Source organism: Ciconia boyciana, chromosome 9 (genome assembly GCF_034638445.1).
Source record: "Ciconia boyciana chromosome 9, ASM3463844v1, whole genome shotgun sequence".
Taxonomy (NCBI): domain Eukaryota; kingdom Metazoa; phylum Chordata; class Aves; order Ciconiiformes; family Ciconiidae; genus Ciconia; species Ciconia boyciana.
Genome location: NC_132942.1, coordinates 3414647 through 3552683, shown reverse-complemented (window position 1 = coordinate 3552683; position 138037 = coordinate 3414647). Strand labels below are relative to the sequence as shown.

The 138037-nt window shown below is 46.3% G+C and overlaps 2 protein-coding genes and 1 long non-coding RNA gene across 12 annotated transcripts; 1 reads left to right on the top strand and 2 right to left on the bottom strand.

Moving 5' to 3' along the window:
* Window positions 1-8364: 8364 nt before the first annotated feature.
* LOC140656459 (uncharacterized) lies at window positions 8365-11345 on the bottom strand. The gene is made up of 3 exons (XR_012044087.1): window positions 10149-11345; window positions 9966-10047; window positions 8365-8866 (listed from the first exon to the last, which is right to left on the bottom strand). It is a non-coding gene; the product is annotated as an uncharacterized lncRNA (long non-coding RNA).
* Window positions 11346-11471: 126 nt separating this feature from the next.
* Window positions 11472-21360, top strand: SKP1 (S-phase kinase associated protein 1). Of its 3 annotated transcripts, XM_072872185.1 has the most exons (7): window positions 11546-11618; window positions 12411-12540; window positions 14423-14519; window positions 17028-17101; window positions 18305-18448; window positions 19146-19286; window positions 20104-21360. In XM_072872185.1, exons 3-7 carry the CDS (start codon window positions 14423-14425, stop codon window positions 20137-20139), a joined length of 492 nt encoding a protein of 163 aa, XP_072728286.1. In that variant the 5' UTR covers window positions 11546-11618; window positions 12411-12540; the 3' UTR covers window positions 20140-21360. The 3 variants fall into 3 exon arrangements, with proteins under 3 accessions (XP_072728283.1, XP_072728286.1, XP_072728285.1); XM_072872182.1 differs by lacking the exon at window positions 12411-12540 and having other exon boundaries at window positions 11472-11618; XM_072872184.1 differs by lacking the exons at window positions 11546-11618; window positions 12411-12540 and adding an exon at window positions 13913-14026.
* Window positions 21361-22883: 1523 nt separating this feature from the next.
* Window positions 22884-98760, bottom strand: TCF7 (transcription factor 7). 8 transcript variants are annotated; one of them, XM_072872670.1, is made up of 12 exons: window positions 98240-98760; window positions 98076-98142; window positions 97544-97653; window positions 46833-46965; window positions 43587-43677; window positions 39851-39937; window positions 37728-37838; window positions 37323-37485; window positions 36999-37106; window positions 32947-32995; window positions 26698-26718; window positions 22884-26581 (listed from the first exon to the last, which is right to left on the bottom strand). In XM_072872670.1, exons 1-12 carry the CDS (start codon window positions 98435-98437, stop codon window positions 26418-26420), a joined length of 1302 nt encoding a protein of 433 aa, XP_072728771.1. In that variant the 5' UTR covers window positions 98438-98760; the 3' UTR covers window positions 22884-26417. The 8 variants fall into 8 exon arrangements, with proteins under 8 accessions (XP_072728771.1, XP_072728773.1, XP_072728774.1 ...); XM_072872672.1 differs by having other exon boundaries at window positions 97544-97650; XM_072872673.1 differs by lacking the exon at window positions 26698-26718.
* Window positions 98761-138037: the final 39277 nt, after the last annotated feature.

The following is a 138037-nucleotide window of genomic DNA, read 5'->3' as shown; positions in this document are numbered from 1 at the left end:
TCTCGGTGCTCTACTGAAATATTAAAAAATGGAAGAATATAGGATAATTTAATTGATTGAGCATGGCTTTTTTCTAAGTGTAAATCTAAGTTTGAGTAACTTACAATGTAGGTGCTAATACTTAAAATAATTTTCTGAAAAACTAAGAATAAAACCAGTTTTCTAAATATTAAAGGAAATAACTTGAAATTTAGTACTACGTGTATTGCCCAAGCTTCCCTTCTGAAAAAGTGGTGTGTGTTTTATGTTAACTTCTGTTAAAATACTTCCTTTCTATTACTTTGTTTCAGCATTTGAATCCTGAATATTTTGTTCCAAACCGAAATTCAAATTTTATGCCTTCTTAAGGCTTGTGCTTGAAACTTAATGGGCATACCTAAAAAAGACGTACCTGGCTGCTGTTTTAAGAGAGGACTCTTAATACTCATAGTGTTTAAGAGACTTTAAATTCCTTGGGCACAATGTAGAGACTGCAACAACGTGGAGGAGTTTTTATTTTTACGCTGCTTGCTTCTAAGGGAGACTACAGAAATTTTGCAAATGTCCAATCTGGAAGCCTAGTCCTAGACACACTTTTTGGGGCTTCCTTGCTTTTTTGGTGGAAGACCGCTGAATTCTCTAACTTGCAAAGAAGGTGCTGCATTTCACCAAGCATTACTTCATCCCTTTTCTGAAAGGCTTGAGTGGTTGCTTTTATTCTTCAGCAAAAATTCAGACTTCTCCTGTAGGTTGGGTTCCAAATGGTTTCTGGAGAGCGCTCAGTCTTCTGCAGTTTGATCTCTTACAGGAAGAAGTGCATACTAAAAATAAGTGCATCTGAAGTGTCTTTTTTTAGTATATCAGGAACTTTTGCTTTGATCAGTAGTAGAAAAAAAATCCTTTGCTGTAAATAGTAGTTCACTTTAAATTCCTTTTGCTTGCCATTCTTGGTAAATGTTTTTGTAGATAGACCTTTGTGCCTTAATTGACACCATTCCTTCAAGAGTAATGACTTTGCCCTATTTTCTGTTTTCCCTGTTACTTTAATTGGTGTGACTCATCTCCTGCTCTGGCGGGGAGCAGTCACTTAATTTGTTCAGTCTCTGTACACAAACGCAAGCAGTTGTTGGTAGAGTCGATGGAAAATGTTGAAAGCCACTCCACTTTTTTGCACTTTCCTCCATAATTGTGCTGTGACTGGCCATCTGACGATTTCATTGAGAATATCACACGAACAATAAAAAAGTCACTCTGATGGAGATCAGCTGCCAGCGGTACTAACCAGCTAAAAGCATGTTTGGAAGACTCAAAAGAAGAAAGAAAACTTCAAGTAGAAATAATTACTGTGTGACTTATTGGCAGCTGATTGACTAAAGTTCACCTGAGCAAAACTTCCTTCACTTCAAACTGTGATGACGCTGGCTCCAGAGAAATGAGTGTAATTAGGATTTGTACTTGTTTTGGAGATCAGTGGTGACGTTTCCTTCTTCACTACAAAGACTGGTCAATTCCATGAAATGTGAAATAGGAGTAGCTGGAAATCCCATCTGGTGGTAGTTCAATAATATTTTCTTAAGCAGGATAATTAAACCCAGGGGTTAGTGAGGAGGGCTAACACTGGGTTGGACTTGTCAGGAGGCAGTCATGAATGAAACTTGACACTTTCCTACCAACCACTCTAAGAACTTCCCCTTTTTTCTTCTGTTTCTCAGAATTTAGGTAGAGTCAGTAGAATCCTGTTATTGTTGGACAGATGGGGGGGTTGAGCTTTCCATATTGCATTTTACTTAAGTTACACTTACTGATGTCCTGTCACGTGGCCATTTACCTGAATTTGTGTATCAGACTGAAGTAAACTCCCTTCATTTGTGGAGGCCTGCCCTTCCAAACTAAGGGGTCATGAAATTACACTCTTATGTAGGAAAACATTCAGTAACTCTGTTTTTGAAAGGAAAAATGGGATGGATTTGAAGTGTATAGATTTGCTAGGGTCTTTCCCCTTCACATTCTTTTTACACGTTTCCTCTTCCTGTTCCAATCCTGTGCTCTATTCCCTCCTCCCATCGCCTCCTGGCCAGCAATCCCAGATCTTCCGCAGAGCCCCTGAGCATGGGGCTGGCTGCTGCAGCAGCCCCTGCTCCGTTGGTGACTGACGGGGAGTGCTGTGGGTGTAGATGGACATTTTCTCCAAGGTAAATCACTGCATATGTTTGTCGGCTCATGCTCGTGTCAGATTGTTTCCAGCTGCTGACATTTGCATACAGGTTCTGTCGCCCTGCCTCGAATGCTTGGGCAGCGCTGCCTGCTTTAGATCTGACAATACCCAGGAAGGATACTGGATGCAGGGGCCAGCAAAGACACGCAGAGCCAGTTACCCTCCTCTTCCCTGAGCGTCTGGATGATAACAGACTAAATTGTGCCTTGGGAGAAAGGCAGTGAGTGTACGTATTGCTGATGAAAGCTTTCACATTTCATCTGCCTGCGTTTCAGTCTGGTTAGTATCAAAAGTCCATCTGGAAATGTTAGTAGAGAAAAGATTTCTGAGAGTTGCTGATGCCTGCTATAATCCATGCTTCCACGTTCCACATGAGGTTGTTTTGGTTTTTTTTATAGTAGTAAACACTGAAAGTCATTTTCATAAAGTAACTGTGCATTAAGAACCTTTGCAAAAAGTCTTTGCTCTTGCAGTTTAGAAATTCAGCCTGAATGTTAAAGGATTTCCTCGTGTACAACACAAAACCAAAACTGTTAACGCATGTGCTGGGCTTATTTTGGGCCTTTTTTCATAGTTCAATGAACACATCCCTCTATTTTTCCCCTCTCACCCCTTCATTTCCTTAGTAATACTGGAGTGCAGTTCCTGCTACTGGAGGAGCTGTGAGCTAAGGAGCAGGACGGGGCTGAAGGATAAACGCACTTGTTCATTCTGGAAAAATGGTGTGTAAGAAGAGGCAAGTGTGATCAAATCACAACTTTGAATTTCAAATTAAATGCTGCTCCAAATTAAATTAATTGAAGGCGTGGCTCTGCTCTCACCACTCTCTTATGCCCCTGTCACGCACTCACTTATCACTTACTCTTTAATTGCTGCCTTTTTTTTTTATCTGTACGCTGAGCGCTCATGGAAACTCGAGATGTTTTAGGGGTTTTTGCATAGGTTAAAGGAATGTGTTTGGAAGTCTTGCAGAATGTGTAGGGTGCCTTCTGCATGCTACAGCCATCCTACACGGAGTATTCGTTCTCTGCAAGTTCCAGGAGAAGTTTGGAAACAGGTAAAGCGTTAATAGAAATCTTTTAGTATCCGTGAATATGCTAAAAAAGCCCTGCAGAGTAAGAATTCCTGAGTCAGCCTACTGTGGTTTTTTAAAAAGTTATTTTGGTGCCCTAATTCATTTGGCTGTGCTCCTTTTGGAGGAGAATAAAGGCAAGCTGCTCTCTTGAGCAAGGGACCTGAGTTCTTTGGCATATATATGGGGAAAAAAAAGGCTGAAACAACACTTCTGGCTTTAAATGAAGCAGTGCTGCATGTTTTAGCCTTTTAAAACTGTGCCGTGGCTTTAAAGCTTTATTCTTTAAGAAGGGTTGAACTACAGCTCCTGGTCTCTTAATTACTCTATGGTGAAGAGAACTGCTTTTGGATGGAGATTAAACTGACTGCTGCTGGTGTATAAAACACTAATCACCAATAGTACCTAAATATTATATATACATAATTAGCCAGCATGTAAAACCAGGTTGGACGTAACAGCTTTTAGAATAGGAGGGCACTGTAGCACTGGACCAGGTTAACTGGCAAGGCTGCCGAATATCTAGGCTTGGAAGTTTTCAGGACTGGGCTAGGAAAAGCCACAGCTGAGCTGGCACTGGTGCTAGTGCTGCTTCTGGGGGGAGAGCGCGGTCCCTTCCAGCCGATGTGTCTGTGTTTGAAGCAGCATCTTACCGGGTTACGGTACGTGAGGCTCGGGATCGGTGCTTATCCTGTTGGCCCGTTCCTCAAACTGCTGTGCAGCTGTCAAAACTTCGGTTGTGGTTTGCAAAACATCAACTACAAAAAATAGGGGGGGATGGTCCAATAGCTTCAAAGCTGTTATCGGTTGGTTTTTGCTGACCTTGCCAATGGCTGCATCGTGCCACCTTACGCTGCCCTGGGACTGGTGTTGGAAGAGGAGCAGCACAATTAGGGGTGAGTATCCTGCAAGAAAACTTGTGGGCGGGTGCTTCTGATGAGAAGACCGTCCATTTTGCATCGTTGTATAGGGTTGCATAAATCAAACTAAACCTTTGCTATTTGGTCCTCTTGTTGACTTCTGTATACATCTTCCTCATCAAATTTCCCCCAACCACAACTGTTTTTTTTGGAGTTGTTTGGGTTTTTAAAAATTTTCATTAAATATATAAACTGTTTTCTGGATTATGCATTTAAAAACAAAAGTGTTGAACTGTCAGAGAGGAGTGTACTGTTTAAACTGATAATTGCATGATCGATTGGGCTGAAAGGCTTTAGCCTGGCTCCCAACTGCCTTTATTTTTCAGGAGTTTGAAAAAACACCCACCACCACCCTGCCTAATTACAAAGCTTGCTGTGCAGACCCCTTCTTTATCTTGGCAGTCAGTGCAAGACTGGTCAGTGACCACTGCTCTCTTCTGCCTCCTGATTTTATAAAGAAAAAGGGGGGGGACCTGGAGGAGCCTTGTCTGAGAGAATCCTACAGTGTTCATTCCACGCTTGACCCGCTTTGCAGGCAGCTTCGCTCCTTTTCCACCGCCGCGTTTCTCCTGGGGGAAGAGGAACACAATGCGCTGCTGAAGCAGGGACCCCTGCCCAGGAGAAGGGGTGCTGCAGCTCCCTGGGAGCCTGTTCTCCTTTCTTCTCCCTCTTAAAGAAAGGCTGGTGATGGGTTCTGTGTTGTGTCTGGTCGTGAGTTTATCTAGCTTTAGCTCAGCCATCTCAAAAAGGCACTGGACCGTCCCTTTTTCCCTGCAATCTCTTTTAAAATGCTTTGAATTAGCCTGACTTCCAAAATACACTATATTTATTCCCATGGACTTTGAAACCTCAAAGCAACTGCTCTTTATCATCTGTGGCGTCAGAACCAGCCCCCAATCTGCTTTTTGGACTTTGAACAGCTCCAATGTTGAAGACTGGTGCCATGCAACCCTTGAAAGCCAACCTCGTTCGCTTACTCTCACGCTGGGTTATCAAGGATATTCACCATTTTATACGTTGCCACTTACAGTAGTTCTTCAGCCCGTTTAAAGCAAGTCCACTCTTTTCGTTGAGTTCACGGCACCGGGATGAGCCCATCTCTTCGGGGACGAGCCCTACGGACCGCTCGAAGCGAGCCCCGGCGCCACCGCGTGGCTGCGTCCCGCGTGTCCCCCGCCGTGGCCGGGCTGCCGTGACCCGGCGGGGCCGGGGAGCTGCCCTCCTGCCGGCAAGGCTCCCATACAGTGAGTAATTTGTCTGTAATTTGGCAGCCTGGACAGGCTGGAGGTGGGCGACCCTCGCCCGGTGGCATCTTCCTCAGTACGAACGCAGCCACAGCGACTGTGGGGTCCGAGCTGGGCTCCTTCTGAGCAGCCCAAACGCTTCCAAGGGTGCCAGGGCACAAACGGTACAAAAATCGGGCTGCTCAAGTGTGTGGAGGTGGACTCAGGATGAGGTTAGGAAGTAGATGCTGCAAATACGCTTGAGGTAGGCGTGTTTCTATTTTTAATCTTTTCTTTCCCCCCCTATCTTTAGTCTTCTAAACTATCTTGAATCCCTGGAGTTATGTAAGGGGAATATGGGTGTTATTAGAGGGAGAAACAGAAGCTGATAAAGAAAAAAGTTGGTGTCTGCTGGACAGGACTTGGTTATTGAGTTTTGTCAGTCCATTCGTGCGTGCTGGTTTTAGCTGGGGCAGAGTTAATTTTCTCCACAGTAGCTAGTATAGGGCTGTGCTTTGGGTTTGCGCTGGAAACAGAGTTGATAACGCAGGGGTGTTTTCGCTCCTGCTGAGCAGTGCTGACACAGAGTCAAGGCCTTTTCTGCCTCTCACCCCACCCCACCAGCGAGTGGGCTGGGGGGGGCACAAGAAGCTGGGAGGGGACGCAGCTGGGACAGCTGACCCTAAGTGACCAAAGGGCTATTCCATACCATATGGCGTCATGCTCAGCATGTAAAGCTGGGGGAGAAGGAAGGGGGGGATGTTCGGAGTGATGGCGTTTGTCTTCCCAAGTCATCATACGCGTGATGGAGCCCTGCTTTCCTGGAGATGGCTGAACATCTGCCTGCCCATGGGGAGGAGTGAATAAATTCTCGTTTTGCTTTGCTTGCGTGCGCAGCTTTTGCTTGACTTATTAAACTGTCTTTATCGCAACCCATGAGTTTTCTCACTTTTATTCTTTGATTCTCTCCCCCATCCCACTGAGGGGGAGCGAGTGAGCGGCTGGTGGGGCTGAGCTGCCGGCTGGGGTTAAACCATGACACAGCGTTAATCAGATTCTCATCCAACCGGTGGGCTCTGCCACCCACCGTCTTGCATTGCTGGGGTATAACCTGGATGAAAAGCGACACCCTCTCAAGGATGCTCCTGTAATACAAGTTTCAATGAAGTGGAAACGCAGTAATTAGTGTTTTCCAGAGTTCTACTGAGAAGAATAATTTTCCTCTTCTGCTGCATTGTCGCAAGATTGCTTTAAACAACAGTGGCGCAGGCCTTTGAGCTCAGCGATGTCTTTCTACCATCTGACTCACATGAATAATCCTGGTGTTTTCTGGTTTTACGCTGATCCAGCCAGTTCTAATTTTTTCCCCTTGTTGATGTGGCTGTTTGTTTTAAAAAATGTTCCCCATCTTTTGTATTCCTGGAAAAAAAAAGAGGATTTTTGCTGCAAGTCTCATCCTCCCCTACATGTAGATTAGTTCTTGTTCAGATTTGACGGTCACACCTCGCTTTCCAGCAAATCATACCTGGCTCTCTGCTAGAGCAGCTGTGCTTGAGAACCCGGAGTCCAGCCCTTGCTAGCTCCCATCCCTGTGGTTCAGGGAATCCAGGCCGAGTTCTGTGAAGTTTCCCAATTTGTCGAAGGAGCAAAGTGGAGATCTCTTCAAGCCTGGTTCTCACTAGGCTTTGACAATCCCACGTTACGCTTGTGGTATTGAAAAATACTCAATCGGTGTGTTATCTTGTAGTCTCTAAATCACTACCAGCAGCAAAAAAACCCAGTTTCTCTGTAAAAGTGGAGAATGTGAGGTGTTTTGAGGGGCAGGGGGCACAGTAATTTTTGCCTGAGAGAAATAGCCAGGAGGAGAATCCAAGGTTGTGGAGCAGATGCAGTGCTGCGTCCGGGAGGCTGCTCTCTAATGTTCGGCGCGTTAAAATCCCCTTCCCCCTGCGGCTGCGTCGCTGCTCAGCTGGCTTCGTCCACAGCCCAGTGATGCTGCAAGTATGTAGGTCAGAGCTCTTCTGGATCTGGTAAGCATTAAATCAAGCTTGCACTGATCTTGGTTGCTCCAATCTTTTCAGGTATTTGCTTTAGAGTTCAGCTTCCCCTTTCCCCCTCTGGTTCTCAGTGGTAAGAGGCCCTTAACTGCGATTTCTCTGCAGCTGATACGTGGTGCAATTATCTTTACGGCTCAGGGTGGCAATGCTTAGGTTTAGGATTATTTGCATTGCAATGATTACCTACGTGTGTAACAATTGAAATTGGGACACCCATTTTTTTTGAAAACTTCTTTGCCTTGCAGCTTTAGTGAAGGATGAGTCTTTTGCGTTATTAATACTGACTTACTCACAGGACTTTGGCTATCAATGCTGCAGCAGCTGCTTTTTCACGACAGATAACAGAAAGCATCTGGACTAGCTGGGGAGGTTCATTGTACGATATGTAGGGCACAGTGGGAGGTGGCCGTCATGTGATTATAGAATATCTATGACAGCCATCTGCCACTTTTTTTGGGTGTGGGGTGTTTTTGTTGTTTTAACTTTCCCAGACTTCTAATTCGACAGCTAAATTCAAAGTCCACCGTCGACTGAATTTTCTCCTTTAGAAAGCTGTAGAGAGCTGTATCAATTATAAAGCTCATCAATAGTATCACTTTGAATAAAAATTCATACACAGATCATAATTAACCATGAAACTTAGCTTTCTGCCTGTTCCTCAATATTATTAGATTTGTCTTGTGTAGAGAGCAAACCCCGTCCCCCCTCTGCTGAGCCTGATTTGCAGCCTCAGAGCTTGTGCTCGCTGGTCATGAGCCAAATTGGAAACCTGGGTCTTTGGCAACATCAGGAAAGGGAATTTAAGATTTGCAGATATGTTTTCCACAGACCACCTTCTATCATTGTCTGATTCTCTAAACCAAGGATTTTTAATATAAATAAAAAAAAGAACATTTAAGGAAAGTAAAGGCAGTGTTGTTTCTTTTTTTTTTAGTGCAGTGAATGTGGTTCTCAGCATTGGAGTACAAGATGGAGTGATTGAGGAGGAAAGAGGTAAATGTGATGATGGTACAATCGAAAGGTCACATTAGGCATAGTTTGGAGGCTTCACACATCTATATATGCAAGAGATACATACACCTGTATTAAAAATATGATAACTAGGTCCTAATGAATGGTGAGCAAACAGCTTATCTGGTTACTAATACCAGGATCTTTGAGGAACCTCTGTCAGCGTCAGTCTGCTATATGAACATCACCCAACATCTTCGGATGCTCACTCAGCTGATATGAAGAGCTCCACTGAAGCGCATGTTACAGAAGCGTACAGTAATTCAGGCTGGAAGGGACCATGGAGGGTCCCCTGGACCACACTCTGAATTTAGCTCCATCTTCAAAGTCAGAGCAGGTTGCTCAGAGTCATCTTCAAGTGTGCTGTAACTAACGAGCTGCTCGGCATCCTAAAGCCCATGAAACAAGATTTCCAAGTCAGGCAGTCGTCTCCAACAGTTCTTTGGAATTTATGTAGAAACCTATTCAAGGGATATGACCTGATGTAGAATACTCTCATTGTCACCTGAGCTCTAAGAGGTTCTTCCTGGCTGAGAATCTGTATTTGACTCTTCCATCTCTCTGGAGAGTCAGCCCTAACCAACAGACTACTTAATATTAAATACTTCTAATATTTGCAGTCTCACTGGTTATATCATAGAATCATTTAGGTTGGTTGGAAAAGACCCTTAAGATCATCGAGTCCAACCATTAACCTAACACTGCCAAGTCCACCACTAAACCATGTCCCCAAGCATCACAACAGTCTCTTCCTACCATATTCCCTTTTTCTTCACTTGACACCAACTGCTCCCCAGTTCCCATGTGAGATGTGGGACAGGTGTCTCATATTTATCATTCCAAACTTTTAAACTAACCTGAGGTGATTAAGGCAATCAAGGAAAATTAGCCACCACATGAGCTTCCACCTTCTATGAACCACTCACTTCATTATCAAACCTGCACTCTTCAATACCTCTGACTACAGCTCTAGAGGGCTGTCTCTCTATTTGACCCAGGGTTCACATTTTGTTTTCTGTGGATTTTCCTCCTAAGCCTTTCCAAAACACAGCTCTATAAACTAGACTGTCCTACATAATGATTTAAAGCAATACCTCTCAACCATTAAGAAACAGAGCATGATCTTTATATTACTAGATTTCTCATTAATATTCCTCAAACCAGCCCTCATACCAGTGCAGAGGTGTACTGCAGTCTGAATCGCAGTAATAACAGCAAAGCGTTTACTAATTTTGAGTGAAAACACTCAGGTAGAGAACTAAGGAAGGAAAGAAGAGTTGGTACTTCTGTGGCTAGGCTACTGTCCTGGGCTGTGGACTCTGAAATGAGGAAAGCAAGCTTCTGAATTTAGAATTTCTGAATCTCAGGAAAATTCGTTATGTCAGAAGATATTTTCTAGCGGCTATGACTGTCATTTGTTCAATAAGGTGTGTGGTGCCCAGCCTGGGACCCTCTGGGACCCTAAGGAAAGGGAAAGCTGTGACTCACGCTGTACTTGTGCTCTGCAGGACAACGCTGTTGCGGGTACCAGTCTGCTCACAGGTAGCCTGGCTCTGTCTGCATTGAAGTGCTGTGAAAACATACTCCAGTTCTAAAAATGTTTTTTTAAATTAAGATCTGAAGTAAAGCAAATTGTCATAATCATGGTTTGTCACTGTGTAAATATCTTACCTATTTGAAAGCCGCTTTGCCATGGACAGCTGATGCAAAACCAGGCTTAACAGCGTAGTGTGGAACGAGTGCTGTGTGTGACACCACAATGCAGCACCCCAGACACCTCACGGTTACTTTGGTCGACTCCTACCTCAGTCTGCCTTCCTCACTGAGCAAAAACCTTCAGATCTCTCCTTTCCTGAAAACCTAATGCCTGTCGCTATCTAGCACACACTCTTGACCTTTCAGGAAATGTTACCTGCGCTGGGGTACACCGCTCAGGTGGGGTGTTGTGCTAACGCAGCACTGCTTTGGCTGCATTTCGGTGATCCCTAGCTCCTAGTCCGCTCCTCCTGGCTGGCGGCTCCTTCTGCAGCTGGCGCCTGGAGATGCTTTAATGGGCTCCAGCCACGGGCAGAGCTGTAGTTGCCTGAAATTCCTAGTGGGATTCAGGGTCGGTGTTCAGCGATTGCTAGTTAGACCTAAATCCATTTCTAGCACCGGGAACTGTCGCTCATGTACTTCCATTTGAGGAGAGCAATCTGTTGTTGCAACAATTTGAAATTAGCCAGTTTTTCAGTGTAGTTTTTTAGTTAAAATGTTTTCTGCTGCCTGAGTAGCCACTGAAGATCGCATTTCGCTGTATGTGAGACGCTACCACAAACAGAAGCAGCCTCACCCACCTCCCCGCTTTAAGTTATCCTCACGGGGGTTCCGCACGCCCCGGGCCTCGGGCCTTCTCTCCGTGAATCCCCGCTAGAAGGAAAACACCCAACGTGGGCTTTTTGTGACCAGTCTGGGTTACTCTCAATTACCGTTTTTAAGTACGCACGGTGACAGCCGTGCCCGCTGGCCCGGTTGTTTCCCGAGGAGGGCACCGGGCCGGCCTCCAGATACCACAGGCCGCCTGCCGCACCGGCACCCTTCGCCGTCACGGGTGGTTTCCATAGGGACGCCCCGCTCCCCCTCACGGGCAGCGGCACCGGGCCGCACCCAGCGCCCTCTCCCGGCCCGGTCTCCCCAGCCGCCGCTCCCTCCCGGCGGCACCGGGCCGGGGCCAGGCCGAGGCCGTGGCGGCCCCTCAGGGCCGCGGGGGAGGGGCGCCGCAGCCGTTGGCCCGCGCGAGGCGCCCCCGCCCATTCTGCGGCTCCTGGCGCGGCCGCGCCGCTGCCTGAAGACACGACGGCCGCCGGTTCGCCCCCCCGCCTCGCTTCGGCTCCGCTTCCCCCCTCCTCACCCTGCCGAGGGCGGCGCGGGTCCCTTTTTTTTACCGTCAGCCGCGCTCCGCGCCGTTTGGGAGTCGGAGCGGGGTGTTTTGCTCAGGCGGTCGCGGCGGGCAGCCCGGCGGTTGCGAGGCAGCGAGAGGCGGGTCCTTCCCCCCTCCCCCCGCACCCCTCCCCCGCCATATAAAGCCGCCGCCGCAGTTGGGCCCCGAGCGCCGCCGCCGCCAGGTCCAGTCAGCGCGGAGCCGGATACCGCCGCCTCACGGTGAGGCCTGCGAGCTCGGGGGCCCGCCCGGTGCCGGCGGGGTGGGGATAGACGCTCGGGGCGGCGGCAGGGGCTCTGCGTTGGGCCGGGCCGCGGGGCCCGCTCGGCGGGGGAAATGGGCCCGGCCTGGCCCCGCTTGGCGCGGGCGGCCGTGGCGGCGGCGGGGCTCCCAGGTGGTGGACTGGGAGGGTCGTGGAGGGGGCGGGCCGAGGTCTGAGCCCTTCCTGGGCAATGCGGGGCTGAAACGCCCGTGGGCCCCTTCCCGGGAGGTGGGGCTGCGTGGGGAGGCGTCGTCTGCGGGGTCTGGTAAATAAAGCAGGGGCACCCCCCGCCCTGGGCCGCGCAGCACCTGCGGAACCGGCCCTTCCCCGGGCGGCTGTCAGGCTGCTCGGGGCACCCCGAGTGTCTCTTGGTAGCGGGGGGAGCTCTGGGGCGGCAGCGCAAGCACAGCGTCTCAGGCGTGAGTTTATTAAATAAATGCAGCGTTATCCCCCGCGACACGGAGAGGTGGAGGGGGAAGGAGCGGGCATCCACCCGGAATAGCTCTGGGAGGCGTGGAGTTGCCTAGTAGCGCTGTCTGAGATGGCTGAGCTCTGTGTTTCAGGCTTATACATGTAAATTACCGTTGTAATTCAGGTTTGTCTTTCGACTAGCTCCCAACCTGTTTTGCTGTTGTTGAATAGAGCTTTTGGGACTAGTCTGCTTAGTCACCCGCTTGTGTTGTTATCCATGGCCTGTCTGTTTCCAGAGCTGTATTGCAGTTTGCTAAAAATGACTTTTTTTGTCTTGCAGGTGACTGTGCTCTGTGGTATAAAAATGAAATTTGGATGAAATCCTAGTCTGTTATCAGTGATAAGGCAGTAGATTAACTTCATTCTACCTGATTCAGGCTCTTAACAATACCCTGAAAGCCTCGATAAAAGTGGGTTTGGGTGATCTAAGGGTCTCAGTGCAAACGTTCTTGCAGGGGCTGGACTCGTTAAGGCAGCATCCCTGTCTTGCTGGCTCTGTTGTGCAGCATTATGTAATCCTAGCCAAGCACAGGAAGGCTGGCATCTGAAGCTGGGTTTGTTCTTGAGTGCTCTCAGACAATCACTGCAAGAACAGATGCATTAAATCTGAAATGTATGCCTAGATCCCCCCCCCCCCCCCCCCCCCCCCCCCAGAGCATTGTTCAAACTGCCAACTCGGAACTATGTTTTTGTCAGAATTTTACTTTGGTGTATATGTATATATATGTGTATCTTTGGAACAGTTGTGACTGTGTCCCTCCAGAACACCCATCTTAATTAGAAGTAGCGTTGTCATATAGGGTTACATGACTCTGTAAACATTAACTAGCTACTGGCTCTGCCAAATGGAAATTAAAGCAATGAGGACTTCAAGCTGGTGTGAGCTGCTTAATAACATGCTTTGGCTGGCCTCCATTGGACTGGGTTTGTTGCAGTACTGTCAGGCTCAGCCATACTGATGAGATACAGGAGGCATTCAAAAAGTGATAGTGTAAGTTTGCTGAAAGTCGTCCAGCTAATTTGATTTTGGTAGTTCAAGTACTACTGTAAGGAACTAGCATGTGTAGCTGTTAGGTTTGGTGGGGGAGAACATTTGAAAATTAATTGAAATGAATTTGCAGTTTGTTTCTAGAGCTTCTCTCTACAGTGCCTTGCAGGCGGTATTTACAAATACATGCTTTAGAGATCCTTAAGCAGGTAACTTGAGGAAAAAAATAAACTGTTGCAATGGTCCGCTGCTAACAAATATTTTGAGTGGTAAAGGAACTTACTGTAGCACATCCTGCTAGTTTGTTGAGAACTGATGTATAAAATTTATGTGGCCAGGCAGTTACGTTTATCATGCCCTTCAAGTTAGTTGGTTCAAGTGCAGTGAGACCCAAACAGGCTTGATGTGTCATTTCGGGCAGAAGCTGTGACCTACTAGCTGCTGCATCAAGTGCATTACTTCTGGGTTTGAGTTGTTAAATATCTGGAAAGATGCATTCTTGTAAAGTTTGATTATTTTCCTGCTAGTGACATCTTTGAAGTCTGCTGCTTCTATTGTAGGTCTTATCACAGTTTGTTTGAAAAACTTTTTTAAAATGCATAGTCATCTTAGTCTTTCCTAATGCTAACAAAGTGCTGATCTAACTTCCTACTTTGTAAGAGTAGTATTGAGTGCTGAAAGCTTTCCTTGTAGTGGTGTATTGCTTTTTAATCTCTTCAGAAAACCAAACACGCTTCTGAAGGAAAGCCTTTGATCCTGAGTAACCTGGTCTGTTTGACTCTGGGGCAAGGGAGGCTGGAGTAGACTCTGCTTAGAGGGATTTCTTCCAGCCTCAGTTTTGTGATTCTGTTCCAGAGGCTATCATTTGAAAACTGCTTTTGAGATCTGACTTCACTTGAGTAGTCAAAGTGAGTAGCAATTGTCTGGATTTGAAGACAAGTAGTGTTTTGGAAGTGTTGTTGAAGGTTAATTAAAGAGAAAGATAGCTCTAGTGTTGCACTGTAAAAAATGTAAGCGCTATTGAGTAATAAATTTTGAGTATTTTATGCTTTTAAATTAGGAAAATTCTCTTAAATTGGTGTTAGGCTTCTTTCTATCAATCCTTGTTTCTTACGCATGAGGATTAATGAATTTAGGGATGTTGATTCAACAGTGAATAATCTGAGCATGCTTTAAGCAGCACGGGGGCTGTCTGCTGTTGGTAAGAACCAATGTAAATAATAAAGGTAATGTACATCTTCAAGTCAGCTAAACTTGTAACACTTGCTGAATATCGTGTGGAAATAACTGTCCTTCTCTTGTAGATGCCTTCAATTAAACTGCAGAGTTCAGATGGAGAAATCTTTGAAGTTGATGTTGAAATTGCAAAACAGTCTGTAACTATAAAGACTATGCTGGAAGGTAAGAGTATGAAGCCTGAGGATTGCTAGCTTGTGCAGAGATAGCAGTGTGTTCAACTTGAACAGGAATTGCGACCAAAGGGGACAACCCAGTACTGTGCTGAAAGAGGATTGCCAGGCCTGTGAAGCAGCTTGCTGTCTTATGTCAGAACAGCTGGAACAATTGCTGTGGTAGCTTAAACTATGTTTTGGGTGGATGTGCTCTTGCAAAAAGCTTGAAGCTCAATCCTCTTGTTAAGAGGACTTACAGGGAGGCTAGTAAAATATAAGCACCCTGCTGCCTTGCCTACGGCCTACTTCAGTTTTGTGAAAGTTAAGCAAACAGAACATCTAATAATATTAAAAACTAAGTTTATTTAATCATACAAACCAGTCTTACGATGTAAATATCTTTTAAATGGGGTAGGAGACCATAAACCAATGCAATGAAGAAAGAGCTAAAGTGAAACCTATATTGTGAGCTTATGGATGCAGTTAAATTATTTGGGATAAATACTTAGTTCTGATCTCCTGCTGACACAAATTTGAAACAAAAGAACTCATGGTGGGGGAGGGGGAATCTGCCAGATGGCTAGGATACAGAGCAAACTGTGTCTAATCCCTCTAGTGCAAATCCTCATTGTTTACTGGTGGTTTTTTCCAGTTTTTGGGTGTATTCATGAATTAACTTAGAAAAAAATCTTTCTCTAGATGTGGTTAAAATGATGTTCTTGGGTAGAAATCTTTGTCTGGTTGTGATACCTTGTACATAAGAACAATAAAATAAGGTTGAAGTGTTTCAACCATTGAACACTTTCATTCTGTTAATAAGATGCTGTTGAACATGACTAGCAACATGAGCAGGAAACATAGCAATCGGTTGGAACACATTAGGGAGTACAATTCTTCGCAGTTTTCTCATGTAGAAGCTGTGTCACTGCCGGTGTTTAGTGATACTCGGGTGTTGATGAAAGGGAAGTTACACATGGTAACTGTTGTAAGCTGGGCACCATAAATGAGCCTCTTGCTAATCTGGGGGAGAAGTGGTCTCCTAGTACAGATGAAATGCATTTGCAGTACAGCTAGTTAAGCATCAGTTAATAAACAATGTTTGTGTGTTGGGTGCTGCAGCTGAAAGCAGAAGAGCTGAAAGGTGAGGTTGTGTCAAGCATGGTGACAGCACCAATGAACTACCAATTTTCTGATAACAGATGAAATTGCTGTTTTGGTGGCAGTGGGGACAAGCTGAGCAGAGTTGACTAAACTTGAGATATTGCGTGAATTATTTCCCCATACCAACAGTTTTGGACTGGTCACTTCTTACACTAGTTTCTGCCACCGTGTTCAAAGTATGCATTTGAAGTTTCCATTAATTGGTGACACATGCAGTACCCTGTAATGTCAGTATTTTAGTTTCTGAATCTATGAAGTTAGTTATTCCAAACAAAAAGTAGTACTCATTAATATCCCACTGATAACAGTAGTTGACTTGCCTAAATACAGAAGTACATGCTATTTTAATTGTGCACAAATTTGATCAGTGGTGATGGTGTGACACTCATCTGTTCTTAAAAATAAAGTTCCTTGGTGATATAGAATTGGCTCATCTGTGTATATAATGAGTGAAGGCCTGTGTAGTTACTCAATTACATAACTAATTACAAGATGTTAATCTTTAACAGCTAGGGTGTCATCCAACTGTTAGCATTTGTGTAATAAAAAAAAGCATATTCTAATCAAAGGTGGCTAACATGGTATTTGTTCTGTGTATCAAGTTGAAATTTTAATCATGATTTTATCTCAATTTTTACTTTGATTCCTTAATCGTATCAAGGGGACAAAGTGACAAACTTTATACAAATCTGCCTTGAGCATGCTGACAAGCTTTTAAAACAGGGAGTATCAGAAGCATCCTTTAAATGCTTTTTTGATTGAAGGATTTGTGCTGCTGACTTACTATGTGAGCTTCTTCAGCTGGTAAGAATCGGTATGAGTGCTTCAGAGGCCAGATAACTGGCAGCTCTCTGGCTACAGTATTCACTGCTCCTATAGAGGACAAAACATTGTCTCTACCTACCACAGTAGATCCTAATTCTTCTTTAATAATAAATTGAATGGGAGATCTCAGTTGGAACACTTTGATTTAACTTGTGGATTGAACTGTTGAAAGTGGTAAAAATACATCAATATTAGTCTGATTCTTCAACGTATCCTATTCCCAGAACACTGAACTAGCAAGTTCTGCTCTACCAAGGACTGCTTAACCAATGGTTTGTTATGGTCTCGTTTGAGGTAGCCTTATTAGGGTACTTAGCCTAAACTTGGTACAACCTAGTATGTATAATGCAGCCATGGCTCCACAAAGCCTCGTGAAGCTTTCTAAAACCTTCTGACTTCACCAGTTAGAGATCCTTTGCTACCAATCCATTCAGCCTCAGTGTTGTTAAAATAGTGGAGAATTGGTTAAGCGGCCCAGTTCAGAGAAGAGTAAATGTTTTTGCCGATTGCTTAGTCATCTTTCCATTTTTAGATTTGGGAATGGATGATGAAGGTGACGATGACCCAGTGCCTCTTCCAAATGTTAATGCAGCTATCTTAAAAAAGGTAAGATGCTGAAAGTTGTAGTGTTATATGGCAGTAACAAAATGTGAAATCCATGTTGGAGTTGGATATTATGAACTATTATATTAAAGATACTTTTCATGTGCTAGCTACAAGCTTAACCAGTTTGAGGTGCGTGAACACAGGCATCTAGGGTATCTAAGAACTGGGGTGAGGCTGGCAGACAGGTAGTGGCAGAAGACCTACAGGGGTGACCTTCTGGAACAGCAGCTGGAGGCCAGACAGGCTTCCTAAGGTGTTGAAGTGGTGGACATCTGTGCACACTAGTATTTCATGGTATTAAAGCACTGATTTTAATTGGATTCTGTGAACTGAGGTGGCTGTTCATGAGATCCAAATGTTAGGAGAAAGGATTAAGGGACAAGCAGTGGTGAGAGTGACTGGCAGCAGCCATGCCTGTGTTGCAGTTACAGTGCTTAAGAGACACTGCGCACCCGGTGGTATTAAATTCAGTAATAGACCATGATTATTGTTGGGTCAAGTGAGAAAAGCAAAAAAGTGTGTTGCTGTCTCTAAGATGCTTTTTGCTCTGAAGTAGAAAGTGTTTTGCCTAAATAAGCACTGGACTGTTTGGGGGTAAATACAGGGTTAGGAGTTATTTCCTAGTGAACATACACATAAATAACTTCAAACTTGTGAAGTCTTTTGGGTTAGCAAAATGGAACAGGATTCTGCTTGCAGTAAACTCCTACTCCTTTAATTGTCTGGGTGATGAGATGGTGGTGTTTTAAAAATAAAAAAGCAAGCTTGGGAACATGCAAACTTTTGCCAGGTGAACTTTGTACTGTGGTGAACGTGTCCTGCTGGTAGCTATTACCACTCTACGCTCTTCCCTTATGTAGTATTCTGCTTAAGAATTATGTTTCTGCAAACAGATTAAACACTGCAAAATGAGGTTTAGGTTTCCTTTGCACGGTCTTATGTGTGGTAGCACAGGGTTGAATAACTTTATAACACCAGCAGCTGGCTTTTAAGATTGTAAGTAATTAACTAGCTACTGTCTCAGATGGGTTTCTTGAAGGCTGATGTACTTCAGGATTGGGGATCAGTGGGTAAGGGAGCATGTTCATACAGGATTCTAATATTAATCTAGAGAAAAAGCTGCAGTTCTTCTGAAACAAAGTTATAGTGGGGCCTAATGGGAGAATCACTTGGATAAAACCTTAATATCGAAACCATAATTAGGTGATTCAGTGGTGCACCCATCACAAGGATGATCCACCACCTCCTGAGGATGATGAGAACAAAGAAAAAAGAACAGATGACATCCCTGTGTGGGATCAAGAGTTTCTGAAAGTAGACCAAGGAACGCTTTTTGAACTTATCCTGGTAAGTATGTTCAAGAAGGGTTAAAGGCTGTGCCTGTGAAGTGTGCTCTATTTGTGCACTTGGCAAATAAAGTCTTTATGCTTCTTGAGTAACTTCTTCATGGGGGGGATGTGGGGAGGGCGAGTAGTTCTGGCAAAGTACTGGCTAAAATTGTTGAGGATGTTAGAATGCTTGTTAACCTATTGCTAGGCATTAACCTATACTTGCTCATTTATCAGTTAATACACTTTTCTGAATATGGGGCCCTATAGCTGTCTTTATTCTTGTGGCTCTTGAGTCTTAGTTGAGGGCTTATTAGTAGAAATGGAGTTCCAGAGATCTGTGTCCAAATTAAAGTCTAGCTTTGACTTTTAAAATTTATACCTTCTGTGGTACTGTGAGACAATGTTACTTGTCTTAGCTAGTTAACAGCATTTCAGCACTGAAGATCTGGAGTGTTTGCAGGCTTCTGAAAGCCCTTTGTAAAAGGAGGAGTAGGGGGGTGTGTCTTTCATGGTACAAAGGACTTTCCCTTCTGTTTGGCAAGCAAGTTTTGGGTACTGTTACTTCAAGGTTCTAGCTAGAAGCTTCTCAAAGTGGAGCTGATCTGTTTGCAGTTACAGTATTCTACAATTTCAGTGTAAGCATAACTTTGGTAGTACATCTACAGAGGCAGAGTATTGATATGGAGGCTTTACATTTGGAAACTCTTCTACAGGCTGCAAATTACTTGGACATCAAAGGTTTGCTTGATGTCACATGCAAGACAGTTGCAAACATGATCAAGGGGAAAACTCCAGAAGAAATTCGCAAGACATTCAATATTAAGAATGACTTCACTGAGGAGGAAGAAGCACAGGTACTTGACCTGGATTTAATTATAATTTAGCTGGGTTTGTGCTGAATTATTGGGTGGTACTTTATAATTTAATGTGTGATGCAACTGATTTGTTCACAATAAATGTAAACTCATGCATCAGCTCCTCATAATTGGGTTGCTCTTTGTGGAAGACCTTTCAGTGCCTACAGTGCTTGCAGCCCATTACCTGAAAAGGTCAAAACAAAGCATATTGACTTCTTAGCTTGAATGCGTGCCTGGTAAGAAAACATGTAGGATGGTTTGTGGCAGCCTTAGTTTGCTGTTTTGGAGCTGTAGTAAGCATGCTGAAGATGCATTGTTGCATGTGGCTAGATCTTTGGTAGATGGAAACATCAATCCAAAGGTAAGATGTTTGGATTCTCGTCTTTAAGTAATGAACTCATCGATCTTAGAACTTGAACAACAAACCAACTGCAAAGTGGCAGAGTTGGGAAAGATCAGAACAAGATGCCTTGTTTAAATACAAAGGCAGTGAATTGCACGCTTAGGTTTGTCTTCAGTGCGTTGTCACGAAACAAGCAATTTAGTCTTAAGCTAGTCCATTTGCTTTACTTGATGGGGGGAAAAAAGATCAGTTCTGATCAAATCTAGGGATGAGAAATACATTTCTTGGTTTATATTGATAAACAGGTCAGTTTGGAAGACTGACTTTCTAATTAGAAACCCTGCATGAAAAACTAAAGTTGCTTCCAAGTTTATGCCTTCTTGCAGAAAGTAATCCTGAATGCTTATGGGGATTTACAGCTAACTTCTAGAAGTTCACTGCAACATATTAATAGTTAAAATGTTCTTTTAGGTACGTAAAGAGAACCAGTGGTGTGAAGAGAAGTGAAGTATTGTGCCTGACACTCGAACACTGTAAGGATTGTTCCAAATACTAGTTGCACTGCTCTGTTCATAATTGTTAATATTAGACAAATGCAGCAGCAAATGAAGTTGTGTTAGCAGGATATCGTTCCCTTTGCATGTGTAGTGGTTTTTTTGAGTACAAATCTTCTGAGTTTTTACTAGTGTAATTGGATGTCTTTTTACTTTACTCTGCAATGAATAAAACTGAACTAAGTGTGGATTCTGTATGGAAAGTAGCACTTAAGGCTGTCATTTTCATTATACCTTTAAACTGTTGAAGTCCAGTTACAATGCTAAAGATTGACTCCATTGTAAATAAAACCACCTATGACTTCTTCCTCAAGAAGAACAAAACACTTCTATTCACAGGGTATTGATAGCTTCAGAAAGAAAAACAAACTAGAATGTGTCTTGGGGAACTAGGTAAAGTAAAAAAAGTTACTAGATTTCTTCCAAAAACATTGCAGGGAAAATTAGTGTTACTTAAAGCTATATAACTTTCAAGATGGTTCTTGTCCTGGATATAAAAAAAAAATTTGACAGCTTGTCCTGTTAGTCTTGCCCTATAGACTAGTGAAAGATGTGATCTAGAACTAAGCAAGCTCCTGACAGTTAAATTTGAATACTTCAACCATGTCTTGAAGACCTGCCTCTAGCTGGTAGCAAATGAAAAGTGTGTTGCTTTATGCACAGGATGGGTGTGTTTTTATACATGTTACTGTTAAAAGTGGAATTCAGGTTTGACCAAAAATGACTGACATTACCAAAGTTAATATTATTGACCTGTGCATGCCATTAGTGGCTCATTTTTAGGCAATTTTAAACAACCCTTGTGATGTAGCTCTTTAAAACATGGTTTCATGTGTCCACAGGAAATCTTACACCTTTGTATGTGATACTTCAGCTTGTAGAGACTTAATTATTGCATACAAAGCTAATGCAATATCAAGCTTAACTTCTTTGGACAAAGCCACTTGCAACTAGTTAAACAGTAACTGGTTTTCTGATTTTTATTTTTTTTTTACAGTTCCCTTATAGGGAGTAGGGGATGGTTGTGTGGTAGATCTTTGAGGTGTGCTCTTAGCTTGTATTGCATTCCATTCTCTGTATAAACCTTAGAGTAGAATGAACCTTAATAAACATACTTATCTCACTTTAAATATCAGTGTTTCACTTCTGAATTAATAAAGGGCTTTTAAACTTTTGTTTGCAAATGGTTCTAGTTATTTGAAACTAGACAATCTTACTGTCACTTATTAGAGTGTACAAATAATAGCACTGAAGCAGTGGTTAATTGAAATAAAACAGATGTAAAGATTTTGTTGGATGACTCATGCAAGCTGCTAGTCAGACACAGTGGGCAACTTCTCAAATTAAGTTGTAAGTTAAATAGCAAGCGATCCAAATGGATATATTTTTTTGATGCCTTCCCAGCTTTTAGGTAATCTCTGATGTAACCATTAATGAAAGCATTAATAACTTGCTCTAAGGCAGCTTTCAAACCCATGCTTTGGATGCAGCTGCTGCTCACATCTGCTTATTCCTGAGGTTGCTGAGCCTGCCTTTGTGCTGGTGTGCATATTGTATGGGCATATTATAGATATTACATTGTCAGTGGGCATAAAACACTCCAGTGCTAGACTTGGACGATGAAGCCTTTCCAGGGTCCTGTATTGCAAACAATACACCTCAGTTTAGAAGTGCAGAGGAAAAGCTTCTGATGACAATTATTTCTGTGGCTATATTTGTAGTTTAATATTCAGCTTATCCTGGATTCTTATAAGAAATAAATCCACCGGTGTGGGAAGCTAGTGTTCTGGAATACACTAGTTCATCCTTGGAGTGCTGTGTTGCTAATACAGAAGCCTGTACTGAAACTGCATTCAATGGCAGAAGCCCATATAAATTCCTTTAGGTGCTTGTCATCAGACTGGGAGCTGTATTAGCAGCCAGTGCCTCACACGATGCCTCACTGTGCTGTGGGATGAGGAAGAGACAAAGGCACATAGTTTATCTTCCTCATTACCTTGCTTCTACTTTGTTTGCCATACCTGCATAAAACACACCTGTGATCCTGTGGTAAGACTTGCTCATTATTAGAGCAGCTTGCCTAAAACATAACCCTTGGTGGTGAAATGCTGTAATGGTGGAGCTTCTGCCGAAGCTCCGGGGTTGCGCCAGTACTGATGCGAGTGTGGGGGTACAGCATAGCAGCATGCAGGAGGGCGGGCTAGGCTGGGTGCTCAAAGCATTATATAGCTTTGACAGATTTCCATATTCTTAGTAGTCCTGGTAGTTAGGATTCCATACAACTTATTTTCTCTAATTCAAATTCCCCTGTAGTACTGTCTCAGCTGTGTACTTTGAAATTCTTGAAGGGGGAGAGACTGTCCCATTTCCCACTGTTAAAGTTTTGTTGCTGTTTAACTTGTATGGTGCTGCCTTAACTTTTTTTTTAAAGTCCTGGCCTGATGAGGGATAGCTGCTCTTGGCTAAAGTGATAAAGCGTGGGGGTAGGGAGGGGGAAGGCGAAGTGTGAGTAGTGATTGTAGAAAAGGGTATTTTTTTTTTTCTTACTCCTGGTTTACTGTTTCAATCTTACCTATTGAAGACTATTGGAAATTATTCTAAAAACTATTCATACATATGAATGCCGAAGAGGATGGGGGGGGGAAGCAGGAATCCTTTTGAATTCTAAGAAATAGTTATTTGACAGTTTGATAGGATTATAACTTCCAGTGGCCTATTTTGAATAGCCAGTCTGGCAATTACTTTATTTATAAAGCTATAAACATATTTTTGAACATAAAAGCCAAAAAATACAAACTCAAGTAAAAAAATTACAACAAATGATGGATAGTCATTGGACAAATGAAAGTACAGCTGCAAAACATTTATCCCTGCTACATACATACAGTGGTTTTACTTGGTTTAATGAAGTGGTACTTCCATGACTTCTACATTCAAATTGATTTCAGGAATTCAAATATGTATTTCAAGAAGAGTTGAAATTGCTGTAAAAGAACTAAAAAAAAATTCTTGTTGCGATAAAAACTTAAGGGCAAACTTTTCCTTCTATTAAAAAAAGAGTATGAACACAGAATAGTAACACTTCATATAGCATTTCTAAAGACACTTTTTTGGTATTAATAAAAGTAACTTTTTTTGGCATTGGTTATCAGCCATGGGGTGTGTAAGAAAAGTTGGTCATGCTCACTGTTTTGTCTTGGAAATGGGCAGCTTGAAGTTCTCTTATCTTGTGTGTTTTGGGAAGGAAAAAAAGATTAAATTTTTTCAGTTACACCAGTATAAACTGACCATGTTACAGTATACCAGGCGGATATTCTGAGTTTGTACTGCGGTAGCTGAAAGCACAGGGTGAGTTCTGGCTGTAAACCTGTACGTATAGAGCAGAGCACAGGGTCAGAACAAGGCCGTGTCAGAAAATGGGTGTAACTGCTCCAGCTCTGGGGCTGTGGCAATGCGTCCGGGCTGTGAATGCGTGAGGAAAGGCTCCCGGAGAGGGGGGCAGTAGGTTTCACTAAGGGGATTTTGCAGGAATCGGATGGAATAATGATGAGAGGAAGCTGTGACACAGATGGGCCTTTTGCCGGTCAGCGTGCCCTGAACCGAGGCAGGCATCCACAACACCGTGGAGGGGCCGAAGTGGCCTTGAAATAAATGGGTGAAAGTCCCGGTGAATTCTGAAATGAGTGACGGCTGCTCTGTGTACACTAGCACTATTTGGTCCTCGGTCAGGATGCGCAGTTTAATACTGTTCAGGACTTTCCCCTGAATTTCCTCTGGTGTTATTTAGACACATCTGCTTTTTCTTTTGTACCTGCCTTTGCTTTGCTGCTAAGTTACATGTTTCATCCAACCACAAAATACCAGTCGGGTGTTAAGTTATGCCAGCTTTACACCCAGCGTTGAGTTACGCTAGGCCACTGCTGCTGATTTGTCATCGGTGGCGTTTACAGCAGCTGACACTTCTACAGCACCTTACATCAGAGGGTCTCAGATGGTGAGCTGAGACATAGCTGTCTTTTTAAGCATTTTTTTTTTTTTTTTAAATCAAGTGATAAAAACAGACTATGTCAGATCTGGGAAGAGTCTGCTGAGTTCCTCTGTTCGGCACTGGAGCATGCTGTTGTCTAAGCTTGCTAAAACAATTCAAAAAGGAGCACGTTGCGTATTGATCTAGTGCTATATAATTAACCCTCTGAGTGCAGGAAGTACATGACTAAGTGTACAGTTGGCCGTCGGTTCAGGTAATGCTACTTCTCTAAGGGTTAAAATGATTCTTTCAAACTTTAAAATGACTCTTTTTCAAACTTTTCAGGTTTGTGCACGTAGCTTTCATTCAGTGCTTCTGAAGTTACATTTACACAGGAGAGGAATGAAGCAATGGGTTTAGGTCTTCTAAACTAAAACTGGAATTAAAAAAATCTACACTACTATAAGCAAAAGTACCTAAATAAAGGGAATAAACTCAAAGCTGCTCTACAGACTAATCAGGTTTGGGTTTTTTTTTTTTAAATTTTCAGTCTTTCAGGCATAAACTTGTTCAAAAAGTTATGTTTAGTCCAATGTAAAAAATTAGGGTTTGTGTTTTTGCATTAAGAAAAAAAAATATAAAAATATTTTGTACATTATAAAGGTCATCTTAAATTTCTTGCAGTTCTACAATAATATTACTACATAATTTGTATTCAGTACTCTAAAACCTATTCTGTAAAGTAGAAAAGAATAGACCCCCCTCTCCCTCTGTGTGGTGTTATTTTTCTCTTCAGCGGTCTAGAATATGTTTCTTTCAAGCAGGAAAAAATCTGCACTGGACTAGATTGTGGTCTCTGTCAGAAGTCTGTAAACCTGAAGTAAATCAAAAACTTGGATTAATTTGGGATTTATGTCAGTTCAGGGAGATCACAATCTGTCCTCAGTGTTTTTGTTTATCAAGCTCAAAATATAAATAAAATACCAGAAACTGGTAAATGTGTTCAAGCTGGAGAGAATACATTAACATTTGGCATCATCAGGGGGGTGGAGGGAGGATCTTTTAGAAAAAGCTAGAATAAGGGTTTTTTTAAAAAGTTACACACCAAATCATGAAAACAAGGGTTCTGATCTCGCTGAGGGTACGTACAGACGGATGCCCGAAGCGAGGAGCAGGGTAGCGTGCTGCTCTGCTGCCAGACTGCCCTAGGGCAGGGGAGCACCGAGCGTGGTGGCAGAGCTCGCACCTCTCCTCCACCCGGTGCTGGGACAGCGCGGTCCTCTGCCTTGGGTCTGCCTGCCAGGGCTGCGGGCTCCCTGCGCGCCCGCCGCTGCCTAGGTGCCCAGTTAGGTCAAGGCTGCAGCAGCAAACTGATTTTTAAGGCTTTGCCCAGCCTAGCTGGTGAGATTTCTGGCCGACCACGTCCGCAGTGGACAATTCCTAACAGCGAGGGAGACCCTGCACCGAGCAATCAGACCTTCCAGCGGCTGGTCCAAGCTCCTTTTGCTGTCCGGTTAGTGCTCCCTTTTCCTCTGCCGTGCTGTACGCTCGCAGAATGGGACACGTCTGCACAGAGACCTGTTACCTGTAAACAATATCTTCCTGTTCTCAGACAAGAAGTTTAAAAAATTCACCTCCTTGGTTTAAATATTTCATTTCTCTAGTACCCATTCAGATCAGAAAGCTAGCATCGCTACATTTCATTTTCAGACATAAGGGCTTTTAAAAAATGCTCCTATTCCAGCTTTTCCAGCTCCGTGGTATAACGGCTACGAGAGATCTGTGAGTGAGTGACTATACTTCAAAGCAGCTCGGAAGGCAGGGAGTGGAAGCCAGTGTGAGATTGATAGCACCTACCATCTACTGCAGCAAGCTGGGGAGTTTGTCTCTGCTTTCTGCCATACTTGAAGATAATGCAGTAAAAAAAAAACAAACAAAACCCAAACAAACAAAAAAAAGCAGCACAGGGCAGGGACAAAAGGCTTGTTTACTCATCAGCACTTTAAATTTTGGCAAGTACTTATTTTTTATCTTTTTTTTGAAATAACTTTTCTATCTTTAAACACCCCCCCCCCAAAAAAACAAAACCAAAAACCCAAGTGAGTTTTCCAGCATCCTTAAGTCATCCTGTTGCCTAACTTTGCACGTTTTACAGTGAGATGGGGAATTTGGATGGGCCTCTGGTCCTTTTCAATGGGCAGCGAAACCAGGTGGGAGAAAGCGAAGTGCCCAGTGTCCCGGCCGACGTGGCTGGGTGCGTGGGACTATGTCCCCGTGGAGGCCACGCTGTACGCCGGGGACTCTGCGGGCGCAGAAGAGCACCTGGTGGTCAGTCTGGAGGAGCAGGTGGCGGTTTGGAGGTGAGCGGAGACGGGGAAGGGGTCGGGCTGTTCTCTGTGTGCGGAGTCAGCGGGGGCTGCAAGCTTGTCTGAAGGAAAAGCAGAGGAGATGCATTGGAGTGCGTCCAGAGGAGAGGGAGGGGAGTCTATAGCACTTCCATCGGAAGAAACTGGGCTGGCACAGCGTCCTTCTCCTTGTAAGTACCGAATGCACTTCTTTTTCCTCCTAAGAACAGTGAAGAGAGTTATCTGTGAATAAAGCGTGAGTTCACGGTCACACACGAGACGTGAACCGGTGCTCGGCGCAAGCCGGGGCCGCGCCGCCAGCCGGGGATTCGCGGCCCCCGCCCCGTCCACCGCGGCCCCGGCCGGGCCCTGCCTTCTCCCCGGCCGGGCCCTGCCTTCTCCCCGGCCGGGGCTCGCCCTCCACCGCGGGGCGGCTCCGCCGGGGCCGGTGGCTGCGGCCCCGCTGCGCTGCGCGGCTCCGCGGCGGCCGCCAGGCGGCGCCGTAACGGCGGCCCCGCGGCGCCGGCCGGGGGGGGCTGCGCGGCCGCGCAAAACCGGCGCTGGCGGGGCCCGGGCCGCGCCCCGCAGCCGGGCGCTGCCGCTGCTGCTGCCGCGGAAAGAGCGCGCTGCTCCGCCAGCGGAACTGGGAGGGAAAGGCTGCACCCACGGAATGCAGAGAGGAGGTCACAGAAAGAGTGACAAAAATAAAAAAACAGTAATAAAAATCAAAACGGTCATAAAAATCAAAACAATAAATAACAATCAAAACAATAATAAAAATAAAAGATAATAACAATCAAAACAGTAATAACCATCAAACAGTAATAAAATAAAGACTAATACAATAAAAACAATAAGAAAAATCAAAACATTAAGAAAAATCAAAACAAGAATAACAAAACTAATAAAAATCGAAACAATAACAAAACAGTAATAAAAATCAAAACTAATAAAAATCAAAACAATAATAAAACTCAAAACAATAATAAAAATCCAAACATTAATAAAAGTCAGAACCCGGAGGTAATTTCTCACCAGCCCAGCACTAATGCCCCCATCCAGGCTTCTCTGCTTCTGGGGGGGTTGAGTGGGGCGAACGCACCCTCGCTGAGTTCAAGACTAAAATGTTCCCCTCCCCCCCCCGAGATGCGTAAGCCCACACCTGCCTGCCGCAGCGCACACGGGACACGCGTGTGCGCGTGGTGTTACGGGGCAGGTCGGCTGACGCGGCACGGGGCCCCCGTGCAGGCAGGCGCCCGGCAGACGGCCGGCCCTGGGCTGTGCCCGCTCGGGCAGGGTGCAGGGCACGAGGCATCGCTGTGGTCAGCAGTGCCGGGTCAGGCGCTGCCGGGACGCTGCCCCCCGCACCAGTTTTGGCTTTTCTCCAAGGCAATGCAAGCCAACCCAAACTCTTAAGGTCTTAAGGGTGTCTTTGCCTCTGGCCCATTTCCTAGCACTCTCCTCGACTTGTGCACCGTGTATCACCTACTTAGCTCTTCTTTCTGCAGCAGAAGCCTCTGATCTCAGCCAGCTCTGCATCTCAAAATACTTTACGTTCATTCCTGACTCAGCGACACAGCCGAGTTGAAAGTGCTCAACAGAGGTTCAGGCAGAGGGAAGAAAAAGCCCGCTGGGACCAGGAAGATCCTGAAGACAGCAGCGCCTGGGGAGTAGGACCAAGCTCCCTTCATCCCCCCTGGAGAAGATATTCAGGTTCCCCACTTGCTCGTATGTTATGATTTGGGGGGTCTCAAAAATACAAGTCATACGTCACCCTTGCTGTAACTGGATTTGGCCATGATTTCTCCACATCCCTTGACTATTCTGCTGTTTAGTATCGAAAACAGGAATATTTAGCCTGAGTTCCAGTTGTCATCTCACATGCCCAGATGACTTTAACCGCTCCCGGCTATCCAGAGTCAGTCCCTCGCACTGTCTCATATTGTCTTTACCTACGGAGCCGGTTTTCCTTCTCTTTGTGTGACAGATATTGTCTTTACATACTCTGCGTTGAGCCGGTTTTCCTTCTCTTTGTGTGACAGATCCCTCAATGTCGCCTGCTATGGGTCCTCGAGCATCTTGGTATAGGTTTAAACACAAGAGCTCTCAAGATGTCACCTTAAGAGTAGTGAAGGAACAATTCCTCTGCTGGAGCTGGTATTAATGACTTTACAGCTAAAAGAGCTAAAAAGAACATCTTCCTCCTGCCTGGCTCCCCGCCTCGGCTGTCTCATTTGAGGAAAACAGATCAAATGGAGAACTTGCTAATGTGGGCATACACCTTTCTTTGATCTTACTAATGAAAAACTAGACAGTGTTAGAATATGTATTAACTAGTCCAGTATTAAACATGACTGCGCTGGATGTGAACAACAGAGGTGCTATTACTGCTGTCAGTGTCATCGTTAGCCGTGGTGACCCAATTAACGCGATATGAAACACGACAGCCCTGCTGAACTGAATATTTAACTTGGAGGTTAATTTCCACGGGCTGTAATTTCCCAGAGCAGACAAGCCCGAGGAGAAGCTTTATGTCCCATGGACATCTCAGGAGTAGCTGCAGGATGGGGAGTTGCAATGACCTGTTTAAGATGATACAAATCTATCCATCGATTCACTGATTCGATTTAAAATAACGGGGGAAAAAAAGCAGACCTGATACTACAGATTGCGAACCAGTTAGTGGGCTACGGCTGACGTGGCTATTACACAGCTAAAGGGATTCATCCCTCTCCCTTAGGAACTACAGCACCCTGGAGTGGTTTGCCCGGGGTGAGGGGGAGCAGGGTGAAAGCTCTAGAGCAGGAACACCCCATTTTAACCAGTTAACCTCTCCTGTGGAGTGGAAATCCTCCAGTGGAAGTTGCTCTCCGCAGGTGACCAGAGCACATACGACAGGAGCCCTTGAGCTGGCAGCAGCACGTTAGTACAGGGAATTGCAGAACAGCTGTGACTAACCAGGGTCTCAGAGGCAAAGGTTAAAAAATAAAAGCATGCTAAGGTCTCCGAGCACTTCAGCAGCCTGTGTTAATCGGGAAGCAGTGCAGAGGAGAAGCTGAATTAAGAGAGCTCAAACGAAGGCAGAGTGAAGTTGGAGGAACTGCCCGCAGAGCTGCAGCCGTGCCCTGCGCTGCGGTACGGGGCTCTCAGCTCGGTGGCGTTGCTGTGTGAGTGATGGGGGTCACAAAAATCCCTCTCTGGACGTTCACGGTAAAGTATTAATGAGACATTAAGGGAGCTCTGTCCAGATTCTCAATCAGTTAAAAAATGGTGCTTGATGACATCACCCAGCGTACCACAGGCGAGGGGGGGTTGCTGTTGCACAGCCCCCGAGGTGCAGGCGCAGCTGCGGGGAGGGGAGCTCGCCTCGGGCTCCGCCACAGCCACCTGAGATCCCACCGCTGCCGCTCGGGCTGCCAGCAAGGTCAGTGGCCAAGCACCGTCGGGACACTGCAGGGCTGCGCTCTGGGGTTCAGATTTGGGTAGACTAAGTGATTTTAGTCACTTTAAGCTGCAGTAAGCACATTAAGCAATACTTCCTGCTTTTGCTAGAGTCCTCAATGCATCGGTATAAAAATGTGCTGCAGATCGTAGACCTCTGTCCCGGCTGGAAGCCTCTCCATGCCTCCGTGCCCAGGTCCACAAGCCCCGCAGGAGCTTTTTCTGCCTGGCTGCATTTGCAGACCCCCTGAGCCAGGTAGCACTTGGTTCATGCACTAAGCTTTACTATCGCCTGGCCATGTCCATTCCCTAGAAGCCCAAGGCACAGGGTGCTTGCAAACTGTCTCACTGCTTGAGGTTCTCCCACCCCATGGTGGGTACTGCAAAACTTCAGGGCCAAGAAGAGGTGGATCAAAAGACATGGTTAGCCCCAGTATAAATAGGAAAACCAAGCACATTAACTACTCACTGCTGGCCCTAGGGTGCTATATATGCAACAGGAAACCTCTAACGGGGGAAAAAAAGCCCCATATCAGCGTCACAGAGGTCTCCACCCTGGAAATAAGCTTTTAACACCAGGGAAGTCCATCAGCCAAGGAACACGTACAGCATCACACCAACATTGCCCGGGCGGGGGTAAGAAACCCAGGGTTCAGCGTGACCCTTGCAGCTCGGACAACAACTCCTGATGATGCCCAGAGAAAACCCATCCCCGCCTGGCCGGAGCAGCCCTTGCCGGCGCTGGGACGGCTGCAGGAGCATGCACGGAGCCGAACCCGCTCGCCCAGGAGCACCCCAGCAGCGAGGAGATGCTGATACACACCTGCACGGGCCGCACCAGTCCGTTTGTTGGTTGAGGCCAAAGCGAGCTCTGCATTTCTTAGGAGAGGCAGGATCTGAACACAGAAGCATGCGTGGCGGAGAATGGGCAAGGCAGAGGCACAAAGAGGAGGAGGAGCAGGAGGAAGAAAAGAGGCAACATCATTTTAGCCACTTTAACACATGACTAACAGACTACAATCCAATTTTTTTTCTGCCACAGACCAGTGCTGGCACCACCTCTCCTGGAAAAAAGTGATCGTTAGGCAAGTATCAGTGATCACCGCTGGCAGCTGGAGAAGAAGGAGGTTTGGGAAACGGCCTCAGCTCCGGGAAATATAGGCAATTACGGGAAAATTCACAGCTCTTTGAATTTCTTAAGTTTGGAAAAGCTGCCAAATCCCAGAGGCGCTGCCTGCCTCCTGTGTCTGCATCCTTACCTGCTCCCTGCCTTTCCAGCAGCGACTAAACAGGGCTGCCAGCGAGCTCGGACTGCGCACGGAAAAGAAGAGGAAGAAACATTGCAGAAGCAGGCTGAAAGCAGAGTTAGCACCAAGGAGACCCAGGCCCAGGTTATTCTACTCTGCCCCCCATCATTCCCCTTCCAGTTTTAATGGAACAGCTATTCTCCGTGGCCTTTCCTAAAATGTTGCAGTTTTACTGTATAATTATGGGACTCATTAGGGTGAAGCCCTATTTGCTTTCAGGCACATGATGTTTTTTCTCTAGTGCTGTAAATGGGATTTGAACAGCACATTTCTGTGCTGGATTCACGCTCCCTCTTTCAGCCACCACCAGTGTCTCCTGTTGTGTACGACCAGCAGTTGGTTTTCAATCCATAAAAGGTGAAATTATAATTTTTGTATCACACAGACAAGACATATATATGGATATATAAATATATATATACACACACACTACATATAAGCCTAAAAGCTCGTATTCCCCTTATCAGTCTAGACACTGAATGAGATCAACAGTGTTAACTCAACTGAAGGTATTACTGGGACACAGTCATGGAATTGCTTTTTATGGACAATTCAAAAAGGTAATCCAATGGCACTTCATTAAATTAATGAGATAATCTGAACTTTATGAATTAATGCAGGCTGCGGGATTCTGGTCGCACAGACGTGTAATCCACAGCAGTAACACCAGAGCTGGATTCCCATGTCCTCACCAATAACTGAACCGCCCAGATGCAGCCAGCTGTGCACCTCGGGGTCCCCAGCTCAGGTGTGACAGGTCTTTGCGTGGGTGTGCAAGGCCCGGAGAGCAACAGGCTGACCTGGCACCCTCCCCAGGGAGCATTTCTGGAGGGAGAGAGAACTAATGTTTTGCTTAGAAAGCCAACAGCTTATCATCTGGCTGACTTAATTTCATCCAAAAGTAACTAGGAGCAATGAGCAGTAATGAACTGCTAGGCTGGAGAGTGGGAAAAGCTCTTTGTAAGTCGGTAAGCAATCACAGATTGGACATACTGGAAAAAGGAGGCTGTCTAACTTCATGAATACGTGATGCCATAGTGGGCAAGGACAGTCTCTCAATGTTTTATAATGAACATTTAGTGGTACAGATATTATTTATTCCTGATATGGCACCAATGCTTCAGAAACCAGCACAGGAATAGCCTTGGATGATGGGAATGTGTGTGTCACCAGCTGAAATCTGACAAAAGAGCCTTTTCTAATAAACAGTGTGGTGCAGGGAGGCAACTGGTACTGGTTTTTAGTATGACTTTGCTTGAACTCTAGATTACTTTGAAATGAAAACCAAATTTGGGGTAGTCCCATGGGTGATCGGCAATCCTGGCACTGCGTTCAGTGCCACATGCAATATCGATGGATTTGAGAGTTTTCTTTAATTAATGGTATCTGTAGGGCTGATGGGGACATTCACCCTGGATGTTTTGAATAGATTATGTTTAGTGATAATTTGTACAAAGTTACACACTTGCCAAAATCTAGTATTTTCAGTTTTCACGAACTACTCATGTTATAATTCAAACATGTCTATGAAAACAGTCACAGAAACGTTAATTTACCGTATCTTAAAAAAAAAAAAAAAAGCATATTTCTTTCGTTAAGCTCAGGAGAATAAAAGAAAACACTGTAAAACACAACAACAGCTTTGCCTTCGCTTTATCCCCTCTGAGCAGAAACGAAGCCACCGAGCCGCACGCATTTACCTGAGTTGGAATCTTGCTGCTTTTCCCGTGTTCGTCTCTTCTTTTTCCCCTAGGAAATCAAAGGAAAGGCCGTTAGTCTGTGCTCCCAGGAGACCGAGTGTGCTGAGCAGGGTTTTCGGGGCTGGATCGGGCCGCCGGAGAAGGCTGCTGCTGCCCAGGCGAGCGGCCAGGTCCTCGGCTGTAACAGCCGTGGCACCGCCGGCTCGGCCCATTCCAGGGAGAGAGGAACTGGGAATCACTGCAAGGGCCCCTGCTCAGGTTTATCTACGTGGGCATCCCTTTCCTTTCCCAACTGCCCAGTCCAACGCTCCTGAGAAGAAACCCAGGAGAAACTCAAAGCAACCACCCAAATTTGTGTTTGCACACATGCCGATGGCTGCCTTTTACACAGCACAAGTTTGTTCTGGGCATGTACCTTTTCTCTTGAATAACCCCTCATTTCCAGTACCCCTGGATCCAGCACCACTGGCATTCTGACTCACCCAAAACCACTCTGCACGAGATCTGCGTGTATCACAAACAGCAACAGAAACTCAAGAGGAAATGGCAGCCGCGTCCCTGCTACCACCCCTCACATCTGCTGCATCTTCTTCCCAACACGCTGCTCCCCTGCTCTGTTTTATGAGTCCACGACCACGCTACAAACGCAGCTGAGACCCTGATTTACACTGCAGGCTGCATACGAAGTCACATCAGAAGATGTTAGTGGCTGCAAAACAACTATAATAAAACCAGTGCCTGTGCCTGCTCAGCACCTCTGCCTACTCCTGCCAGTCCTCCTCGGCCCAGCCTGATGTGTCTCGCCTGGGAATGCCACCTATTATTGCTTTAATTAATTAATTAATAGATAAAGTAATTAATAGATTTAACTATATTAATAGAATTAAACAAGATTTACTACATGCAACCGAGGCAGTCTGATCAACAGCTGATCCTCCTGGTGTATTCTTATTCCTCCTCCCTCTTTATATTTCTAAAAAGCACTTGGCCCATTTTAGCACCTTCCCTATTTCCAATACATGCTTTAATGTGGTGCCTTATACCTGAACAGAAATTGCTCCATGATGTGTCACCAGGAAGAGCATCCCTGATTTCAAACGGGAAAGAAAGTTTTAGGAAATCCCCAGAAATGTATTTTTAAATAATACTTATCTATTTCAGTGCTTTTGCGGCTCTGGACCCATCTCTTATTCTTCTGTTTTCTTCCCTCACTAACAAGAAAACCCAATTTTACCCCAAACTGCCTCTCTGACTCACAATACACAACTCCTCTCATCTCCTAATGAGCTTATTAACAAGGGCACAGAGGCGGAGGAGCAAATCTGGCCCGCGTGGAGCAGGCAGCTCACAGGGCTGCCTTTGACCCGTGACTTTTTATATGACTTCTTGTGGTTTGAGTGAAGGTGGAAAGCTCTGAGCTGCGGTAAGCTTTTTCTTCAGTGTGGGAGCAACTGTATTTCCTGCCCGATATCTGCATCACGTGCTGCAGAAGTGACCTACATTCCTCCTCCTACCTCCCTGCTCAAGCTCCAGAGAGAAAAGCATCTCTTGCAACGACCACAAGACCCGACGTGGCTGCTTGCCGGTGCTGGGAGAGCCAACGTGCGCCTTCAGAGCCCTCTAGCCATGGGGGGAAAACTCTTCTGGAGCAAGGAACCAGCCCTTGCCAACATGAAGGATGCTACAGGATTGAGATTTCCATGGAGGATGTGCTTGGTCTTAAGAGGAAGATGGTGCCTTGCTCGCAGCGATTCTGCTGCCCTCCAGATGCTGCTGCCCTCCAGATGTTGATGCTCTCCAGATGCTGGTGCCCTCCGGAGCCGCCCTCAGAGAAACCGGGGCAGCACCATTGCTGCCCCGGTTTCTCTGAGGGCGGCTCCGGAGGGCACCAGCATCCAGCGCTGATCCTGCAAAGCTGCATATGGATGCTGAGCTCCTGGTCCGTGCTTGCAAGGAGGCAGGGATATCTGTACCGCTGCAGGGAAATGCGGACTGGGGGCTTCCCGTAACTTCTTCTGCGTCATCTCTGCCCTCTGATTTTTTGGTTTTTGGGGGTGTTTTTGGTCTGTTTAAGGGTGTTTTCTTGCCCTCGGTGAAGTTTGGGCTTTCTGGAAGGAGGGCTTGGGTCAGGGTGGGATGGATGGGTGCTCGCTGTGTGGCTCCCAGGGAAAAGAAAGCGGCTGCAAGGGAAATGATGGAGCCTTAGATCAAAGGGCAGAGCCCTAGAGTGGATGGGTGGACATCTGAAGACTTACGTGTGCTTTGCTTCAGGTCTCTAATGAGCTCGTTAGGCATGTAAGATCAAAACAGTTGAGAAAGCCACTAGAAAAGACCTGGAGTGCATCCTGTGCTTCTGGGGTACCGCTACACCTATGCAACCTCGTTTAACATGGTGCTGCTGAAATGATTAATATAGCTAAGAGGAAATTAATTTTTTTTTTAAGAGTAACCTTTAAATATTCCATGGAGTCGCCTGAAGGCTTCCCAAGTGCTGGCCCTACCACCATGAGCCGCAAAGCAGCTTTGTCCCTCCGGCCAGCCCAGGAGCTGCTGCTGCTTCTCCCTAGAGAGTGGGAGACCCCGGGCACCGTGGCTGTGCCAGCGTGGCCAGTCCACCACAGCCCCCTCCAAAAAGAGCCACTATTTTAGCTGTACACTCAAGTCAGCTCTCTATAAAAACCAAAGTGCAGGTTTTTCTCTGCTCACGCCTTGGGGATCGGTTTGGCATCGACTGCTGTGGCCGTGTACCTCGCTACAGCCAAAACCAGGGAAGATCAAGGCTGGAGCTTTACTTTTTTCCCTTGTATGCAGGGAAAGCTCTTCTGGCTACAGGAACCCATGATCCCAAAACTCAGCATGTTTCAGGGCCCTCTGCACTAGTTAATTTTTATTGCTGAGAACCACCGCTATTTGCTGCGTGGCTCAACTGTTCCGCTCAGCAGCCACCGCCTGGTTTGGGTTTTTTTTTAAATTTTTTTCAATCTGCAAAGTTTTTTTTCCCTAACAGCAACCTAGCTTGGGAAACAGGCTCACCAAAGAGCTGGGCTGAGCTTGCGAGCTCGCAGAGCGAGCAGCGCTGTTGTCTGCGTTTGCTCAAATTGCACTTGAATACTTTCAAAATGGTGCACTTGATTCGGTCAGGGTCTTCTAATAATGATAGGTCAGGGTGGGATCAAAGCCCCTGAGGGACAGCCAGAAACGCCGTGACTGTCATCCTGCGAGCGGCACTTACGTGCCCTGCAATACACAGGGCTGCTGCTTGGGATGCAACCGCACGGAGAGTCCAAAATCGGACCTGAACAGCCTGCGAGACCGAGGTCTGCACTACAACTCATACAAAGCAGCTTACACTTTCCTATTTTACCTTTTAAAAACGTATTGCCCATTATTATTCCAACTCTGTGAGCGCAGCTAGGGCAGACGCCCTGCACTAGTTTTAAACCCAGAGAACACAGGGGGTGGCCCGCAATTCAGCAAATCCCCCCAAACCTGCAGCATATGCCCGGGCTCAGCATCACTTGCCCGGGGCTATGGAGCCTGCGGTACCCAGCCCCATGATTTAAAGCTGATAAATGAGGTGCTACCGCAAAGCGAACGGAGCTGAGCAGGCTGCGGGTGCCCGTTCAGCCCCTCAGCCATCCGACCCCGAGTTTCTCCTCCCTCATCTCTGCCCCATGCTCTGCTCCCACTGGGCTGATGTCTCAGCTGCTGCCTGATATGCACAAAGCAGTGGGTTTCCATAAAATTATATTTCCAAAGATCATCCCCATCATTCAAAAGTTCCTCTTCCTTTCTACTTGTATTTATTTGGACAATAAGCAAACCAACGGTTGTGGTAGCTGGGGACTTACAACATTCGTGCTATAGATAGGCAATGAGCCCAGAGGATGTTCAAAAAACTCCTGAAATGTGAATTTCTATAGCTATCGTGCTGTCAGGAATGGCATTAGCAGGGACAGGCAGATTGTTTGGCAAACACCACTTATCAGCCCCCCCCGGGTCATTTCTGGCCATGCCATGGGGAGGGGGTCCGAGCCGCTGCAGCCACTCACGTAGTTGTCTCTGGCAGACCAGCCGGGGTAGAGCTGCATGTGGAGCTGCCGTTCCTTGCGAGCCAGTTCGTAGTACTTGGCCTGCTCCTCCCGGGACAGCGCGTGCCACTGCAAGGACAAGCGCGGTGGTGAGACATGGCCCTGCTGTCCCCTCCCAGCCCATCCCACCACGGCCGCCCCGCTCCGGGGCACATCCGATGCCACGTGTTTAAGGGATAAGAGCACCCGGTTTTGAAAGCAGATGCTTGTTACGTGCTTAAGAGCAGCTGCAAGGGATGGGGATGCTGCACTGGGACGATGGCGCTGAGCCCCACATGCTCTTACCCTCCTTCCCAGGATCTGGTTGATAGCGGCGCTCTCCTTCAGGGTGCATTCAGCAATGACTTTCGCCCGCATTTCTTTCATATACAACATGAAAGCGTTTAGGGGCTTCTTGATAGTGGGCTTCTTGGCTTCCTTCTCTCTCTTTGGTTCTGGTTGAGGTTTCCTTGGTGGGACCGAAGGAGGAGCTGTCAGCATCAGAGCCTGGTGGCACCAAGCTCAGCAGAAGACCCGACACCAAACCAACCCGACGGCATGAGCAGGGAGGGGCTGAGAGCTGCACCCCTGATGCAGACAATGCTCGGTGTTCATCCATCCTCCCCCCCGTGCAAGCATTAATAGGGATAAATGAAATGGACATTAAGGCGCTAACGCTGTCGAGGAGCCCTGCCGGCATTCCCAACTTACATGTTTCGGTCATAGTGCTCCATCTCTTGCTTGCCGGAGTGGGGCACGATGGCGGGGTGCGGGATGCCGGTGGTGTGCATGCCGGAGCCCAGCATCAGCGGGTGAGTGAACCTGCAACAGAGAGCGGATGAGCCATGCCGGGAGGGCTGTGCCGGGGATGCTCGGGACGCTCGGGCAGCCGGAGCGGTGTGTCTCACGAGATGGCACTCTGACGTGGCAGAAGCAGACGGTAAGCGGAGGACATGGAAAGCAAACCCGCGGGGGCTGCCGGGCTGGCGTGGGGCAGGCAGTGCCCACCACCCCTGGGTTGCCCCCGCCACGTTGGCAGCGGGCACAGCCGGCCGAGTCACGGGCACGTGGGTGGAAAGGGTCCGGGTGCCGCAGAGCGGCGAGGAAACCAGCCTGCAGCGGGAGCCAGCCTGACCGAGCTCAAGGGCGCTTCCAGCCAGCGGCTTCAGCTACTCAGATCTCTGTTGCTGAAGTATCTTAGTAGCACTGCAGAAAGGAACCACAAACTCAACCCAGGGTTTGGATGGGAGAGATTAGGACCACCCCGCACCTTTCTTTTAACAGAAATAGCATAAGTCTGAACATGAACCAAACTGCAACTCTAGGAGGTGCACCTTGCCTAAGCAATGTTCTCCACCAACACGGGACTGAGATCACGAGAGGTCTCGCTAGCTTTCAAGCTTCATTAGCTCTCTCAAGAGTTTTAGAGGGTAAAGCCAGCGCAGTCAGCTTTGCCAAGCTTGCCACTTTATGACTGCAGCTTGAGATGGCAGAATTGCCCATGGGAGATGAACTGTTCATTAGATATGCTGGCACGAAAAGAAAAGCTGTTTAATTTAATCCACCAGCACAGTCTGATCCTTATCTGACCAGGTGTACTTTCTCGGCTGCAGCAGCGCTGCAAAATCCGCCCCAAAATCCTGTGAGCGGGAGCTCCTGCTCCAGGCTCGGGGAGGCTGCCGGGCCTCCGCAGGGAACCGTTAGCTCCTCTCTGGCCTTCGCCTTTGAGGCTGGGCAAAGCGATGCCGCAGAGAGCAAGGAGGGCTGGCAGCGCTCCCCCGCCTCTGCTGCAGGGTAAGGGTTTGCATGGATCAAGGGTTGCATGGATCGAGGTTTTTGCATGGGTAAGGGTTTGCATGGGTAAGGATTTGCACAGGTAAGGGTTTGCATGGTTTTCCTGCGGGAATCCTCCACTAACGGCTCCTCAGGACAACACGAAGCAGAAGCAAAAGCTGGTGCGTGAGCACACACAGCGTGCACAGGCATCCCCGCGGCACTGCCGTCCTCGCTGGGGCCACGGGGGCTTTGTCCACCAGCATGCCCAGAGGGTTGGGCTCTGTGATTTCCATCCACAGGAGATGTATTTTGCTCACCGGGACATCGCTGGGGACTGGGTATATTTACAGAGGGCAAAATTTGGTCCCGGGTGACCATAAACTCGCAGTACGAATGGTCCGGGGCTGTGCTATATGGCTCAACTCACTCAATATTTAAGGCGGGTCGTGCCGCAGGGCCAGGTCCTCGTGGGGGGAAGCAGGGCAGCGACGTGGCCGGCTCCTGCCGACCCCTTCCCGTGCGCAGGGTCCGGCCCATGGCCGTGCCAGTCCCGTGCTGCCTGGTGATGGGACGGGGGAGGCAGGAGCTGCGCTTACATCTCAGAGGGCCGAGTTGTACTGGTGGGAGGAAGGCAAATCGCTACCCGCTGCCTGTCCTGCTTTTAAGGCTGAGACCAAATAAAACGGATCACTCTCTGCAGAGCAAAACTCAGCGGTGGTGGTGGCAGGGATATTCAGGATTAGGGTTAGTGACAAGGAGCAAAATCCTGAGCAATGGATTTCACCCCCTTTTCCCAATGCTGAGCTGAGTTTCTGGCTTTGTTTTGACTTCTGCCGATTAAAACCCAGTGGCTGTGCATCCTCCCGGGATGCTCGATATTCCCCTGACCACCCTTTGGACCAGGCACTGCCTAAAAGCTCCTTCCCTTCCCACGGCTGCCCGGGGAAGGTGCGTGGCTGTCCCTGGGTGGCCGCGGTCTGCTGCAAGCTCCTACCGCACAAACTGCAAGCTGCGAGACCAGCCGAGCTGCTGCCCTGTCTCACACAGCTCATACTCACCTGGAGAAAGAAGCCCCAGCAGAAAGCGCTGACGAATACGGCTGTCTAAATCCACATGACGGGAGCGGATAGACAGACTGGCTCTGCCTGGGATCGGGAAGAAAGAGTCTATAAAGTATCCACAGCTACGTGGTGTTTCCTAAAGATACCCTTTGCTAAGGGGACTCGGAGCACCGATGCCCCAGGAGCTCTGCCTGGTGGGATGCTCGAGGTGTCCCTTGGGCTCAAGGGGCAATGCGGGACTTGGACTTTATTTTGGGGGAAGCTGGGCCTCCCTGCAAAGGTTGGATCCGACTCTGACCCCCCCTCCGTCCCCCGTGTTGAGTAACACTGCAGCTTTGAGTTTATCCTGTTAAAACGCAAAATGCGTTTTAATTTTTGCGTTTAAATGCGTTTAAATGCTGAAAAATTAGGAGATGGTGCTATTGCACAGAAGAAGTTGCTTAAAAGAGCACAGTTTGATCAAAAAACTAAAGCCTGGCCAGTCTCTTTCGGTGCGGTGCACATGAGGCTGCACGGCTGCAGGCTGCACCGAGAGGATGCCCAAGCATGGGAACCTCCCAGCGATCAGAGAGAAAGCACCTACTCTGCCCTCGTACATGCTTCAGAAATGCTCTAATTTCCCCAGCGCATCCTTTTAAGAATGCCCATCATTTTTAAACAAGCCAAAAGCTGGGTCCTACATTTCTTTTGAAAGTTGTTTCATACTGGGGACTGGGCATGTACCAGACCTGGAGCTGGAAATTATTTTTGAGAGAGTAAAATAACTATGCAGGAAGTTCCTTGTTGTTCCCACCAAGGGAAACCCCCCACGTTTTCAAATGGAGAGAGCTCAAAAATACCTTGGCTTGTTCTGCAAACCTGCCAAAAGATGCTCCCAGCCTAAAACTGCGCGTGGAAACCAAGATGCCCGAGGAGGACGCGATGGGGTTCTTAAACCCATGCAGATGTTCGTGCTCCTCCGGCCAGCCTGCACAGAGCTGTGCCTAAGACCAGCACCAGCTATTTTCAGCTCTAATAAGCAAAAAAGCCCGTTATCATCAAGTGCGGTGCCACCCTTCCGCCCCGTGAAGGACCGAGCTCCTGGATGCCAGGGATTTTTCAGGGCTAAAGACCGTTTCTGCCCTGAAGAGGAATAACGACAGCGCCGCGGCAGTCAGGCCCTCGAGCCATGCTGGGGAGGAAGGAGGTTTCTGTTTCTGCCGCTTCAGGAGCTGCTGTGTCTCAGCTTGACTGAAATCTGCAGCATCTGTCTGTAGGAAAGGCAGCCGAGGCGGTGGGGCTCTGTTTACACCCTGCCAGGCAGAAGCCCTCTCCCACCCCTTAGATGTCGGCGGGTATAAACACACCAACAAACAGCCAAGTGCTACCGCGCATCGGGAAACCGAAACAACCTTTGAAGTTGAACGCGGCTGCCCCAGGGCCGAGAAAACACTTGGAGCTAATCCAGAAGCGACATGCGTTACTGCAGAGGCTGAGACATTGGGATAGAAAAGGAGCCGGGCACTCGCGACTTCATTCAAAGTGATTCTGACGTGCAAATTAATGCAATTGCAAAATCAATCCCTGATGCTCAGGAATGCACAATTACAGCCCGTGTCACCTGGTGATGGGAGGGCGGCTTGGAAAAAAGATGTGGGACAGCCGTGGAGGGGCTGCCGTGGCACCGCCGCCGCTCGGCCCGGGGAGCGGGTGCGCGACATGGTTCGCAGGCTCCCACCTGATGTTTGCTGCCAGGCTCCTGTGAGCAAAACTCACTCGACTGGACTCTCAGAGGCTTTTATCCAACTGTCATCCCAGCTAATTACAGAGAGAGTGATTGCAGCTCCTCCTCCCGAAGCACTCGGTGAGAACAAAGCCGGTTTCTGCCCAGCTCCTGCCTGTCGGCTCACGGAGGAAAAGCTGCTTCCCGCATGCGGCCACCCTGGCTCGGCAGCACTGGCGCGAGCATCCCCGGCACGAGCATCCCCGGCACCCAGCCCCTGCTGCCTCCTGCACGGGGTCAGTGCTGCCACTTCTGCACCCACCCGCACCGACGTGCTGAGCCTCGGCTGAGGACTGGGCACTTCAGAAGAGGTTTTGGGGCTCTTTCTGTAAATTCTGGGCAGGCAAATGGATGAGCAAAGGCTCTATTAGACACATGCACTTCGTGGTGCTGCTCTCTGCTCCGGCGGGCCGTTTGTTGCTTTACCGTATCTGCTCTATTAGTCACTAATGAACGTGTCTGACGAGGTTGCTTGAGGATGCCAAACCCCGCAGATGCTGGAGCACCTCTCAGCAATGCAAACCCCCTCTGCCACCAACCGAACGGCAAAACCTCGTGCAAACCAGACTCTTCCCCTCCCCGCACGCCCAGAGCTGCCCTTAACAGCATCCCACCCAAAGAGTGGACCTTGCATTTGGCAAACAGGCTCCTTTCTCACCCCCAACTATTTCTTTCATGTTATAGTACAGTCACTTCAGTACTTGTTTTTCCTGAGGATGAATCACATCATATGAGGAGTTAAATCATTGCCCAAGAGCAGCAGATTTAGCACAGAAGGCAAAATGTAATCTCTTTGAAGCCGAACTCTGTATCAAAAGCCTCAGCCTCTGTTTCCTTCTGGTTAAATATCTGGAACATGAAATTCATAAACAAAACAAAAAGCTAACATTTTGTGTTTTAATATGCTTTGCCTCTCCTGTTTTGCTATATGTTCTTGTACCTGGAGGTCTCCACCGGGCTTTGCTGGGGTTTTATCAGCCGGCACCAGGAGGGATCTGGCTGCCTGCCCCTGCAATTGCCCTCCCTGCACTCTCCCCCTGTCCTGGCCACCCCGACTCGCCACCTGCAGCCACCAGCCTCCCCACGAGCCTCTGCAAGGTCCCCGCGCCATCGGCTGGGACTAAAAATTAATCTGAAGAGTGACGAAGCCCACACGGCACCGCCCACCAGACCTGCTCCCTCAGTGTGCAGGTGACACGATCATGGTGACAAAAGCCAGTGGCAACGACCACAGAGCACGTAACCGGTGTGTTTTTAACTCATGTCCCTGGGGCAGGTTTCCCCAGGGGCTCCACTTTGCGGGATGCTCCTTGGGGCTGGCTCATGCAGGGGGGACTTTTTGGGAGTGTTCCAGCTCACGGTCCCTCCTTCCCCGTCCCCCCTGGGCAGCGGGTGCTGCCGAGCCAGCTGTGCCGCAGCCAGGCTGTGAGTACCGGGGTTGTTCACCGGGGCAGGTCTCTGCCACGATGTACTTCTTCCCTGAGTGTCAGACCCTGAGAAGCACCATGGCCCGGGGGAGCATCCCATTAGATTACACCACGCCAGAGGCACGCTCAGGAAAAGCTCTGTGCCGAAAACGCCAGTGAGGGAGAAAATTACCTCTTACTCAAAAAGAGAGGCTTCTCTTGTGATTAGGAGAGGTGGGTAGGAAGCTCTCCCTGGGCTTCCTAATCTGCACAGGCAGCTGGATGTAAGGCAGGAGATGGTTTTGAATCAGGCAGGTTGTAACCCCGCTCCAGGGATGCCCCAGCCAGGACAAAGCCTTCAGCCTCTCTGCGGATCTGCTCCCCATCTCTAAAACGGGGCTAAATCCTCCTCCCCATCACACAGCACGCAGAAGGGATGAAGCCGGAGGGAAAGCACCGTGGAGGTTATGGAGAACGGCTGCATGCGGTTTGTTCAATGAACTGTTCCCCGTACGGAGCGGCCGGTGGGCTGGGGGCTGCACGGGGCCGAGCTCTCCACACTCACCATCCCATCGACGGCGTGATCTGTCCGACTCCACCGGGAGGGAGAGGGTAGAAACCGGGGATGTCTGAGGTCTGGGAAGGACGGTGCACTCCTGGGAGAAGGGAGAAGGAGATGAGTTGGACCCAGCACCACGCTCCCCGCCTGACCCGGATTGCTCCCGACCCCCTGGCTGCTCCATCTACGGGCACTTGTGCCCAGCAGGGAATATATGTGAAATATCCTGCAAGTGGCAGGATATTATAATTGCGCTTTTTATTGCTGTGGTTCTCTTTGTGGGGATGTGATGGGTCGTCCACGTTGCTGCAGAATCACAAACACTGGTGTAATGGGGCGGGGAAGGCAGCTTGCTCCTGCACAAGCATCGTCCCTGCTCCGTGCCACCCTGAGGCCAAGCAGCAACTTGCTTTGGTAAGGATTTGATGGGACTCCGGACATCCCTCTGCCCTTCCCGGAGAGTCTGTTCAGGTGCACAACCCATGGACAAAGCTGTTCCTACAGCCCCTTCCCATGTCATCCCTGGGATCCTCCATGAGCAGCCAGCGGGGATGCTCCAGCAGGCATCACTTCCATCTCCATTTTAAACAATTTGAGTGCCCGTTCAAAGCAATCATTTCGCGGGCCCTGTGGGTGCCAAGGAACGGCGGAGGTGGGTATGGTGCCAAGTGGGAATTCACCCTTTGCACGGGGAATCCCTGCGTGATCTTCAAAGCTGCTGGCACGGGCAGCGTGGCCAGAAGAGACAGCCGTAGCATCTATCCATTTCTATCTGGACTTGAAAACAGCCTGCGGAGCCCAGGGATGCGGGTGGGACTCAGACGACCACGGTGCTGCTGGCAAAAGCAGCCTCCAGCTGACCCCTGGACTGGAAAACTGGAGGGGAGCTGGGGCTGAGCTCTGCCGCAGCATCGTGTAATGCTGACTGCTAATGAGCCTCAGACAAAAAATCGTGTACAGAGATTGTCTAGCAGCTGTCCTGGGCCATAAATACATTGAATAAATTGGTGATGAGTTGCAAGCAGTCTGCAAACTCAGAAGTCTGCATTATTCTCCTAGGTGTATTAATGATAAATTACTAGGAATGACACCAACAGATTCCAAGCATCTTATTAGGAGCTAGCTAAAATAAATATATAACTGAACTGAAAGGAATATATAACTTAGTATGAGATTTACCTACAGCTGTGCTCAAGTGGGACGCAGCAGTCCCTGAAGGTCAAACAAAACCAGCATCTGCGTTAGGCAGCTGCCAGGATTTCCTGAGATTTGGACCTCCAACAACACAAGTTGCATAAGCCAGAGCACAAGTTATTCTCGCTGGCCCAGTGGTTGGGGCACCAGCCACTGTCTCAGAAGATCCTGCTTGTATTTCCTTGTCTGCGTGTCCTTGGGCTACTGTGAAATACTTTAAAGGGATGCTGTGAGAATGAGTATGACGGTGACTCTCAAGCGCTTACACTAGGTGATAATGGGAGATATTTCAGTGGTGAGAATAGAGATGGGACACATCCAGAATGAACGGGGAAGGAAACCCTTGCCCCAGCAGTGTAGGGATGGGGGATGCAAGGCTGATTACAGCTGCACCACAGAGGCAGGTCCTAGCTGAGGATGATGGTCTGAACCTCTCCATAAATAGGACCTGGGGGGTCTCCGGGATGGACAGACTCCCCCTGCCTCCGACATAAATCTACAGGCTAAATGGGAAAGGCGAGACTGGAAAGTGCCTGCACTGAGGGTGCAGGTGGGTGTGCAGCCAGAGGACAGCTTCCCAAAATTACTGACCCACCACAGAGATGAACGCTTAGGGACTACTCCACTGCTGATCATAGCCTCCATGGAGGGATACAACCAGCCCATCCCTCGGGTGAGCTGCTCCCGTATCGCTTAAGGCTTTCCAGGCTAACAGTGAGTCCCTGGAGGCAGCTCACAGCGAGGGGCTCTCGGAGCGGGCAGTGCTCTGCAAGGCATCTGCAAAGGCAGCGTGAAGGAAGGGGCGTTGGGTCGCCTTCCCGGGAGACTTAGAAATCTGCACGCTTCCTCTTGAGATTCAGAAATTTGCCATTAGCTGAGCTTTTAATAGGTTTATTTCGTTAACTCTTCATATTTTTCTGCTGAGTGTATTATGCTCTGGTGGCTGACAAGCAATGTGCTGGCTGAAAGAAAACCAGGATGTGCCTGGGTATCTCTTACACCGGACCTAAATCCTCCTCATCAGCATCCCTGATGAGTCCCGAACGTGGCCTCCAGGTTCAGACCAGGGATAATTCAGAATGTCCTCCAGCCAAGAGCATCCTCAATACCCCATCATTTTAGCAGTGATGTTAACTTGGCGAAGCCGATGTCTCTGCGACAGTTTGGATCACTCTTGAGTGGAGGCCTTTGCCCAAATCACAACAGTTGGTTTTGTCCCTCCATTTTCACACTGATTTCTGGGCTCTGATGGACGCTGAATCCCTTCCTGAATGTAGTTTGACACAAAACCACGAATTTGCTTGCTTTCACATGAAATCAAGACCAGGTTTGTGCAAAAGCCTGGGTAATCTGAACAGATGCTGGAAGATTCTGTTGCACTAACGTAAGGTTGAGAAAAGTTTGATTTTACATTCAGCTTGCCAGTAACCCACAAAGAATGATAGGCTGGTGTGAAGTCCTCTGCACATACCTATATTTTACAGTTCAGGGTTTAACCTCTACCTACTGTACTTTCCTCCACAGCCTCACGAGCTAATTGACGTGTCCTGGACTCACACAGGAACCCAAAGAGCCAAACCGTGTGACAACCACATAACGTGTGGCTACGGACACACACATATAACAATCCAGTTAGCTATCAGACACCGATCCTATTTAGTCAAAATATTTCCTGTTTCAAGCATTTATTTTCTCAAAATGACAACCTGACAACGGTTTGGGTATGAGTCAAAGGAAAGATAACTTTCCATTTTCTGGTTGACTCTTATGCATCATCTCGCAGGCTTTGGTCAGGTCTCAAGCTACAGGACAGCTTGTACAGAGAATTGAGCACACTTCATCAGTGGGGTTGGCACTTTCAATATCGAACTCCTCTTGACCAGGATTACAAAGCATTGCCGATAAGCTAAATAAACTCCTACTGCTAAGCAATGCCCCAGTTGACTCAAACTCTTGACTTTTCCCATTGATTTGGGACCAGGAAAGCGACAGCCTTGATGTCAGTGGTCTCCAGCACTGTCCCCCTCCCACCACGCAGATCCCCACTGGTGCCATTACCTTGTTTCTGGTTGATGTCGGCGGGCAAGTGCGGTGAGTGGGAGCCGTGGCTGAAATGGTCATTGCTGTAAGGGATGAGCGGGGTGAGCGGGTGGACTCCGTGGGATGGCTGCACGACGGGAACTTTGTTGGACTGCAAGACACAAGGAGGGATAAGGCTCAGAAGTTGTCGAGCTCCGTGAGCAAGGAGGGCTGGTGCCCTTTCCAGTCCTGTCGTTGCAAGTGAGGCTGGGAATTCCTAAAAGTCCCCAGTGTCTCTCAAGGGCGAGGCAGAAAAAGCCCTTGCCTACTTAAATGAACACTACAGCATCCTGCAAGAAAAATCCAAAAACCAAGCAGTGACAACAGCTACAGATGATTGCACGGGTAGCTGGAAAACAGCGCAAATCAACATGAAGTTTTCAAAATTCAGAATAACTTTTTTTCATTCATTTCCAGTATCTTTTATTCCAGGATGAATGCTACAAGCATGTTACCCAATATATTGCTTTTATTTTCTGCATTGTGCTACCACAGGGTCTAAATCTGGACTTTCACATCCTGCACATTCACTTTGAAAGCCACGCTTGGGCTTTCCTAACTGGGGCTCTCAAGCAGGGAGAGCCACGCTGAGGGCAATGCCTTTCAAACTGTGACATGGTCATCAGCGAGCCCTCGGGCTGAAATTCCCCTGGGCCCGAGCTCCAGCGCTGGGAGAAGGATCAGAGGGAGCTGAGGCAGCGCTGGGGGTGCAACAAACACAGGAAAATTTAAAAAAGAAAAATCCAATCTCCTCTTGTAGCTACTCCCGGTTACACACAGCGAGGCCGTTGGAGCCCAACATCTTTGTAAAAGGCACTTTTCTGTGAACGCAACGGGGAGTACTTCTGCATGTTGGAGCAGAGAGAGGGGAACCTGTTCAAAAGAGCTGTAAGGAAAACACACACACACACACACACACACACACACACACACACTGCCGTCTACCACCAGCCTCCTCGCCTCGAGCGTCTCAAGCTGCTCCCTACATGCCTGGTTTCGCCCATGGTTGCCTTTAAACCCAAACTGACTTCACCTTGGTGGTGGAATGTTAGGATTTGTCCCAGATAAATCCAGAAAGAGAAACAGGACTGACAGCACCCCAAAAGAGGGAGAAAATGAGAACAGGCCAAGTAAGACAGATCTCCAGGGGCTAGGAGCCGGGTATTGCTCGCCAGACCTCTTGTGTCCCACCAGGACATCTACAGAGGATTTGCTGCGTGACTTTTGACAAGTCATTTACGATCTCTGGACTTGATTCACTGGTGCCTTTCACTTTGGTAATGATTTTGCTCAGGCAGAGTGAGCAAGAAACGCCAGTTGGCTTTGGTGGAGGTGGTGCAGCCAGAGCCGATGGCTTTGGAGGACCTGTCCTGGACCTCTCCCTGCCGCTCCGAGCTGCTTGCACAGCAGCCTGAGAGCCCTGGGCAAGTCCTGTGTTTTGCATCGCGGCTCCATGGAGGAAACCCATGGAGTGGAAAGGAAAACAGACTGATGGAGACACCACTTTACATCTGTCTTTCCCACAAAGGTTTGTTCATGCAAATAAAACCCAAGAGGCATGCAGGTTTGCATTTAAGAATGAATGAAAACCCTAATTCCTGATGCTTACCAGGTGTAGATTTACTGTGTACAGTGGGATACTGGGAATGTAACCCCTCTCCCCAGCGCAAACTGGTGTGGCACGGACATTCCTGTCCTACAGCAGGGCCATGGGCTATGTGGTTTTCCCATCGAGAGCGGTGCTGGGCTGGCTCCTGCTTAGTTAAACACATGTTTGGAGCTCTGAGCTTTCACTATTCTTGCCCATGAAATGAGATGAAGAATAGCTTTTCAGTGATATTTCTAAAATTAGCTATGGTTCAGCTTATTTTAAGAGCCAGAAAACCTAAATTAGGGATATGCAGTTCTACGTGTACATTTTAACATGACACTGGAGCAGAACAAGCTCTATGCTGAGCTGTTTTGAAAACCTCAACTTAAGCACTTCTGCCATTCAAAGTGGGGCAGATCTTTCCTTCCCATTCGCACTGTGCCTCATCCAAAGCACAGCACCATCCACCAGCCAGTCTCGCTGCCTGACGACTGTTAACAGCTTTTGAAGCAATGACAGAAGACACAGACCACTACAAAGGCAGTTAAACAGTCCTGATGCTGATCCACAGGATACCTCAACAGTGAAAAGCACAGAGCATGTGCGGTTACAGCAAAGGCACAGGCTGTCCTTCTTCCCCATCAAAGCAGAACATGGTAGCTGGGTGGTACAATAGGTTGCAGCGCAGTTACTCAGATTTTCCATCCATTCAGATGGGAAACAAGATGGTGCACCAGTAAGAAGAGCTGGCCTTCCCCTTCCCCATGTCCCTTCTACATTTGCACTTGCCTCGCTCAAAAACTTTTCTCCTACTCTTCAAAGTCATAAAAAACTGGTGGGGAAGGATGCTCAGGAGGGAGGCAAGACAAAAGTTTCTGCAAGAGGCTATTCACCCCCCCCGGTATTCATTCAGGAGTTCGTTACAGGAACCTGTCTCCTAAATTGGGAAGACAAGGAAACGTTGCACAAAGATCTGGAGAAACAGGAAGACTCCTTCAGTGTTGATCCCCAGTTTAAACACCGCAGCTGCTAGTGGTCGCGGTCTACGGCCATGTCCGCAGCTCCTGGTCTTCACCAGATGCGCTGTGGCTGCCGCGCGGGTCTTCGCTGTGAAATCATACCTCGTTTATAGAAATCTATATGCCAGAGAAATGGTATCAGATCCTCTTTTTTACAAGGTCTAGACTTAGTTCCTGCAAATCAGCTGCAGCACATGAACCTTGAAGAGGCTTTTCAAAGCCAGAACTTATCAGCTGACAATGTCTTACGCCATAAAATTAACCTGATGTTAATGTTTTCTGCCAAGCAGATTGATTCAACGTGAGGGCAGTTGGTTTGGTGTCCTCTCAGCAGGTCCCCTGGGAGGATGCGGGGTGGTGCTGGTCGGGGCATCGGGGAGATGTGCTGCGGTTTGGTGAAGCATCTTATTGCGTCTCCTCCCCAAAGCCGTGTTTCAATACAGCTCAGAGCGGCGGTGACGGAGCTGATGGCTCCCCACCCACCTAAAATAATGCAGCTGGTGGCCAGCGTCATGGCCCCAACCCCAAGTCACCTCCCGTCCTTTGGCAACCATGGTGGGACATGAAAGGGCTCTGAGGACAGTTTTGTCTCACCTCTCCCAGCACAGCCCTTTGAGAGCAGGTCGGGGAATGAGCTGTGCAGGCATGACCTCACTACAGAAATGAAGAGCTGCATTTACAGCAACAACAGAACGGTATTTCCAGAGGGGACGGAGCAGCAGAATGGGTTTTGCAAACCTAGAGGGCCTTCTTCCCTCTCAAATTTGCTAAACTGCAACTCTCCCTGGAGAGCGATGCCCGCTCGGGTCCCCGTGCGCTGGCAGCTGGTGCCGCTCGGCGCTGGGGCAGGCACCGACCCTGCAGTGCATCACCCTACTGGCATTAATCAGCCCCCATCAACCCGGCTGAAAATAAGTAAAAAAGACTGTGGGGGAAGAATCTCCCACTTACAAGCCAAGAAGCGACTTTAATAACTAGAGGTAATTGGATGAGCAAAATGAAAACGCAGTCACATTAATTATTAGGAAAGACTAATTGTTGGCAAGGCAAAATTAGGAGACCTCACCGCTCACGCATGGGTGTCTGATTGCGACAGAAGCTCGAGGCTAGTTAGAAAACTCTCCTTTCGCTGAGCACACACAAACGCAGCAGGTCTTTCGCATGAGGATCACCCTCACAATCAGCGCCGCAATGTTATTTGGCTCCGAGGTGCCCGATCAGGCACGGCATCCTTCGCCTTTGCTCCCATCCCACATTGCACGCACCCAGCACGGGCTGCGGCTGGGCTGCAGCGTGCTCCGGCCGCGGGCAGCTGGGTGGTTATCCGAGCCTGCCAGCACGGTGCTGGTTGATCAGAACTATAAATGAGTTTTTTTAAGCAAAATGTGGGCTTTTCATTAGAAAATGGTGAGAGATTGTAATCAAACATTTTCTGGAAAGCACGTCATGTTAGCAAGTATTTTGACTCATTTTTTAAAGACTGATCTATTTAGTCGTGACATGCTAAAAATGAGTAGTTTTACTTTGCTGGCTTGACAGGCTTTTTTTCTTTTAAACTTTAAAGCTAATCTTAGCAAAATGTAGCACAGACGGTCAAAAGCCAAAATCTGCGTGAAATGATCAAACCAAAAAATTTCCATGAACTGCAATACTCTTTGGGTTTTTAGCTCTGTGAAAATACTAGAAAAAAAACTGTAAAGCATTTTTTCTGCTTGGATCAGTTTAGGAAAAGAAACAAATAAAAAGAAGTGACTGTTTTGTAACCTGTGAAAACTATTCCTTGCTACAATTGAGAGCAGCTATTAAAAGCAGCAGTGGCAACACCAAGCTGCCTGGGTGGCTGCTGGGGACCCCAGCATCCCGCCGGTGCTGGGCTGCACCGCTGCTCCCACGGCTGGGAATTTTTTAAATTAATTTTCTGGTAGAAGACAATTCATAAGTAAAAGAAAGCAGCTTAATTCTACTGCCCCTTCCAACACTTGGTGCTCAATTTAGTGAAAAAAGTTTTGTTAAATTTCACGATGGCTGAACCAAGCATCCAGGATCGGTCCTCGCACGGGGTGGTCGGGGCTGCGTACCCGACCTGCACCATGGCGAATTGTTTAATACATTAAAGGAGAAGAGTAAACCCGTCTGCCACAATTCAGATTACACCAACCAAATACAGGAGCTCATCTTACAAGGCTGATCTTGATCTACCCTGTTGCACACAGGCACAAAGCATCCTTCCTAGGAATAACCCCTTTTGGTTTTGATGACTATATTTCAAGAGTTCTTATGTTTTCCCCAGATTTTGAACAACCTAAGTGAAAAGCTGGCTTTTTTATAGTTTGTTTTTAAGGCAAAGTCACATAAATGATGCTATTTTGTAGGAAAGAAACTTATATTTTACAGATTTCCCATATGTTTGAAATAATAGAACGAATATAAGACTTGGCTCTCACTTTATAAAAGCCAGCCCTAAGCCCCCAGGAGATGTACCGTGCCATCAGCCAAATTCTGAATGTGCCGTATCACCTTCCTGCAAAAACAGGGTATCATTCACAGCATCACCCGGCTCCCCACTCTGAGTGGGGAAAACTCCACTCAAGTTTCTTCCACAGGATTTCTGGACATCTTAATCCTGCTATGCCACTTCTGTAGAGTTTTTTACAAGATGTTTTAACAGCTACTCTGAAATGAGAGACTGTGCGTTTGCAGATGAGCCAGCTGGGGCTTCATCGCGGGAAAACAGCTCCGGCACTTGGGCTCCAGCTGAGAGCAACTTCTGCAGAGTCAGCATCAGAGAGGCGGGGGGTTCCCAGCTGATGGGGAACCCGAAAGCATAGGGGATCTCATAGGCACAGGGGACCCCACAGGCATAGGGGACTTTACACACATAAGGGACCTGAAACACATGGGAGGCTGCAGGCATCGTGGGTCCCATAAACACAGGGGATCCCATGCACGCAAGGGACTCCTCGCACATAAAGGATCCCATGCACTTGGGGGTTCCCATGCACACAGGGAATCCCATGCACATAGGGGACCCCATGCACGTGGGAACTCCTCGCACATAAAGGATCCCATGCACTTGGGGGTTCCCATGCACACAGGGAATCCCATGCACATAGGGGACCCCATGCACGTGGGGACTCCTCGCACATAAAGGATCCCATGCACTTGGGGGTTCCCATGCATACAGGGAATCCCATGCACATAGGGGACCCCATGCACGTGGGAACTCCTCGCACATAAAGGATCCCATGCACATGGGGGACCCCATGCATACAGGGAATCCCATGCACATAGGGGACCCCATGCACGTGGGGACTCTGCGGGTCAGGGAACAGGGACAGACTGTCAGGACTGTGCACAGCACCAGCGTGCCTGGGGGCCAGCACCTCTGGGAACATGACTCCAAGGGGTGCTGAGCTCCCCATGAAGAATAATGGGGTGCTGCCTGCCCCTTGCACGAACCTCAGCTGCCAGACACTGATCACACCCCGCTGGTGCAAAGGCACCGGCCAACACCCCAGACAGCCGAAATCCCTGTGGTCAGCCCAAAAGGAAGCAAAACAGGGACCAGCCTGTCAGAAAGCCCTGCACCGCAGGAGCCACCGGCCTTCCTGGCAGCCCCTCCACAGATGCAGAGGAGTTGCAGGGAGAGGAAAGCCCCATAACCCTTCTGTGATGCCCGGATCCGGGTGCCCCCATCACCCCGGGCCATGCTGGCTCTGGTGGCTGCCTCCTGGGCGAGGGGATGCTGGAAGCACCCCGGGGGGTGCAGGATCCGTCCCCCGCGGCACGGCGGCACGAAGCACCTGGGCGCACGAGCCGGCAGCTGGGGAGAGTGCTGTGGTTTCCAGCCTCGCCGGGGAGCTGAGCCGCGGTGAGGCGAGATTAGTCACGTCACTTTCAAATTTTCCCACATTGCCGGCCCCAAAAATAGTGAAACGAAAAAGCCGTGGGCCAGCGCGGTGGCGACCGGCGTGGGGCAAGAGGCCTGGTCGAGGGACAGCAGCTCGGGCTGGCGGTTGTGCCATGCCGGTGGCTGTCACTGCCAAGGCACAGGGGGGGTTTCGGCAGCCAGAGAGCCCCATGCCGCTGGCTGTGCTGTGCGTCCAGCTGCTGGGAGCAGCCCCCGGGGCCGGTCCTGGCTCAGAGCCCGCAGACGGATGGGGTGAGTGCTGAGCACGTCTCCGCTCCTCTGCCCCGCTCCGGTGGCTCCGGAGTGAAAGCCCTGGGCGCAGCACCCGTGCTGCAAACTGCAGTCTGGCCCCAAGTCGCCCCCAAATGTGTTTGCTTCGACGTCACTTCTCAGAGAGGGCGAGATGAGTCGATGCACTGGCTATGAAAAACAAAACCTACGAAGTTTTGCTGTTGCTGATTCAATGAGGAATTAATTCCTTTTCACTGCAAAATTAGTCATCGTGCCACAGAAAAAAAGGTATATGGTCAAGCTGCACCGAGCATGCACTGCTGCTGTGGAGGGTACCCGTTACCAGGGGGGACTGTGCCTTTTGCTTTTTATCCAACAATCAATCCAAATTAGCAAATTATTAGGGACTTATTATTAGAGACATTATTGGGTACATGCCGCAGCATCGGAGCTGCTCCTGGGAGGGCTCACAGGGCAGCATTGTCATTCGGGGTGCTCGGGGCCACGGAGCCTATGACTCAAACCCAGCCCTGCACAGTTTCAGGGCACCTCCAAGTTCTGATAAAATCTCCCAGCTCAGGGCTCCAGACTGTGTCAGCAGACACCTTCACCCCTCATTCCCCCGTGGTTTTGCACCAGGAGATGCTGCGATAAAAGATCACCCCAAATACCCACTGCAGACTGTTTTCGGCACTGACTGCAAGCGTCAGGGCCGGAGCCCTCGGCAGCCCGCGGGTGAAGGCAGCGTCAACTCATTTCTCATCTCAGCACGCTTTTTCTCTTTTCTCACTTTTGCTGCAGTCACATCGCCCCAGCCCGCTGCCACAGCAGAAAGGAAACAGGGAAAGTTAAAGCCACCCACACTCAGGCGCTGCCCTCGCCCAGCCATGCACCCCTCCAGCAAAGCCGAATTTTAGCAGCAGCAGCATCTCCCTGGCCCCTGCCCAGGCCTGGGTCACCCAGCGTGGCTGCAGCACGTGGGGCTGGATCTGGCCCTTACCCTCAGCACCACCAAGGGTTCCTCCAGGCACCAGAAGACCACGTCTCCCATGACCAGAAGAGCACCGCTGCCCTGCGCACCCCACCTCTGGCTGGCCCAGAAGTGCTTAGGAGCAGCAGTCAGACAAAGGGGAAAGTAATAATATGCAGCTATTAATTCTTGCCTCAATTCTGCATAAGAATTGCAGCAAGGAGCCGATGGGTTTAAGATACACATCGCACATACAGGCAAATATTGTCCTTGCTCAGGATTTTCTCCCTGCACTCTACATTTTGTGGCTGATGGAGTGTTATTCCCTCAACTCTTCCCCTTCCCTCTGATTTCTTTCAGCTTCTTTAAAATCCAGCTCTGTTTTGAAAATGCTTATAAGGTACTTGAGCAGCCCTGCTCTTTTTTGCACATGGAAGGGGATGCGCTCGCCTTCGTGGCAAAACTCGGCTCCCGTGATGCTGACTCTCCCCTGCGACTTGGATGTGCATCACAGCGGCGTTAGGGGACTCAGCTTGGGTATCAGGGGGCAAGTTCCCTGGCATTTAACACCTTCCATGCCCCAGCACTCAGAGAGATGGCCAAGCTCCAGACACGATGGGGAAAAATATAGGGAAAGAACTTCAAAACTTTTAAAAAGTTCTCAGTGACCTTCTCTGCTGCTGCTGGTTTCTGTTTTTAAGCAATGATGGTTATTATTTTTAAGTTAAACTCTGAAGGGGAAATAGCTGAGCTTTTCACCGTTTACGGGCACAGGAAGAGCCGTTTCACTTCGCAAGTATTTATCTTCTAAGAGAAAGATGTAGGTGGTTCTTTGTGAAGAAAAAAAAAAAAAAAAAAAAAAAAAAGGCATGGAAAAATAAAGATCAAAAGTCCCTCCCAGAGGCTGCTCTCTTACGGTGACAGGGGGCAAGCGCAGAGGCAAGTACACCTCACACTAGAGAAGAGAAACCCCCTGAAAAATGAACTTTTGGCATCACTGCCCAATGTTTACAGTCCCATTCAGCAGAAGAGCCACCTCGCTCCAGAAGCCTCCTCAACCGTGCAGAAAATCCCCTTGCTCAGCGCTCACCTTGCTTGGGAAACGCTGCTGCTGTGATGCTAAAAGCAGCTTCACAGTGGTGCATCTGCTCAGGAGGGGACAGAAACACCCCCCGGTCCTGCAAAGGGTGACGGTGACATTTGGCTTCATGGAAACAAATGCTGGGGCAATATAACCCAGGGGCTGCACTGCAACACCAAACCCCAGCTATTTTCTCCCAAATGCCGGGGCAATATAACGGTGGGGCTGCATCACTCCCCCCCTCCCCAGCTGCAACATCCATCCCTGGTTATTGCCTCTCTCGTGTTCTGGGCTACAGAGAAAAAAAAAAAATCTCCATCCTCTTCATGCTACATGGTTCTGCGAATTTGAATCAAAAGCTGCAAACCCTGGAGTTACCGGTAACACTTGAGGCTTCAAATGAGAAGGCACTTACTTGACCCGCGGAGGCTGATAATATCTGACCTCCTTTATTTTGCTCTGCTTCTCAAAGACGAGCGGTCGGTCTGATACCCAGAATTAATGAGGAAAATGTCCAAGAGGGCAAGGGAGGAAAGCAAAATAAAAGTATGACACAGAGCCAAGGCTTGCCCTTTGGTAAGGCTCGAGACACCGTCTCCAAAAGCAGCAGAGACATTACCCTCTGTGTGCCCGGCTTGCGGGCAGCACTGGGACCGGCCGAGCCTCAGGGTGCAAATGCTGGGTGAAACGCAGAAGGTTTGCACTGCACGAGCCATGTCCCGGTCTCAGACACCGGCGGCTTGGGGGATTTTCACCGGTTTTGAGAAACCATTTGCAGACCCCAGCCCTAGTTGGGTCTGGGTTCTGAGCCGAGGCGGCTTTGACACTGGGTTGTCACATCCCTCCCCGCTGAGGACGTGCTGCAGCAGCGGATGGAAAATCCTGTGAGATTTCTGGGTGCATCTGCTGGCGAATTAGCCCAACAGGAACCCTCCAGGTGTCAGTGCCGCACAGTTTTCTGGAGGCAAATGTTTGCTTACACATCCCCTGGGCGTCAGGCGAGGGCTCCCGGCTGCTTGGCTGGGCTTTTTCTTTCCATTTAAAACAAAAACAAAACCAGCCCATGTACTTGAAAGAGTGCAGGGGAGTTAACAAAACAAAAAACCCAAAAAAACTCTGATGCGATTTAAGGTGTTTCGATTCTCCGAACATCAGAGGGGGTGAAACCTGCCCCTCCGTGCCGCAGCAGTCCTGCCGGTGTCCCCATTGTCACCGTGGGACCTGGACAGGAAACGTGTCACAGGACTTTTGTCCCTGTCTCTAGGCTTGGGATGGGACGGCTGCCACCCCCTCCTGGCAGGCACTACACTTTCTGTTCTGTTCTATTCTATTCTATTCTATTCTATTCTATTCTATTCTATTCTATTCTATTCTATTCTATTCTATTCTATTCTATTCCTTTTCAATCTGCTAGTCTCAAAGCTCAGCTTCAGGGGGAAGCTCACCATGCGAGAATGTCACTGGTTGAAAAAAAAGACAACAAATCAGAAGTGTCTCACCCCATCTGAAAGTAAATCCCCAACTCGGTGCCTGCGCTGTGAAAAAGTAATAGTAAGAATAGTAATAATAATAACAATAATAATGATACCGTAATGCTGCTGACTTGTTCAGAGAGAGCTTTCTCCCATGGCATACGACCGCCAAGGCCACGCACTTGCACAGCATCAGACGACACCAAGAGAAGATCTTTTAACATGTCAGAAGCAGCCGTGCCCAAGCACATGCCACCGGCTAACAGATAAGACAAAACAACCGGGGATGATAATTGGTAATAGTTATCGTCGTTCTTTGGTACACATTTCCCTGCTACGGTGAAATCCTTTGATATTTATACGGATGTCAAGCGCATTTCCAACACAGATGGCCACAAATGAATGAACTGCGGCTGCTCCGACTCTTCTCCGGGGTCTCTCCCAGACCTTTCCGCAGCATTGCTGCCGGGCAGGAGCGCTGCCGGGATGGCACAGGGATGGCCGGCTGCGGCTTGGGATGTCACTCCCGCTGTAGCATTAATTTATCCAACCAGCTGTGAAGCCCAAGGGGCGAGGGCTGGAGCGAGGGGCATCCCTCCCCACCGGGCTCCCCAAAACCCATCGGGGACCCCCGGGTAGGAGAGGGGAGAGCTGCCCGCTGCCGAGCCCGGAGCAGCCCCTGCATTATCCTAATCTGCGCTAACACTTATTTCCCAGTTTCCACGATAAACGTCTCTCTGGAGGACGTGGAGGGAAGATAATCCTCTCCGGAGCCGAAGGGATGCTTTATTGACACCCTGCAGCTGTAAGGCGATAGCAGCTTTCCTTGTTGCTCACTTTCAAGGGTGACATGTTTACAAAGAATGCTACAGCCGCTAATCCTGGATGATACTCTGTGTCTGCCTGGGAGAAATCCTAATTTTCTTGATAGGAGGAATTAGTTCCTTTAATGCTTAATACCCTTTTTTTCCTCTGAAAGCAAGTAAGCGTTATTGTGCAGAGTGGAATAAACATTTTAATTAAAATGTGGAATTTATCTTCCAGTCGAATTCGTACGAGCCCCCAACGATATGTCAAACTCCGCTTTCCCATTTTGAATCTTTCTCTGATCTCTTAATGCGAATGGCTGAATTAAAACCTGGGCTCGGTGGATTTACATATAATTAGAGAGCAAGGGAAATTAATAGGGAATTGAATGGTTTTCTCCTCTGCCCATCTGATGTTTTTACCAGATTAAAAAGAGTTGATTTTTTTTTAATGACTGTAAAAATGTATTAAATATTATTTAACCTTTTTTTGTCGGGGGGAGGGAAGCAGACAGACTAAAGAAACAAACTTACACATATGATAATGAACGCCTCCTATCGTGGGAAGCAAATATCATTGTAATTAGGATTAGAAAGGAATCCTAATTAATCTTGTCCTGCCACTTGACTTCTAGAAGTTCCCTAAATGTTACCTCCAATGAGATGTAAACCAAGGAGCAGTTTAAAGGCTTGCCAGCTAATCTCTGCATGCAGCGGCGAGGAGCTGCCATGGCCGTGGCCATCAGCGGCACGGGGCAAAGGCTCCCCGAGCCTCCCGGCCGAGAGCTGCCAGATTTAGGACTGAGTGGTCTGATCCCGGCACGTGAGCTGGATTCAGACTGAAGGGGAACACGCAGCTCTGCTGCCTAAATTTCCTAATTCCCCACGACGAACTAGGTAACGAGACAGCAAGCCAAGAGAGATGGGATGCACCAAGTACCACAGCAATGCCTGACTCCGTACAGGGATCTTTTCATACCCTTTACCGTGGTTTTGTTCAGTATTGTCAAAATAGTCTAGTTAGCAATACTTATTGGGCTCGTTTTCAGGATGGGACTCAAGGTAAGGGATGGGAATAAAGGAGGAAACTCCAGCGCTGTGCCATCCCCACCCCATGCCTCGATTTCATCTTCTCTACACTCGTGATGATAAAGATTACCTACCGTGCTGCTATTAAGTCATACATATTTTAACTCGGCTCTTGTCATGTGTCATCTAATCCTGTTTTTCAGGTATTGAGATTCATAGATTTAATTGCATAAGATTTTACTACAGGAGTGGATGGTCATGAGATTATTTTCATCTCTGGGTCTCTGTATGGAAAACAGCTTTCAGAGAGCTGGTTTCCAAACTTCAGACCCTGGCTGAAGGTCTCATTTCCTAAATACAGCTAAATACAGTGCAAGGAGGTGCCATAAAGGGGGATTATAACTTGGACTAGTAATGAAACGGAGCAAACTTTATGCTTTATGCTCAGTAATAAATAATGAATGAATTCTGCTATGGCTAGGTTGGCTTCTCAGCGCACTTCTTCCAAGAGCTCCAGTAAGTTTTTGGTTACGGCTTTATGAGAGCGACTGTGAATAACAGCCCGGGAATACGGGAATAACATGGTTAGTACAGACATGAAAAATTTTCACTTCGAAACCAGAGACCACACAAAATGTGCCCAGTCTTGGATTTCATTTTAACCCAGGCTGATCAAAAGTTCACAAGGCAGGACTGATCAAAGGCTTCACGTTGAAAAAATGAGAAAGTCATAATTTCATATGGTTTTGATGAGAAAAATAATTGATGAAACTTTGCTCTTTCAACTTGGTTTTGCTTTGAGTTTGGGGTTCATCTGAATACAAGAAGCAACGGGTGCAAAGCCACAAGGCTGAAATATTAGTACAGTTTTAATGATCTAGTTCTTACTACGGGAGTTTGCCACCTGTTCAGGACCGCATGGGGTCAGGAATTTTAAGCAACATTATTGACTTTTGTCAGAAAAACCAAGTCATGGAAACCACAACTCTTCATAGGGTGCATCTTCACCAAAGTTTTGTTGGGAGAAGAGGTCCAAGACAGTGTTTTGAGCCGCCTCCTGGTTGATGCACTCGCCTTCCTGGGAGGCAGGAGACCCAGATACAAGCCATGCTCATCCTGAATCATTCTGTTTATTTTTATGCTCTGATGAGATTGCAATAGCAATCTTCTGCTGGACTGTGCCGCTTTACGTGAACCATGCTGGCCAACTGCAAGAGGGTCCTGGTGGCCCAACCCCGACTGGGGAGCATGTGTCCACTGCCATCACCACAAATTTGAGATATGACTTCATGCAGGTGGTGAAGGGAAAAAATGTTAAAATACCAACTTTTCTGGCTGAGGTCAGACTTGTTTTCCAAAGCAGTTCGCCCTGGGAGCTCGCCCTGCCCTGCAGTCAGCTGCGACACAGGACTCCATGAAAAGGGTTTTCCAGAAATGTTAAACAAAGCAGAACTGAGCAAACAGAAGGGTGTGTATACAGCCGGTCCCACGCTAGGCAGGGATCAGGGCTGCTGAAGTGCAAGCAGGCAGCTGCGTCCCAGCGCATCCCCGTACATTGCTGGTGCACAGCTCTGCAAGGTCTCCCTCTGCCCGCGCTGGACCTGCCCGCACCCTGAGACCCCAGCGATGCCACCGCGCAGGACGCTGGTGCCACCGGCAGTGTCCCCAAGGCAGGTGACTGTTTTCCTGTAGGCAGCTCGTTTTGGGGGATTTGCTGGGAAGTGGAGGGTGGTTTCTTAGGGCCTCCTGGGGGTCACCTCGGGAGAGCGTGGGGGCTTCAGCTCTCTTTGACATGAGAAAAACCTCGAGGTTTCCATGCAGGCGTTTGCTGAACTCGCTGATTTGGGTCCTATTCTGTGCCTGCTGTCGCCATGAAATACAAGCTGATTCACTACAACTGCCGCAGCATGTACACCCATTTAGATGAAAAGAAGAAGAAAAAGAATTCAAGAAGGAAGAACAGATGATAATCCAGGGTACCATCGGTATATCAAGCTTCTGGCATAGATTTTCTCCTAACCAGATAATTAACTAATTTAACCCACTACCAGGGATCAGCTATTTAACTGTAGGTCATTTTGTAACACAGACTTTTTTTTTTTAACTTAACTTTGTAATGTCCTCTGTTCTATTACAATAATTGACGGCAGTAGTTGCTGAATGATGAAACTGAGGTTACACAGAACATCAATTATACTAAAAAAATATATCTACCACACCTACATGCACACAACCTCCACATGCCTACAGTGCAATTTTTTACTTAGGTATTATTTAGGGCCTGAGCTGGAAGTCTGTGTGTCCCAAATCTGCTTTCTGAAAGTCTGGGAATGAAAAACTTCTCTTGCTATCAGGACAATGATCCACAGGCAAAAAAATCCTTGCTTCAGGACATTACTGCACAATCAAATCCTATACCAGTATTTCATTTTTTAAAGTAAAAGCGCTCTTCATAACCAGTGGATTGTACATTTCCTGAAAAATCCAATTAAAACACTATTTCCATTGGGTTAGGATTTACATTTTTCCCTGCAAAGTTTGCAATTAAAAAAATAAACCCATCTATCTTATGGCCATAATCTAAGCTCCTTAGAATGCAAAAGGTAAAAACCATATAGATTATAAAGGATTATGCTTTTTTACACCTCTCTTGGTTTTAACTGAGGTGCCACACAGAGAAACCAATTTCTTCTTAAAACACATGCTTCATATAAAATCTTCCCTTTAATTTTTTGGCTGGCTCTCTCCACTATTTCAGGACACAAAGCAGCCTGGGACTTTCTGAAGAAATAAATTCCCAAATGCAGCCAAGACCCAGTCGGTGGGATTTAGAAGGAAACTCCATCTCAGAACAGGGGAGTCCGTAAGTCCCCAGTTGAAGTGTTTGGGGGTGACCCTCCCAAGGGCAGAATAACGTGCCCGTATGCTCAGGTCGCTGCTCCCCAGCCTGCACCAGCATCTCCCGCACCGGCCCCTGCAGGGACACGCCACGCTGCACCTCCGAACGGCTTTTAGCAGAAGTCTCACAACGGAGATATTAGATTTATTACACACAGGATAAGATTTTTAAGTGTACAGGATGCTTCCCTAATTCAATCCATGCTAAAGTCAATGGAAGTTTTTCCACTGATTTATCTCACCTAAGGCCAAAGACATGCCATTATCTCCAGTGCCGACAGGCATTCATTCAGATTTTGAGAGACTGTAGAAGTGGGAAACGCTATACCTCACTGGCCTGGGAGATTTCAGGTGTTTTATCCGCTGCATTTTCTTTTTGCAAATGTACATAAACAACGCAAGGTGCTTTCAGCTTGTCAGGCACGCCGATTCTGCAACACCGTGCACGGTAAAAGCACGGTATACAGAGAAGAAAATCACTCTTCAACTGCGAGTTTAACAACAGCAGGAAATTTTAGTCTGTTGAGCTCTGCAATGTTTTAGCACCTCTGTTTCGACTCAAATTTACTCATTTCAGAAACCCGCTTCACTTCCCGGCCGCGCTCCTCGCTACGAGGAGGCACCTGCCTGCGCCGGCTCTGCAGCTGCAGGTGCTCCGTGCAACGTTCCCGGCGCCGGCTCCGCAGCAGAACCGCCCCGATCCTGGTTCCCAGCCCCACCACATGAAAGGCGCCGGGTTTCGGAGGGGCTGGGTGCTGAGCAAAGGCCACAGTGCTACATCACCGGTTATCTCCGGTGCTCGGGGTTCCTGCGAGAGCCCCACCAGTCACCCGAAGCTTCCCACAAGATAAATACTTGTTTGTTGTGTTACGAGGAGACTGGTGACTCGGCCCGTAAAACGTTGCCTTTAGTCAATCTCTCTTATCTTCACATCTATCTGCCTCGGCGCGACTGTTTCATATTCGTACGGGGCTATATTCAGACCAAGAGTTTAACAGCAATTGCATTTCTCAACTGTAAAGTGTTTTTTTAGGGCGGAGACCTGTTATCTCCTGCATCTGAACACAGCAGACTTGTTTCTGGTTGTGATCTTCACCAAGCAAACAGTAAATATTGCTTGTAACAGGAGATTTTATAGAAAATATTTCTATACATTTTATACAATAGTGTAATAATAACTACCATTTACCAACCAAGCTCTTACATTCAGCTCGGTGGCATTTCTCTATCTGTCTGTCTGCCGACCCCAGAGAGAGAAGAGGAGTGGGGAAGTTACCGAGGAACAGAGCCTAATGAGCATTTTTCCTTATTTTCTCTTTGTGGCAGCGAATTTTGCCACCGATTTCAACAGGAGTATTGTCTGGCACTCTATAGCCATTAGCATAAAAATTTATGAGGATTAGAAATTGGTGAGAAAGAGCATAAACACATGCACATACACACACGTCGAGGTAAACACGTGTACATACACACACGTCAAGGCAAACACGTGCACAAACACACACGTCAAGGCTCTCCTGCGCACTCCCCGCACGCCGTCCCTCCGTCCCAGCAGGAGCTGCAGCACATTTCCAGGTTGCAGGCAGCGGTTTTGTGCAGAAAGGTCTTACACCCTGCAATCTGTGTGCTGCAGAAGATGCGATGCTGGCACGGAGATGCTCAGCCGAACTGTTTGGTGGGCTCATTTCCACACGTCTGCAGCATCGCAGTCCGACCACCTGCCAGGGACCACGCTTTCCGTGCTAGCAGAAAACGCGCAGCCGGTGCAACTGCAATCTGCCCCCCCTTAGCCATCCCAGAGCTGCTGCACACAGTGTATCTGTAGGGTGCCTGCACTGAGGAAGCATGAAATTATTTTGAACAGGTGAGAAAATGGCAATAAATCACCTGGTGCTTACGGACAAGGCATGGTGACCCCCCAGCAGCACAACTCCAGTACAACATTAAACTCAACCCCGTACCAGGAGGTGACACAAAGACAAGACCTCGATGGCCGGCATCAGGCAGCACTGCCGCCCGGCAGCGCCGCATGGGAAAGGACAGCACATCACTGCCTGGGCAGTTTTTGGATGACGGCGCTGGGCACAGCCCACAGATTTGGCCAGGCTCTGGGGATGGTGCAGCTAGAGGGTGATCTGGCCACGGGACCAAATTACTGCTGAGGCTTCACCGACATCGACACAACTGTAACATGGGGATGTGCACAAACTACCGGGTCCTGGAGACCTGGCAGAGAAAACAAAGGAGGGAAGCCAAGATAACATGTACCGGTTCTGCGTCACTCCTCTAATCAACACCCCGGCTCCTGGCGCAGCCCACGGCCCCGCTTGCCGCTGGCCCTGAGCCCCCCACTCGCTTGGGAGGGAGGGAGTACCGGAGCATCGGGCACACGGTGTGATCCGGGAACATCCCATGAGCTCCCGGCGAGGAGGGAGGAAAAGGTGCCCTGCCTCCCCAAACAGGCTGCTGGCACCAGCACGCTCACCCCGTCGCTCCCCGAGCACTATGCCCAATGTCACTGCGAAGTGGAGGGGGAGCACCCCGCCAGCCCTCCTCATCAATCCTCGGGCTCTTTAGGTTATCAGGACCCAACTATCCCCATTAAACACAATCTACTTGCGTGCTCCTTTTTAAAAAAAGTATTAATATTTTAAATTACTATAATTTGTGCTTGGGACTAATAAATCATAATTATTCAGCAGAAAACAAATTGTAGTGTGGAATTTAATCCCTCATATCTACTCTATCTACTATAAACTAGCTACCAGTGATCTAAGAATGAGCTACCTGGCAATCAGAGATTACATGATTTAGTTTTTTATTTTCATTTTCCATCCGGTATTATCTGAATACCTGCCGTGCCTCTGTTCTCACCCAACGTGTCCTGAGCTGCGCTGGCTGCAATGACATCTGCTGGTGGCTACAAACTTTCTCAGCTGGCCCAGGTACTGTTATTCACTGTAGTTAAGAGAAGCAGCTATGTGCTCCTGCAGTTTTGGTTTTGTTGGTTGTTTTTTTTTTTTCCCCCCAGCTCAGTGCAGAGCTATGGATGGAATGGTGTTTATGTGAAAAAGAAGAATTTTGCTATATATGAACAAGCTCAAGAGGTAAAAGTCACCGACCCACCCCAGCAGTCCACGGAGCACAGCGCTGCTCTGAAACTTCTCAGTGGTTTCTTTAAAAAGCCCATGTGCCACGGTTAAAAAAGGCAGCGACGGGTTTCATCGTAATGGAAGAGTCAGTGTAATTATAAGTTATGGGATCATGGCAAAATCCAGAGCAAAGAAAGGCATCTCCAGTGGCAGATCTCCAGCAGTTTCAAGGGAAGATAACCTCAGTTCTGTCTTTGGGTGGCAAAGACACGTGTTGGGAACAGAGCAACGGCAAAAGACCACACGGACTTGAGTTCTGTAGGGCTCCTGAGCCCACAGACTAGAAAACATTTTCCTTTTTCTTGCTCTGGGGGTCTGCTAAGAAGTGTCCTCTATCTCCCAGTGAAGCTGCAGCAACCCCGCTGCCGCTGCGCTGGGTATCGCTTCCCAACGCGCCGGAGCCCCTTAGGAGCCCGTGAGCTGCTCCCAACGCGGCAGGGCTGTGCCGTGCCGGGGGGACCTGGACGGTACGTGTGCTGCCGCAGCCGCGGGGCAGCGGGACAGTCACAGCTTCCCTGCAGTGCCACGCTGCGCATCGGGCACCCAAGCATCTTTAAAAAAATTTCCTCATAAGGTTTGAGAGCTAATTACCTTTATGCTAATGGCCGAGTCTGAATCCTGGTTCCCTTTGCAGCAGGATTCCTGCTACCAAACCCGAGGTGTGCAGGGAACGCAGAGAGGAGGAGATACACCACCAAAGCCAATGCATTTCAAAATCTTGAGGCACGCTGCAGATGCCAATACATAAAGGAATTTGTCATAAACAATCCTCCAAATAGGCCAGCAGTCACAGAGGGTGGTGTTTGATGGCGTCTTTTTGCTGAGACTGAATTCCTCATGCTTCTGCACCACAGACTTGAATGCTGATTGCAACACCCCTGCCCCAATCAGGGTAAGGCAGCTGGCACCCAGGCAGGACACGTAAGGAAGTATTTACAGTCATCCCTGTTGCTTGGGATTTTTTGCTAGAAGGTACATTACTAGAAGAAAAACACTGTAATATAATTTTAAAATTTTCTACAAAAAGTTAGTCCCCAGAGTAGAAAGAAGGGAACATAGCCTGATACTACAACTACTCTACATAAGGGAAATACTTCTCATCACCACTCGTGACGGGACCTCTCTCTTCCGTGACATTGCAATAAGTTAAGAGTAATTTAAATTCTGGAGATAGTCACTTAATGATTTTAATGGGAGGGGGCTGCAGGCAGATTTCTTGCAGGAGAAACTTTTAAGCCCAGCAGCCACCCCACACCACAACATGACCCAGCCACGATCTGTGGACTTTCAGGCCATACTGAGAAGTGAGATGACGGGTGAGATAAGGGTACGATGGGAGACTGAGGGACATGAAAGGGTGGTTAAATTTTGCGTGGCACTGAAGACTACCAGTCTACCAGCTTGGGAGCTTTGAAGAGCCCGATTTGTAAAATCGAAAGAAATGAAAATAAAATAATTAAATAAATCAGATGGCAGCCAACAGACTGCTCACCTAGCATTTTCCCACCTCGGGCAGGAGCTCTGATTAATGCTAATTAGCTTATCTTCACATTAGATCCTGATGATTCATCACTTACTACCCCAGGAATTATGACGCACTGGGGAGAGATATATTTGTAGATTCCATGGGTGTATGCCATGTCTGGAACACTTAAATGATTTTGGCATGAAAAGGGACCAACCACAAGCCCAGCTAATCAAATCAGCGTTTCTCAACCTACACCTTCCAGTAGTTATAAAAAAGATTCAGAGCAAAGACAAGACTATGGCACTGAAGACAAATTTATCTGCCTCATCAGTGGTGTACAATCTTTGCAGAACAAAGGGCTTTATAGGCAACCTGCCAGGAGCCTGTGGCTGCTCCTCGTTTGCATATAAATTTAAAAAGAATTTTAATAAGTGTTAAATGCACATGATTATTTTTTATTTATAGCTGAAAGTAGGTGTATGCAGCACTTTATAAAACACAGAGAAAAGAAGAAGTACCTTTGGAAGTCTGAATGGAAATCAATGGAAAAACCTGCGACTGCTTCTCTGAACTAACTTCTGGGTATGAGGCTTTATTCTCCCGTGGCCACGGGCACAGTGGGGATGGGTTTGAATACGAGCCTCCTCCTTTCCTATGCGATGCATCAAATCAGAGATGTGCTCACAGATGTGTGCACCTCCCGGAAGAGGTGCGCAGATGGCCGACCTCCCCCGTACCGCCGGGTGACTGTCACTCCACACAGGTTTGGAAATGGAGTAGCGTATCCTTACGCAGCTTTGATGGGGGTGGTCTGCAACAGGGGGGCATGCAGTCTGGGGTGGACTTTGGCCTCAAGTTTCTTTGCATTCAGTTGCTAGCGAGCATGCAAACAGCCTGGAGCTTGTCTTCTTCTGATAGGTTTTGAACTGTTCATCACATAAATCCCAAACCCTCTTTTTATATGTAAAACAGGAGTAGCTGTCTTCAGTTGTCCTTCCAACTGAAATATTCTATTCTATTCTATTCTATTCTATTCTATTCTTATTCTATTCTATTCTATTCTATTCTATTCTATTCTATTCTATTCTATTCTATTCTATTCTATTCTATTCTATTCCATTCCATTCCATTCCATTCCATTCCATTCCATTCCTGTTTCTTGAGCATTTGTCACTGAGCTGCAAGGAAGGGAAGGTCATTCCCTCGCACTCACCGCACCACCAGGACATGCCACCTGCCTGCATTTGTGGTAAGCAGGATTTAGAAAAAAAAAAAAAAAGCTGAATTTTTCAGGGGGGGGGTGGTTTGAAGATTCAGCTATCTTTCAAAAGCGATGTGGAGTCATGAAAAAGAAGAGATCAAAGACTTATCTGCGAACTTTAGAACTATTATTGGATGCAGTACTTTCGCAGTCAAAGCATCTTTACCTCTTCTGGAATTCAGAAGAATTTCCTCAGAAATAGATCTCTGCGTCACTGCTGAGCTGCAGTCCATCAAAGCATCTTATTTACAGGAGGTTAATTAAGGAAACTGTTCTAGCCCCGCCATGTCACAGTGACGACATCAGATACTCTTCCTTGAAGCCTTTTTTTTCCAAGGGAGACTTTTGTCAGACCATGCACCTACGGTACTAGTTTTTATTTTATCCACGTGACAGCAGGCAGGGAAATCTGGGACAGGACGCTCCCCGACCCACACGCTCGGGAAAGCAGCACCCGCGACTGGAGGCATGCCACATCATCAGCACTCTCCCATTTTTCCCTGGCTCATGGCTCCTGTGAAACATGAGCCTCAACTAAACCCTAAACTTAATTTAGAGAATGATATTAACCCCAGACCAAACCCCAGTCCCAACTCATGGGACCCTAGATCTTAGTGTGGTTTCTACCAAAAAAAGTATTCTAGCAGCTCCATCTAGATCCCATTTTAAGGCAGGTTGAATATAGCTGGCATCTTTATGGCTCAGGTGAGAGTTTTGGTTAGGGTTATATTTGACAAGGGGAAAGCGATGGTGTTGAGGTTGGAGTAGACATTAGGATTATAATCCAGGATGAACAGATGAAGTCGGGTCATGAGAAGGTTCAGGGGAGGCTGATGAGCAAAGTAAGGGGAGAGGATATGGAGCTCTTTGAGACCATTTTCTTCTGGGACTGGTGATGCCTACATGAGTTTGGGAAGGACCAGAATTACAGTTTTATCAGAAGAAACTGATGGCCTAGGAAAATAAAGGGATTTGGGGGAGACAGCACCAAAATTGAAAGCTCATGTTGAGTGAATGTGTGACTCCTTTGAAATCTGGGGTCACCAGGAGTCATTGGAGCAGTGAAAGGGCTGAGGTTGAGGTCAGGGTTAGAGTTTGAGTCCAGCAGATTATATGGTGGACTCTGAATGCGCCACCACATCTGTAGCCATTACTAATCTCAGAACATATTTAGTTTGGGAAGAGGGAGACATTCCTAGGGCTGGGCTGACACTGAGTGTAGGATTAGGGCTTGTACCCAGGAGAAATCCCCGAGATTGCACTACAGAGGAGGGCACCGAAGTGATCTGAGAACTGCTGAGTGCCCCTGGGCCACAATGCCAACAACGGCCAGCAAGTGGTCACTTGCTGACCAGTGCCACTTGGCTGACCAGTGCCACTGGTCACTTGGTGACCACCACCATGACCAGCAAGGCACTGGTCACCAAGGCTCAAGGTAGTAGATAAAACTCAGAGGGAAAACGCCAACTAAATAGTGTGTCATGGGAATTCAGAAGCAGCTACACTGTCTCTTTTCTCAGCCAAATCTTAATCCTAAAATCTTCCCCTCCTACCCAGTGTCTCCTAGCAGCCCTAACACCCGTGCAGGTCCGTGCTCTGTCCTGGTCCCCAGGCTCACTTCCAGCTGTAGCTTGTGCTCATTTAGTTCATAGGTCTCTACCAGCCCAAACCTTAACCCTAACACGTCTTATCCTAAATCAAAACCACATTTTATTTTTTTGCTAAATTGTACATTCAAGCAAAATCCTCACATGTGAAAAATGATCATATCTTGGTTCTCCCAGTTGCGGCTGATGATCTGTATTCAGCTCATTGTGGGTCTCTGCATCAATGAAGAATACAAGGAATAAATGAGAATGAGAAACTACACATTAAATCTGTTTCCTCCAGGGCAGGCTGACTGAAGATGTTACGTTACAGATTGTAAACCTTCAACACCAGAGGAGGAATCAAAAGTAAAAGCAATTCTGAATGTGGAAGGCAATTCTCTCACCCACCTCATTAATGCATAATGATAAATACATCCAAGCGTCCTTTGCATAGAGTCTATACTGGGAGATATCTTTTTTTCCCAGTCCCAAAGCGGAAACTTTCCATTTCAGATGAGGCATTGTAGATCTGCTCAATCATACTTTTCCTCCTTACTTTTTGAGTAACAAACAAGTAATACCACCACTGAGACTCTCATCCTGCCCTTCCTTTCACGGACACAAGTCACTGGAAAACAGGCAGGAGCTGTAACTGTGCTTCTAAGGGACAAGACACGAAAGGACTCCAGACCCTCCTTGTATTTTCGGACTTTACTCGCTGGATTCTCAGCGTGTTTGGCAGCAGAGCAGAGGCAGCACAGATGAGTCCTGGGCACAGGTAACTCTTCCCGGCTCTCTTAGCTCCTGCAGAAGGGCCATACCCTGCCTTTTCCCTGCCATATCCAAGCTGGGAAGATACTGTCATCTACGTGGGATGCTGAAGTGTATGCATTTTGTATGAGCAAAAGCAAGGAAGATTTTTATGCGTTATTTCTGGGAAAGCACTTATAAATTAAAGACTTACAAAGACTTGAACTTGCCTACAAAGATTCATAGAGGCTAAATGTCTGTTCAGGTTTGTACAGAACATGGCTAAGGTAACCTCCATGAGTGTTGACTCCCTCCCACCGCTGCAGTGAGCTCCTGCCATGCAAAACCCTCACTCCACGGCTGTGGGAGTCGGAGCTCCACGCACCCACTGCTCCGAGGTGGCCACAGGCTGTTGCTCACTACCAACCTAACCGCTCTGCAAACAAAAATGGTACGAGGAAATCACCCTACAGCAGCGTGTGTGTGTGTTTATCTGTATTTGTCTGCGCGCACACCGAGGAAGTTAATTTTAGTTTCACATCTGAAATTCTTCACTGCTCGAGCTACACGGTCTCCTCTGCCTTCAGTCTGTGTGTAGCGAAGTTCAGGTGAAAAACACCATGTCTGTATTTTCCATGGTAAACCACAAGGGGTTTAAATTCACATCACTGTATTTGCAAACAAGCAATTTCTGCATGCACAGAATCCTGTTTCATTTGAAACCCTCACCCCCAAAGTGTCTTACGTTAGAGCACATTCAGAAAAAAGAAAGTTAAATTCTCAACCACAAGCAAAAAACCTCACACTGGCCCCACTGTATCCTGTGCACCATTAGCGAAATAGGAGCCTGTGTTTTGATTTCCATGCCATGTTGTCTTTCTGGTCTGGCTAGGGTTGGTCTAGACTGTATTCTGAACAGAAGGAGAAGCCAATCCTTCACCTCCCTCCCCTGTGCATCGCTGTGATATGGGATGAGCCCAGGCATTCTCAGGCACAGGAGCAGGAATAATCACCCTCCAGGACCACACATTAATTTGTTCTGCTCTGTTCCTAAATTCAGTCTCTCTGCTTCAATTATTGCTCTTGTTTTCCACGCAACCCACAGCATGAGATTTTGCAGGCTGGGTATTTCAGGCTCCAGGGCCCAGACCCTAATTCCCCATCTCTGCTCCTGGCTTCCCATGCTGTGGGAGCCTTTTCTTTGCTCTATACATTGGCTAAAGAATGGGAAGCAAACCCAGGGCTCTAAAAATACTTTTTACCACCCAGACACTTCATTATATTGCTCTCTTTTTAGCAGGTGCTTTAAACAGGAACATTCAACTGAGGGAAAAGAAGATTAATCCGTTTGTGAATGACCAGATACCCTCATTAGCACTGGCTGCTAGTCTTTTCTTCAGAAAGTTGCACCACTGAATCTGGCTTGCCTACATTCTTTGTAGGTAATGTAATCCTCATTTAAAAGAGAGTTTGTGGCTATCCAACGTCACTTGTTACCTCCCTTCCACAAACAGCAGTGGAAGGCAGAAGATGCAGAAATTAGACTTTATCGTTGGCTTGTACTCTACGACATGGTAGAGGCTTAGTTTACCATGACAGAAGTGAACTAAAAAATGGGGACAAATGAGCTGAATTCCTCGTCCCAGCTCCTGCAGCATCAGCACTGTGGCAGCTCCAGGCAGCGATGCCCAGCATTCGGGGACAGGATGAATTTGGGATACACCCGGCCCTCGCCATGGCTCCAAGTACCTCCCTGCGTGCTCCCTGTGAGTAATGAGCATTATACCCTGCCGACTCATCCATTACTCACGAGTAAATCCATGCGTGGTGGCTTGGAAATGAAACATAAAAAGAGATTTTTATATAAATATCTATCTAAACGTGTCGCTGAGGCTATTAGCTAGACTGAAAAGGAAAGTACTGCGCAAGGCCATGTTAGCACACATTTGCTAGCAGGGCACAGGAGTTATTCCCAGTGTTTCCAAGGAGTGGCCTACCACTTGCTGATGGATCATTTCCAGGCATTTCCACTCCTACCTGTGATTACAGCAGCTCAAGCTTCTTCCCTCCCTCTCTCCGGGCATATTTTTGGGCAACCCAGCAGCAGATTGGATCTCCACAGCTGGTGGTGGCCCCAGCGCTTGAAAACACTTCACCCGTGCTCTCTCCATCAGACAGCAGAGCTGAGTCCCCCTCCTTTCCAATGATTTTACCCATTCTCTTTGAAAGGAAAAATCCAAATCCCTGTGAACCTGTTGTTTAAGGGAGCAGGAGAGCAGCGACCAATACCCAGCACCTCTCAGCATGCTCTGCTCATCATTTAAGAAGCAGAGCTCTAAAAAAATACATCAGAGTAGCAACATTTTGCTCCTTTTCTGCTCTCTCCTGATCCGATGCTCACACAACGTGTTATGTCTTAACCAAATGCACCAATGGGCAGAGCGATGCTGCCCGGTGAATCACCCTAAATAGCACCCTATGTCCTACAACCGAAGTGATGAACCCAGCAGCCATTTCTGCTGCGTATGGAAGTTGGGACATTCCACACATATGAAACACAGAGATTGAAACAGTTGATATAAACCAGTCCTTTCCATAAAGCTGATAGAGAATACGCTATGCTACAACGTAGGCCAACGGGCCGTGCTGTGGAAACAGCAGAAACGCAGCGCGGTACCCGAGGATGCTGCTGTCCTTTGGCACCGACCTCATGCGCTCCCCTGGGAGTTTGGTACCCGGGATACTGGTGTCACTGGATTAATTCCCTGTTTTGTAAGCACCACTGTGCTGCTGCACTTCCTCCCTTCACGTGTGACCTACCTGCTGTCACCGCACCAAGAACGGGAAAATGGAGAGGACAGAGTGGCCCAGGGATGCAGCTGGGGAGCGAGGGCTCAGCACCAGGCGGCACGGGGATGCAGGAGAAGGATGTGCTGGAGACACAGTCCTCTGCCCCAGGAAGATGCAAATAAATACCCCCACTGCCACCCTCACCTGTATCTTCCCCCAAGGGGGGAATTCCTCCGCGGACTGGGGAAATCCCACAGCATCAGTAGGTTTTCTGGGAAGGCTGGAGGACAAAAAAGGCACCTGCCTCCATTCAAGTCTCTAAAACCTTAGAGGCCTCTCTGCCAGCAGAACATCAATGAAATAATAGAGTGGTTTGTGGGATTGGGATAATTTTATGTAGAGGTATTTTGAAAAAGCAGGATCACCACCACCTGGCAATAGTGTGAGTCAAAGGTACATCTGAAATCCTCTTCAACTGCAGAAGAGGTGCTCTTAACAAAGTGAAGTGGTTAAAAGGAGATACATTTACAGTTGCTTTTCAAACAGAATCACAGAATCGTATAGGTTGGAAAAGACCTTTAAGATCATCGAGTCCAACCGTAAACCTAACACTGACAAGACCACCACTATACCAAACGAAAGTAGTTAACTCTTTTCTTAATTCAGGTGGATGAGCAGTTTAATGTGTAAATGGCTCCGAAAAATGCCCATATTGGGTTCCATGGTTGCCAGCTTGTGATTTCATGATGCAATTCCAAGGCTGAAATTAAATGGCTGGTTTTTTAATGTTAGTCATGCAACCTTCCTCTGGGATCTGAATGTCAAGCTGGGTCAAGCTCTCTCCTTCCTCCACATGGCCACCAACTCTAAGGAATATATAGGTCAAATTCTACGCAGACACTCCTGTAAAGCTATTATTTCAAATTATATGTCAATTACGTATGTTGAATTTAGCAACTCTTCCTTTTAAATGCAAGCTTGCTTGAAGACTTTAAAACTCTTAGTATCTGCAGTAAAATATTTTCCCTTACAGTTGTTGTCCTGAATCCAGACAGGACCAGCAGGGAATGAAAGCTGTCTTCTTCAAGGAGCTGTGTGGTGGCCTTTGAAATAATTTCTGATGGTCACAAAAACTCAGCCGGCACAAAATCTCAGCACCACAATTATTCTTAACACTAAGAGGGAGGCAGAGAACCAAATGGACAGAAAAAGTAATGATGTTTGCAACCTAAAAGAAGAGATGTTGATCTAGAGCCTTCTACCTCTTCAGCAAGAACCTTTACCCTCAACGATGCAGAAAAATTTTACAGCGAAGAAAACTATGTTCACATGTAACTCAGGTGGAGCTGGGGAGGCTGGATTAGACTTAGGATCTAAAGAAAACATTAAAGAATCATATTCCTTGTTTTGCATAGGGTAGTACACATGAAAAAACACCTAAAGCACAGAAATAAGCATAATTCATTTTCTTTCACCTAATCTGGTCATCTGCAAAGAGACCTGGATAGCATTACACACACGGGAAACCAAAAATGTAAGAACCCAAGCGCAGCCAATGATTTGAACAATTAAATGAAGAAATTCAAGCAGAATAAGATGAAGATGAAAGAGAATTTCTGAATGATGCCGTTCGGAGTCGTTTTGCAGGCCTTTGCAGCATCACGTACCGGTTGGCTCCAACAGCAGGACACGAGATTTTACCACTTCTGTATTTTTCCTTCATAAACTAGAGATTATAGATTTGTTGGTTAATTAACTAGAACTAATTCTCTTTTATTGTTGAAGCACAATACTGACAAAATGACAGAAATCCGTGATTCATCCAGCAAGAAAAAATCCATTTGAAATGTGGACAGAGTCAAACCAGGGGGAAAGGCGCCCCCGACTTTCCCAAGCAAGATTTCATGTAGTTTGATGATCTAACTGCCCTACACTTAGGGCACAGCAGATTGCAGGCTCCTGGTCAATCTGGAGAATGCACCGTAAGCCCTGCCAGCTCCCAGACCACATGAATCATGCCTTAGGATTTTCAAATTCAAAATTGCAAGAAAAATGATCCCTTTTGATACCACGGAGGCCCTAAAATGTCTTTGGGACTGGGATTTAGATTTCTCTACTCTGCCTGTTGATGATGTCCCCTCCCAAGTGCCAGTTCGCAGCACGTCAAGAGCAGCTATGGCCCGTTGCAGCAATGAGGTGCACCAGGGTTATCACCTGGGAACGTTTCGGACATGTAATGGTAAAAAAACACACAATGGCACTCGGGGCAGGTTTTTTCCACGTCTGTCAGAGGTAGAGGTGTTGGGCATGTGAGCAAGTGAAGAAATCACGAGCTAATTTAGTGAAGAAAAGGAAGTTTGACAGGCTTTGACGTAAAGTCAGTTAAAGTAATGGTACAGTACTGAGGTAAAATAACCAAAGATATGAACCCCACATCATCCTAATCTCTGTTTAATCAATTGCATTGGAAGACGCTGAGAAAGAAGTGTATGCTTTGCTCTGTACAAAATGTGCATCTTTTTTTGAATCTAAATTGCTGGCAACACACCATGTGAAATGTTGCGTCCTACAGGGAGCTGACCTGCTGGAATATCCTTCTGTTTATCATAAATTTTCAAATGTTATGAACACCTATGTGTGCTCAAGAGAGGTGTATGAGTGTTGTTATTGAAATTCAACAGGACTTATGCAGCAGAGATCTCTGAATACCCAGGCCACAAAGCTTTTATGTATCAAAACAAAAAAGTTTACAAACTAAGTCCTTGATCTTGCATGTATAAATCCAACGCTTGCAAATACAAATACATACAAACAATTTTATGCACAAATTGTCAGGCTGGTTTTGACAAGACCATCCATATATGTGAAATCATTTACCTACGTGAGCATCTGCAGGTCTGAGCTTTATGCACAGCGAAGACTTTAAGAACGTTGCCCATGGAAGAAGCAGTAACCATCAATTTAGCAACACAAGGCATTTATGGCCATAAATCTTTAGTGTCCATATAAATCAGACAAGACCTGCATTTTTAATAACTAATATATGGGTTGTGCTGCTTGGACTTTGGTCCTCTCTCCGTGGGACCCTTACCCACTGACAGTGAAGCTGCACTAGTGCAAACCTCTCTTGTAGCCAGGTTGTGCAGTGTAAGTCACAACTTGTATCACAAGCTTATCCCAGATAGCCTGTATTCATTATTTAAGAGAATTACAGAACTGAAAAGGGATGAAACCAATAGAATATGCAGACATTAAACAGCCGCCTTCAGAATTTTATCTAAAAACCTACACTATTTTTAGAGGATGATACCCTTTGTGATGAGCATGTTAACCATGGTATGGAAAGGAGTGAAGAATTGTATCTTTGAACTGTATTAGAGAATTACACTCCTCGCCACAGAAATCTGTAGGCTAGAAAAAACACACCATAAAAAGATGGTCTTAGATCCTCTGGGAGTCTTGCACAAGGACACATCCTACCTGGAAGTAAGTTTCTGAGGAATCTGAGGACACGACTCTTTTTGGGAATAATACCATAAGCAACAAGAATAGCCAAAAAGTAGGAAGAGCTGCTGCTGGAGAGAAAGAGCAAAGCTGGATCACACAAACCAGGGGAAAGCACGGAGCGCCGGGACAATGCAAGCTTCAGGGCTTTCCCAGCTGCTGACAGTACGCAGACCATGCCCATGCCAATTCACTGCAGCTGAACATCCAGCCCTAGCTACAAAGGCAGGTATCCAAGGATGTCATTCCAGCTTCGAAGCTAAAGAAAACAGATTACCCCCCAGCAAAGAGATCATTTTTGCCACTAAAGTGTTTTGCAAGTGTAGGATACAGCACTCCCAGCTTCTGCCTTTACTTGTCATTTTGTGTGCATAGCAGCAGATCCAATTCTTTCCTGATGAGATAAAGCACTTCTGCGCAGCGCTTGTACTAAAGGCAAATTGTAAATGCAGGGTTATAATTTATTTATGTACATTAGAAACTAGCTAATTTGCACTAGTGACTAGATACCCTATTGGAGGTTTTCATATTTTATGAATCAGCAAGCAAGCTAATGAACAAACAATTAAGGAGTGAACAAAGACATGTACTTTGTTACTTTTAGTGAGCCCTAATAATATATTATATTAGTGAATACATTTGGTTCAAGTGATGCAGTCTAGACAGTAACCCACACCACGCGCTAAGATATTTTAGAAAAGAAGCGAAACGTCTGCGCGGGGAGCGATAATGAGAAGCCGGCGAGCGAGGCAGGGCTGCCGAGCACTTGTGTGTGAACCAAACACCGACGGGCGAGAGCACCAGGCAGGCAGGGAATTTCTGTCTGATGGGATGAGCTGACGACCAAAAAAGAGGAATGCTGCCTGGAAAGGTCTGGGTTTACAGCCTTAAATACAGCTGTGGGTCAACAAACATGCAGCTGTTATTTGCATAGAGCAAATCAATGTATTTAGAGGAGGTAGAAATTAAAGCAATTTGCACAGGGTGTTGTTGCGCTGCCCGGGTAAGCGCGGATGCTGCTGTCGGCTGATGATGTGCAGGCAGTGGGAGGGCTGCCACTCTCAGCTCCCAGCAAAGAGGTGAAGGAGGTGCTCCGGCAGCGCATCCCCCCCTGCTTTCAGACCAGCCTGGTCCTCTCCACCCCCGGCAGGAAGCGTGGCACATCTGCACCCCACCATGCACCCCATGGCGAAGGCACCTTGCCTTCCGGTACGGTGCTAGAGGCGTGCAGGCTTCACACGAGATGCACCCGGCAGCTCTGGGGCAGCTGGCAACGGGGCAGCCCAGCCACCCCAACACTGCTGCCGAAAACTGGGGCCATGGCTGCGTGCCAGAGGCTCTGCTCTGCTGCCAGCTCCCGCACACAAAATATCCCATCCGGCAAACAAGCCCGGCAGCTCCACTAGCTACCAGCAGCTACAGCTCACTGGCTCTTTTTAGGCCAGCTATAAAGCTGGTAAACACTTGGACTCGTCTGACAAAACATTTGAGCAGGAGGAAATGGGGTGTGTGCAGAAATACTCCATTACATATTGTAATGGCAGACATTAATTCAATGTTAATAACACTTTGCACTTTTCAATCACATATTCTAAAACCCTTTAGATAGGTGGGGAAGCATTTGGCTGATGATTACTGGGCAGAGCCCAAAGGTGTATTCTTCCCTTAGGCACAAGGAGATGAAGTGACTTGTCAGAGTGGCAGAGCTGGGAAGAGAATCTACATCTACCCATTTCCAGACGTACATTCCCATCTAGTTGCCAGAAAGAGGAGTTAATTTAAATATTACCGTTTGCTGACCTACTTACAACGCTACCATCACAACTTGGAAGCCGTGATCAAGTATATTCCCCTCTATACTTGGGCTTTTTTAGGATAACACTATCTTTGAAGTACGCCTTTCAGCTGCATTAAACAGATGGATCATTATTATTTGCTCCACTTTCTTAACGAGTCCCTGTTTGCTGCGATTCAACCGCTGCAGACTTTGGATAGACTAGCTCAGCCTCGCAACCCTGAAAAACACCTTCGCAGTGCAGCGATCGCTCGCTGTTATTATCACCCTATGGCCATCGTCACACCTTGCCCAGGGAGCTGGTGGTACCTACAGACACAGCGCCTGCGCAGAAAGAGCAGAAAGTTTGCGACCGTGCCCGTACCTGCTCCTGTTTGTCCTCTTCCCCTCGGTTTTCTTTCTAAACAACCTTCTCCTTCCTCAGCCAGCCCATTTTCGGTACTTAGTGGGCCACTTTGTCACCTTTTTATTGTCAGCCTTTCTCCCCTTCACCAAAACCCCAAACCCTTTCCTGCTTGCAGAGAGAACTACAGGCACAACCGAACATCAACAACCACAGCATGCAACATGAAAGACCAATTCAAAATACACGCCGTCTCCTTCCCGGCGGCCGGCGTCACCCATCACGGCCCTCCTCCTGCGGTTTCTCGGGTCCCGATCCCCCGCAGCCCATCAGGCATCCCGGTGCCAGGCTGGGCAAAACCCCACCGGAGGTTTAAGCCGCTGCACTAGATTAAAAAGCTGATAGTGAAAATTTGAAGCAAGAGGACAGAGGAAATGGTCAGCGTTGTGCCCAGTTTCAAGGGCTGACCAGTCTTTCCTAAGTAGGTCGCGTCACGCGGAGGGGAAATCTCTGTTGTCTGAGCCGGCTGTCGCGCGGGCTGAGCCGTCCCAAAGGGCCTCCCCGGGTACGGTCACCCCGACCACGCTCTGCTCGCCCCACACGCTGCCTGGAAAGCCAACCCGTGGAGCCACGGCGTACGGACGTGGAAGAGCAAAATCCCCATTAGAATCACACCCGCTCCCCCCAGGCGACTCCAGCCCGACACAAACGCCATCCCCAAAACTCTGTGTTTCTCTCCCCGCGCTTGCCTGGGTGGCCAGGAGCCGTTAGACGTCCTCAGCCTCGCCATAACCTCACTCTATACAAACTGTTTACAGACATTTTATCGAGGTGCACCAGGTGTGGATGCGGTTACCGACTTTGAGACTGTTTACCTCATCCTCCTTTCTGCATCACATTGTCACAGACTGTATATAAAAATCAGATAACAATGGTACTTCGGTCACAGCCAGCTCAGCCTCTGCACACTCGACGCACACATGCACTTGGAGGACGCAGTGCGCATACAATCCTCGCAGCAAACCACACATGAGCTGGTGCAATCAAGTATCTGCCTTATCTCACTTTTTGCTGAAGTAAATTACACTGAAATTTTTTTTTTTTTTTTACCCTTTTCAAAGCTAATACACAAATGACAGGATGTTGTTGAAGGAAAATATGAGCTTTCATAAGCTATTATTATTAGCACATGCGCACCTCTCCGCTGCTTTGATCTTACTGTAGGTTCGTGTTTATTCCTCCTGACTCTGTACTGGCTGAACTCAAACCCGATGTCTGCTCCGATAGAGATCACGAACAATTAAAGTTGGATTTGTTAGCCACAACATCGCGGAGCCAGAGCTATGGGATAATTACAAGGGTGACATTCGGCTGAATACACTATATATAGTTTTCCCAAAGTCTCTTGGCTGTGACGAGGTGTTCGCTGTAAAACGGAAGGGTGGTAATGTGTACTGAATAAGCGCTCTTTGATATTTCGCATGTAAGATAGAGCATGTTCAAGTTTTGTTTGCAGCGGAACTGTGCTTCTTCCATTGTTTTCCGAGCAGAAAAAAAACCAACAATGTTCAAAAAAGCTATTACAGGCTGCCTTAAAAATGGCGTCAGGGATTCACAGCCATCTCAGCCGGTTTCAGTGATCAAAATAAGTTTATACATATTATTATATATGGGTTTTTTAACACTTCTGCTGGCAGCACAGGGTCAACCCTGCTGCAGAAAAGTAATTCCCAGGCTGTTTCTGCTTCGGTCATCAAGGGAGTTGTTTGCCGACTGCCAATCAATTACAGGTCCACAACCTCAGTGAGGGCAGGGGAGTTGTACACAACACTCAGGGCATGATTTGGTGGTGATGCACAGAAAGAAAAAACTAACTTGGCTCTTAGTCCCTGGACTAAACGCGCAAGGCCAGCAACGAGAAACAAGCAAGTGGCTGTTCAGTGAGCAAATACGACTCTATTATAAATTAATTCCTGGAGACTTCAGTACCCGGCAGGATTCATATGTGCTTGGTGCTGTACAGGCTTATGGGACCAGAGCCCTTCAGCTGTAAAGCCAGCCAAATACAACCCTTTTTACCAAGGTAAATGGAGGGAATGAGTTGAAGAGAATAAAGTAACAGGAATGGGATAGGTGATTCTATCAACTGGCTTCATGTACAATTAGACATCAGAACAATTTTAGACAGCCTGTGTTCAAAGCCCAGCCACGCTCTAATACATCAACAGGCCACAAAAGGCAGCATGCGGGGATGGAACGCTGCAGCAGTGGGAGACCCACGTCTGGAGGGGGGACTCGTCCGTCCGTCCGTCCCTGCATCTACTGTTGCTACAGCCGTGTGCCCCAGCTCCCCCTCCTTTGTCCCCACAGGGCAAAGGGACATGCATTAAAAATACCCCTGCAAAATGGGGGGGGGTGTATTTTTAAAACCCTGCTCAGCTCATTGACCTCAGAAGTGCCCCGCCAGTGTCTGCAGCCCCAGCCACATTGGTGGCACGTGAGGGCTCGGGCTTGTGCAGAGTGATGCCACCGAAGTCTCAGTGAATGCCACCAAGTTCGGAGGTGACACACAAGGTGGCAGGCGGCTTACAGCGTTGGCACAGGTCCGCTGCAAAACCAGATGCTATTTGTATTGAAGGGCGATGGGAGGCTGTGCAACAGTAGCATCAGGAGGATGGAAAGAGCTATGTGAAAAATACATCAGGGAAAAAAAGATGTTCTTGATGAATGTTTTTGATGAATGTGAAAATTCTGACCTGCTGAAAAATGTTACCTATTCAACAAAAGGAGTGAAAAAACTGAGCACAGGCAGTTTTTGAAAAATACCAAAGACAAGAAGTTTGCAGAACTCTGAAAATTCCCCGTCAGCCCTAATGACTGTGGAAAGGGAACTGGGAATGGCAGCAATCACAGGAGACAGCGGCTGCCAGCGCTGCTGAGTGATATTTACATCAATGTCCTGCCAACAATACCATTACTGGATTATCAGGGCGGATTAAGCCTTTAGCCAATTACCCCGACTGGTAAATTGTAGATTGTCTAGACTTTTTCATGTTCAACAATATGCATGAAGTTTCTCTTTATCGCTACAGCATCACACGATGCTCCTGTGGGATGTAATCCTGCGCTTCCCCGGGAGGTTCAGGTGAGCCGTGCCTGCAGCTCTGGGTTGACTTAGTGTGGCCCTGTGCACAGACAGATTTATTTCAGACAGGATTCTCATAAATTCAGAACGACTTCCAAATTTCTTGACTAGGAGATCAAAGAGGCAAGCATTTGCTTCATGCCATCTGTGGAGCTGCTCAACAGGGCAATGCAGTCTGGGGAGGGGGGAGGAGAAGGGAAAAAAGAAAGTCTTGGAGATTATACCCTCAAAAACAAGCTCAAATGCCACCCTCACATTAAAAAGCACTGGTTGGCAGTAACAATTAATTTCTTAACTGAAACCCGCCCAACTGTGTCCAAGTGTTTTAATTTGCCTATTGCTACAATATGCAAGGGAGCTGGCAGTAATGGATTTGCAATTAAAACTAAAACTGGCAAAGAAATCGCAAAGCTGGCAAAAGAGCTAATCTGCAAGCCATGATCACAAGATTACAAAGTGTTTATGCACATGCTAATTACCCGAGTACATAGCTGAGAATGACTTGTAGGAGAGAATACTGGGTTTGCGTGATCTAAATCCCTGGATCCGCATGGCCAGCCCAGCCGGCACCCTACCTACTTCCCACAGCTCCCGTGAGCTGGGGAACGCAGGGGGAATCGCCGCGGTCCCTGCGTGGATGCAGGGAGAGGGACAAGGGACAGGCAGGCAGGGTCCCCCCGGTGCCATCCCGCATCGCAGCCGGGGAAGGACGGCAATTGCTTCTCGAGCAGGTCAACACCAGTGGTCACTGGGAGCTGCGTCCTCGATGGGAATATGGACCCATCGGTGTGAAATGGAAATCACCCTGAATAAACTAGCACCCAGTTATTCACCCTATTTGCTTTCATCCTGCTATCTCTTGGCTCTAAAAATAGTTATTCCAGCAGATCCCTGGAAATCGGTGGGTTGCACAGCACATGGCCCTGCGCTGCAGCCACCGAGGAGAAACATGCACCAACTGCCAGGAGCACGAAACCTTTACAAATTACCTGCAAAGGACACGATGGGAAGGGAAAAGGACTTAAAAGTGATCAAACATCCGTGCAAATAGCTCATAACAGAAAGTGACAGTGGTCAGGAGCACCATGAAAAGCAATTTTGAACCACAGGAGAGAATTTCAAGGAGAAAACAGAGTGGAAGAGTAGTCCCAGAATAGAAGGCTGCTGGGAAAACTGAGATTCTTTAATATATAGGATTAAGGATTGCCAGTATCCTCAGGGAGGAAATGCAAATGGGGTTCAGACCATTTTTGCCATAAAAATTAGGAAGGAGAAAGAATAGACTTTGAAGTTCAACATGTTGTAAATGAAAGCAACCAGTGAAGGAGACACAAAGAGAAAGCAAGCCCTGGACGCCTAGAATTATGTCTTAAACACTTCGTACTGAAAGACAGAACCTGAGGTGATGAGGAGACTTCCCTTCATGCCATGCACAGATCCCAGAAAATCTCTAGATTAGAAACTGCCTGAGAAAAAAGTATTGCACAACAAAGGTAGGATGGAGTACAGCATTCAAATGGGATTCTTTGTGCCTTATTCAGCCGGCTCGGGATGATGAGGCTGCGAGGAGCACATCAATGAAGACCTGCTGCATATGCCAGGCTGACATATGGGATGCGTAGAGCCAAGAAAGGATATCTGGACGGTGCTCTTTGCTCTATGAAATGGTGGCTGGAGTTGGTGCGGAAGGAGGTGACAGCTAACGGACATCTACAGAGATGTCAGAAATCCAACAGGCACCTCTACAGAGATTTGCAGGCTCTGCAATTTGATTTGCTGCGTTGATGGGGGCTGATCATTCCCGACACTCTCATGAAAGCCAGACGGTTAGTCCAGGCTGCACGGAGGTGGTGAAGGACCAGAAGGACATTGTAAGGACGCACAGCAATAGTCATTGCTGGGTCTGGCAGAGGGATGGATGGTCTTTTTGGTGACTTCTTGAAGGCATCAACGGCCTTGCTCGATTCTGGTTGCTGGCTGAGATGGGCAATTTGTATTTGGGTGATGGTCATTCCAACCTGTGTATTCGGGTAAGGCAATTACAGAGCGAGTTCAACCCATCGTTACTGGTGGCCGTGGAATGCCATGTGTCAGGAAATGGCACCCGACCATCACCGATGCAGATAAGCATTATGGAGTTAATTAGCGCTACGGAAAGGGTGGTTCAAGGGAGAAGTGCTTCAAAACTTGGCTTGAAGATTAATTTATCCACCCCTACCTGTAATGCACTGTCAAGCAGTTAATGGTACGTCCAGCTGTTGGGGTAACTGAGTGAAATTCAGGAGTCCATGGCATACGGGAGATGATACACCATGATAAAGAGGAGATGATATAATGTTAGGTCCTTCAGACTATGAACTCTATGACTCTACAGCTGTTCCTCGCTCCAAGTGAGATGTGTGGACTGTCAGAGTTTAAAGAATATAACACAACCACTAAGTCTTTTGTTGTTTGGTTTTTTTTTTTTAAATACATTTGGGAGAAGTTTTTCCTAACATCCAGAGATTCGGTTGGCTTCTGTGTACTTGGTAGCCAGCATCTAAGCCAAGCTCTGCTGCTTGGGTCTGCCATTCTGCCTTTCGCAAGGAAAGCCCCAGATACAACTGTTGCCTATTTAAAGTCATCTACAAACCAGTTTAATAAAAGCTGACTGCATCTGCTTCCATGTTATTAGTTCTGCCCCAAAACTCTGTTCCTGGCAACACAATGTTCCATGCTAATGAGCCAAATCTTCCCCTCCCATGGCAGTACTCCTAAACCTCCACACCATTCAGCTCACAAAGTTACCACCCTGTTTTTCCCTCGGGGGAGGGAAGGATTGCAGCTGCAGAGGGGGTTCTTCAAATAATATGAAGGCCAAAGATCTGTGGGAAAATCTGCTCTCAGACAAATAGCACTTGGGGGCATCTGCAGAGAGAACCAGCCCCTCTTTACTTCTGTCTGGGTCCCACGTCCTTCTGGCAGCAGTTTTTTTATGAACCAGGCTGCCATTAATCCCCTGCCAGTTCCTACACCCTACCATCCTCTGTGGGTAGACAGCACAGAGTGGGAGATAATGCTGCAGGGAAGTGGTATTTACTTCAGCTGGATTTTGCGGCTTCATGGGAGAGTTTCTACTTGGGGCAGTTATTTCTCACCCGCTTCTGCTGCAAGAAGGAGGGATTTGGTATAGATTAGGATGACTCCTCAGCTCCTTTTCCAGTGAATTTTCACCGGTTCTTGCCACTTTTCTCCCTGCAGCACCAAGCACGAGATAAAGAGCGAGTCGAGGTTATCGCGCAGTAGCGATGCTGCTCAGATTAAAGAGAAATCAGATAACTCTTATTACCTAACTGAAACTCGCTGCCTGACTTTTATAGAGAAATGATAACATCTGAGAGCTGGAGGACTCTGCTGCCCTGGCAGACACCCCACGGCACCCCGGCTGAGCTGGGGGGGCTGCGCCCCGGCTCTCCCGCCCAGCTGCCCCTGTGCCTGGGATGCAGAGATGCCTGGGATGCAGAGATGCCCGGGGTGCAGAGATGCCCGGGGCACGAGGCAGAGCCCCAGCCACCGCGAACACGTGTGGTTTTGGCCTCCGTGCGCTCACACCTGGAGCCTCCAGTAAGGAAAATTTAGGCTTAGAAGTTGACACAGGCACGATTGATGGCTTTAATATTTTACAAATGGATGCGCTAGCAAAACGTCTGTCTACCCCATCACGCCTCGTTTCCTCGTGTTTCTAAAAGTTGGACTGAACTCATCTGACTGCCTCCTCTAATACTTTCTGTTATAAACCTTTCTGCACCACATGCGACAGCAGCATCTTCCCTGGAAAAGATTTCATTCGCTTCTGACTTTGCCTCAAGCCATTAACTGACAAACTGGCAGCTAACTACTGCTAACAAATGATTTCCTGGAGATTACTGTTTAAGTAAAAAAGGTTCCAAGATAAATAGACTCATTCTTCATGACAAGGAATTTGAATTATGCATCCAGGGGTTTGGTATGCGTGTCCAAAAACTATGCCATGCAATCCTGGAGGTTGTTCTCATCAGCATATTACAAGCGGGTAAATAAGAAATGACATTTTGTCCTCGGTTTCATAGCACGGATTTGTGTGGCATGTGTATTTGAGACAACGTGTTGGCCCATCCAGTCATCGTTCCCATCCAATTAATGCCACTCTGTGAAATTACCATTTAGGCTGAAAAAGCAATTTGTTTTTAAAGCAAGCAAAGATGCCAATCACCTTGAAGGAGTTGTGGTTTTAGGGCCACCTGTAACTTGCTAAAAGATTATGAAATTGCAATTTGTTTAATATCTTGAAGTAAATGGTCCAATAAGCAGCACAGCTTACTTTTTTTGGCTAGTCCTTCTCTGATCATTTCTGAAACATCCCCTCTCGCAGCAGCCGGTGTTGGATTTTATGGGTTTTTTCTGTATCAACGTGGCTTTCCCTGCAGTGCTCTCCAAACGTCGCTTACGCATGAAACGATAAAGCTTCAAAACCCTCCTGGGGGAAACTGAGTCAAGGAAAAACAAGCTCCTGGGGGACTGGGAGCAGAAGCTGGGATAAAACCACGCTTCCTCCGCCGCAGCCCTGCACGGCAGTTACAAGACTATCCGGTTCCTCTGCTATAAAACTTGGTAACGTGCCTCACTTCTTACCTGATTTTGAGAACATCCTGTGTTAACACATAAACAACTGGTGTTACTAATGTCTGTTTATTTGGCTATTTACATGCGTCTGACACGGCACCTGGTGCTCTCTGGTAAGAGGATCGGTCGGCTCCGTATCAAACGAACTCCCAGGGCGCAGGCAGGAGAGAGGCAGCTCCCACCCACGGCAAACAGCAACGCACCCGCCCGGGAGTCAGGCATTTACCGTGGCACTGGTTTTCGACGAAAATTTGGATGAAGAGTGATGCTTTTGGATAGCGGAGCTGATCTTTCAGGGATTCACTGCTGCCTGCCTCATCCCTCAGTATGCATTTATATGCAGATCCACGTACTAGATCAGTACAAATAGTATATTATAATTTTAAAACATTTTATTTTGCAAATTTTAAATATATGCATGTAGTTAGATACTACTTCCAGTAAATGCCAATAACCAAGCAACTGGCACTGACATATCAGGTAATTTTCTGTCCTCTTGAGGGAAGAAATTAAATTTTCTCTACAACAACGTGCGTTCAAATGCTGTCAGAAGTCCCAGCCAGCACACATTTAGTGTTTTTACCTGAATTCTGCTCCTAGCAGGAAAAGCACAGAGTTCACCAGAATAGTAAAAAACTTACATTACCAGATATAACCCTGGTTTCAGCCATCACATTAATTATGGAAAACACAAAAGGACTTAGGCATGATGTTAACTTCAAGCCAGAAGTGTTCAAAAACTTTTTGGCTTCTTCTAAACATCAGTATCTGTTGCATTATACAGAGCATGTATGCCAACATGAGCCAACATTTCTTAGCATTTAGTGGGAAATATATCCATAAATTACTGCTGACTGTGTTTAGAAATTAATGCATTTACTCTACGAGGTTTATATAAAATTATTGGCTTGTCAAGGTGTTCCCACGTCCCCCTGTCCAGCTGCTTTAGGGAGCTAAATCAGCAACAGCAAACACATTTCTGTGATGTCATTTTACAGCATTTGATTCTTCAAAGCTGCTAACAGCCTGCAAGAATTCAACTGATCGATCCAAAAACTTGAGAGCCTGTTTCCATGGGAAAAGGACCCCAGAGCTGGACAAGGGACAAGAGCTGCCCTTAAGTTAAAACAACCTGGAGAATGACTGTAAGTCTCGGGAGTGAATCACTCTGAGTTGCATCGCTTGAAGAGTTTGTGTCCTGCCCCATTACAACCACAGCTACATCTGATTTGAATGAAACTTCAGACTTAATGATTTTCATGCCAGCTATTTAAGCAGCAATATCATTTTCTTCAACACCCTATTATTTCATTCGCTATCTCCAAAGATTTTGCTCCAATTCCAAAAGCAAACTTATTTTGAGGAAATAGACTGTTTCCAACTGGCTTTGGAGGGGCCACACACTTAAAACCCTGGACAGACTTAAACCACAACCTTCAGACATCCTCGTGTTTGAGGGTGTACGTCTCCAGCATCCCCATCTCTACTTACAGAAGAAAAATGCAAACAAGAGATCAGCACTGAAGATTCAAACGTTCTGCAGAAAACTATCCCTATAGTAATGATTTCAAACAAATAACAAGCTAAAACCAAAACACAACGGCAATAAAATAAAATCTGATGAGCTCTTCAAAAAGATCTCCAGTGATATCAATTGGCAGGACTCTGTTGCCTATCCCAGAGCTATGGCAGTTTATCCCAGCCAGGGCTTTGCTGCAAACACACCAAAGCCAGGAGGCTGCATCCTTTCATATTTCAAAACAAAAGCCAAGTTCTGATTGCTGGGACAAGGAAGAAATTTTTTGTTGTGGATACATTACTGTATAATTATTGCAGATTTCATTTACTTTCTTTTGAATACTACAGCAGATACAAAGGCCGGGTAGATGTGGCAGCTCCTCATGTTATCATCTAATGCTCTAGCTTTACATTTTGACAGTTAGCCCTCCAAAACATCAGGGATGTGTGTGTCGACTGAAGGAAAAAGAAAATCTTTCCATTGATAGGAGACAGGGAAATACAACTGATACTGTCAACTGCTGTCAAACTGATAGCAAGGAAAGAGTTTTATGTAAAATTGAAAAAAAAAAAAAAAAATCATTTACCCATTTTCCCAGTAAAATCAGGGTTAGAAACATGGCAATAAGATCAGAAAGGAACACCCCGGGTAAGAGACTATTCATGGGACTAGAACGTGGAAAATTCCATAAAGCACAAATGTTGCTAAGAATATTCAAAAGTCAAAGCTTTCTGTGGGTGTGCATGCATAGAGATGTCAACACAACTATTTCATGATCACCGAAATTGCTACTAGCCTGCATCCTCTCTGAATGGCTATTTTTAGGACCCAGCCTTTCATGTGGTATAATGATGTGGATTTTACAAGAGCATTTATAATGTGTTTCATATGGTGTACAGTCCTGGAGAAATTGCTTTGTATCAGAGAAAGTTAAACAAAAAGGTTTGGGTGGGTTTTTTTTTTAATTTTATTTCTTATTTTATATTACTGCTTCTGTTTTGGATTTAGGGTTAATATGTATATTTTAATTTATCCTGTGTGACAGCACTGGCTGTCCCAAAGGAATCGCACAGCACGATGCGATCCCGCAAAATATCACCTGTATTTCTGAATCTGCACGTCCCTTTGGATGGTCGCATTTCAAAGCTGGCAATGCCACACTCTGTAAGTTATAGCAGGAAGCCAAAGCTCAAAGGCCAAAGTTTGACCTCGGGTATGCTGGTGTCAGGGGTTGTGCACTGTCTCCCACGTTAGAATCGGCCTTTCTTCTTTTAGGGCAAAGTCATACAAAGCGAGGTTTGTAGAAGATGACGACTCCTCCTCGCTATCTCCGCTCCCGCGCCAGTAATTCCAGGGCAGCGGCATGTAACGAGCACCAACTCATCAGCCTCTCCATGCTAAGAACAACAAATTTTCATGTGGTAGATCTTACGATGGTTTATTTCCTAAACATGAAAGCAATCTCCGCAGCGCCATCTCCTCAGTGTTAGAATAAAAATTCCACATTTCTGATCCTTTCTGGGCATTTTGCTGGGAAGAGCATCTCCCCAGCAGTTCTGCCACAAGTGTGTTTATAATTGTATCCCCCTCGTGCTGAGTCAAGCATACTTTATGATCTTGGGCTTTCACATTTTGCTTTTGTGTAAGTCCCATCAGAGGAGAACCTCTGTTTATGCTCATGTATGCTATTCCTCAGAGCAAACCACAGCAGAAAACAAATTCAACATATAGCATACAAGTTGAATCACTTAAAAAAAAAAAAAAGTCTTTTTTTGGTCAATCCATGATTACTGCATAGCTCTTCAAGGCAGACGTGTACTTTGTATATTTTAGTTCCAGAATCTCAATGGAACAAAGGAGATACTGTTGAGACGTTTTTTTGCCTATCATTTAATCAAATGTAAAGTTGTTATAACCGGAGGGGAAAAGTGCTCTAGATTCTAGTATCCAGCTTTACTTTGGTTTCGAAAACTTACCACAGCATTGTTGAGTTTATTGTTTTGTTTAACAAAATACTAATTTTGGGACCCCGTGAAACACAATGAACCAGATTCTTTTCATTGCAGCTGAGCTGTGTTTAGCACAGAAGTGGCGGATGGGAGAGGAGCGGTGGTTTAAAGCCGCTTGGGTGACCTCCTGCCCAGCACCTCCAGCCAGCGGGATGCTCTGGATGGGTACCACTAGTTCTGCCAGGTTTTGCTAACGCTCCTCAACCTCAGTATTGACTAAATGTTCCACTTTCTCCGTGAAACGGCTTCACAGAGGCAGCGGTGGTGGAATAGTTCTTCGTAACTTTGGGAAGGGTCATAAATTATAAAGACTCAAAGGCAAAAATCAGAGAAAAGGGCCACAGGACAGAGCAGTGAGAAGCTGCTCCGTAGGGAGGTGAAGGTGAGAGCTCTCTGTCCAAGATCATTGGGAGGTGACCAAGAAAAAGATCCTGCCGTAATCAAGGCTCAGAGGCGCGTGATGTTGCAATCACTTCCTTTAAGAAATGCAGTAGGTGGGTTTGTGAGCCAGCAGCATGTGCTGAACTGGCAGTCCCAAGGCAAGAACGAAGACCTCGGCTGACATTGGCAGAGTGCTTGGTACAGACTTGGTAGGTTCCCAGGACATCTCATCATTCAGGCCATGAAACACTCACCCTGCCTGGGGGCTGGACAGAGCCGTGCCCTCCTGGACAGACCGCTGGACAAACCAGCAGACAGAACAGGCGTTCGGTCTTTACTGATTCAGCTGGATTAAAACTGGAAACTAGGAAACTAACAGCTCTGTATCCTGTTACCAACCCTCTGAGTCACCCATCCTCCTACCGAACCTTTGTTTCATCCTCCAGACATAGAGACTAATGAGCAAGTATCATGTTATAGCCTATTTTTTAAAGAGAGATTTGGAAGAATAGCACATGAAAGAGCCTGTGGGGGGGACTTACACGTCCCAGCTTGGCACCAGCCTGGGATTTGGTCAGGCTGAGAAGTTTTCCCTGCCGCAGTGGCTCTGCAAAGAGTTCAGGAAGCAACTTGTACCTACTCTCCTATTTCTGTGCCCTCCACCCACCATTGGTAAATGATGAGGTAAGAGCATATATACATCAGGCTGGGAGAGATGCTGACATAAGCCATCTCCTGGCACCAAGAGCAGCGAGCTGGAGCGGCAAAGGCATGGGAAACTGAAGAAAAGCAGCAGCAAATGAAAGGAGAGGTGTTGCGTGATGGCTGCGGACAGCCCAAAGCCTCAGAGGGGTGGGATGGAGAAAAGCTCCTGCAGTGGCAATGCCCTCTCCAAGAGGACAGTGCTGGAGATGTCTGGCATCTAGTCCCTCTTCAAATCAATGCAACAGACAGGAGAAGACAATCCTTGAGGATTTCTTGAGGAATTTGTGACTCACATGTGGTGCAGGAGATTTTAGTAACTGAACAGCAGCACGTGCTCGACTGTTGTTCACCCAAACCTACCCTGTCCAGCACAGCCTCCCCGTGAGCATACACGATGCTCACAGATGCACGACTCCCTTCCTTCACCTCCTCTTCGGTGAATTAGCGAGGGGGCTCAAAGGCCAAGCCATACAAAAGAAGACTAAATTCGGTCTTGCTGAATATCACTCATGGCCAAAGGGCAGACAAAGAACTGCGGGTATGAAATTAATGGCAAGCTGTAGATGTTTCCTCAAAACTGTTGATGTTTCTCAGCACTTGACTGTGCTCTACCAATAACCATCATGTCATGTACACACAGACACACGCAGTCCGGACCAGACTGCAATCTTAGGCGTGCAGCTCACACCACCCGTATCCTGAAAACCTGCTTCACTTGCAGATCATGCTTACAGATAGATTCAGCCTGAGATTAGGACCTGGCCCTTCACAGATGATCTATGAGAGCAGTCAAGAGAGTCATCCCTACGGAGTCGGCAATGCCTGTTTAGTCACAGGAACACATGCGTGGTTGAATGGGTACCTCGGAACAGCAAAATGCCAGCACACCTGACTGTACGGATTTGTCAGAGTTTCCACCCGAACGCAGGAATTTAATGGTGCCTGTAGACTTATGGCAGGAGACGACTGCAAGCTGCGAGGCGACATGCAAGTGCATTGCCGAGCTCCTCACCGCCCTCCCACCGCTCCCCCCTTCTCTCGGTTAAAGCTTTGGATACCAGACCAGCTCTGTTCTTTCATCTTGGACACGCCGTGTGCTGTTCACCCCCAAATCACTTTGTTCTTCACAGTTAAAATATCAAAAATATTAGTCATTAACATGGATGAGCTTTGGGAGCTTGGGTTGACGTTAGATTTCGCTTTTCTCTCCAAATTCTCAACCGGTTGAGCTAATAACATTTCACAAACAGCAACAGTTGGAAGCTTGCAGGAACGGTGCCTTTACCATACATAATCTCATAGCAGCACCCCACCGACAAAACATCCCATGCCTGGGAAGCCAGTTCCAGGGTAGGAACGAAGAAATCCTAGTGGGAGAGCAGATACTGTCTAACTGTCTGAATCACGTGCACACTTATTCACATGTATGGGTTTACATAAAACTTGCTTTTGTTTCCCTGTGACATTTTTCTCTTTTTTTCATTCCAAACAATTTTAAAAACAAGGTTATATTAGACCACACACAGGCAGTGCTGTATCATGTCACTGCTTCTTAAGCAGAACTCTCTAATTTATTTCAAAGGGAAGTTCTGCTTCAAAATTGAGGGTGTGATATGAACTCAGAAATTAACACAAGAATTTTCCTTGGGGGGGAACCAAGGCTGAATCAGACATGCAATAAATGACCTCGGAAGCCCTGCGCCTTGGTACATCCACCTATCCAACATTATGCTTTAATATAAAAAATTATTTTCACCATTATCCTATTTCAAGCTAGGTAGAAGAGCTGGAAGAAGTGGATTCGCTCTGGTTGGGAGGGAACAAATTACTCCTCTGTCTGTCTGCCAGGACGTCCATCAACAGCCACCGCACTCCTAACACTTTCTGCCAGGAATATAACAATTTATGGGGACAGAGTACTGCCCCGGCGAGGTCCCGTAGCGCAAGCCCTGCTGCCAGGGAACCTGGCTGGGAAGCTGCCGGCGACGTTGCTCTCCCGCAGCAGCAGGCACTGCTGGTAACGCACGGAGCTACTGTTCGCTTGCAGCTGCCCTCCCTCCATGCACAACATCTGGAGAAGGATGCAGCAGCGACAAATCCCCATCACAAGGCGACTCCGGGGAGTTTTCCCACTGGTTTCAACAGGATCAGAACTCGACACAGGAAAAAACAATACTAAACTATTGCCCTGACAGCGCAAGCTAGGACAGAAAGACTTCTACACAGAAGCAGCTGAGCTGCAGATTTCCTTCCGCCAACTGCTGCGGGGGCATCGGCCTCCTCCCGCAAAGGGACGGAGCAGCCTTGGGGGAAGGGGGCTGCAGCAGAAGTAGCCGTGTCCCAGGGCTCAGCTGCTGCTGCTCGAGCTTCTGTCCGGTGCAGGGCGGCAGGAGACTTTCAGCTCTGCGCTTTTTGACCTCATGATAGACATTTGGGACCTGTGGCCCCAGGCCAGAAGTAACTGCACTTTCATCTTGCCCTGCCCAAGGGGATATTTCAAACCCACTCAACGGGACCCAAGCTCAAGGAGCCCGGCGGACCACAGGGAGCAGGCTCGGAACATCGGCATTATTTCCTAGGCCTGCCATCTCATTTGGGGACTTTAGATGTGCAGAGCTTGGGAAGGCACCACCACCCTTCTGCTCCTACGTGAGCTCTGGTTAGACAACTTAATAATTAAGACAATTAGGTAGTGTCTGTTTTCCAGAGAAATAGAGGCTCTTGGACCTCTGTTTCTCACACAGACAGAAAGTCCCGTGCCTCAGCTTATACATAAAGCATTTTAATTCTGCCTTCGCACACCTCACACGCTCACTACACACAACAGAGGTGCACAGAAGGTGTGAGGGGCTCCCCCGGGAGCTCTCCCATCGACGGGAGTGGGGAAGACCTTGTGCCCTACATACGGGACAGAACAGCTCATTCCCTTATTTTATAAACCTATTTACAAAAGGAACTTATAAGTGCTCCTTCTACCATTTAACTACCACATGGTACAAGATATAACAATGTTCAGAAAACCCCCTCGGGTCTAAACTCAATTATACAACTGTAGCAAGAAAAATATTTTAATCTGATCAAAGTGTTAACATGTTTGACCATGTCTGACCTCTAATGTTTGTAACCACCTAAAAGGCTGATGTTCTTACTAAGGATGTACCTTAATTTGATTTAAAGTCATTTGTACTATTTAAAAAAGGATATAGTTTTATGATTTTATATTTCATTTAGAAAAACAGTTCCTCAACTTGTTAGTATTCTTTGGAAGTTTCTTACAGATTTTTAACCTGCAAATCCTATATATGCCACTCTGGGAAAAGCTGGACTTTGCAAGAGTCGGGAGACTCAAAGCAGAGTCATGAACCACCACACATGTGACATCTGAGAGCCGGGTGAGAAACGGTTCTCCTGGTGCCTTGCAAAATTTCGAGATTTCAGATGCATGCACAGTCTGCGCCGAGATGCTCTTAATGCACTTGACCGAGAGTGTGCCCTCCCCAGCCCGGTCAGCCGACAGGGGTTCACAGCATGGTCCCAAAACACAGGACACCCGACCTCGGCCCGCTGCCTCGTCCCCAGCTCCAGAAGCACCTTCACCTGCACACCCTGACCACCCCCCAGTCCTCCTTTCTCTCTCTGATAGCTCTGCTGCCAGTCCAGGCTACTTGTGCATGCTCAAACCAGCATCACTCCATCTGAATTACCCTAAACTGGCATTTGCCACCTGCAGCAAAGGTGGCCCACTGAGCCGAACGCTCAGGATCTGCCTGCTGGGTGGCTCTTGCCACATCCTGCTGCTCGCCGGGGACATCAGCTGGGCTCGGCATTGCTGCTGATGTCAGGTACCCGGACATGTTCAGTGCATCACTCCGAAGCGACATCAGAGCATGTAAATAACACAAGTGGGTGTGTTTTGGTAAAAAGAGACAATTTTGGCTGGGGAGATGCGGGCAGTCTAGCAGGATGCTGGGGTGAGCAGTGTAACAGTTAGCGGGCTACAACCACCTTGAGGGAAACAAAGCAAAAGTGATGCTGCTGAGACAAGAAGAAAGGAAAGAGGAAGGCAGCACACCGGTAATGCCGGTAGCGACACACCCACCCAGGCAGGCGCTCCGGGCCGGCTCCAGCACCGCTCGCAGCACCCTGCCAGGGTTCGGAGGGAGCCCACAGGAAAAAAAAAAATGTGGTTTTACAGTGCGTCGCAGGGTGGGGGTTCAACCTGCAGCTTCGGTGCCGGCTGCCCTTCATCTTTCAGGGAGCTGTATTATATTTTTCAGTCAGTTAAATGTAAAGCCCTGACAGTTTGCCAAAGTACTCCTGGGTTAATTTTTTTAATTTTTATTTTTGAAGATTCTGAAATTAATCCTAGCTGCAAACAACCATTTCCAGGAAGCCCCATTAACCAAAAAACAATCTCCACTACCAAGTGCAGCATGACTGTGATACATAATCCCATTCACTCACACAACCCTCTTCCCCGACTCTACTTGCGCTAAAGTGTTAATTAAACACACTTTTATGGATGGTTAAGTATCTGCAATCTTCGGTCACAGATCTGACCTCCTCAATTATTGGAAGCAGCCACCAGATTATAGCCCGCACTTTATATAATATACACAGCAGCAATAAATCTGTATAAGAGCAATACGTAATTAACTATGATAACCTTTGCACAGTCAATATAAATACAAGAAAAAATTGCCCAGAAAGATATATCAAAATAGCTATTGTACCAAGTCAAAAACCCAAAAGACCAGCCTCTATCTGAGGAAGAAATCTTCCCATGTCTGTTAGGTAAGAGAGTTTTAGCTGAAAACATCAAATCAGCTTTTTAAGTCACAGAACATAAAACACCGCAGAATTCGAGCAGGCCTAAGTAAAGCTGGCTGAGGCAGTGGATGATTTCTGTGGCTCTCAAGGGGACAGGATCATTCCTTCTCTGCTACTCAGTTTTCTCCCCTTCGAGTTCTGCACAGTCTATTTACTCCTGTCTATTGCTCCAACAGTAGCCTCTTGGGTTTTTATTGCATTATCAAGGGGAAAGGCGATTCACAAACCACAATCTACTTTTTAGCTTAATTGCTAATAAATAGGCTACTGCATTTTGTTGCCCATCTAGTAAGGTTTTAAGATTAAAAGAAATATTCTACTACAGCAAATAGTTGCTGGGCTAACGTAACTCTGAATTTACCCAGATTCTATACCAGGGAGCAAACTAAATGCGTTTAAATAAGACAAATTTAATATCATCATTTAAAATGTATCAAGAAGAGAGCAACTTAATATTTTAGAGCGGCGAGGGGGATACCTGGTACCTGGAGGAAGGGACACGAGGTGTGAAGCAACAGAAGAAACGCTTATTTGGGTTACAACAATGTACCTTGGCCCTGCCTTGCAAACGCATCTTTTCTTGCTGTAAACTGAAGGAAGACTTCAAAATTTAGGGACAGATCCTCAATATCTGCAAACCAACTTCAGCAAAGTTATGACAACCTGCAGCTGGGGAAATCAGGTCCCCCAAGAAGGGCTGGGCTGGGGTACGGGCAGGCTCATGGAGGGACCCGTCTCCTCCTGGCGTGCAAGCCAGCAGGGTCGGGCGGAAGGACGTGGCAGTGATTCCAGTGAACAATATTTAACCGCACTTTAACCTGAGTTTCATACCCCACAATCCACCAATTTTTCATAAGGCCAGTTTAACATCCTACCCCTGTAGAGAACAAATGGCTGAAATTGAGGAGGGCATTATATATTCTTTTAAACCTTATCCCTTTACAGGTTAAAAACTAAAACTGAAATAAACCAAGTGACGTTCTGCTCTCATTTACCGACTGCAAATGCAGAATAATGTCTGAAATGAATGCAGCAATGCCGGCTCCCCAGGAGCGACATGAGCACCGACTTATCTGCTGCAATGTCGTGACATTATTTTCTGAAGTTCTGATAGAGATGGCGATGGGAAAAGACAGCTTTTGCAGAGAAGCCTTTAGTTTAATTATTTAGATTGCAAAACTTATAAACATTAGAATATACAGAATTACAAAGCTGATTTGACCAGAGGGGGGGGAAAAAACTTTACAGGAAGCAGATGGGAATAGTCCTCCAGCAGCATTAACCCTTTTTCTAAAAACCTCTATTGCCATCTTAGAAGCGCAAGACCCACTTTCTGGGCCATCATCCACAACAGAGCCCTAACCAAAGGCAGACCAAAACCTGGCCATCTTACAAGCAGATAACGTCGAACTAAAGTTAAGCTGCGGGACAAATCCCTGAACACAAACACCAGGAGCTGCTCATCTCCAAAGCCCGTGACCCAGAAAAAGGAAGGGGCATTCTTACATTAGATATTAGAGTTTGGTTGCTGGAAGAGTAAAGGCGAACCCAAAGGATGGGGAGATTGGAAGAGAAGCTCCTCCAGCAAATTCGGAGCGAAGCAGCCGCTGCTGCCGAGCATCTTTCCCCCTTCCCACTCCTTCTCCCTTCGGCTTGGACAGAACAGTGCCCGGGCATCTTAGAAACAGGGCTGCAATTTGTCAGGAAAAAAAGCACGTGTAGGTGCCTGCACGATACCTGCAATGTACTTCAGCAGTGAGAGAGGCCACAAAACTTCTCTGTAAGAGGAGGATGAACTCACCAGAGGTGACATAGATCCATTTGGCAGATAAGGGTCTGAGAGCATTAGGAAAGGGTAGCCAGAATACGCAGATCCTTTATACATCCCTGGGTCCTGATGCTTCATACCTGCTAAAATTAAAGTTCCGCATCAAGATTTGCCTTACGACAGGTGATTCCTCTGCCTGTCGGGGCCCCCCCCAGAGGTTACAGCACATTTCGGGAGCCTTTTCGCCCCACACTCCTCAGAGAGGGTGTTGGGGGGTGCCAGGGTCCCCCGGGGACGCGGGGGCCCGCAGGAGGTGCACTGGGAAGCCTCGCTGCTGACAGGAGCAGCTCTCTCCGGGGGGGGCTGTGGCGGCCGGGCCGGCATCCCTCACTCCCGGGGGTTGCAGGGCGGCAGGCCTGGGCACCGGGGCTTCAGCCACCCCGGGGATGGCGAGCGCCTGGCCGGCTCGGCTGGCCGGGGCGAGGCGGGGGAGGCCGGCGGGGACCGCGGATGGGGACACACACAGAGAGAGAGAGGGAGAGACGCGGGAGTCGCTGCGACTAACCATCATCCATGTGGTCGGGGAGCTTCTCCTGATAAACCCTCTGCGGATCCTGCACACGCCTGATGGCCTGCATGGGGAGGAGAGAGAGAGGCAGAGCGGGGGGTGGCGGGCGGGGGGCGCGGGGCCGGGGCCGGGGCGGGGGCGGCGCGGGCGGCCCGGCTCACCTCAGGGTCGGCGGCGGCGGCGGCCGGGCTGCCGCTGCCCTCCGACTCGTTCACCAGCGAGGACTTGAGGTCGGCCAGGTCGCGCTCCGTGAAGGCGTTCTCGGGGATCTTCTCCTCCTGCTCGCCCTCGTCCTTGAAGGCCAGCATCTCGTCGGTGGCCCCCAGGTCGTCCCCGCCGCCGCTGCCCAGCTGCGGCATTTTCCTCCCGCCGCTCCCTCCCGAGCCGCGCAGCAACTTTCCCGGCGAGTATTGTTCTCCGCCGCCCGGATCAAGCCCTTCGCAATTATTTCTTTTTTTCCTCCCTCAATTTTTTTTTTTTCCTCCTCTTGCGAAAAAAATTTGCTCCCTCTTGAAATCTTTCTTTTTAAAGTTGTTTGTTTTTTTTTTTTCCTCCTTTCCTTTTAAACTTTTAAACTTTTTCCTGGAATTTTGTTTCCCCTTTTCAAATTCCCTTTAAATCCTTTCTTTAAAAAAACCGACAACCAAAAAAGCGAATTATAATTGTTTTTCCTTCTTAAATCTTTTCCTTTCCCCCCCCCTCCCTCCCTCCCCCGGCGGCTCGCAGGGGGCTCGGCAGGCTGCGGGCGGGCGTCGCGGGATGCCGGGCTCCACAGGCCCCCCGTGCCGCCCCCACCCCCGAGCCCCGGAAAGTTTCCCTGGGAGCAGCGGGCGCGGCGGCGGGCAGAGGCACGGAGCGCCCGGTGCCTGTGTGCGAGCGCGGCGGCGCGGCGGCCAAGGGCTGCCGACATCAAAGCGGCCGCCGGGTGATTGGCAGCTCCGAGGAGGGGCCGGGGGCGGGCACACGCACGCACACACACACACACACACACACACACACACACGCGCGCGCGCAGGCACACACCGCACACACGCTCCGAGGCCGAGTGCCTGCCTTAAAGGGACCGCCAGCCCGCCTCGGGGGGTGTGTGTCCCCGCTACAACGGGGTGACACCCCCCCGCCCCCGGCGGCACGGCACGGCGGGACCCCGGCGGCCCCCGCAGTGCCAGCCCGGCCCGGCTGCGGGGTGGTGGTGGGGGGGTTGGGGTGCGGGGTGGTGCGACGGTGGGCAGCGCTGGGGGCTCGGGGCAGCCGCCGGCTCTGTGCGCGCATCTGCGCGGGCAAAGCGGCGCGCACCCGTCTGTAACGCGGGCATCTCGGCTCCCGCATCTGTACACGCACCTGCGCGCACACGTGTGCGCACCCACGGGCATCTGTGCGCGCTTGTCTGCACACGCATCGGCGTGCCCACTGCTGCACGTGTGTCTGCGCGTGTAGGTGCTTATTTGCACGCGCACAGCCGCACGCACAGCCGCACGCACACTTCACCCGCGTCCACGCATCGCTCTGTGTGTGCGCGGCTGCGCGTGCACAGTCTGTACGCGTGCATCAGCACGCATCCGCCCTGCGCACTTATCTACAGGTGTCTGTATGTACAGCTGCACGCATCTGTACACACACACATCTACGCATCTGACGTGTGAGCACTCGCACGCCTCCACACACACCAGTGGGATCCACTCACATCCCCGAACACATCAGCACAAGTGAGCACACGACTGCACGCATCTGCACACGCACATCTGCACGCGCACATCTGCACGCTCACATCTGCACACACACACATCTGCACGCTCACATCTGCACGCTCACATCTGCACACACACACATCTGCACGCTCACATTTGCCCATGAACCTACAAGCACAGACTGGCAGCACACAACTAAACACAGAGGACAGACGTCTGTACGTGGAGACACACATCAGCACGTACATGTGTACACACACAGACACACATGAGCACATATATGTGTGAACACAGACACACATCAACACGTATATGTGCGTGCGCACAGAGACACATCAGGATGTGTAGGCGTGCACAAAGACATCAGCACATATATGTGTGCACACACAGACACATCAACATGTATACGTGTGCGCACACAGACACATCAGGACGTGTATGTGTGCACACAGACACACATCAACACGTATATGTGTGCACACAGATGCACATCAACACATATACGTGTGCGTACACAGACACACGTCAGCATGTATATGTGTGCAGAGACACACATCAACATCTGTATATGTGCACACACAGATGGACATCAAAATGTGTATGTGTGTGCACAGAGACACATCAGGACGTGTACGTGTGCACACAGCAACACATCAGCACATATATGTGTGAACACAGACACACATCAGCATGTATATGTGTGAACACAGACACACATCAACACGTACATGTGTGCACACACATCAACATGTATATGTGTGCACACACAGACACATCAGGATGTGTACGTGTGCACACAGAAACACATCAGCACATATATGCGTGCACACAGACGTACGTCAGCATGTATATGTGTGAACACAGACACACATCAACACGTACATGTGTGCACACACATCAACATGTATATTGTGCACACACAGACACATCAGGATGTGTACGTGTGCACACAGAAACACATCAGCACATATATGCGTGCACACAGACGTACATCAGCATGTATATGTGTGAACACAGACACACATCAACACGTATATGTGTGCGCACACAGACACACATCAGCACATATATGCGTGCACACAGACATACATCAGCATGTATATGTGTGCACAGAGACACACATCAACACGTGTATGTGTGTGCACACAGAGACACATCAGGACGTGTATGTGCGCACACAGACACACATCAACACATATATGTGTGCACACAGACACACATCAGCACGTATATGTGCGCGTACACAGACACATCAACATGTATATGTGTGGACACAGACACACATCAACACATACATGTGTGCGCACAGGCACACATCAGCACATACATGTGTGCGCACACAGACACACACCAACACGTATACGTGTGCACGCAGACACACATCAGGACGTACATTGTGCGCGCGCCCACACGCGTGCGCTCAGCAGTCGCGTGTTCGCGGCCGTGGGCGCACACAGCGGACGCGGGCACGCCGGGGTGCCGGTGGACAGGCACGGCGTGGCCGCAGAGCGCAGGCCGGGCCCAGGGCGATGCCCGCAGTGCCCAGCTCCCCGCCATCGCTCCCTCGTCCCCGGCCCCTTCGCAGGCACAGACGTGACGTCGGATCACAGAAAATTATTAGTTTTCTTGACTGGCCCCGAGGGTCAGGAAACATGAAATTACCATCTTCGCAGCCACTTTCGAAGACACTAGACACTTCTGTGTCGGCGTCGGAGTTTTTTTTTAAGCAGTTCCCATGGAAAAGGAAACTCCCCATCTCTTCTGATCACATACGACAGGTCCTGTGCATGTCTCCGGTAGCTTAAAACAACACACCGATATTTATTTTCCTTAATTAAGATTGCATAAGATAGCCCTGGGTCCTGGAGACTTTTCTACAGACTGTAATGACGCCATGTAAATTGTTTTTTATGACCCAATATACTACATATTGTCACATTCAGCCCTTGAATAGGAAGCTAAAAATCTCGGTCCCTATTTTTCTTGTTAATTAGGGTATTATTACTAGGAATATAATCTCATTACTTTTTGGGGAGGAGAAGAACTAGTTGGAGCCACTTTGAAAAGTACTGAATATATTTAAATGAAGCAAAATCCGTCTTTCTGCTAATTGCTGATTTTGCATGACATAGAATTATTGGTCTGATTTAGGGGGCACGGTTTACGCTCGGCTAAAGGAGATGGGAGAGGATGCTGTTCGCTTTTTTCCTGCTCAGCTCTCCCATCCAAATGAATGAGCGGGCTACCCCATAGGAAACTCCATCTGCAAATTTCCATTCTTTTAAACATCACAAAAATAAAATAAGCTGCAGCCACTTTGAGTAATAATCATTTGAATGAAATATTTGCTACTTTAAGATTTTTTTTTTTTCTTTCAGATGATCCTCTTGTTTTGCATGTGAAAAAAATCGTCTGAGATTTACAGCCCTCCCAAATGGAGATAAAGCCTTGGCAATGAGTTGGAAACCTGTTGTAATCTGTGATCCAGGAAACAAAGAGCCTCATTAATGCAGAGACTTTGGTGAGCCTTTGATGTTAGCTAGCATAGCATTCACTCTCAGTTCCATTTGCATTTAAACATTCATAAAAACATCATCTCTGCTTCCTTTGCCTTAAGCAATTTAGGAGTAAAGTATAGCTTCTATTTAAAGAAACCCACTGTGGTGAGGCTTAGAATACAAATATCACATAATCTTCAAGCAGAGCAAATATTTTATCCTACATTTCTGGTGGGCACATTTAATAATATTATATTTAAGACCCAAAATAAAAGATCCATCTTATTTTCATTAACCTTACACCACATATTCGAGTGAAAAGAGAAAAGGGGCCCTGTTAATTCTAAATATACTACATGTCAATTGTGGAAGTAAGAGAATCCAGAGGATTTTACGTTATTCACAAGAGCTGAATTTTTGAAAACTGCATGCCTACAGCAAGGTGCCTAAATCCGTATTTAGGCACACACCGCTGAAAATTTGGGACAAGGTCAGTTTTTTATATACGTGTAGTTTTCTGAACTGCAGAATCTTCACCCTGGTTTTAGAATGGAGTAAAAAAAGATTTTTAAAATTTCGGGTTTATTTTTAACAAACAGAAGTATAAAAGTAAAATACTGAAAAATCAGAATAAGCCTAACGTGTGGAGATTTTCTTCCAAGAGAAGGCACTGTTGCTCCCAGACGGCATCCTGAGGGAATGGCAGCATGTGGGGAATTTGGGGAATCACTTCGAAAACAAAGGCCTATCTGTCTTAGTATTTTCAACAGCATTATTTGCCAACGCACCCATGAGAAGTGGAACAGTGCTAAAAATATTGGAGTCCGGCTTGACGTGATGTTTGCAAATACTCAACTCAGGTCGTCCACGTTCACTGTACCACTAAAAATAACAGAGCGAGTTGAAATTGATCCCGTGTCACATCGGAAGCTCTTTATGTTTTCACTCTTAGGAGCAAATATAAGGAAATCTTTATGTTCGGTGCTCTGAGTCAGTTCAGCCAGACTGACGTTTTAAGCATTATAAGCAAGTTTCCTATATGATGAATATCCAAAATTAAAAACTGAAATGGAAAACGCTTAAAAACAACTTTACCTTGGATAAAATATTTCTGGAGCTGGATCAAAGTAAAACAAAAAGCCTGGCTTACTTGTCAGATCATATCTGCACTAAACTTCAAGGTTTGATTTGTATTATTTACATGGAAAAGGTCCCAAGAAACCAATTTGGCACTAAGTATCTTCATTACGTTTTTTCGCTTGTATGGGTGATTAAATCAATCTAGGGTTCCTATTTTAATTTTTTTTGAAAGGTGCAGCCATCTGTGAATTGAGGAACTTTTCTGATGTCATCTTTGTGCTTCAGACATACTTTTTTTCCCTCCTTTTTTTTTTTTTTTAAATAAGAAGACTTTTAAAGGGGCATGTTTTTTCACTATTAGAGTTTCTAACTGTCCTTCCAATAGCTGTTTAGAATTCAAGGTGTATAATAACTTTTTAGAACATTTTAACTGTAACACCTGCAGCTAACAGTAAACCAGATTAAATTATAACCAAGTCTGTCTGTCTGTCAGTCCGTCTGTTCCTCACCCTGCATTTATCAACATGCTCTCTCAATGCCGTGTGTGAAACTCAGCACATGTATTTTTGCACCGCACTACGCACAGCGGCATTACGTGGCTTCACCATACACATTATATAAAGTGAAGCCTCTCCTTTAAAGTCAATGTAAATGTTGCCACTAACTCCTCTTAGGCTAGGGTTTCACCTTCTGTTCTTTAACAGGGGCTTCAGAGTGAAGGACTTGGATTTATTTAATTTAGCTTATTTGTTTTTCTCAGTTTTTTGTTCATTTAGTGGCATCAGTTTGGAGTAGCTCCCGTTTTACTCTCTTTGGACACCTTTTATCCTCTCATACAAGTTCATTTAATGTGGGTAAGGGACACATCTATCCCTGGCAGGTTGAACATCCTACATCTGCCTTCCTATTTCATCGTATTTGCAGCAAATATGTTTCCCTGATATGCACACACAAATCAAAGTATGCTTTAATTTAAAAACAGATTTATTTCAGCATGTTTTTTCGTAGCCAGTTAATCAATTCTCTAGTAACAGAGGGACCTTCTAAATATTTACCATTCTTTTGGAGAAAAACATTTGCACGATGGTCCCACAAGGATGGCTTGATTGATAGATTGGCAGTGCAAATGTTTCAGATGAGACGGATGAAAACTCCTCTGCGGGGTTCCAGCTGGGAGCAGGAGCTCCTGGAGGATAGGCTGGTACCAGCTGAACTAATCCTGGCAAGTGACCAGAGTAAATCAGGCCACTGAAAGCTCTGTTTTGCCCAAAGGGGTTTACACTGGTGTAATTATCTCAGCGTAGTCATAGCAGGAACATTTCCTTAGTCTAGACAAGCTCTAATAGGTAAAATAGATCTATCGTTTGCAACTGAAACATCTCGACCCAGCTGAGGCAAGCGCAAAGCCTCGCGTTCTTCTTTCCACTTTGCCTTTCCTTCGCTCGCGTGTGCCCGGGTACAGCAGGATTTTGTGCCGGTTCGGAGCATCCTCCAGTTTCGTTGGTCTGCGACAGAAAAAAGGGTCGAGCAATCGCTCAGCCATTTCCCTACTTGATTCACTCTGCCCATCTTAATCTTGCACAATTTTAAGTGTTTATTTGACTTCATGCATTGATCTAAATGTCCTTAAGGGATTCACTGGCAGCTGCCAAAAGATTGCTTTTAAAATACCAACAGAAAATTGACTCCCTGACATTGCAATATTTAGGTTGCTTTCGAATGTCTGCATGCTTTTCTGGAAATGTTTCCAGCTGTTAGGACCGGAGACTCCTTTTTTCCCTCTCGGGAGGCAAGTAGCAAAGGCATTGCAGTCTGCCAACTGGGGCCAGCATCCTGCTTTCTCCAGGAAAAGAGGATAATCTCTCTCAAAAGACTTCCTCTGATGTCAAAAGCCATAGTGTGAAATCCATTTTGGAGACTGTGATCTTTGGACAACTCCCTGCATGTACGGCACGACATGGCACAAGCCATGGTCCCATCTCCCCGCGCAGTTTTTGTTTTTTCCTTTGTTTAGAAGATACCCTCTGTTTCGATTTTGTCAGGTTGTAAGACCATGTCTTCAGCCAATTTTCACTTAACAAGTCTTTTCTTTGTTCCTGATACAAGTAACACTTTGGATTATTAAAGGACTTTAAAAGACTCATCTATTTTTCACTCTATGTGTTTTGTTCACGTCTTGTTGTTGGAACTGGACCAAGCAACTGGCATCGTGTTTAATATTTCTAATTACTTTCACTGTCAGGTTCTCAGGCGCTTGCCGAATGCTGAAAGATCTGAGTTTCAAACAGGAAGGAGCATGTTTATTTGTTTACAAAAACACTTTTCCAGGACTGCATCCTGTGGTCGTACAATCATCCAAGTAGTCCCTGCTCCGATGAGTCATGCCTCTAAATTAAAAGGACCCATGAAGACGGATTTGCAGAATCACACTCATTGCTTCCACAACCGTTTTTCCATAAACCATAGGGAAAAGTATGTTGATTTTGGGGTCTATAAAACCTTATTTTTACCAAACCAAAGTACTGGGTTCCTTTTTTCTCTGACAGTGTCCTTTACATTTTAACAAAATCCTTACAAGCCGATAGAAGTGGCCCCTTGCTGTACATTTGGTACAATAGACTTGAAGTACACTTTGTCCTGGGATTCCTGTTTGTACATTGGATGGAACAAAGTACAGGAGAAAGCCAAATATTGTTCTTTTATCTCAGGCTCTGGTCAGACATGCTATCCAGGCTGCAGCGGAGCCTGGTTGAGAGACTGGTATCCAGAGCCAGCTTCCAACTGCTTCTTCCCATCTTGCACATTTCCCACTGAAGGTGACTGCGCTCCATCAGATCATAAAATCATAGAATCACAGAATCATTAAGACTGGAAAAGACCTCTAAGATCATCTAGTCCAGCCGTGGATGGGGCAGTGTAATTTCACACGTAGGCATTCCCCACCCTGCTTCTGTCCGAATGAGCCCACTTCTAAAAGACAGCCCTATTCTTAAAAGGGCACTAACAAGAATCATTTCAAAAAACCTGGGTTAGGTAGATCTGAATGAGGGTCATCGCTGACAACGGGGCTGGACGGCGGCAGTGAACTGCTGAACTGAGTGGCAGACAGTGAAATTGGTTTTAGTTGTCATGATCTGGGACATCTGAATGGAGAACCGCTGTCTCTGGATGCTCAAGAAGGCAATGAAAGGAACGAGACCCAAACTAGAGGCTGCTTCGCCGAGAGGTACCTGTGGGGACTGGTGCTGCTGGGGAAAAGTGAAAGGGTTTAGGATTATTATGACAACCTTGGCTGCAGCTCTTTCTGTGATCCCCGCATTAGCACATCAAACTCCTGCAGAGCAGAGCTGGAGGCTTTGGCAGCCTCCTGCCTTACACGAACATGCATTTGAGTCCCATGGCAGGAAGCCCTCTCTGAGTCTCTGCGGTCCGATCACCTCCTTCCCAGTGCCAGAGCCACGCAGAAAGAAAGGGGGAAAGAAATGGAAACAGCTGGTAGGAAGTGAGACTAAAAGGAAATTGTCAGGATAATGGTGGTGGGATAGGGCGGCCAGGTTGGAAGCCAAAGGAGAATGATTCCAATGTCTAAAAGCCACCCATATCACGTGGGGCGTATTCATCACTTCCGATACATTTCTCCCAGCACCACTCCAGACTCATGGCAAAAGGTGTCTTTCGCTGCGCTTCGGGGTTTTTTTCCGCATTGTTTATGATTCTTGCCTGCTGTGGGAAAGAAGAAAAATAATTGAAGAGATGAGGGGGAAAATGAAGCAGGGAAAAGCACATGGGACTAGGGGGGGAATGCTGGATTTACAAATGTTCACACCGAAATTATTGAAAGGAAAAGGAGGAAAGAACCGAACATACTTACAAATCTGAATTCAGCAAGGCAGAGCTTTCTGCTAATGAATGCAGAACACTTCATTTCCTACTCGGAATATATTTTTATTTATTTTGCAGATGTTATTTCTTTCAGATCTTTACTGATGACTTTCTTGAGACACACTGACAACAAGCCAGGGTGAGCTTGTCAGCATCATACTTCTCTGTACTTCAGACTGAAAAATGAAAGAAAAGTGAGGAAAGGTAAATGAGGAAGGGAGGCTTGTATTCCTGCATCATTCATGCCACCCCCTCTTATCCTTGCCATTTCCCTCTTGCCAACAGTTTCATCACTTCCCTAGTTCAAATGGATGGGGGGGACCTTGTGTGAAGTGCAGCATGGTTGCTCCTACCTACTTCTCTGCACTTCTGAAGCGGCTATAAAGAAACCAGATTAAAGCAGCATTAAAAGCTGTGCTACAAATCCTACCATGTTAAGCAAGGCAATTCTTACAGTTGTTTTGGGCTAGCTGAACAGAAGGGGTGCCTTTGAGTTGAACTACATGTTTCAACAGTATGTTGTTCTGAAAAGTGTTGTATATGTGCCGACATCCGCTGTTGGCATGTGTACAGACCGAAGCTTGCCAGCTCCTCCTAATCTGGAAAGAGGAGACATGCAGTGTTAAATACATGTGTCATCACTAGTCATTCCCCCCCCGCTCCCAATTTTATCATTTGGTTGTGCGATATATTTGAACCAAGTCAGCCCATTTAGTTTAGATGAACTTAGGCCAAATAACTGTACTGGAGCTGACTTCAGAGGCTTGAGAGGAGTTGCTGGAGTAGCTCTTCCATAAGTAAATGCAAGCACTCGGTTATGCTCCTTATTCTACTCCTTAGACAAAGGCCTTTTGGTAGGGTTGCAGTCAGAGGGAAGGAGGGAGAGCCCCTAAGAAAACAAACACGCTATGCAGCTCATTGCATCATATGACTTTTGACTCCCATCACGTTAAATCTTATAGGCAAAACAGGGCCAGGCCTAAGCAGGGCTTGCAAAGGGGACTCCAAGGAAACCCATGCTGCAAGGGATGGTTTTGGTGACTCAGGAGGTGACAAGGATTCTTCTGAGTCAGGACTGAACCAGAGTTTTTGCATGACATTAGCACACCCGAGCTTAGGATGTTTTTTAGACTGAAAGCCTGACTAATTATACCAGTAAGGGTCTTGGGAGACTTTTGCACTCATACAGATGGTGATTCCAGTCTCCTGGTCAAAGTCCAGCTATATTAATTGTGTTTTCCCTCAGTAACTGCTTTGCATGGTGTCAATTATTGCCCCCTTTAAGGCTGTGACCGTGGTCTATACCACAGCCCTGAAGTATGATTGTAGCTGGTTGTGATGCACCTTTAACTAGTTAGTTGGAAGCTAACAGCTGGGCAACTACAGCGCCAGCTGCTCAGTATTTACGCTGGGGTCTCAGGGCTTCCTCCTCTCCTCCTGAGGATAGCTAAACCACCAGTGGTATGTGAGCTCCCTTGTTTAAAACAAGCTTGTGGATGTCCACAGGGGCTGCAGGCACACCTTTGGGTTTCTGGGCTGTCTTGTGTGGCTCTGCATTTTACCACCAGCACTTCACTGATCGTGGGGTACACTCAGAAGTCACCCACAGCTCTCTTCGGGTTTTTCTTACGTGGCTTTGGTGCTCCTTATCTTGTCCAACAAGTGGGCTGATAACAGAAGCCCTGAATACAGCCAGGAGTCCAGGGTACGGTTTGGTGGATCCTGGTCCAGACTTTAGCTCTTGAGACCCTCAGTTTTGGAGTGATGTGTATGGGAGTTTGTGTCCTTAATTCTGTGGTGAATCTGTTAGTTGTCTGCTTGTGGTGTGTATGGATCCAGGAATGATGCAGTAGTAGCAGACGATGCGTTTCTGAAGGCTATGGAGATGTGGAAGGTGTGCAGTTGCAATAGGCAGCTTGGTAACAGACAAATAGAAGTTGCTAAAAGTTTTGGTGATTAGAGAAGAAAGCACAGAAGCAGGGACTTTAGAAGGACAAGAAGAAAAAGTACGTAAAAATGTGGTCACCCATTTTAATGGCTAAACATGAATTATGTTATGAGATGCTTTCATCTTAGTATAGGTTAGCATTCCCTAGCTTTTTATATTTGTATATAAATATTTTTCCTGAAGTAAAGTCAGCCTAATTGGAAGTAAGAGCTATTCTATGTCGTTTATTTTAATAATCTAATATATTTCCCCTAGTTAATCATTGCTATTTCTAAATATAAATTTCCTTTCCTTTTCTTTCAAGTCACTTAAAATGAAAGGGCCTGCTTTACTCTTTGACCTTCTCTAACAAGCGGACCCTTGAAATGCAGCATTTCCAGAAAGCAAGCTGTAGGAACAACAGATGGATTTAGTAAATTACAGCCTGCAGATGAATTGTATGAGGAGTAAGTTTGGGATGGAGGCTTAAAATACACAGAAATGTTCTATGCTGTAGCTTGTTTCTTGCTGTCAAACACTGCCTGGTAAATGCGTAGCTTGTGTGATGTTGGCATTCTGTACTGATTGATTTGTAGAAGCCGTTCCATCCCAAATTACCAGCTATTTGGGTCTCAGCCTGCAATCCTACTCAGCCAGGAGACTCTGTCCTCTAGGTACGTTGCAGTATTTTGCATTTCTTTTATTTGCTAAAGCTATTCTGACAGACTACTTACACTGATCAGCAGATTCTAAAACCTGTTTGTGGCTTCCCAGGGATTTCATAGACAAATTAGTGCATGTGTATTTGCAGGACAGGTGACTCCTAAATGATAAAAATGTAGTTTATAATCAAAGTGCCTTTCTTGTAACAATAATCTTGAGCTAGGTATTTGCTTATCTTCCAACATGCTAATCCTTTTCAGGATTAACAACTCATTTTTCAAAAGTGTGGTCTTGGTTCTGCAGACCTTGCTGACATAACTAAATCTTACTGAGTTCATGGGGTGTAATTGTATGCAAGGACTGCAGGAATGGACGTTCACCTCAATAGGTTTCCTCGATGTGATTTAGCTATTGCTCTGAGGTTTGAAGCTCCATAATGTATTTGATACGGAGTAGCAGCAGTAAGTTGTCATTGTGATCAAACACAAAGCTTCTGTGGGGAAGAATAAATTATTTGCATGGGTGTGATGAATGCTTGAAGGGAATTTGATAAGTTGCATGTTGAGCACTGGGAAAATTTCTGAAAATGATCCACGTTGTTCTTTACGGTGTCAGGAACTTAACGTTGAAAAGAGATCATCACTGGCTCTGGTTATTGCACAGTATTATTAAAGGTCTTCTGAAATGACTATAAGCATGGCAATCAATACAAGATCAGGTAAGCTCAGAATTTTTTACATAAATCAGGATTTATTGCTACTCTTATATTCGTAAGATGGTCAACACATTTTACAAGAAGTTCCTATGCTGTGTCTGAGTTTGCAGTCCTTGAAGTCACTTGCTTTTAAATCAGTCGTGTGGCAGACCTCAGTGATTCTCTGTGTCAGGGTTTTGCATGGAACCAATGTTGTTCAGTATGGGACTTGCAGGAGTCATGTCTGCTTTAGCTAAAATATGAGTCCCTCTTGTAAGGAAAAGATGCATATGGTAATAATGAGGATGGTAATAACAACAATCTTGTCAACACTTGGGAAACTTGTGCAAAATATTCTCGGTGCTGCTTTCTGCTTGCCCTCCGAATGCGGGCTGCAGTATCAGCAGCTGCAGTTCATTACTGCCCACTGCCCTGGTCCCCCCAGATCGTACTGACCGGGGACCTCTCGGCGTGCAGCTCGGCTCCCATCCCCAGGCATGCCCTGGCTTCCTTACAAAGGAAGCTAGTGCATGTGGGGGACGGGTGTGCATGCAGATCTCCTCCTGAAACAGAGACGGTGTGGGGCGAGGGTGTGTGCCCAGGGACAAGGATTGCAGGGTGTATTGCAGGGAGCATCTGCCCAGCAATGGAGATACTGCCTCTAGGGAACCTTCCTTTAGAAGAGTGTCTGGCATTGTAAATGCTCTGCTTGCAGAGCAGGTCTCAGTGCTACTGTATTTAATGTGCTGGTAGCATCCAGCGGCCAGGCTACAAATGCCACGCTTACACTTGGTAATGGTGTTACAAGATTCTGCAAAATTTTCCCATAACTCACAGATTCAAGCAAGACTGCTTCTATGAGAAACAGTGACACAATGCAAACTTTAACAATTAATTCCAGTAAAACAGCAATCCTAGCTTGTACCTGTGAGTTTCTTCCAAGGCAGACACTGTGAGTGAAAATACAATCTCTCTTTTTTTTTTTTCTTTTCAAAAGGTTCATCCCACAACAGTTATCTGCACAGTAGGTTTCACTGCATTCCTAGGGCTACTCACTTGTAAAAGGGCTACAGCAATGCACAGTAACCGGAATAGTTTTTCTGTGATGTGATTTGTTAGTGCTCTAAGGTTTGCAGCTCCATAATATGAGTCGTTGATGCAGAGGATCAGTGAGTTGTCACAGTGATCAAAGTAAGTCCTTTTCTTAAGCCACTCACAGCAAGGCTACATAACTGTTTAAGATCTGAAATGTCCAGCTGAAACTCTACAGAGAACTGCTTAGGGAGGCAGAATGTAATTACCCATGTCGGAGTCTGGCCAGGTTTCCAAGGTTAACACCTTTCATCTCGACATCAAATCTTTAATGACCACATGTGGTAAAGACATTTGTTCAACATCTCATTTGGGGATATAGCATATCCAAATATATCCAAATATAGCATATCCTCTGTTGTCATGCTGGAGTATTGGTTCAATATTGGTCTAAAGGAAAACTGCTCTCCAAGTTGCCAGCAATGCTTCACGGACAACCACACATTTCCTCTGGAGACTCCTACTGGAGTATAACTGGGACCTACTGGTCTGATTTTTCTTTCTTCCCGATGATCTGATCCTCTGTCCTTCTTACAAGCTAATAGCAAACACTGCAATTACCCTTATTTCCAGGTTGCCAAATAAAATAATTAGAGAAGTAGGCATTGTGATTTTGGAAAGATACATTAGAAAATGAAGGGGAGTGATGACAGCATGTTCTCGCAGTGCCAATTAAAACACTGCTGAGGAGATTCAACACTACTTCCTGGAGATCCAGCCAGGCAAGAGGTTCACAGGGATTCACTCAAACAGAAGAATCGCAGAGAGGCTCCTTTCTGCTTCTGGGCATATGGCACATGGAAATACAGGCACGGGATTAACCTATAGAGTGACTTTCTTGAGCAATATGTACCATTTAGAAAGTGGATGGAACAATCTGAAGCATCTTTACAGAAGATATTTGTTGTGATATCTGAGATGGCCTAGCTGAAGCAAAGAATCATTAGTTGCATTTACCTATTAGTCTTGTTTAGACTCTAACAAAGTCTTCTCTTTATGACCATTAAACACATTAAATGTTCCACTCTATTAATCCCTGCTTAACTGTAACTTTTGCTTAAAAAAAAATAAATCTAGGTTATGAGGGTTTGAGGCACACTGAGTAAAAGCACAAAAAGAATGTGTGCATGGGGGCAGAGGAGATAATGAATACCTCATAGTATACCGAATACAAACTGTATCCAGGCTGTAATTCTTAATGGACGTGGAGAAATACCTCTTCCTCAGCAGCAGTTTTGATTGTTGAATGAACAGCTGGATCCCAGTTTTCTCTCTTATAATGAACTACATGATCCTCTCTGCGTGCCAAGGTGCTGCATAAGGCTTCGGTCTAAGTCTTGGGGTTTTTCCCTTGATTGCACATGCATGCTGTGAAGGTCTGGTCCAGCACTTTACATCCACTGCTCTTTCATACTTTGCAATGAAGGTATGTACCTACTTTCATTTTACATATTGGAAAAGTGAAGCTTAGATGTTGCTTGTGCAAAGTTAGTCACAAAAAAAGTTTTAGCCTCTCTTCCAATTCTGATGCTGGAGCACACCGCTATAAAGCAAGGGGAAGTTGGGTTTGTCCATTTCTAATAGCACAGCATCTCCTGAGCTCAATGTGAACCTTCCTGGGTTCTGTACAATATATTTTTGTTCATATGAAGCAGTATTTGAAGTGCAATAAAATTCTAACTTGTGAACTGAAGCTAGATAGGGCTGAATTTGTGTGAAATTCTCTCCTTCAAAAGACCATTTTGTTTTCAGATTGACGTGTATCTGTTTCCTATCAGTCCAATTTGTAATCTGCTAAACAAGTCAGTCTCATTTCTACCTGGCATTTGCCACATTCAAACATGTATCTGCTATAGAGAGCTCAAATGCTCACAGGTGTTAATGGCACTAGCTATGCAATTTTGCTGTGCCCTGTTTAACTGTTTCTCTGGACTCCGTGATGGTGTGTCTCCTTACTGGGTGTAAACCAGCAGGAGTTTGGTGGTTTCTTGTGTAGAGTGTGACCACGCGCTGTGGCAGCTTTCTTAGGAAGAAGCGTAGCTTCTGTAAGCCAAGATAGAGAAGAGGTTTGTAAAAGCTTTGGCTGCTTTCCCTTGAGATGTGTACATCCCATTTAGGCAAAGAGAAGCTACAGTTGTTCTAGCAGCAGCCATAACCACCGTGTGCCACCTCCACTGGAGTGCTGCATCCTTGTTGAGGAGGAGCGAGAAGACCTCCGTGTTCTGTGCAGGTCTTGCTGAGGATGCCAGTAACTGTTCAGCTGATGGTGTATTTTGTAGCAAGATACCATATTCCTTAGGAAAATATGAGAACAATGACTCTCAAATACTAAATACAGAGGTGAAAAGAAAGGAGACTGGAGCATCCAGGGCAATATAGTTGATAGGTCACAGAGTTGACCATCTAGAGACTACATCAAGATCATCTTGTCTATTATAATAGAAGTATCTGCTATGAAACAGTTTTCCTTTATCAAGGTTAAAAAAATGCATGCCTGTATCCAGACAACATTTGGGATGTGGTCCCTTTCAGCCTCCACCAGAATCTGGGCACGCACTTTGTTTCCCATCTTTCTGTCAGTGCCACTTCAGCAATTCAAAATGTCTGGGTTGGTATATTTTTGGCTTTTTTTAGAAGTAATAATAAAAGGAGCACATGCTCTTTTTCAGCTGGCGTTATGCTGTAGCTCAGTACAAGCTCATGAGCATGCTTTTGATACCACAAAGAGCTGCGAGGCAAACCTGGAGCCGCAACCTTACATCCCCAGGAAAAGGGAAGAGCTTTGTAAACACTTTTTTAAGGTACTGGAAAGCACAAAGTTTCCACCTGATTCTCATTCCTGAGGCTGAAAGCCTCTTGGCAATGGGGAGGCAGTCGGTATGCTGAGACCCATGCTGGCTCTGAGCTGGGGCTGTCCTGTTCCCCTGTACTCCCTGCTCTGCTAACCCACTCTTGCTCATTTTCTCCTCGGGCACTGAGTGTTTGGGGCATAAAATGTCTCTTTTGCAGTCCGTGTTTGTGTCTTAATGGAGTAGGAGACTCCTGACTGGGCCTGGGGCGTGCCTTGTGCTGGTGGTAGCTGTGCTGTGGCAGCAGCACTCTGCCATCTCCAGGCGGGTCTTGCGGTGCCGGGCAATGGCATCTGTGGTTAACCTGCCTCGGACAGACTGCCTGCAGCTGCAGGGACTCCAGATGGGATGGCCGCTGCCTTGTAGGGCTGCGTGTGGGGCTGAGGCCGGCAAAATGACTGCCCTTCCCCTTCAGGCTACCGCCTGCCACCCTCTGAGCAGGAAGACAAAATGGCTGACAGCCGGGTTGGGAGGAAGACTGCGAATATATACAGGCCTGTGCTCGTGGCAGCCCTGTTTCTCCAAACCTTCAAATGTGAGAAGGTTAAATGCAGAAAAGCGAGGTGTTTCTTGCTGTTTTAGATGCTGTGGGGTTGGCCGACACGCGGGGCTGGCAGGACTGTGTGTGCTCGCCGGGAGGCCGGCACTTGCCAAGGAGCCACCTGTCCCCGCAGGGCTGGCAGAGGAGGCGGCTCGGGGACAGTTGTGGCCCTCCGTCCTGCTGCGAGGTGAGCTGAGCTGGACTTTCCCCCTCCTCCTGCCCCCATGGTGCTGGTGTTGGCCTCCTTCCACATCCAGCGGGCTGTTGAATTTCAGTGTGGGCCTGCGGAGGGCTGTGGGGCTGGCCGTGGCTGGGGCGGGTGGCCATGCCTCAGCAGGCACTGCGCCTCGCTCCCCGACGGCCCGCGCCCAGTCCTGCGCAGCTCCTATGCTCCAAATTTTATCCTGAGTCTTGTGAGAACCTATAAAGTCCTTGCTTCCGCAGTCCCAAGGCTTTGCTTGCTTTCTGTCTTTAAAAAAAAAAACAAAACCAAACCATACTAAAAATTCGAATTCTCATGACTCCAAAGAAAAGCTTGGGGAAAAAAAGACCCTGATGTCTGAACCAGAAAGGAAGAGAAAGCCTGAACATCTTTATCAGTTTGGGGGCTCTTTTTAATCTCATGATTTTTTAAAATCAAATCTCTCATTTTTTTTCTTTCTGTGTGCAGTCTGACTAATGACTTTTGTAAACTTGTGTTGGCAGAACTAACAATAGCTTAAATAAAATGACTAATTGTTTTCATTCATCAGCTATTCATTGCAAGAGCAATTATAGTTTCAGCGTTCTGCCCCCAAATGAGGGCCAGATCCTGCAGTCATGTATTATTTATATTTCCTGTCTCCCTATTTACATTCTCTAGCACATAGATGGCTCTCTTCAGTGTCCAGGCCCCTTCTTGTAAAATCTGGTTGCTTCAGATTTGGGTCAGAATTTGGGCAATCCAACGTACCTGCAGCTTGTTGTGATTTCAAGCAAGAAATAAATTACAATCCATTCTTGTAGCTTGATTTGTTCGTATGGTGGTAGGTGGCTACTAAAATGTTAAGATGCCCTCACTTGCCTTTTTCTGTTAAGCTGAAATTTAGCACCAAAGGCAAGTTGCCGTGCTATCGCCAAGACATCAGGTTCATTTTGTGAAGCATACTAAGTATGTCCAGCTTGTTAGTAATTTTTTTTATTTTCCCACATATAAGATTTAAGAAAAAAAATTCCCATAGCAAACCTCAGCTTTCCTTGGCGAAGCACACCCAGCCTGTGAAAGAACCAGAAATAGTTTGAAATTTGAAATGGTTAAATAAAAGACTAATCTTTCACCTGCCTGTTTGACATGAGTTGTAGGACAGACTGAGTAAGCTGCTCTGGGAATGGAGCTCGTGTTCCCTGATGCCCCGGGTAGGGGTGAAGGATGAGTCTCTAAAGGTCTCATCGTCTGGGATTTTGTCGTAGTTGTGTGGTTAGAAACCGTACCAGGATGGAACAGCTCAGCAGGGATTCAAGTCCTCTCTCCTCTGTAGGTCCACTTGTGGTCGCGTATGCTGTCTGCCTGGAGCACAGGGAGTGTTCAACCCACGGGAGCAGTGGGAGAAATGTGTAGGAATGGAGTAATGTTGCTATAAGCAGCTCCGTCCGTGAATCTTTATTGCTTTTCATGCCACTTCACTGCAACATGGAAGAGGCATAGAAATTATCTACTTTGGTTCTATCCGAGAGCTGAAATCAAGCCAAAAGCCCAAGATGGCTTTACTGGATTCTGTTGAATTCTGGACATAGATCGAAAGTTTGTAATGTTCCTTTGTCTTTCTAGTGGGCAGAAGGAAAACTGAGGCTTTGAAAATCATTGAAGCCTAAAATAGGTAATTTATCATCTAATCTGAACTTCATAGCTTGATCCTATTTCTGCTACTACAAACTACATTTGTATGTGTGATACCCTGAAAGGTACGGTATTCATTCTGAAATCCCTTATCTGCTTCTTGTCCACAAAGCAGTTGGAGTTGATAGCAAGTAGTTCATGGGGGGGGGAATCAAAGTGAAAACGGTAATCTTAACGCTCTACTTTGTACTTGGCATATCTCAAAACACTTGACAAAGTGTTTGTACCTAATTTTAAATCCTTCAGCCACCCAATGTGCTAGTTAAGAGGAGGGAGGAGAAGCATTTGTTTGTAACTGAGCTATTAAATGTAGGATTTGTGTTTTATAAAATGGTAGTGTTGCTTTTCAAGGCTGATTAGGAATGGTGAATAGATTTGGGTACTACAGCCCTTGAAATGAATGCAAAACTCACTCCCCTTCAATGGGAAATGGATAGAGAAAGTTGTTCCTGTTCCAGTATCTTCCTCTGAGTGTCACGAGTAGCACAGTCTTGAATTGCACAAATATTATACCTAGGTTTTGAATACTCTGGAAGTAATCCTTAATGCTAATGGGTAGCAAAGTGATATAAGAAATATGAATCTCCTAAGAATTTAATTTTAAACACTGCATCTGACAGCAATGCAATTCTATTACAACATCAAAACTACTTTGCATATATATAGATTTCTCTTTTTCAAGGCTCTCAATATGGTTTATGAGAAGTAATTAACTAAACCTTTTAACATCATGTGACAGAGGTGTTGCTGGGCCCATTTATGAACTAGGCAAGCTGAGGCACAGAGGTGTCAAATGTAGCTTGGCAGCGATGGTATTGCAAAATGAAGACCAGAACCCGAGAATCCTGAATCATAGCCCCTATTCCAAGAGCTGTCCATTTATTGTTAGAAGGGAAGATCATTAAAATCCACTGGGCTTGTCTGGCAGACTTTAGAGACTTATACATGCTTTTAAATGCAGAGGGGTTATCTTTATTAAATGATGAATGTAGGTGGGTTTTAACATAATGCTGAAGAAACACATCTAAACCATGGTGGAATGAGAATCAATATAAGTCATTTAAAAAAATAAATCCTGCTGGAACGGATTTTTCCTGTCATTCAGCAATGTTTATATTCTGTGCTCCTTTATGCTGCTCTACCTATGTAACATAAAAGCCTTTTAAAAATGTAAATGGGAGATGGCTTGTAGAATACTTTAGTGCTCGCAGACCATGGGCTTTCTTCCTCCTCTGGTCAGCAGGACTGAGATTGTTTGTATCATAGTCTTCAGCGTAAGGGGTAGGTGTGGGCTCTGTGTGTGTTTTACGCTTACAGGATAGTGTGGGTTTGCAAATTCCTGTTGGAATACTGTCTCCCGTGCTTTCATTGGAAACCTCATAGGATGGTATAACGCTCCTGACTGGGGAAAAGGTGCTTGGGAAAAGGTGCTCCAGTCAAGGTAAAATTTACCTTTGCTTAGCTGAGACCACAGCGGTACGCACACCTTGCAGTGTCCCTCAGATATCATGTTCACCCTCAAATGCACGGCTACTGGTGCGGCTGTAATGCCACTGAGGCAGAGCTGGAATTACAGATAGGAATACCTGCTTGCAGTCATGGTCCCAAGAGGGTCTGCAAGGCATTCTAGACCGATAGAAGATGTGCACTAAGTATCGGTTAATGCTGAAATCAGGATATGGCCAGGTGTTTTAGAAAAAAGTGCATCTGAAGTTCTATTTTACAGCACTATGTACAAAAGAAAAACAAATTTATAATGTCCCTTGTACTTTCTTACCTGCAAGTACATTCATATTAGTAATACGGTAAGAATCCCAGAAGATCTACCCTGCTAATTGTGGAAGGATAGAAACATGTGAAAACTTGATCAATACAGCATGGGGACTTGCCATGTGTTTAAATCTTGGAAAGGGAAATGCTTTATTCACATCTGAAACTAACAGCTATGTAGCAGTGGAAATAGTACTTTTTTTTGTTGTACGGAGATTTCTGCTGCATGGCAAATGACTTAATCAGGGGATTTTTTTTAATAAAAAAGGAAAAGTAGAATACAGATGTGGGTAATTAAATATAGGAGATCCTATTTCTGGTTTTAGTGTAAATGCATTTGTTATTTGTAAACCTGACTCATTCGTAAAGACACACACACAAAAATGGGCACACATTGAATTATCCAAGTCCTTGTATGAGTGCAAGAAGTACTTCATAAGCTGGTATCAAAATGTTCCCCAGTAATGGTCTGGGCTACCATTACAGTTATTGCTGTCACTGATATACATGTTCTGTATGTTTATTTTCACATGCAATGATCTTAAACTCTGGGTAGTATTTTACCCTTTGTAGGTAAGTACTTAAAAGAGAATCAGGTAAGCAGATAATATTGCTGAAAATAACCTCAAAGACATAAAACCCATTCTCAAAATCAAAACCAAAGGCAAAACAAGTAGCCTTCTAGGACCCTGTAATCCAACCAAACTTTGCAACCCATAAGACTAGATGGTTTGACAATCCTCATGTTGCTGTGGGCACCTGATTCAACTCAAAATCCTCCAAAACTGTAAGGCAATCCCTACCTATTGTTTGTTTGGTGTGTTGGGTTTTTTTTTCCCCCTGGCTGAAGGTGCGAAGCAAAATAGGTCTGTGGTCCCGCTCCCATTACAGCCTGTGAGAGTTTGCTTACACTGAAGTCACTGACAAAACCCTCAATAGCTTTAATGGGGGCAAGAACAGGCTCACTGTGATTTAGTCTAAAGTGTTCAGCTCAAGGCAGAAAGACAGGGGCTCTTTGAAAATGACAACTTGTGGGTTTTGGAGAGGTCATTAACATATTTGTCATGGGGGAAAGAGGGTAAATAAGGAACTTGAAAAGAAAGACAGATATTAATTACGCTTCAGACAACATTGTTGTGTGCTGATGACATACTGTAGCTCTCCAGACGACTATAATTTGCAAGTGAACCCAAAGAATATGAGACTTTACAACAAGCTGAGCAATTAGTTCTTCCTGAGTTGCAAGAGTGACATCATGTGTGCAAAACATGCCTTCGCCTTCAGCTAACAACACATACTCATTTATTCTTCCTGTAGGGTCACTGTTTGCCATGAAGGCCATTAAATCATACCTCTGATGGATGCGCTAGCTTTCAGAGTCTAGTGACTAAGGGTCCCTGAAGTGCAGATAGTGAAACATGTGTCCAAAGCACCAGCTATCAACAAAAGCAACTCCAATATCTGATTTTATGCCCTATAGTTGGCCTACAAAATTCTTGTGTACTTCTGAATACCTTAAGTTACTTTTCCAGGGTCTTAAACTTGTCCCTGTTGAAGGGATCTGACCTGATAAGTGGTTTTTTTTTTGTCTGGAATTTGTCAAGACATTATTGGAAAAGGTGAGGCATTGCTTTTATGAGCTCTTTATATAGAGTTCTGAAAAAAGCAAGGATTTTCTTTAACTAGGAAATGTAATAGAAATGAAATACTTGAACAGTGATGTTAATATATACCTGGGTATAGGTTTCCAGTAGTGTGCATGTGGTTTCATAGGTTGGATCACTTAATGCTTTGCACTGCATGAGTTTATCGAAGAGACTATAAGGATTCATCTGATCCTCAAGGAGGAATAAACTATGGCATTGATCTATAGAGACAATTACATTTATTCTTTAATCAGATACGTAGTCCCACTGGAGCCACATACTACTTACCCGCAGTAAATTAAGCTCCTGCTTAAGTGCTTTGTAGAATCAAGAGCCAAAGAAATCTCATGAAGATTTTTCAGCTCTTTTGTCTGTTAGAAGTGTGATGCAAATTGTCATGTTTTTGATATTTTTGCTGGATTAATGAAAAAAATGGGATGTGAACAAGCTTCACTTTAGAGATATATTTCAGTGTGTGAAAAGCTGCTTTATCTTTTGAAGAAAACTGTTACTACAAAGGCAAAATGAGCATTTCGCCACTACAGTTTTTTCTAAACATAGCAGTGGGCACGAAGATTTGGCAGAGCAGATGCAGAATGGGGCCACAACCAGCAGGGCACAGAGAGCTGAGGAGCCTTGCATCAACTGAGAGCAAGTTTCTTCTGCTGCAGCGAGGAGCCAGACAGGGCTGTGCACGCATCCTTGTTGCCTTTCCCCCATCCCGATAGTGTTTGATGCTCAGCGTTGGTTGCTCTCAGTACCCCTCTGTCCCCAGCTTGCTGTCTCCTGGGGAAGTAGGTGGGAAAGCTCCTTTTAGCAGCAGCCCAGTCAGACCCAGGATACTCCTGTGCTGCACTTTGTTCTGCAGATGTGTGAAAGTCCAGGGCAGTGACTTCAGTATAGCAGGGTATTTGGATCTGATCACCCACTCCATGCTTTCAGTAAAGAATCTATATGATTCTGTTGTTTATTTCTAGCTCACATGTTTATGTAGTCCCCAGAAGCTTCTAAAATTAGAACCTGAGGAAAATAGAAACCTGTTCTCCGAAGCCAGCAGGATGCCTTAATAGGAGCTGTTATTGCTATTAAGAATATTAATAATCTTATGTTAACCAAGGCAGGAATGAATCTGTTGCTGGACTGTGCCCGGGATGTGACATGTCTTTATGTCCTTACAAAGCTGTGGCAAAAACCATCCAAGAGAAATGGTAAAGCTGAAGATGGCTGTTATGTGGAAAGCCATACAGCAGGGAGCTGGGCAGCCTTTTAGTCCCTGCTGACGCTGAAGTGTCTTGGTATTCTTCTCTTTGTGACAACTCACCCCAGCATAGAGAGACAGATCGTGTACAGCATTAGATTTACAGTTTTCTACAGTAAAGTTCCTGTTTTGATCACAGTAATGAAGGAAGGTAGAGACATTGAGAGCATGATGGTAAAAGTGCCATGCAGAGCCCAAAGGGAGGAAAAAATTCTGAATTCTGTGAAAAAGTTTGAACCGTGTTCCTCAGCTTCAGCTGCAGGGACTTTCCTCTTAACTGAAACCTGAGGATCCCTTCATATGAGCCTATTCAGTTAACTTCTTTATCTGTAGCTGCCAGCATGGCCACAGATGCGATAGGGGAAACCATTGGTTTTGGTGGTGTGGTCAAATGAAGAGTAAGGCATGTTTGCATGAACTGTCTTTTTGGCTAACAAGCTCTGCACAGCCTGAAGAAGTGAACCTCCCACAGAGCCAGAATCTGCCTGCTTCGTGGGCCATTCTGGATGAATTATTCCTCTGGCAATGCACCCCCTGAGCTCAAGTTTAATGATGTAAAGCTGGTGACAGGCTGGTTTAGGTTTTAAGTGCATGGTTTTGATTAATTCACTACATTTCAAGGGCAAAAATATGTGTAAACTTGGTCTTTACTGAATACTACACCACTTTCCATGTGTTGTTGACCTACCAAAATTGTTCACCTTTTTTTGCCTGCCTGACATGCTTCTCCACGTACTGGAGAGACAGAGCTGAGACACTCCCCATTTAAATCAATACTTAACAATCTCCTTGAAGTTGCACAGGAAAACTTGAGGTTGTGTGAGAATTAGGTTGGAAGCTTTCAATCTCAAAAAAAAAAAGTGCGTGAGCAGAAAGTGCAACTATTACAAAACGTACATTCTTGTCTTCTGTTCGCTTTGCCATATTGACACATGGTATACAGAAGTAAAAGTCTTCTCTCTCCTTTCTTCTATATACACACATGCATGTGTGCCTGTGTGCCCATGCATGTACCCACCAAGTTCCCCATGCAGCATGTAAGAGAGAATCTACTTGGTGGTTTTAATGAAAATGCAGTTTCATAGCTCTAATGATCAACAGCTGGGAAAATGCATGCTTTTCTCCTTCATCTCTAGACTTTTATTTGAAAGATTTTTGTTTTGTGGCTTTGCTGGGTGACTTTCCTGATGAACTGATTTTAAAAAATAATTTAATTTCTTCGAAGACCATAGTGGTTACCATAGAAATGTTAGCTGCAAAACAAGGAATAATTAGTTTATGTTTGTTCCTTTGTGTCTCCTAATTTCTTCCATTCAGGATTTTTAAGCGTATAATTAAAGGGATTATTCAGCTTTGTGATTTTTTTTTTCCTCCCCCCCTCTATAAATTCATTCAAAGACAAAACTCTGATGTCTGTAGAACATAAATACTAATGATTATATGTGGTAATTAGTCCAACCTGTTTGTCCACATAGCAGAAAACAATGTGTTTTCTGTCGAAAGACTGCAATGCTGACTAGTGGTCACTCTCAGCTTTGACTGTGGCGTTCCCAGTTATCTATCTCATCCCTCATGGCTACTCAACTAATTACCCTTAACAAAACATGGTGCGGAAGTGGGTCTCTCGAGAGCACTGCAGGACATCTTCTTGTGTCACTCAAGTTCTGGGGCAAGCTAAATTTGACAAGAAAGGCATCAGCAGGCTCCAGAAGTCTCTAAGGTCAGGTGACAATTGAGCAAGGACGGGGAGTATTGCGACACTGGGGATTAAGGTAGTTATTTAACACCTCTGTCCCGGCAGGATTTGCCGAGTAGGCAAAGTTCTGCCTGTCTGTGTGGAAGAGCTGAAACTTGTAGGACTTCTCCAGCCACACTTGTGATGGATTGGGCTTTTTGCAAAACGACAGTTTTCCCTGAACACAGGAAAGGGTGTTGGAGCCCTTCAGTTCAGAGGTTAAATCACTCTGCAGCTATTCCCCATTGGGAGAAATGCTCTTTTTTTAAAGCTCCAAGATGAATAAACAGGAATAAGAGTCTTATCCCAGAGCTACACAGTCCTGTTCCCTTTCTCCAATCCAACCAGTCTGGAAATGTTCCATAGTAGGTAAGGGAAAAACATCAAGAGCAGGATTTATGTGCAGCCTTCTGTTGCCCATCAGAGCAGCCTGCAGTTTGGTAGCCGGGAGGCTGCCTATGGAGGTGAGAGGTATGGCCATATGCTGCCTGCATCCCGAACCAATGTCCTAACCTCTGAATTTGTCTATGGAAAAGAGAGGAATGCTGCCAGTACCTGATCTGGCGAGTATATTCCAACAGCTCTCCTGGATCCAGCCTTTCAGGAAAAATAATAACGATAGGTGTTGTGGCTTTCAAGGGCTCAGGTCTGAGCTCAACTGAAATGCTTTGGCCTAGACAGAGGAGCTTTGGGTACGTGTTAATTTAGTCACCTGCAAATGGATGGGAATTTTGAGCATTATTATTTTGGGTGTTGGGCTTTAAAGTCTGCATTAATTCCACTTTATGCATCTTGTTCCTTATCTGACCATAACTTTCAAGCTTCTCTTTCTCTCAAGCATTTTACATCCTCTGTATTACCTGGGAACAAGAGCACTCAAGTTTATCGGAGTGTCCCAAAACCCATTTTTCACTCTGCTCACCCTGAACCCACCCATACCCTCATCCCCAAAATACAGCTATCTATTTAAGGGCCTAAATACGATTCCGCTTAACTACGGAAACCAAATTTTGAAAGCTTGAGCCACGCCGGCAGGCTGTGAAAGACCAAGCTGGGACTGCCACGAGCGACACGACCCACGACGCGAGGGCTCGCTCGCTAACCGCTTCTTCAGTTCAGCTGCCTTCACCCACCCGTGGGTGCTGCTGCAGCTCCCCGCCGTCTCCCCTGGCCCCGGCGGTGCGCGGGAGGCGCAGGCTGCGCGGCGGCTGCGCGGGCGCTGCGGCGCCCTCTGGCGGCCGGCGGCGGGTGCTGCCTCTCGCACGCAGCCGGGCTCTGTCCCGCCGGGGATGCTCGGGGCCGGGGATGCTCGGGGAGGCGATGCCAGGGGACACCGGGGAAGCCTTGGTGATTCTGGCTGCCTTTCGGAGCGAGCCTGCCCCTCGTCACGGCCTGCTTCCCACAGCTGGTATTTAGGGCAAGCGTGTGATGGCTTGGCCGGGGAGGGCTCGGGGTTCAAACCCCGAGCTGGCGGGGTGAGAGCTCTGCTCGGACGGGTGCAGGAGCCCTGCCTGCTTCGAGTGATCAAAGCGCAAATCCCTGGTTCTGACGACACCTTCAATGAGTTCTGGTCTTGTACAAACCTAATTTGCACTTTGACATCGCCTCTGATATTCAGGACTTAACTTCCAGTGTGTTTTTAATGTTTTACGTGCATGCACTGTCTGCTTTAGCTTCTTGAAATATAAAATTAACTTCCTAATGCAAGGATGACTTTTGGTAATAGAACATAGTATCTGGGAATGGACACTCAGGATAGAGCATTCCACTTAATGCAATTCTTGCACAATTATGAGTTGTTTACCTTAAACATTATTCTGAGGAGTAATAAAAAAAAAAGTAAAGAAAATTCTGGTTAATAACCTGGGCATAACAATTATCCTGCTAAGACTCTTTATGGAATCATGTATGCAAAACACAGAAGTTTTTCATAACAGATGTATTTAATCTTGATGCAATGGTTGGTTTTAACCCCACAATGCCTTGCAACTCAGAGCTGGACTAGTTCTGGTGTGCTTGAATAGAAGAGACTGAGCCAGAAGCCTCTGGGATCACAAACAAGACTGTGCTATGGCGGAAGCCCCTTGAAGTCTTTTTATTGTCCAATAGTAACCGTAATAGTTAAGGCCTGGAAGATCATTTATATAATAGTTCAATGGCTTGGTTAGTCTTCATAACTGTCTGCAACGGGCTTTTGGAAGCTCTCCCAGGGCTTATTGAAATAAATGTCAGGGCCAGACTATTGTGTTCTTTGTGTCATAGATGTAAACTCCGGCAAAAGGAGAATAACCTAGTGGCATGCATTGCTCCAGAATTTTACCCTTCTAGGGAGAGGGCAGCATCCGGCAGCTCCCTATGCTCTTTGGTCACTATTCAGGGTGACACTGCTTATACTTGGCTCCTGCTGTCACTAGTAGTAGCGGTCAAGTGTCCTGGAGCACAACAAAAGCTTGAGTCTGTGGAGCTGTGGCAAAGATGGGCCACGTGGAAGCAGAGATATCAAGAAAAGGGAGCGCGTTAGACTTTACTGCATTGTATCCCGTGATGTGGTCAGGTATAAATAGAGCACTAGATCTTAGAGCTGGCAAAGCATTAGTGGGTCACCTAGACAATTTCCCTACTTCTCAAAGGATGATTCTCCTTGCCGAATATTTATTAGGGCTTTATTGTGCTTGCTTTTGAATTCTCCAGTGAAGGAGTTTCTACAAATGACCCTTTTGCTCCCAAACTCTTTCATATTCTAATTTCCTTCTTTAATTTACATTCCTCATGTTGAGCCTCAATTTCTTTTTATTCAGTTTCCTATAATTGCTCCCAGTTATCCATCCTATCCCACCCCAAACGCTTCCCTCCCCTCTGTGAAGCTGATACCTGTCAGATATCCCTGGACTGTTTCCTTTGGTCAAAGATATACAAGTGCAATTCCTCTAATCTTCCCTTTACCATCCATTCCCTCAGGCTCTTCATTATTTTGCTAGCCCTGCTCTGAACTGCTTCCCATTTATCAACATTATTTTATGATGATTTCTGAGCTGCTCATGCTGCCTTGCTGGCATTATTCTCTCCCTTGCCCGTGTACATGCAACCCACGGAGGTCTTGTTTTCTGTACCGACCTGGCTGATCCCACTCTCTTAGCTAAGGAAGCTTTCACAACCAGGGGATACCCTGTCCCACCACGTAACCATATACTCTGCAAACAGGAGTATGGCGCGTCAAATACCTCTTGCAGTTAAATATTTACCCAGAATAAAACTTTAGCGGCAAGCATGACTGATGAGGGAAGAGAACAGTTTTCCCTGATCACTTAAAAATCCTTTTCTGAAGACTCCTCTAGTGTCTGAGATCTTTGCTTGCCAGCAGAGAGCAGGAGCAGTTGCTGAGACACGGCCATCAGTCATGTAACTTGCTTTTTAAATCACTGTTTATTCCCCATCAATATTGTCTGCTGAGTGCAGAAGACCAGAGTCTGTGCTTTCAGTGTGTCTGTCTCCTATGTGCTGGGATTCTTGCTGTCATGGTATTTCATGCGACAATAACGGAATGTGATGCATTTCTGATGGGGTGTGGTGTATGCGCCTGTGTTGTTGTTTTAAGGGCTTTTAAGCTTATCTGGAAAATAAGCAGTTAGAGTCTGCAAGTGAAGTTGGGTTTGGGTAAGAACATTTTGAGACTTGACTTTGCCTTAGTCTCTTTGATATAACATTCAGGTTTCATCCTGTAATGGACAAGGAAGATTGGAGAAATATATATTTAGGAGTCTTTTTATAGTAAACAAATTATGTTAATATGTAGAACAGAAAACAACTTTTAAAACCACTAAGTGCTAGTAGTGAAATATAGTGACCACCAAGTATTTCATTTCTGAAAATAGACCACCAGAGAATTATATTTCAAAATGTTTTGCCAGCTGAACGTCTTCCTTAAAAAGTTAATCTTTACAAGAACAAAAGAAAAGGCTTGAACAATAAGTCCACATGAAATAATTGTGTAAGTAAATATCAAGCTAGTTAAGGGAGCAGAACTTGAGTGACCCTCATGCACACGGCGTGTGTGAACAATAAGCCAGACTGTGACTGGAACGAGTGGCCGGACTCTCCTTTGGGCTAAATCACTGGCATAAGGTGAGGATTTGGCCCAGGGCTTATGATTACAATGTCTTGCTCCTAGTTGAAGTGCAGGATGTTCTGTTGGTTGTTTACCTTTGCCTTGACTAATGCTGAAAAGAATAAGGGAAGGATATGGGTGGAAGCATAAGAGCACAAGTTTCTAGAGCACAAGTCTTTTTTAGAGAGCAGTCTAAAAGTCTTTAGTCTTTTTTTCTAGAGCACAAGTCTTTTTTACATTTCTAGAGCACCAGTCTGATGAGGAGCGGCTGAGGGACCTGGGGTTGTTAAGCCTGGAGAAAAGGAGGCTGAGGGGAGACCTCATCGCTCTCTACAGCTACCTGACAGGAGGGTGTAGAGAGGTGGGGTCGGTCTCTTCTCCCAGGTAACAAGCCATAGGACAAGAGGCAATGGCCTCAAGTTGCGCCAGGGGAGGTTTAGACTGGATATTAGGAAATTTTACTTCACAGAAAGGGTCATCAAGCATTGGAACAGGCTGCCCAGGGAAGTGGTGGAGTCGCCATCCCTGGAGGTATTTAAAAGACATTTGGATGAGGTGCTTAGGGACATGGTGTAGTGGTGGTCTTGGTAGTGTTAGGTTTACAGTTGGACTCGATGATCTTAAAGGTCTTTTCCAACCTATACGATTCTGTGATTCTGTGAAGGCAGGAGCTCCTGGGGCAGCAGTCGCTTTGCTCAAAGAACATGCCATTCTGCTTCCTCTTTGGCAGTTATTGTTACTCATCTTTTTGCTACTTAATTTCTTCTTTTCTCTTAGTGCTTGGAAAAGCTGATCTCAAAAATTACCTCTGTATAATGGACAAAATCTTAATGTTCTTGTCAATGCTCAGATGTTATATTGATGGAGGAGCTCTGGAGGTGGTGGGAAAGGGTAAGGGACAGCCAAATGGTGGGTGGGAATGGAAACAGGATGACATAAGATCTGAGAGATCTGTCAATGTTGTTGTTTTTGTTATTGTTAGACAAAGACTAAGAAAGAAAATATGAGCCCAAACATGGCATGGAGATCCTTCTGTGGAAAAGTGCTTTGTCACTGGAGCACCATCCCTCTTGCTCAAGCTGAGCCAGTTCCTGGAGAACTCTGTGGGTCTGGAAGTGAAAGGTAATCAAGGTGGACTCTTCCCTGTTCCCACCATAGATCTCTGTCAGCTGAGTGGAATTGCATCATCTCCATGGACCTTCTGGGCAAGGTTGGCCACTAACTGTTGTTGAGGGTTTAAAAATCCAGAACATTGTATCATTACAACATCTATGAATCTGCTCTTGCATTGTGCTTGGTTAAGTGTTCGCTTTGATCTTCCCAGAGAACCTAACCATAGCTAGCTGTTTAATAAGCAAGGAAAGGACTTCTCAAGTCTTCTGACCCATCCCCTGAACCACTACAGGAAAAACTACCTTTGTCGTTCTAGTGTAAAACTTCTTAGTCTGTTCTTAAAGACTTCCCATGATGGGAGGTCTACAGCTACTCCAGTCAGCCTATTCCAGTGCTTCTCTCTTACTAGAGGATTTTCTTGAAGTCCAACCTAGGTCTTTCTTGCCAAAGTATGTCTGTCCTCTTCATTGTATCATCTGTGGATGTGCCCAATAAACTATTTTCTTGTTCGGATGCCTTTTAGGGACTGTGATTGTGTCGTTCCCTTGCTGGTAGCCCATTCATTGAGCTCAGCAACCTCAATGGTCTCAGTTCTCTCCTGTGGCCCATATTTTCAGGTTGTCTGATCATTCCTCTCTTTGGCTTTTGCACTCTCTCCAACTGCTCCTCTGTATCTTTTTTGAAGTTGAAGCCCAAAAGTGGCTTGGTAGTACGGCAGAGACTGCAGTGATACTGAACACTGCTGATGCATTTCAGCGTGTATCCTACAGCCAATGCTGCATATACGCGCCAGTCTGGTGTTCACTTTTTTGGAAACAACCCGCAATTGTTGACTCCTGTTCACTATAACCCTTTCACAAAGCGCCTCTGCGGGTGCGTATTAGTGCTTGTCCATATTGAACTTCATCCATTTTTATTTCTGTTGTAAAGACCACGTTGAACGTCAGTCTTGTTCTCTGATATGTTTGCAATGGCTTCCACATTCACACCATCTGCAAATCTAAATGTGCCCTTTCTGTTTTATCATCCCTGATTTTAGGGAAAACATCGAACAGAATTGGATCTGAGATAGTTTCCTGCAGTTCTTTGATGAATCAACTTGATAATGAGTTGTTGATGTTCACCCTCTGGGTATGGCTGGATACCCAGGTACCTGGGAATGGGTAGCCCTTTGCCACCCATGCTGAAGAATCACTCAAACCTTATGAAATCAATAGTGGCCAGGTACCCCCATCTGTTTTCTCTAAATCTGACCAAATCTGAGGCTCTTTTGTGCCTGAAAAATTATATTTGTTGCCAGTTCAGAACGGGAGTTACTGAAACCCTCTGAGGGCAAACAACATTGCCTTCTTTGTGAACTGGAAACAAACTGAGAGCCACAGTCTCATGAGATTTCCAGCTCATACAAACTAGCTTCTGTGTGGGTAGGAAGCATTGCGGTAAAGGGATCTGAAGATGAGAAGGGGCAGAAAACTTTTGAATGTAAAGTGTGAACCAAAGCACAGTGAAGTCAATGGAAACTCTCTGACTGGTAGCTCATGGCCATGTGGAGGGCTGTTAGAAAAGCAGAGAAAATAAAAATATACTGTTAAAACAAAAAGATTGTTAAGATAGGAGAGGAAAATAGATTTCTGTAGAAACTTTGAGGGTTGTGGAAACATATCCTTCCAAAGGCTACTTGGAAATGTTTAGAGAACGCCCTTTCCAGTTAAGTAGTAATGATAACACAGGACCTGAAAGAGAGAGGGAGGAGGTGGAAGAGAATAAAAACAAAACAGAAATACAACAAATTTAGAAAAAAAATAAACCAAACAAACTGCTAGCTTTCTGAAACTCCAGGCGGTGTGTGCCAGCCTTCCCATGTTTTAGGGTTTCTGTTTTGAAAATTCACTTTCTCCTGTCTGGGTAGTGAGCACATCATCGGTGCTGCAGGGGGAACTGCCCAGCTGTCTTCAGTGCAGAAGCAGCAGCTCCATCAGCAGCAGGGATGATGGAGCTGTCGGCTCTGTCTGTCTTTGGGACCCAATGCCATGCAGCTTCTTTCCTGTTCTCCTCTTTACTTGTGCAAATAATGGTGCTGTGATGTTGCTGGTTTGGTGCAGCATTTTCCTCAAACAGACAGATACTCTGCCCCCTGTCTTGTCCTGCTAATTGCTATTAAAAGTGGTGCTGTCGGTGCCTTTTGTGCACGTGTACGTGTGTTTATATAAAAGTCTGAGAGCAGAATTTGTCTATGCTGTAACATTTTATCAGCAGCAGGGTAGCAATTGGAGGAGAATTAGTCTCTGGATGCTGTTTGGTTTCTAGAGCCTGTAGACCAACTGCTTGTTACAATAATGAGAAATGCAAGTAAGCAGCATCGCATCAGCACTTGCAGTCCCGCTTTCTATTGCTGTCATCAAAGGGTTTAGGAAAGTTTGCATTCAGAGTAGTTTTTTTTACAATGCACATATGCATTTGCACAATACTGTCTGGGAAATCCTATATTATAGATTGCAACTTATGGGTAAGGCATGATTTGGGTTTGGGCATTTGGTCTAGTGGTCACGGCCTTGTGAGAACCAGGATTGGAAGCAGAAAGTCAAGGTAAGTCCAGATGACCCAAGAAAGAATTGTGGCTGTGAGCTGGGTCATAGCCAGAAAGCTAAAAAAGTGACGTTGTACTACCCTGGCGTATGAAGCAGATGTGGATTTTAACCAGAAAACTGGAATCATCCTGACTCTCAAAAAGCACTTAGAGCAAACAGACTTGGAGGATTGTAGATGCCCACACTTTGCAGATGATTCTCATTCATTTCTGCCTTTTTTTGGTTGGGGGAAGCGGAAACTTTGTACTGGCTAAAAATAGTGGTACTTACAACCACTTACACGCTTTTATTGTATTGCAGGAACAGAATTCTTACTTTTAGCCTGGATTTCCAGCTACTGAAGGGTTAGTGTTGAAATCTGGAGGTAAAATTCCACGGTGATTTCCTACCATTGGATTTCATGCAGGGCTTTCAAGTTAGCCAGCCACACAATAGCCTGGATAAAACCTATAATGATAAAATTAGCAAGAAATGTGTTGCTATAGAGAATCCTGAAATGGCATCAATAGGAGTCCCAGGAACACATCAAGGGGTTATGAGCAGTCTCTATTGTGGCCAAAAAGAAAATATTTACACAACACAGACCCTGAAAGTGAAAATCACAGAAACATTTGCTAGGAATGAGAAATTCATCAACTGAAAAGTGACATCTGCAACCTAAGAGTAACCTTTTGCTTTTAAGAGCAAGGATTTTTTTTTTTTAATTAATCCTTTTTGCTTTATTTTTCTCCTTTTTCCTTTATTTTTCTCCTTTTTGCTTTATATTGTCCCTCCAGCCTGGAATAAAATAAAGGGAGGGAAAAAAACAAGGTCACAAAATCTGTGCAGCTTTTATAGCTCATGTGAATTTTGAAGACAGACATAAACAGGAGATTCTGAGCTGGCCTCATCTGAGTGCCAACTTTCACTTCTAGTGAACACTCAAAATTTGTATTTTGCATAAGACGAAACACAACTATATGTTATATTAAAGGATCTGACCTTGTTACTTGTGTACCTAGCTGTATGTTGTCCTACACTCGGAGGCTATTTTAGATGGCCAAGAAGTACTGAGGTTTCAGAGTACTGCTTCAAACCTCCAGGAGGGCTTTGGTAAGCAGGGTATAAGCTCTCTGTACCAGAATAATCTCATCATATCAGAGTACTGGATGGCATTTCAGTATTGTCATCGGACTTTGCTTATCACTAGATTTTTTTTTTTTTTTTCCACCCACCGGTAGGTTGCCGATTTTACAGTGTTTTAGATCACATGCCCTTTTTTGGTGTTCTCCAGGAATATATATATATTTCTTTTTCTTTCCCAAACCCACTGCCATACAGCCCTTCCTCTACCTGGGCACTGGGGGAAGCTTACTGGAGAACAGAGTGATAAATTTGGAAAAGCCTGTTAATTAATTCAGCCTATTAATTGATGTCTGGTTCACATTCTGGGTTTACAGACAAGTTTTATTATCAAAGTTGTGCTTTTTGTGCTTTTTAATCCTTTGTTACAAAGACTGAGAAACCATCAGCTGTAATTAAAACTGAACTCTATTGACCATGAGGGAAGGAGAAGGCTCTTGAAGCCATCAGATTTCTTTAAGAAAGCAAAGTTAGTCAGAGCCATCATCTGGATTTTATTTAATTTATTTATTTCACATCATTAATTTTTAAAGTTTGGTTGCAAAGAAATATATATCCTCTTTGGAATTGCATAAGTATCAGGATGAATATTTAACACATGATTCCCAGAGAGATGGGCTTTTGAAACACAAAATGTTGTAGCTATTACAAATTAATGAATGTTCTCTTAAATATTTCTGTTTTATATCTTTGCTTCCTTAAAGCCTTGCCAGTATAGGGGAAAAGAAAGCTTAATAAAAATAAGCAAATTGCTTTTCAGTTTGCTAGAAGTGATTGATTTCTGCGGACATTTGAATGGCTCTTCCAGCAGTGCTGGGAAACCAGTGCATGGATCTCGTGGGCTTCTGCATTGGGTCCTATGGTCTGAACTGAATCTTGCGTGAGTTGTCATAGTCCTGCTGAACTCGCCAGAGCTTTACTGATTCCCACTAGCTGATGGTATCGTCTCTTTTTCCCCAAAATGTCTGCTTGGTTTTTTATAAACCGAGGCATTAGGTGTGTTAGAGGAGCATCTTCACTGCAGGCTTAACCTGAGTTCTGGGATTTGGTACAAACCCCACCTGTCCTCTGGGCAGACAGGGACACGGTCCCCAAAGCCATGGGGACGAGCGGTGAAATGCGAAGGCTACGGGTGACGACCTCCAGCCAAGCTATGGGTAATAACATCTAACCCGACTGTGGCTGTTGGTTTCAGGGTGTATAAGCGGAGTCCGGTATCAAAGCATCTTGCAGCAGCAACGGCTATTGCTGGTTGCTGGCAACGAGCCTGGGGCTAGATCATGGCAGCAGCATGGTAATAAAAGACAGGGAGAGGCAAAAAAAGAAAGAAGAAGACTGGATGTGTTTGGTTTGTAATCTGATAGGTATCTGTTTCCTCTAGTTTGGGAAATGTTTGGCTCTTCCCATCTAGAATGAATTGGAGAATGATCCTGACTTCGCTGAATATTCATTCGACAGCAGTGAGAAGGGGAGAACGGACAACGGAGAGCAGGACTGCTCAGGGAGGTCCATCCATGACCGAAGGTCCCGTACAGGACCCTGGCCATTACACCAATTATAAACCCATATTTCTCAAATTTTAGCTTGCTGCTTTAGTTCTCCTTAAGATCTTCCATGTTGCAATTGCCTCACTCAGCAGCTCAGAAATTATTTTTCTGCTAAAAAAAAATATCATGTGCTAAACTCCAAAGAAATACTTGATTCAAAGATAATTATTTCACTTTTATATGTTTAGTTGCGCTTTAATGCAGGTCAAAGCCAAGTCCAGAAGCCCACAGCTGCCGTACCACGCACCAGCAGCGCTGGATGCTTTGTGATCCGCTGTAAGTCATGGAAAGCATATAAAAATTTATTACTAAAGAAGTAAGAGGGAGAAATATAGAGTTCAGTACACTCAAACTACGAATTTTAAAAGTTTCCATTGTTTACTTATCTAATTAAGAATCTATCTCCATATAGGCACACGAACGGCAGGTACAAATATATCTAGATGTCTATCTTTGTTCCACTGTACGTTTGCCTGCAGGTCTCTATAGATAGAAACATAAAACGGCGTGTATATCCTGCTGGCTTTTGAAACTTACAGAAAATTACCAACAGTTTCTTTTCTCTAGTTTGCTCAAATGCTTGTGGTTAGATATTCTGAAAGTATAGAATTAAAAAAAAAAAAAAAGAGAAAAAGACAAAAAGATTTAGACACTTTGAAAATTAGTTGCTTTGTTAAAAATGCTTTTTTTCTTTTTTTTAATAAGCCGACACACTATTTTGATTCTCAGCCTCTGCGTGTCCTATTTGATAACATAAAATCGGGTAATATTGCTGATCAATATGAATTCAGAGCTGGAGTCATGTACAGTGTATGGCACCTGATGGCTGGAATTTAAGAGCGATACAGTGAGGTTTACAGAGCAGGGCTGGATCGCATGTTTGTTACCAGGAAAGTCTGGAGATAATAAATGAAGCTTTTGCTCAGAGCACACCGAGCCCTATTGCATCTTATTAACTGTCTCAAAATCCAAACTAAAAGGAGAAGTTGAAAAGAAAAAATTTAAATAACTTTAAGAGGGCTACTCCTTGTAATTATTTTATTCAAATAAAAATCAAAACATTTGCTAGCAGCACTTAAGCATGAAGAGTTCAATAAAAAGGGAGAATTCCTTAATGAAATTGTACTGAATGAACATAATGAACAGAAATAATATTTGATAATGGAATTAATCCGGCTTTCTTATCTCTTGTTTAATTTGATGATCTTCCTGATTGTCCATTAATATTCAAAATCTACAAAGAGCATGAGCACACCTGGCCTTATTATTTGCTAAAACAAGACTGAATCAATGGGGACAGCACTTTGAATGTAATAATTCACAGTACTTGAAGACTCAAAGGAACAAAGACCTGTAATGTGTTATTTGAAGCAGTTTCACTTCGAAAGTCATTCAAAAATTGGCCATAGATTAGTATTCAGTTAAAACAAACCCTTCACTCTGGTAAATTTATGATGCTGTAGTGCTGTATATGAACAACCAGTGTTCCCATTTTTGAAAAATGTTTTTTCACTGCTGTGTCATGTAATACTGAATTAGTTTGATATTATTTCTAGTTATGAATCTACTGGGTTTTCTTATTCTTCATACTGTTAGGTTTTATCTTATGCACTTTTAAATTATTTAAGTCCATTTCTAATGACATTGGTACGAATGACTACAAAAAAGTTAATGGCTTAATCCTGATAGCCTCAAATAAATGACTGGGCAATGATTTCAGTGACAGGAGGATTCCTCCAGCTTTCTCTTGTGATTTATAGCTCTGATTTGGGAAAGCTCTTAAGCACAGGTATTAAGTTAACCGCCCTCTTAGGTCACAGTGATTTCAGGGGAATTTCAGTATCAGACCATGGGGAACATATTGTTAATATTGCATTTGTGTCAGCTGCACCAGCACAACCAGTTAAAATCCAGCTGGCAAAATCCATCCAGTCTTGCGGGGGGAAAAAACCCCATCACTAAATTTACAAAAATTGATATAGAAATTCATGAATTTATCTGCAAGGGTCCTAGCTCAGAAATTAAGACAAACACAATACCTAGCATTTTAAGGGGATAATTGTTTGCTGAGTTTCTGTTCCTCCAGCCGTGTGCTCTGAGGGGTTGAGCCGTGCATCGGGTGTCTAAGGAACTCACAGCTTTTTTTCTGCTTCAAACTTACTAGTTACTATAGGTAGCTCAAGAAAGGCTTTTGCCAGCTAAGTGAATTTATGACTAGCCCAGATCTGAAATCACAACTGTTTTTTAGCTGCAACTGGCTAGCCCTGTTGTAGGGAATTGTTCTGCTCCTTGATTGAATGGTTTTGTCAACTTACTTCCATGTGTATTACAGCCTGCAAAATGAAAACTTGCTTTCTGTGAACATTGACTGTAGTAGAAGAGGCTCACACGTGTCAGTTGGAAAAATTAAAATAAAAAATAAATCCATGAGAATAGGCAGAAGCAAAGAGTAACAGATCTGTATGGCGTTGTCTTTGGTGAGTCTCTGTAGCTGTGACCCATTCCTGTGCTTGGGTCTGCAGCCTGTAGGTAGGCAAAACCTCTAGCTCTGAGGGGCCATGGGTTTTTTGAGAGGAGCTCACTGCCACCGTCTCATCAGCTGCAGGTTTAGTTTAGCTATGTGCAGGTAGCTCTAAAATCGAGGGTTTTGAAGGTCTGACCCTGTGTGGTGCTGAGCACTGTCCCCCATCAGGTGGGGACCCTCATCGTTGTACAGAACATGGCCCAGGAGAGAAGTTCAAATAGTCTCCTGGTAGTGTCTTGGCATGGTGGTTTCATGGTAATCGATCAAGGTCTTGATGTTCTCCAAAGAGAGTGTTCCTCCTGGAGGACCGTGTCTCCCTCATTGGATGCGCATGCAGAACTGTCTGTGATTTTGGTAGAAGTTCTCCGTGTGGACTTAGTCTGGGCTAGCAGAGAGCTGGTGGCATGAATTTGGGATCCACAGTCTTGAGGGGAGCTTTGCCGCAATGAATGAGCCAAAGCAGCTCTAAGTTATTCACTTGTTAAATTGTAACGTGGAGCTATGAACTAGCTGCATCCCCTGATAAAACTTGGGTTTAGCAGAGCTCTGGGAGGCCTTTTCTTAGCAGAGCTTTTGAAAGAGATGGTTTGCATTAGAGTGTAAGGAAGACTGAGGCTTAGTTTTGTGCATACAAAGGCACTGTAATGCGACAGTGGCTGAATTAGGGGTGGTTGAAAGGAGAAGGCATCACAAGGATGTGAGAGCAGATGGGGATGCTGGAGTTGGAGATCTGCTTGTGGCAAGGAAGGGACCAAGCAGGGCCCTTTGAGCTCTTCATTTCACACCTGGAGACCTGGGCTGGAGGGTGAGCCATTGCTCCACGGATGGCTGAACTCCTTGCACGATGCTTGGTCAACTGGTTAGACTTTATCCAAGGGTATGAGTAAAAAGAAGTTTGTAGGGGTTCACCTCTGAGACAGGAGGAAGCAGCGTGCTGTTGGCTGGCAGGCTGCGTTGCGAAGGAGACGGGCTTTCAGCTGCAATTTTGGTTGATCGCTTTGGCAGAGCACTTTGGGAAGTCTCTTACAAACGGTACAATTCTCGTCAGCACCTCTTAGAGCTGGGCTGGACATCGGGGTCTGACGAGAGGTCTGCCTGCAGCGTTCCCACCCAAATCTATTTGCTTTCCTTTCTGCTGCAAAACAGCCTGTACTGCTCACCCAGAATCCCTCCTGGCTCTCCTTGCTGCTGGTTTCCCCGTCGGGCTTTGCACCTCGGAGGAGGCAGAGAGCGGGTATGCTGGCATCGTCCCCTGTCCCCCCGGTGGTGTCACCCGCAGGGGAGAGTGTGGCACGCAGCCTGGGCAAAACCAGGATGTCTTAAGCCATTTGCTCCAGCATCTAGTTTCCTTTGCAATTGTTTGGGTAGTTCTGTTAGTGAAAATCTTAACGAAGGAAAGTTTTAATTTGAACAGTCAAACAGACACGCACTCAAAAAAAAAGAAGAATGATCTGGAAAAAAATCCCCCAAACTCCTTTCACCTGCCACGCAGCGAGAAATGGAAATAAAGGTGGCCACTGCCTGTACTCGACAACGCTGCGACGTGATATTTTCGGAGGTATCTCGGGAGCATCTACCACATTTTACAGCATGTGAGGCATATCATCTGGAGCCGTTTTGATCTCCTGTAACCTGTTCACAAATGCATATATTTCATAACAGGCCCTGCGCCCCGATAAGGATCTCTGAGTTTCTTCTGCGCGGTATCTGCAAACAATTCAAAGCTGTTCCACACAAACAAATGTGAGAACCCCCTGACCA

Coding starts and splice junctions, on each gene's coding strand:
- SKP1 (XM_072872182.1), top strand. CDS start 14,423: ATGCCTTCAATTAAACTGCAGAGTTCAGATGGAGAAATCTTTGAAGTT. Junction 14,520..17,027: donor TATAAAGACTATGCTGGAAG/GTAAGAGTATGA, acceptor TTCCATTTTTAG/ATTTGGGAATGGATGATGAA. Junction 17,102..18,304: donor ATGCAGCTATCTTAAAAAAG/GTAAGATGCTGA, acceptor AACCATAATTAG/GTGATTCAGTGGTGCACCCA.
- TCF7 (XM_072872677.1), bottom strand. CDS start 98,437: ATGCCGCAGCTGGGCAGCGGCGGCGGGGACGACCTGGGGGCCACCGAC. Junction 46,966..97,543: donor ATGGATCTATGTCACCTCTG/GTGAGTTCATCC, acceptor TGTGTCTTGCAG/TCCAACAAAGTTCCCGTCGT. Junction 37,486..37,727: donor GAGCACTATGACCGAAACAT/GTAAGTTGGGAA, acceptor GGTCCCACCAAG/GAAACCTCAACCAGAACCAA.